Here is a 108,414-nt window from a genome sequence, read left to right as displayed (position 1 = left end):
CACTAGCTATACATGATACGACAAAAACGGAAGAAAAAAGATAAAAAGTGATTAAGGAATCAAAACAAGGGATATTTTCATTGGAAAAGAAACAAGGAAAAGACAAAACATATATTTGAAGACGTTTTTATTACATACGTTTTAAAAACGTGATCTTCATTTGTTCGGCATTTTTATGGCACTTGGTATTAACCAAGTGACATATAGCAATCGCAAATTCTGTCGGTCTCACTGCGGTCCCGGTTTTCCTACTTTAGGCACTTCCAGGTAAGCTAGGACGATGAAATTTGGCAGGCATGTCAGGGACCGGACCAGATTAAATTATAAATAGCCGTTTTCCCGATTTGACCATCTGGAGGGGGGGGGGCCGTTAATTCGGAAAAAATAGAACAAATGGAGTATTTTTAGCTTACGAACAATTGATCAGATCTTAATGAAATTTGATGTTTGGGAAGATATCGTGTCTCAAAGCTGTTATTTTAAATCCCGACCGGATCTGGTGACATTGGGGGGGGGCAGTTGGGAGGGGGAAACCTAAAATCTTGGAAAACACTTTGAGTGGAGGGATCGGGATGAAACTTGGTGGGAAAAATAAGCACAAGTCCTAGATGCGTGATTGACATAACCGGAACAGATCCGCTCTCTTTGGGATAGTTGGGGGGGGGGGTTAATTCTTGAAAATTAGAAAAGATGAGGTATTTTTAACTTACGAACGGGTGATCGGATCTCAATGAAATTTGATATTTACAAGGATATCGTGTCTCAAAGCTCTTTTGTTAAATCCTGACCGGATCTGGTGACATTTGGGGAAGTTTGGGGTGGGGAACCTAAAATCATGGAAAACGCTTAGATTGGAGGGATCGGGATAAAACTTGGTGGGAAAAATAAGCAGAAGTCTTAGATACATGATTTACATAATTGGAACGGATCCGCTCTATTGAGGGGGGGGGGGGTAATTCTGAAAAATTCAAAAAAAATAACGTATTTTTAACTTACGAAGGAGTGATCGGATCTTCATGAAACTTCATATTTAGAAGGACCTCGTAACTCAGATCTCTTATTTTAAATTTCAACCGGATCCAGCGTCATTGGGGGAGGGGCAGTTGGGGGGACCGGAAATCTTAGAAAATACTTAGAGCCGAGAGATCAGGATGAAACTGGATGGGAAGAATAAAAACCTGTCTAAGATACGTGACTGACATATCCGGACCGGATCTGATCTCTTTGATGGAGTTGGGGGGGGGGGGTAATTTGGAAAAAATGAGGCATTTGTAACTTACGAAATGGTGACCAGATCTTAATGAAATTTGATATTTAGAAGGATCTTGTGCTTTAAAGCTATAATTTTAAATTCCTACCAGATCCGGTGACATTGGGGGGAGTTGGAGGGGGAAACCGGAATTCTGAGAAAACGTGAAAATTGGGGTATTTATGGCACTTGGTATTAACCAAGTGACATATAGCGATCGCAAATTCTGTCGGTCTGTCAGTCCCAGTTTTGCTACTTTAGGCACATTCAGGTAAGCTGGGCCGGTGAAATTTGGCAGGCGTATCAGGGACCGGACCAGATTAAATTAGAAATAGTCGTTTTCGCGATTCGACCATCTGGGGGGGGGAGTGGGGGGGCCCGTTAATTTGGAAAACATAGAAAAATTGAAGTATTTATTTTTAACTTACGAACGGTTGATCAGATCTTAATGAAATTTGAAGGGTATCGTGTCTCAGAGCTGTTATTTTAAATCCCGACCGGATCTGGTGACTTTGGAGGGGGGAGTTGTGAGGGGGAAGCCTAAAATCTTGGAAAACACTAAGAGTGAGGGATCGGGATAAAACTTGGTGGGAAAAATAAGCACAAGTCCTAGGTACATGATTGACAGAACCGGAACGGATCCGCTTTCTTTGGGGTGGTTGGGGGTTGGTTAATTCTGAAAAATTAGAAAAAATGAGGTATTTTTAACTTACGAACGGGTGATCGGATCTCAATGAAATTTGATATTTAGAAGATTATCGTGTCTCAAAGCTCTTATTTTAAATCCCGAACTGATTTGGTGACATTGGGGGGAGTTTGGTGTGGGGGAACCTAAAATCATGGAAAACGCTTAGATTGGAGGGATCGGGATGAAACTCGGTTGAAAAAATAAGCAGAAGTCTTAGATACGTGATTTACATAATTGGAACGGATCTGCTCTATTGGGTGGGGGGGGGGGGTAATTCTGAAAAATTAGAAAAAATGACGTATTTTTAACTTACGAAGGAGTGATCGGATCTTCATGAAACTTCATATTTAGAAGGAACTCGTAACTCAGATCTCTTATTTCAAATCTCAACCGGATCCAGCGTCATTGGAGGGGGGGGGGGGCAGTTGGGGGTTACTGGAAATCTTCGAAAATACTTGAAGCGGAGAGATCAGGAGGAAACTGGATGGGAAGAATAAAAACCTGTCTAAGATACGTGACTGGCATAACTGGACCGGATCTGCTCTCTTTGGTGGAGTTGGGGGGGGGGTAATCTTGAAAATTGAGGTAATTGTAACTTACGAAAGAGTGACCAGATCTTAATGAATTTGATATTGAGAAGGATCTTGTGCTTTAAAGCTCTAATTTTAAATTCCGACCAGATCCTGTGACATTGGGGGAGTTGGAGGGTGAAGCCGGAATTCTAGGAAAACGTGAAAACTGGAGTATTTTTATCTTACGAATAGGTGATCAGATCTTAATGAAATTTGATATTTAGAAGGAATTCATGTCTCAGAGTTCTTATTTCAAATCCTGACCAGATCTTTTGACATTGGGGGGAGTTGGAGGGGGAAATCTTGGAAAACACTTGGAGTGGAGGAATCGGGATGAAGCTTGGTGGATAGAATAAGCAAATGTCCTTGATACGTGATTGACGTAACCGTACTGGATTCGCTCTCTTTGGGGGAGTTGGAGAAAGGGGTTCAGTGATTTGGCGAGTTTGGTGCTTCTGGACGTGCTAGGACGATGAAAATTGGTAGGCGTGTCAGGGAGCTGCACAAATTGACTGCATAAGGTCGGTTTTTAAATCAATCTATTGATTCTTAGAATTTAGTTAGAGCTCATACCATATGAGCTCTTGACTCTTTGCTCTTCTTGCCTCGTCACAATTGCAATACGAGCTCTTAGCTCTTGGCACTTGTGCACAAGGGCCAAGAGCCTTGAGCTTTGTTGATGGTGATTGCTATATATATGTTTTTAACTACGCAAAACTTGCGAATATACAACATTCTTCGCTGTCCCATTGTCTGTGCATATAAATAGATTGTCAGGTTTACCGACTCTTGAACATGCAACATATAATTGTCCATGGGAAAAACAAGCCGTATTCAGATCTATACCGCATTTTTCTAATGATTGCCCTTGAGCTTTATTGATCGTGATTGCTCATCGAATATTCCCTGTGTCCCCATCGTCATTTATATATCCCCCCTGTGCCCCCCTGGCGTCCCCGATGTAGTTGTGTCCCTTTGTCCCGGTCGTCATTTATATTCCCGGTGTCCCGGTCGTCATTTATATTCCCTGTGTCCCGGTTGTCATTTGTGTCCCGGTCTGTAGTTTCTCTTTGAGTTTCCCGGTCGGGTAGCTTCGCCGTCGGGCCCCAGCATGGCACGCGGCAGGCTTCTATATATGGATTCTCATTGTCCCTTGTGTTCTAACCGCAGACATCATGGCACGCGGCAGGCTTCTACATATGGATTCTCATTGTCCCTTGTGTTCTAACCACAGGCAGTGCTGGGTCATGGTGGCTTTGCCACCGGGCTCCATGGGCCCCAGCATGGCACGCGGCAGGCTTCTATATATGGATTCTCATTGTCCCTTGTGTTCTGGGTCCTGGCAACGCTATGTCATTTTTGGATCGAATTGATGACGTAAATTGGACATTCCTAATCTAGCACTTTCTCTTTTAGCCGCAAGCCTGGTTTTGCGTGCTCTAGTGTTCCCTTTTTTTATGTTTTATTACAGTTTTTTTTTCCTTTTTTTAGTTTTTTTTTCATTTTTTTCCTTTTTTTAGTTTTTTAAAATTTTTAATTTTTTTTATCTCTTATTACAGTTTTTTTCTTTTTTAGTTTCGCCCTTTCTCTTTGAGCCGCAAGCCTGGTTTTGCGTTGCTCCAGTGTTTCGTCCTGGTGTTCAATTTTTGGTAACATATTAGGATAATTTCTTTTTGACATTAAATAAGAAAAACAAGTTTTTTTTTAACTGAAACCTGGGAGCGACATTAAAACTTAAAACGAACAGAAATTACTTCGTATATGAAACTGGCTGCTTCCTGATTGACGCCCCGCTCTTTACGCTAAAGTTTGACTCTTTCTCTCAACTCTTCTTTTTAAAACAGTAAAAAACTTTAGCGTAAAGAGCGGGGCGTTTATTAGGAAGCAGCCCCTTTCCTATACGAAGTAATTTCTGTTCGTTTTAAGTTTTAATATCACTCCTTACTTTCAGTAAAAAAAACTTGTTTTTTTATATTTAATTTCTGAACATTTTTGAATCAATGCATGTTTTGATTTTGGCTCTCCGCAGAGGAATAATTAAAACGAAATTTGCGTATTTTTTTTTTTGGCTAAATGGCTTTCTCATAGTTTTGATCGAATGATGAAAGTTGTTTGGTTTGTTTTACCTTGACTTGTCTTTCGTCAGTATGAAATACATACCGGGACACAAATGACGACCGGGACACAGGGAATATAAAAGACGACCGGGACACAGGGACACAACTACAACGGGGACGCCGGGGGGCACAGGGGGATATATAATTGACGACGGGGACACAGGGAATGTTCGATTAGCAATCACCATCAACAAAGCTCAAGGGCAATCATTAGAATCATGAGGTATAATTAAAAAAACTAAAAAAAGGTAAAAAACTAAAAACTAAAAAAAAGACCAATTCAAAAACGAATGTATATACAGACCGGGACACAAATGACGACCGGGACACAGGGAATATAAATGACGACCGGGACACAGGGACACAACTACAACGGGGACGCCGGGGGTTACAGGGGATATATAAATGACGACGGCGACACAGGGAATGTTCGATTAGCAATCACCATCAACAAAGCTCAAGGGCAATCATTAGAATCATGAGGTATAGATCTGAATACGAATTGTTTTTCCCATGGACAATTATATGTTTCATGTTCAAGAGTCGGTAAACCTGACAATCTATTCATATGCACAGGCATTGGGACAGCGAAGAATGTTGTATATTCGCAAGTTTTACGTAGTTAAAAACATATATATATATATATATATATAATATATCTATATATATAAAAATAAGTTGTCTTTGTGTGGATCTGTGGGTGGATCAGGTGACGTCATGTTTCGGCTGACGTCATGAAATTAGTTGCCATCATTTTTGCTTTGAAGGTGACGTCATTCAAGTTATATAAGACATATGTTCGCCGTCATGTTTCGGCTGACGTCATGAAATTAGTTGCCATCATTTTTGCTTTGAAGGCGTGACGTCATTCAAGTTATATAAGACGTATGTTCGCGTAGAATTCTATTAATGCTTAAGTTTATAATGACTGATGAAGATGCTCAAAGAGTCTATGCCAAAAAACTTGCTGCTGATAGAGAAAGTCAGAAAAGAAAGCGTGCCGAGGAACTACCAGAGCAACGCGAAAGCAGACTTGCTGCTAAAAGAGAAAGTGAAAAAAGAAGGCGTGCCGAGGAACTACTAGAGCAACGCAGAAGCAGACTTGCTGCTAAAAGAGAAAGTGAAAAAAGAAGGCGTGCCGAGGAATCAAAAGACCAGCAGGGAAACAGGCTTGAGGCTGATAGAGAAAGAAAGAACAGAAAGCATGCCGAGGAACTACCAGAGCAACGCAGAAGCAGACTTGCTGCTAAAAGAGAAAGTGAAAAAAGAAGGCGTGCCGAGGAACTACTAGAGCAACGCAGAAGCAGACTTGCTGCTAAAAGAGAAAGTGAAAAAAGAAGGCGTGCCGAGGAATCAAAAGACCAGCAGGGAAACAGGCTTGCTGCTGATAGAGAAAGTAAGAAAAGAAAGCGTACCGAGGAATCAGAGCAATCTGAAAGTTATCGCCTGGCATTCAGGTACAACCCAGTCGATGATTATAGCTTGAGTAGATGTGTTCAAATCGGGACAATGTCTAAAATTTGTCCCTATTGCAAGGCCTTGAAATTCAATGGTGAAACAATGGGAATGTGTTGCGCCTCAGGAAAAGTTAAACTTCCTCTATTGGCTGCACCACCAGAGCCATTGAAGACTTTCCTTACTGGAACTACGTCAGAATCTAAGCGTTTTTTGTCAAAAATCAGACAATACAACTCATGTTTCCAAATGACGTCGTTTGGAGCCCAAATCGAAAATCCAGATCAATTTATGTCTACTTTCAAAGTAAAAGGGCAAATTTATCATAAAGCAGGGTCCCTTCTACCATTCTCAGGCGAGAATCATAAATTTTTACAATTGTACTTCATCAGTGATAGAAATTCTGAATTGAATGCACGTTGCGAAATTTCTCCCAACGTTGAAAGGACAATCGTTTCCCAATTGCAACATCTTTTCCACGAAAATAATAAGTTAGTGCGTCTGTTCAAAACAGCCATCGATTTGATGCCTACTGATACTCATAAAATTGTTATTTCCGCTGACAAAACGCCTCCTGGCCAACCTCTGCGTAGATACAATGCTCCGACTATCGACGAAGTGGCAATCGTTATGGTCGGTGATCAGTTTTTACCTCGAGATATTATTCTACATAAGCGAAACGCTCAGTTGTTAAGAATTGCTGAAACTCATCGATGCTACGATGCCCTACAATATCCTATCATTTTTTGGGATGGAGCCGACGGCTATCACTTTAATATTAAATTGATGAATCCAGCCACTAACAAAGAAATGAATAAGAAATGCAGTGCAATGCATTATTATTCCTATAGACTAATGATTCGGCAGGATGAAGAAAATTATATTTTAAAATGCCGTGAATTGTTTCACCAATTCGTCGTGGATATGTATGCTAAAATTGAATCAGAACGTTTGCTATATATCCGCCTGAATCAGACCAAGCTCCGCTCTGAACAATACATTCATTTGCGAGATGCAGTTATAAATGACGGTAATACCACAAACGTTGGAAGATTAACAATTTTACCTTCGTCATATGTTGGCAGTCCCCGTCATATGCATGAATATGCTCAAGATGCTATTGCGTATGTTCGTCTCTATGGTCGTCCAGATTTATTTATTACATTTACATGTAATCAATCTTGGGACGAGATATTGCAGCTTTTACTTCAAGGACAATCGGCGGTTCATAGGCATGACATTACGGCACGTGTCTTCCGGCAAAAGTTGAAATCACTGATAAACTACCTTGTAAAACATGAAGTGTTTGGGTCAGTGCGATGCTGGATGTACTCAGTGGAATGGCAAAAACGAGGTCTGCCACACGCACATATACTAATCTGGCTACATAAAAAAATTACTTCAAACGAAATTGATGATGTGATTTCCACTGAAATACCTGATAAAAATGTCGATAAGGGGTTACATGATATTATTGTAAAAAATATGATACATGGACCTTGCGGTGCACTGAACGAAAATTCACCATGCATGGCCAAAGGAAGGTGCACAAAGCAATATCCTCGACTTTTAGTACCCAAAACAATTACTGGCAATGATGGTTACCCACAATATAGAAGAAGATCTACTGAAGATGGCGGTAAAACAGCAATAATAAAGAAGCGTAACGGTACCACCATCGAAGTAGATAACCAGTGGGTTGTTCCATATTCCCCTTTATTATCAAAAACATTTAATGCACACATAAACGTTGAATACTGTAACTCCGTAAAGGCAATCAAATACATATGTAAATACGTCAACAAAGGCAGTGACATGGCAGTTTTTGGCTTGCAGTCCGAAATCAAAGATTTCGATGAAATCGTAGAATATCAGGCTGGAAGATACATAAGCAGTAATGAAGCTGTTTGGCGAATTCTTTCATTTCCGATACATGAACGTAGTCCAGCTGTTGTTCACTTAGCGGTACATTTACAGAATGGTCAACGTGTTTATTTCACGGAAACCAACGTGCAACAAAGAGTCCTGAATCCACCGGATACAACATTAACAGCTTTTTTTTCGCTTTGCAAAAATGATTCTTTTGCGAAAAAACTGCTGTATACTGAAGTGCCTTCGTATTACGCGTGGAATACTAAAAATAAAGTATTTGAACGTCGAAAACAGGGTAAGTCAGTCGACGGCCAACCTACCATCTTCAAAGATACCACGATAGGAAGACTCTACACCGTTCACCCCAATCAACATGAATGCTTCTTTCTACGCCTGTTTTTGGTGAATGTACCCGGTCCGACATCCTTTGAGTATTTGAGGACTGTAAATGGTACTATACATGACACTTACCGTAGTGCATGCCAAGCTCTGAAGTTATTGGAGAATGACCAACACTGGGATAACTGCATCAATGACGCGTGCGAAACGTCAACCCCAAGTCAAATTCGTACATTGTTTGGCATCATTTTAACAACTTGCTCTCCATCAGCTCCTACAGATTTATGGGAAAAATATAAGTCAAAAATGTCCGAAGATATACTTCATCGAAAACAGTTAGAGACGTCAGACATGACTTTTGATTTTACACCAGAAATTTATAACTACACTTTAGTTGTTATAGAAGATTTTTGCATAAGTATGGCAAACAAACCTCTTCAGGGTTTGGGAATGCCTTCACCTAACCGTATCGCTGCTGTTTCGACATGTGTAGAATTGGATCGTGAACAAAGTTACAGTACGAGTGATCTATTGTCGTATGTACAAAATAACATTTCCAAGTTAACGTCGGAACAAAAAGACATTTATGATACGATAATGCATTGTGTCGATAACAACGTTGGAGAAATTTTCTTTTTGGATGCGCCAGGAGGTACTGGTAAAACGTTTGTGATAAAACTGATTCTGGCATCAATTCGATCTAAAAATGATATAGCGTTGGCAATTGCGTCGTCCGGAATAGCCGCAACATTGCTGCCTGGTGGAAGAACTGCTCATTCCGCTTTGAAATTGCCTCTGAACTTGCATTCTACAGAAACTCCCACGTGCAATATTTCCAAATCATCTGGGATGGGTAAAGTATTGCAGCAATGCAAACTTATTATTTGGGATGAGTGCACAATGGCACACAAAAAATCGCTCGAGGCTCTGGATCAATGCTTGAAAGATTTGCGAGGGAAGTCGAAACCCTTTGGCAGCACCTTAATATTGCTTGCGGGAGATTTCAGGCAAACATTACCTATAATACCTAGATCAACTCCTGCAGACGAAATGAATGCTTGCCTGAAAAATTCTAATTTATGGGCACACGTAAAAACATTAAAATTAACTACAAATATGCGTGTCCGATTGCAAAACGATGACTCTGGTCAACCATTTTCAGATCAATTGCTGGCAATGGGAAACGGAAAGCTCCCAGTAGACTCAATTTCAGGACGTATACAACTACCTGCTGATTTCTGTAATTTAGTGACGTCCAAAAATGAATTGATTGAAAAAGTATTTCCGAATATTCTAAAAAATTATAAAAATAATAAATGGCTAAGTGAAAGAGCGATTCTCGCACCCAAAAATATAGACGTCCACGAAATCAACAATATTGTTTTGACCAAGATTCAAGACCAGGCAGTCCTTTACAAGTCAGTCGACACAGTTTTGGAACCAAATGAAGCGGTTAATTATCCATCTGAATTTTTAAATTCCATAGATCTTTCAGGGTTTCCACCACACGTGCTACAACTAAAAATAGGCGTACCAATAATATTGTTACGTAACATAAACCCACCAAAGCTTTGCAATGGCACTCGACTTGCCGTAAAAAAAACAATGGAAAACCTAATAGAGGCCACAATCCTGACAGGGCCTTTTGAGGGTGAGGCTGTTCTTATTCCTCGCATTCCCATGATTCCAACAGATCTGCCTTTTCAATTTAAAAGATTGCAATTCCCAATTCGATTAGCATTTGCAATCACCATTAACAAAGCTCAAGGTCAATCATTAGAAAAATGTGGTATTGATCTTAATACTGATTGTTTTTCCCATGGACAATTGTACGTTGCATGTTCGAGGGTCGGTAAACCTGACAATCTATTTATATGCAGCGAGAATTGGACAGCGAAGAATGTTGTATATTCGCAAGTTTTACGCAGTTAATTTGTATTTCGGAACCAAATGAAGCGGTTAATTATCCATCTGAATTTTTAAATTCCATAGATCCTTCAGGGTGTCCACCACACCTGCTACAACTAAAAATAGGCGTACCAATAATACTTTTAAGAAATATCAACCCACCAAAGCTTTGCAATGGCACGCGACTTGCCGTAAAAAAAAAAACAATGGAAAACCTAATAGATGCCACAATCTTGACAGGGCCTTATGAGGGTGAGGCTGTTCTTATTACTCGCATTCCCATGATTCCAACGGATCTGCTTTTTCAATTTAAAAGATTGCAATTCCCAATTCGATTAGCATTTGCAACCACCATCAACAAAGCTCAAGGGCAATCACTAGAAAAATGCGGTATAGATCTTAATACAGATTGCTTTACCAATGTACAATTGTATGTTGCATCTTTGAGGGTCGGTAAACCTGACAATCTATTTATACGCACAGACAATGGGACAGCGAAGACTGTTGTATATTCACAAGTTTTACGTAGTTAATTTGTATTGTATCTATCTATCTATCTATCTATATAAAAACGAGTTGTGTGTATGCATGTTGGTTTGTTTGTAAAAAGAGCGTTTGCATATGACGTCATTATTAGTACATACGGCTTTGTATATGGACAGACAATGGGAAAGCCAAGAATGTTGTATATTCGCAATTTTTACGTAGTTTGAAACACATATATAAATCTATCTATATTCATAGGTGGGACACAGGGACACAACTACAATGGCGCGTAACTAATATGGCGCGTAACGACTTACGCGCACGGGGGGCTTGGGGGGCGCGAAGCGCCCCCACCAACCAGGTGTTGGGGTGGCGCGAAGCGCCATCCCAACAGCTAGTATATATATATATATATATATATATATATATATATATATATATATATATATAGTTTTTTTTTTTGGGGGGGGGGAAAGCTGATACCTTAAGATGTTCAGGCCTAAAAATCGATCTATATATGTCACGAGTTTCAGAAAATTCGTCCAGAGCCTTAATTTTTGGGGAAAAGACATGTGAATGACGTCACTATTGTATACATCAGTATCTTAATGACTTCATCGACTAATATAAAAGGCTGCGTTCATATTAGATCCGTAAATGACGTCACATAAAAATTTATACCATAATCTATTTCAGTGACGTCATTCATAGCATAAAAACAAGTGTTGTCTAGGAAGATCCATCAGTCTACTTTTGAAAAGCAAGTAGTAATATAAGTATGCTAATAACAAGTACAAATATACACAACAAGCATTATACCTTTAGTGATATGGCACTAAGTTTTGGAAACTTTGATCTTGACCCAGATTCCCAGCTTATGACTGGAGTGACCGATTTTACATACCAAGAAGACTTACAACTGGACTGCGAAAAACAAATTCCTTTGAAGCACAGATTGGCTAGGCATATGAGAACTCAAAATGGAAAAAAATACTATGAATGTGAAGAATGCAAAAAGAAGTTATCTTCGAAGTTCAACTTGGCTGTGCATATGAGAATTCACAGTGGAGAAAAACTATTTGAATGTGAAACATGTAAAATTAAATTTTCTAGAAAGTCCATTTTGGCTAGTCATATGAGAACCCATACTGGTGAAAAACCATATGAATGTGAAACATGCAAAAGTAAATTTTCTAGAAAGTCCCATTTGGCTGTGCATATGAGAATTCACAGTGGAGAAAAACCATATGAATGTGAAACATGCAAAAAGAAATTTTCTACCAAGTCCTATTTGGCTAGTCATATGAGAACCCATACTGATGAAAAACCATATGAATGTGACGTATGCAAAAAGAAATTGTCTTCAAAGTCTGTTTTGACTGGGCATATGAGAACGCACACTGGTGAAAAACCATATGAATGTGAAACATGCAAAAGTAAATTTTCTAGAAAGTCCCATTTGGCTGTGCATATGAGAATTCACAGTGGAGAAAAACTATATGAATGTGAAACATGCAAAAAGAAATTTTCCACCAAGTCCATTTTGGCTAGTCATATGAGAACCCATACTGGTGAAAAACCATATGAATGTGACATATGCAAAAAGAAATTGTCTTCACAGTTTGCTTTGACTGACCATAGGAGAACGCACACTGGTGAAAAACCCTATGGATGTGAAATATGCAAAATGGAATTTTCTATCAAGTCCAGTTTGCCTAAGCATATGAAAACTCACAATGGAGAAAAACCCTATGAATGCGAAGCATGCAAAAAGAAATTTTCTACCAAGTCCCATTTGGCTGTGCATATGAGATTTCACAGTGGAGAAAAACCATATGAATGTGCAACATGCAAAAAGGAATTTTCTAGTAAGTCCTATTTGGCTGTGCATATGAGAATTCACAGTGGAGAAAAACCATATGAATGTGAAACATGCAAAAAGAAATTTTCTAGCAAGTCCTATTTGGCTAGACATATGAGAACCCATGACCCTATGGATGTGAAACAAACCCTTTGGATGTGAAACATGCAAAATGGAATTTTCTTTCAAATCCTGTTTGGCTCTGCATATGAGAATTCAGAATGGAGAAAAACCCTATGAATGTGAAGCATGCAAAAAGAAATTTTTTATCAAGAACAATTTAACTAGGCATATGGAAACCCACGCTGATGAAAAGCCATATGAATTTGAAGAATTAAAAAGTGATAAGAGGTGTTAGCCCTACTGATTTCTCTCTTTTTTCAAAATTGACATTTGATACAGCTAAATTTCTGTTTGTTTTAAGTTTCAATTAAATTTTATAATTTAACCCTCACTCGTCTTTGGATTTAATATAGCTCCGCTTTTATTTGATTTTTTGCTATAATTACTCAATGATATATATGAGCCTGAAAAACACGCCAACCTTTTGGAAAAGAGAGAGAAACCTTCCAAAAAATTAAAGTGATCTCGCCAATGGCTACTGTTCTGCCTAGTAAAGAAAGGACCTCGACACATAGTACCCTATAATCAATTGTTTTGACAATATATGGGATCGAAATCAAAAGTCACCATTAGAATCGCCATTGCCAAAAAGCACAGGAAATTACAGTCCTCTGGCTCGGAAAACAAGAGAAATCACTTTTTTGCAAGGGTAGCACTGATTTGTCCTTTTTAATTTGTTTTTTCTCTCCTAATAGCGGGGCACTGGAACATCATAATGAGTTGTTTAAGGACTCTTTGAGTGTCCTGGTCGTCATTTATATTCCCTGTGTCCCGGTCGTCATTTGTGTCCCGAGGCTTTGTTGATGTGATTGCTATTCGAACATTCCTTATGTCCCGGTCGCTTTCTCTTTGAGTGTCCCGGTCGTCATTTATATTCCCCATGTATCGGTGTCCCGGTTGTCATTTGTGTCCCGATGTCCCGGTTTGTAATTTCGTCAGTCGACACACAAACATGACGTCACTCGACACACACACACACACACACACAGACAACTTATTTATATATATATATATATATATATATATATATATATATATATAGACTAGCTGTTGGGGTGGCGCTTCGCGCCACCCCAACACCTAGTTGGTGGGGGCGCTTCGCGCCCCCCCCAAGCCCCCCCGCGCGCGTAAGTCGTTACGCGCCATAATAGTTACGCGCCATTGTAGTTGTGTCCCTATGTCCCACCTGTGAATATAGATAGATATATATATATGGTTTTAACTACGTAAAACTTGCGAATATACAACATTCTTTGCTGTCCCATTGTCTTTGCATATAAATAGATTGTCAGGTTTACCGACTCTTGAACATGCAACATATAATGGTCCATGGGAAAACAATCTGTATTCAGATCTATACCTCATGATTCTAATGATTGCCCTTGAGCTTTGTTGATGGTGATTGCTAATCGACCATTCCCTGTCCCGGTGTCCCGGTCGTCATTTACATCCCCCTGTTTCCCCCGGTGTCCCCGTTGTAGTTGTGTCCCTGTGTCCCGGTCGTCATTTATATTCCCTGTGTCCCGGGTCCCGGTCGTCATTTGTATCCCGGTGTCCCGGTCTGTATATACATTCGTTTTTTAGTTTTGTTTTTCTCCTTTATTTTTTTCCTTTTTTTTTCTTTTTTAGCTTATTTAGATTTTTAGATTTTTTAGTTTTTTTATTAGTTTTTAGTTTTTTTTTTCTTTTTAGTTTTTTTGTCCCGGTCGTCATTTATATCCCCCTGTTTCCCCCGGTGTCCCCGTTGTAGTTGTGTCCCTGTGTCCCGGTCGTCATTTATATTCCCTGTGTCCCGGTCGTCATTTGTATCCCGGTGTACCGGAGTTGTGTCCCTGTGTCCCGGTCGTCATTTATATTCCCTGTGTCCCGGGTCCCGGTCGTCATTTGTATCCCGGTGTCCCGGTCTGTATATACATTCGTTTTTTAGTTTTGTTTTTCTCCTTTATTTTTTTCCTTTTTTTTTCTTTTTTAGCTTATTTAGATTTTTAGATTTTTTAGTTTTTTTATTAGTTTTTAGTTTTTTTTTCTTTTTAGTTTTTTTGTCCCGGTCGTCATTTATATCCCCCTGTTTCCCCCGGGTCGTCATTTATACTCCCTGTGTCCCGGTGCTTTGTTGATTGCTAATCGAACATTCCTTTTGTCCTGGTCGCTTTCTCTTTGAGTGTCGTCATTTATTTTTTTCTTTTTTAGTTCTTTTAGTTTTTACCTTTTTTAGTTTTTTTTAGTTTTTAGTTTTTTTAGTTTTTTACCTTTTTTTAGTTTTTTTAGTTTTTTTTAGTTTTTTAGCTTTTTTATTTTTTTTATTAGTTTTTAGTTTTTTTGTAGTTTTTGCCTTTTTTTTAGTTTTTTTAGTTTTTTAGCTTTTTTATTAGTTTTTAGTTTTTTTTGTAGTTTTTGCCTTTTTTTAGTTTTTTTAGTTTTTTAGCTTTTTTATTTTTTTTATTAGTTTTTAGTTTTTTTTGTAGTTTTTGCCTTTTTTTTCTCTTTGAGTGTCGTCATTTATTAGTTTTTTCCTTTTTTTTTTTAGTTTTTTATTGGTTTTTACCTTTATTTTAGCTTATTTTTCAGTTTTTTCCTTTTTTTTAGTTTTTTTTATTTTTTATTTTTTTTAGTTTTTTACCTTTTTTTAGTTTTTATAGTTTTTTAGCTTTTTTACTTTTTTTATTAGTTTTTAGTTTTTTTTGTAGTTTTTGCCTTTTTTTAGTTTTTTCAGTTTTTTTTTTAGTTTTTTATTGGTTTTTACCTTTATAGTTTTTTTAGTTTTTTAGCTTTTTTATTTTTTTTATTAGTTTTTAGTTTTTTTTGTAGTTTTTGCCTTTTTTTAGTTTTTTCAGTTTTGACGTCACCTGATCCAGTTTTTTCAGGTGACGTCACCTGACACATCCATCCATCCATCCACAGACAACTTATTTTTATATATATAGATATATATATATATATATATATATATATATATATATATATATATATATATATATATATATATATATATATATATATATATATATATATATATATGTAGTTTTTGCATTTTTTTAGTTTTTTCAGTTTATTTTTAGTTTTATATTGGTTTTTACCTTTATTTTAGCTTATTATATATTATTTATATTATATATTATATATATAGATATATAAAGAACCAGAGTTTGTATTTCCAGCAGTAATTGGATGTCCAGTAGATTACCGCAAAGTGGCTTGAACTCACATCCTTCGAATTCGAAAGAGAGTATCAAAGCCAATGTACTACGGTAACTGCTACTACATTGTGTATTATTGAATACTTGATTAATTTAAAGTGATTGGGGTATCTGTTTTAAGGTTTTCGAATTACTTTAATCTATTGTCAAAATATATTGAAATATTTGTGCAATTCCCAGTTTTTTTTTTAGTTTTTTCTTTTTTTAGTTTTTAGCTTTTTTAGTTTTTTTTAGTTTTTTATCTTTTTTATTTTTTTACGTTTTTTCTTTTTAGGTTTTTTCTTTTTTTAATTTTTTTAATTTTTAATTTTTTTTTTAGTTTTTTCTCTTAGTTTTTTTTTTAGTTTTTTACCATTTTTCTTTTTCGAATTACTTTTATCTATTGTCAAAACATTTCGAAATATTTATGCAATTTCCAGTTTTTACATTCTAGTTTGTTTTCTTTTATATATATAGAAGATATAATCTAGCGTAACGGACAGACAACTTATTTTTATATATATAGATATATATATATATATATATATATATATATATATATATATATATATATATATATATATATATATATATATATATATATAAATAAGTTCATTTATATATCCCCCTGTGCACCCCGGCGTCCCCTTTGTAGTTATGTCCCTGTGTCCCGGTCGTCATTTATATTCCCTGTGTCCCGGTCGTCATTTGTGTCCCGGTGTTCCAGTCTGTGATTTCTCTTTGAGTGTCCCGGGCGTCATTTATATTCCTTGTGTCCCGGTGTCCCGGTCGTCATTTATATCCCCCTGTGCCCCCCGGCGTCCCCATTGTAGTTGTGTCCCTGTGTCCCGGTCGTCATTTAGATTCCCTGTGTCCCGGTCGTCATTTGTATCCCGGTGTCCCGGTCTGTATATACCTTCGTTTTTTAGTTTTGTTTTTCTCCTTTATTTTTTTCCTTTTTTCTTTTTTTTCTTTTTTAGTTTATTTAGATTTTTAGATTTTTTAGTTTTTTTATTTGTTTTTAGTTTTTTTGTAGTTTTTACCATTTTTTTAGTTTTTTTAGTTTTTTTTTTTTTACTTATGTCCTGGTCGTCATTTATACTCCCTGTGTCCCGGTCGTCATTTGTGTCTCGGTGCTTTGTTGATTGCTAATTTATATTATATTTATATTTATATTTTTTATATTTATTAATATTTTTTTAGTTTTCTTTTTCTCTTATTTTTCAGTTTTTTCCTTTTTTTTAGTTTTTTCTTTTTTAGTTTTTTTTTGTTTTTTACCTTTTTTTAGTTTTTTTAGTTTTTTTAGTTTTTTAGCTTTTTTAGTTTTTTTATTAGTTTTTAGTTTTTTTTTAGTTTTTGCCTTTTTTAGTTTTTTCAGTTTTTTTTAGTTTTTAGTTTTTTACCTTTTTTTAGTTTTTTTTAGTTTTTTAGCTTTTTTAGTTTTTTTCTTTTTAGTTTTTTTTGTAGTTTTTACCTTTTTTAGTTTTTTTTTCTTCTTTTGTATTAGTGTGAAATAATTCAGACGTCATATGCGGACAAACACGACGTCACTCGACAGACAGACAGACAGACATAACCCACAAACAACTTATTTTTATATATATTTATTCATATTTTTTTTAGTTTTCTTTTTCTCTTTTATTTTTCAGTTTTTTCCTTTTTTTTAGTTTTTTTCTTTTTTAGTTTTTAGTTTTTTTTAGTTTTTTACCTTTTTTTAGTTTTTTTAGTTTTTTAGCTTTTTTAGTTTTTTTTATTAGTTTTTATTTTTTTTGTAGTTTTTGCCTTTTTTTATTTTTTTCAGTTTTTTTTTTAGTTATTAGATTTTTACCTTTTTTTAGTTTTTTTATTAGTTTTTATTTTTTTTGTAGTTTTTGCCTTTTTTTATTTTTTTCAGTTTTTTTTTAGTTATTAGATTTTTACCTTTTTTTAGTTTTTTTTAGTTTTTTAGCTTTTTTATTTTTTTTTTCTTTTTAGTTTTTTTTGTAGTTTTTCCTTTTTTTAGTTTTTTTCTTCTTTTGTATTAGTGTGAAATAATTCAGACGTCATATGCGGACAAACATGACGTCACCTGATCCACACACAGATCCACACACAGACAACTTATTTTTATATATACAGTTTTTTTTTAGTTATTAGATTTTTACCTTTTTTTAGTTTTTTTTTAGTTTTTTAGCTTTTTTAGTTTTTTTTTCTTTTTAGTTTTTTTGTAGTTTTTACCTTTTTTAGTTTTTTTCTTCTTTTGTATTAGTGTGAAATAATTCAGACGTCATATGCGGACAAACATGACGTCACCTGATCCACACACAGATCCACACACAGACAACTTATTTTTATATATATAGATATATATATATATATATATATATATATATATATATATATATATATATATATATATATATATATCTACTAGCTGTTGGGGTGGCGCTTCGCGCCACCCCAACACCTAGTTGGTGGGGGCGCTTCGCGCCCCCCCCAAGCCCCCCCGCGCGCGTAAGTCGTTACGCGCCATAATAGTTACGCGCCATTGTAGTTGTGTCCCTATGTCCCACCTGTGAATATAGATAGATATATATATATGGTTTTAACTACGTAAAACTTGCGAATATACAACATTCTTTGCTGTCCCATTGTCTTTGCATATAAATAGATTGTCAGGTTTACCGACTCTTGAACATGCAACATATAATGGTCCATGGGAAAACAATCTGTATTCAGATCTATACCTCATGATTCTAATGATTGCCCTTGAGCTTTGTTGATGGTGATTGCTAATCGACCATTCCCTGTCCCGGTGTCCCGGTCGTCATTTACATCCCCCTGTTTCCCCCGGTGTCCCCGTTGTAGTTGTGTCCCTGTGTCCCGGTCGTCATTTATATTCCCTGTGTCCCGGTCGTCATTTGTATCCCGGTGTACCGGTCTGTATATACATTCGTTTTTTAGTTTTGTTTTTCTCCTTTATTTTTTTCCTTTTTTTTTTCTTTTTTAGTTTATTTAGATTTTTAGATTTTTTAGTTTTTTTATTAGTTTTTAGTTTTTTTTTCTTTTTAGTTTTTTTGTAGTTTTTACCTTCTTTTTAGTTTTGTTAATTTTTTTTTTACTTGTGTCCTGGTCGTCATTTATACTCCCTGTGTCCCGGTGCTTTGTTGATTGCTAATCGAACATTCCTTTTGTCCTGGTCGCTTTCTCTTTTTAGTTCTTTTAGTTTTTACCTTTTTTAGTTTTTTTTTAGTTTTTAGTTTTTTTAGTTTTTTACCTTTTTTTAGTTTTTTTAGTTTTTTTAGTTTTTTAGCTTTTTTATTTTTTTTATTAGTTTTTAGTTTTTTTGTAGTTTTTGCCTTTTTTTTAGTTTTTTTAGGTTTTTAGCTTTTTTATTAGTTTTTAGTTTTTTTTGTAGTTTTTGCCTTTTTTTAGTTTATTTAGTTTTTTAGCTTTTTTATTTTTTTTATTAGTTTTTAGTTTTTTTTGTAGTTTTTGGCTTTTTTTAGTTTTTTCAGTTTTGACGTCACCTGATCCAGTTTTTTCAGGTGACGTCACCTGATCCACGATCCACAGATCCACAGACAACTTATTTTTATATATATAGATAGTTTTTTTTTTTTTACTTATGTCCTGGTCGTCATTTATACTCCCTGTGTCCCGGTGCTTTGTTGATTGCTAATCGAACATTCCTTTTGTCCTGGTCGCTTTCTCTTTGAGTGTCGTCATTTATTAGTTTTTTCCTTTTTTTTTTAGTTTTTTATTGGTTTTTACCTTTATTTTAGCTTATTTTTCAGTTTTTTCCTTTTTTTTAGTTTTTTTTTATTTTTTATTTTTTTTAGTTTTTTACCTTTTTTTAGTTTTTTTAGTTTTTTTAGTTTTTTAGCTTTTTTACTTTTTTTATTAGTTTTTAGTTTTTTTTTGTAGTTTTTGCCTTTTTTTAGTTTTTTCAGTTTTTTTTTTAGTTTTTTATTGGTTTTTACCTTTATAGTTTTTTTAGTTTTTTAGCTTTTTTATTTTTTTTATTAGTTTTTAGTTTTTTTTGTAGTTTTTGCCTTTTTTTAGTTTTTTCAGTTTTGACGTCACCTAATCCAGTTTTTTCAGGTGACGTCACCTGACACATCCATCCACACATCCATCCATCCATCCATCCACAGACAACTTATTTTTATATATATAGATATATATATATATATATATATATATATATATATAGACTAGCTGTTGGGGTGGCGCTCACCTAGTTGGTGGGGGCGCTTCGCCCCCCACATTCTTCGATGTCCCATTGTCTGTGCATATAAATAGATTGTCAGGTTTACCGACTCTTGAACATGCAACATAAAATTGTCCATGGGAAAAACAATCCGTATTCAGATCTATACCTCATTATTCTAATGATTGCCCTTGAGCTTTGTTGATGGTGATTGCTAATCGAACATTCCCTGTGTCCCGGTCGTCATTTATATTCCCAGTATCCCGGTCGTCATTTGTGTCCCAGTGTGTAATTTCTCTTTGAGCGTCCCGTTCGTCATTTATATTCCCTGTGTCCTGGTCCCGGCTTTTAGTTTTCTTTTTCTCCTTTATTTTTCAGTTTTTTCCTTTTTTTAGTTTTTTTATTAGTTTTTAGTTTTTTTTTTCTTTTTAGTTTTTTTGTAGTTTTTACCTTTTTTTTAGTTTTTTTTTCTTTTTTAGTTTTTAGTTTTTTACCTTTTTTTTATGTTTTTTTGGTAGTTTTTACCTTTTTTAGTTTTTTTCTTCTTTTGTATTAATGCTAAAGCCAAGGTTCAAACCTGGAGCCTCTCGGACTTAGAACCTGAAACATAACGCTTTACCAACTCAGCTACTTTGGCTTGAATATATTCGTTTTGAGCAGCTTCCTTGGGTGTTGCCATTGTAGGTTCTTCAGTCATTTTACAGTTAGAAATTTCTCTTTCAACGATCTTCTTACAATTAAAAATTTGTCTTTGAACGATATTCTTAAATACCTGTGTCCTGGTCGTCATTTATATTCCCTGTGTCCCGGTCGTCATTTGTGTCCCGGTATCCCAGTCTGTAATTTCTCTTTTAGTGTCCCGTCTGTAATTTCTCTTTGAGTGTTTTTTCTTTTTAGTTTTTTACCTTTTTTCTTTTTTCAGTTTTCTTTTTCTTCTTTATTTTTCATCGTCACTATGAAATACATATCGCCGAACCTTTGTTTTTTTAACTAAAATCTGGTAGGCATTGATGACCTTATCCAAGTCAAAATCCCAAACCCAATCATCATCGCTATCATTTTCAGTTTTGATATGTTTTGACTCTCGCTGTCCTGGTGGATTTTCATCTAACTGCACGGTTTTGCGTTCTTTACCCGCAAGCCTGTTTTCTTGCTGTTCTTGTGATTCCTCGGCACGCTTTCTTTTCTTACTTTCTCTATCAGCCGCAAGTTTTTTGGCATAGACTCTTTGAGCAGCTTCCTCGGCTGTTGTCATTGTAGGTTCTTCAGTCATTTTACAATTAAACATTTTTCCGTCCACGATCTTCTTACAATTAAAATTTGTCTTTAGACAATTTTCTTAAATACTTTTAATGGCGTCATCGTCATAACAAACATGACGACAACTATCTTCATGACGTCCTAATGACATGACGTCACTCGACACACAGACAACATATTTTTATATATATAGATAATATAAGGCAATAAATAAATAATAAAAAGGGACTTCTCACAAAACTAAGCCAAAAGCTACAGGTCCAACTAAGCCGAGAGCTCCTGGGGTAACTAAACCAACAGCTAAAGTTGCAAGTAAGTCAACAGCTACTGTTAATAATTATGTGTTGGTAGATCTTCTTCATCTACAATATCATACGACAACAAATAAGATTTATATTTGCTGTCGGACACAGCAGATCCCGTTGTTTTTGCGGCCATATGCCTTTGTGCTAGTTTCCTTTGGCTTTCTCGTAATATTTTCTCCCTCAAGACTAGCTCATGCTCTCTCTGCCTTTTTGGATAACAACAATGAAGAAGTGTTTCTTTGAGTTTTTCTTGATAAGTAGCTAAAATACAATTTAAAATATAAAAAAAATTAATCTCACCATAGGGGTAAAGACTGATACCGAGTCAGGAATTGGCAATAAGCACATTTTGTAATCCTTTAAACTTAACTGATCCTGAAACATATCTATTTTGTCTTTAATAACATTAACAAAACCTTTCATTATGAAGCTAGTTCCAGGTAGAACCATACCAAATATTTTTAGGTCAATATCAAGAACATTTTTCAATGTGTTATTAGTTCCATTATAAATCCTGCTGAAGTTATCATCTACAGAAATTACTGCTAATGTTATTAGCAGTAATTTCAACAAAATCCACAAGTAGTACCCAAGATTTCGTAACAAAGGAAGGGGTGAACCGATACTCCTTGCTAGCATGTATTTTCTTTTATTTTTACTTTTTAAGGGAAGAATTTTCAAAGTAGGATGCATCCTTCTGTCTTCTTTATCAATATCCTTTGTTATAAAAATCAATTTACCTGCTTTTGAGTATAAGTAGCTGTATATGTTTTGCATGGGTCCTAAAATTCTCTTAATAAATTCCCATATTATTGGGCATACACCAATAAATGCCAGGAAATTTAAAAATTTGAAAAGACTGATAATAATCTTAAGTGCACCGTTAATAGCGTTAACTTCTTTCAGCATGTCAGTTATTTTTTTTACGTCTTCATCCTTCATCAAATTTCTAACCAAATTATCCATCTTTTCATTTGTTGTATCTAAAATGCACTCTGCTGATTTAGACATATTTTCTAATGTAATGGATATATGCTTTGCTGGTTTCCCGACAAGCAGTATCCAAAATAGAAACAATGTACAAAGTCTTATGTCCTTACTATCAATGATGAAAAAAGTAGCGTGTAATTTTACCCACTCAGGGAGGAACATAAATACAATAAAACCAAGCATAAAATATTGAAATAATAACCATACAACTGAACTGTTGATATTCACACCTAATTCGACGAGAGTCATCGTTAGTAGTATTACTGTGAATGCAAAAATCCAGTAAATCAGCCATGAAAACAGTTTTAGAAAACAAAACTGAATAACTCTGTCGTTTAGAGCCCTTCCTCTTATCTCACCTCTTGTTTCTGCCATTTTTCTCACTCACCTTCTGAGGAAATGTTATGTGTAGCAATTGAGAACATTGAAAAGAAAATCATATAAAGGAATTTTTAGCCAGTTTGCTATACAGATTTCTAGTTAAAACCTGAAGTGTTTTAAAATATAATATACAAAATATTTTTTGTATTTTGAGTTTTTTTATTAGTGCGGTTAATATTAAAAATAAACCAAACTCAATATTCTGGGAGTATCAGAAGAAGTGCTCGACAAAAATTTCAGAATACATAGTTTTACAGAATTGGCAAATGTTTGAAATTAAAATGACTTCAAAGTAGCTGCTGAAGTCTTTATACTCTGAATTCGGCTCATTTGGCATGGGAGAGGAAAGTAAAAAATACTTTTCTCCGCAACATTCTAATACCTACTTTCTTACAGAAACACTACTTATCTCTCTTAGATACGGGGAATGGTTGAGGTCCTCTCATAAGACAATAGCTTCAACCTGGAAAACACTTCAGCAACCTCTTAGCTATACTAAAAATTTAGCAGATTTTGCTATTGAAATTTTTCATTATTATCTGTTGTAAATTTTTGAAGTTTAATAATGCTTGCTTTTCAAGCCAAGGAACTGAAAATTTCCTGTAAATGGTTTTTGGCTAGTGTAATTTCAAGCGTGTACTTCCAGGCTGTTTTTAAAATACCAGTAAATTGGTTTTCAAAATAACATCTTACTGTTGAAACTAATCAAAATAATACTCTCTAGGCTAGAATCCACCGAAAACGGCAAAATTTTTCTCACTTGCTAGTTTTTCTTGGAAATCAACCCACCCCCTAAGCCCCCCTACCCCGACCCTCCCCCAACCCCACAGACCTAAATTTTTTCTTTTTAGTTTCTTTTTTTTAGTTTTCTTTTTATTGTCATTTTTTAAGAATTAACGACGCTTCTTGAATTATTTTTTTTTTCTGTCTTTTTTTTTACAGGTTTTTTCCTTTTTTTATTTTTTATATTTTTTTTAGTTTTTTCTTTAGTATTTTTTTTTAGTTTTCTATACTAAGCCAAAATTTTTAAAATTTTCTTTATTCAGTAGAAGTAGTAATGCAAAGACTTCGACTACGCTTGATGAGACAAAAAGCGTAATAGTTGCAATTAGTAAAGGGGGAAAATTGCCAAGGTATATGAGCAGCCCTGATCGTAATACAAATGTCCAATTTTGTAATGTTCATGATTTTGGTTTTGACATAGAAACCCATCACGCTTCGAAGATTACTTTTTCGGGATTAAAACCTGAAATTAACAAGTGGAAACACATGAAACCACCAACCAGGATTCAATCATCTGATATTAAAATTGATTAGAAAGAAAACATTCCAGAACTACCGGAAGATGGTGACATTTCAACTATTTCACTATTACGCTTTTTGAATGAAGACTAGCCATTAAACTCGGGGAGCACATGGGACGTGCACGCAAGGATGCAATGAACGAAAAGCCATTTTCTATACTTGACTGGAAAAAACCCAATGGAGAAGCATTGGAAATACCAGATAATACTATTTCAAAATTTTCTTTATTCAGCAGAAGTAGTAATGCAAAGACTTCGACTGCGTTTGAAAAGACAAAAAGCATAATAGTTGCAATTACTAAAGGGGGAAAGTTGCCAAGGGTTATGAGCAGCCCTGATCGTAATACAAAAGTCAAATTTTGTACCTTTTACCTTTTTTATTTTTTTTTTTTTAGTTTTCTTTTTCTGCTTTATTTTTCAGTTTTTTTCCTTTTTTTAGTTTTTTTTCTTTTTCAGTTTTTAGTTTTTTTTTCTTTTTAGTTTTTTTGCTGTTTTTACCCTTTTTTTAGTTTTTTTTTCTTTTTTAGTTTTTAGTTTTTACCTTTTTTTTAGTCTTTTAGCTTTCTTAGTTATTTAGTAGTTTTTACCTGTTTTTAGTTTTTTTTTCTTTTTTAGTTTTTTTTTTCTTTTGTTTTAATGCTAAAGCCAATGTTCGAACCTGGAACCTCTCGGACCTAGAACCTGGAACATAACGCTTTACCAACTCAGCTACTTCGGCTTGAATACATTTACCTTTTTTGTTTTTTTTAATTTTTATTTTTATTTTTTTTAGTTTTCTTTTTCTCCTTTATTTGTCAGTTTTTTTCCTTTTTTTAGTTTTTTTTTCCTTTTCAGTTTTTAGTTTTTTTAGTTTTTAGTTTTTACCTTTTTTTTGGTTTTTTTAGTTTTTTTTTTTACTTTTTTAGTTTTTAGTTTTTTACCCTTTTTTAGTTTTTTAGTTTTTTTTAGTATTTTCTTTTTAGTTTTTATCTTTTTTAATTTTTTTTTTCTTATTTTGTATTAATGCTAAAGCCAAGGTTCGAACCTGGAACCTCTCGGACCTAGAACCTGGAACATAACGCTTAACCAACTGAGCTACTGTATTTGTATTTGTATCGGATTAACGACGCTTCTTGACTACTAAGGTCCCTGCGTCGGCCCTGTAGTGCATTCCTGCAGCATGGTTCGATCTCTGGGTCCCTTATTACCACGCTAAGGTCAAACCCACTGCGCCAACACAGGTAGTTATATAACTGAGCTACTTGCTTGAATACATTCATTTTTGAATTGGTATGTGATGAAATAATTCAGACGTCATATATATATATATATATATATATATATATATATATATATATATATATATATATATATATATATATATATATATATATATACTAGCTGTTGGTGGGCTGCACACTTAGTTGGTGGGCTGCTTCGCGCCCCCCCAAGCCCGCGCGTAAGTCGTTACGCGCCATATTAGTTACGCGCCATTGTAGTTGTGTCCCTGTGTCCCACCTGTGAATAGAGATAGATATATATATATATATATATATATATATATATATATATATATATATATATATATATATATATATATGTTTTTAACTACGTAAAACATGCGAATATACAACATTCTTCGCTGTCCCATTGTCTATGCATATAAATAGATTGTCAGGTTTACTGACTCTTGAACATGCAACATATAATCGTCCATGGGAAAAACAATCCGTATTCAGATCTATACCTCATTATTCTAATGATGTGTCCCTGTGTCCCGGTCGTCATTTGTGTCCCGGTGTCCCAGTTTGTAATTTCTCTTTGAGTGTCCCGGTTGTCATTTATATTCCCTGTGTCCCGGTGTCCCGGTCGTCATTTGTGTCCCGGTGTCCCGGTCTGTAATTTCTATTCGAACAATCCCTGTGTCCCGGTCGTCATTTATATATCCCGCCTGTACCCCCGGCGTCCCCGTTGTAGTTGTGTCCCTGTTTCCCGGTCGTCATTTATATTCCCTATGTCCCGGTCGTGATTTGTGTCAAGCGCCACCCCAAAACCTAGTTGGTGGGGCGTTTCGAGCCCCCCAAGCCCCCCTGCGCGCGTAAGTCGTTACGCGCCATTGTAGTTGTGTCCCTATGTCCAACCTGTGAATAGATATATATATATATATATATATATATATATATATATATATATATATATATATATATATATATATATATATATATATATACTAGCTGTTGGGGTGGCGCTTCGCGCCACCCCAACACCTAGTTGGTGGGGGCGCTTCGCGCCCCCCCCCCCAAGCCCCCCCGCGCGCGTAAGTCGTTACGCGCCATATTAGTTACGCGCCATTGTAGTTGTGTCCCTATGTCCCACCTGTGAATATAGATATATATATATATATATATATATATATATATATATATATATATATATATATATATATATATGATCGGGACACAAATGACGACCGGGACACCGGCACATGGGAATATAAATGACGACCGGGACACAAGGAATGTTCGATTAGCAATCACCATCAACAAAGCACCGGGACACAAATGACGACCGAGCCACAGGGAGTATAAATGACGACCAGGACATAAGTAAAAAAAAAAATAAAAATAAAAAAAGGTAAAAACTACAAAAAAAGAAAAAGAAAAAAAAACTAAAAACTAATAAAAAGCTAAAAAAGCTAAAAAGCTAAAAAAAAACTAAAAAAGAAAATAAAATGAAAAAGGAAAAAAAAATGAAAAATAAAGGAGAAAAACAAAACTAAAAAAAAGAAAAAAAAACTAAAAAAAGGTAAAAAACTAAACCTAAAAAAAGACCAATTCAAAAACGAATGTATATACAGACCGACACAAATGACGACCGGGACACCGGGACATGACGACCAGGACACATGGACACAACTACAACAGGGACGCCGGGGGGCTCAGGGGGATATATAAATGACGATGGCGACACAGGGAATCGTCGATTAGCAATCACCATCAACAAAGCTCAAGGGCAATCATTAGAATCATGAGGTATAGATCTGAATACGGATTGTTTTCCCATGGACCATTATATGTTGCATGTTCAAGAGTCTTTAAACCTGACATTCTATTTATATGCACAGACAATGGGACAGCAAAGAATGTTGTATATTCGTAAGTTTTACGTAGTTAAAATATATATATATATCTATCTATATATATAAAAATAAGTTGTCTGTCTGTGGATCAGGTGACGTCATGTTTCTGTGTCGGCTGACGTCATGAAATTAGTTGTCGTCATTTTTGCTTTGACGGTGACGTCATTCAAGATATTTAAGACATGCGTTCACGGAAAAATGTTTAATTGTAAAATGACTGAAGAACCTACAATGGCAACAGCCGAGGAAGCTGCTCAAAGAGTCTATGCCAAAAAACTTGCTGCTGATAGAGAAAGTAAGAAAAGAAAGCGTGCCGAGGAATCACAAGAACAGCAAGAAAACAGGCTTGCAGCTGATAGAGAAAGTAAGAAAAGAAAGCGTGCCGAGGAATCACAAGAACAGCAAGAAAACAGGCTTGCGGCTAAAGAACGCAAAACCGCGCAGTTAGATGAAAATCCACCTGGAAAGCGAGAGTCAAAACATATCAAAACTGAAAATACTAAAAAAAACTAAAAAAGCTAAAAAACTAAAAAAAGGTAAAAAACTAAATACTAAAAAATAAAAAAAAACTAGAAAAGGTAAAAACTACAAAAAAAAAAAAAAAAACAAAGACTAATAAATGAAACTAAAAAAAAACTAAAAACTGAAAAAGGAAAAAAGCTGAAAAATAAAGGAGAAAAAGAAAACTAAAAACTGGGACACAGGGAATATAAATGACGACCGGGACACTCAAAGAGAAATTACAGACTGGGACACTCAAAGATAAATTACAGACCGGGACACTGAGACACAAATGCCGACCGGGACACAGGGAATATAAATGACGACTGGGACGCTCAAAGAGAAATTACAGACCGGGACACTGGGACATAAATGACGACCGGGATACTTGGAATACAAATGACGATCGGGACACAGGAATACAACTACAAGGGGGATGCCGGGGGCACAGGGGGATATATAAATGACGACAAGGACACAGGGAATATAAATGACGACCGGAACACATCATATACCAATTCAAAAACGAATGTATTCAAGCCGAAGTAGCTGAGTTGGTAAAGCGTTATGTTCCAGGTCCGAGAGGTTCCAGGTTCGAACCTTGGCTTTAGCATTAATACAAAAGAAGAAAAAAACTAAAAAAGGTAAAATACAAAAGAAGAAAAAAAACTAAAAAAGGTAAAAACTACAAAAAAACTAAAAAGAAAATATTAAAGAAAACTAAAAAAGCTAAAAAACTAAGAAATAGGTAAAAAACGAAATATTAAAAAAGAAAAAACCTAAAAAAAACTAAAAAAAAGGTAAAAACTACAAAAAAAATAAAAAGAACAAAAACAAAAACTAATAAAAAGAAACTAAAAAAAACTAAAAACTGAAAAAGAAAAATAACTAAAAAAAGGAAAAAAAAATGAAAAATAAAGGAGAAAAAGAAAACTAAAAACCGGGACACAGGGAATATAAATGACGACCGGGACACTCAAAGAGAAATTACAGACTGGGACACTCAAAGATAAATTACAGACCGGGACACAAATGACGACTGGGACACAGGGAATATAAATGACGACTGGGACACAGGGACACAACTACAAGGGGGGTGCCGGGGGCACAGGGGGATATATAAATGACGATGGGAACACAGGGTATTATGTTGCATGTTCAAGAGTCGGTAAACCTGACAATCTATTTATATGCACAGACAATATATATATATATATATATATATATATATATATATATATATATATATATATATATATATATATATATATATATATATATATATATATATATATATATATATATATATATACATATATATATATATATATATATATATATATATATATATATATATATATATATATATATATCTTTCTATATTCACTGGTGGGACACAGGGATACAACTACAATGGTGCGTAATGACTTACGCGCTTGGGGGGCTTGGGGGGGGGGGCGAAGCGCCCCCACCAACTAGGTATGCACCGAGAGCTAGGTGGCTTCGCCGCCGGCACTCGGCACATAGTATGCTTCTATATATTGATTCTCACTGTCGCTTGTTTTTTAAACACAGACATTTTGTGGCTTATCTTTATGTCATGATGTCCAAATGGGCCTTAAATTAGAAGTATTGCCTTTACAAAATTATGTTTCTTTTTATTTGGCCTTAAACTTCTGCCTCGGCTTGTCTTTTGTCGTTATGAAAGACATATCGCCGAACCTTTGTCTCTTTTAATTGGTCAGGTGGTGGGACAAGAACTTTTTTCGCTTCCAACGATTTGTATAGTCCAGGTTTTTGACATCAAAGGTATGGTAGGCATTGATGTCCTTATGTCCTTATTGATGACTCCATGTCAAATCCCATACCCAATCATAATCGCTATCATTTTCGATTTTGACACGTTTTAATATCGCTGTCCAGATTGATTTTCATTGACTCACTGATATTTTCGGTGGTTCCTGTTTTCTAATCGCGTGTGTCTTTGCTCTTCATTTTCATTTTTGACTTGGTCACGTGCGGGGTGTTGCTTGTCTTCTAACTGCACGTGTCTTTGCTCTTCATTTTCAGTTTTGACTCGCTCACATGCTCGGTGTCGCATGTTTTCTAGCCCTTTTGTCTTTGGTTTTCATTTTCGACGCTCCGCGGCTTTTCTTCTAACCGCATGTGTCTTTGCTTTTCATTTTCATTTTTGACTCGCTCACTTTCTCAGCGTCGCACGTCTTTAGTCGTAAGGCTCTTTTTAAGAGTCAGTAATTGGAGGGTAGCTACCCCCCCCCCCCGCACACACACGTCGTATTGTAACGAAATGCATCTAATAGAAATTACACACTCACAAACACGTCATTTTTTTCCGAGATGTATCCAATAGATTATTCAATAGTCCAAATATCATATAACAAGGCTTTTGAGGTTGATATAAACCACTAGAGCCTGAGGGTTGTAGGTTATGCACCTGGGGTGTTTAGGGTTCTTATCGAAGGGATCGTTGTATAAACTTTAGAGGTGGCTCAATTTGCTGAAATCGGAAGTTGTAATTCTCTTTTAAGAGAATTAGTCCCCCCCCTCCCCATCCAACTTCTGATTGGATTCAATATATCTGATTGAAATTGTGCGGTTTTGTTTGAAATAGCCCAAAGAACATATGACAATGCCTCCAGGGCTGGCACACACCCCCCCCTCCCCCAGAGCCCTGGGCAAGGGCTTGAAGCTATGCCCTGGAGGCATACATGGTTTTTATGGACTGGATATTTGTATTAAATTCAGATGGGTCTCATTTGATTTTAAATTGGAAGTTAAAATGCCCTTTTTAAGCGTCAAAGTGATTTGAGAGATCCCCCTCACGCCCATCATTTTCCATAACAAACATAAATAGTCGATGAAGACCACTCTGTCTTTCCATCAGAAACAAGAAGAACAGTAGGGAATTATTTTCGTGAGACAGTGGTATTCTAATTTGAATGAATATTTCGGCCCAATGTCCCAGGGCCGTTCTCAGCAAAACATAAATATTTAAAAAAAAAAGGACTTACAAAAACATAAGATCAATGAAACTAAAATGAAAATTTTATAAAACAGTCCTAGCATCCTTACTTCAGTGAAGTTCAACCAGGACACTAGTGTCAAAAATTAATATAGATTTTAAGGAAAAAATATCAGCAATATGTATATTAAACTGACAATGCACATTCATTTGAATTTTTTTCAGGAAAGATCGAATAAGATTATTTCGGAAACTCAGTTTTTGATTCAGGAATGCAGGTTTTAACTAACGTTTTTTGTTTTATTTTTTCAGTTGACCCGGATGAAATAAGGCGGCTTGGAAAACGTTTTAGAAAACTTGATTTGGACAATTCTGGCTCATTAAGTGTAGATGAATTTATGACTTTGCCCGAGTTGCAACAAAATCCCCTTTTTCAAAGAGTCATCGATATATTTGATAGCGATGGAAATGGAGAGGTGGATTTTAAAGGTTAGTTTTCATTTAACAGGTTTTGATAAATCTGGGACATGTAATACGGCTGTCACAAAGGGGTTGCTTTTTCCTTAAGCGTAGGGGAGTCCGTCAAGTTCTGCCTTTGAGATTTGCCATTTTAGTTCTAATGAGAGACACAACTACTCAACTTCAAATTCTATAGGAATCTTTTGATATCCAATCTTTTTCTGAGTTAAGTTTTGTTTTCATTTGGCTGACTTTTTCAACAATTAATTTTCGTAATCAAACACTATTTGAAACTACTGTTTTAAGATATCACCTTTTTTTAGTTCCATTTTCCTAGGAAAATACCAAATAATAATAATAATTATTTTTATTAGCCACTAAAGCCATAAAATGTTACATTGTAGACAACAACGAAAAACAAATGATAAAAAAATTACATTAGTCCAGTTATACACAACAATTCACACAGCTGTATTGAACAAAAAATGTGATTCGGATAAAGCGGATTACGAAAAGCTGTATACCGTTCCGATGCGGCGAGACTTGGGTTAGCTATCGCATATCTACGGGTAATCCTTCGATTGTGATCCCAAATTGGAATTCTCATTGATAACTTCTCATACTTGTACAAATCATTATGAATCATTTTTTATCCATCTCCATAAAAAGTCTCCAAAACAGCACTAAAGAAAGTACATATAGGATCCCAAACACATTATAAGGGCAGGCCAACACAATACGGTTACAGAAAGCGTTTGCTCTTTTAAACGATCCAGAAGCACCTCTAATCCCAGAACTCTTAGAACTTAGAAATGTTTAAGAAGGGCAGCACGAGTACTTTTCAAATCTGGCGAAATTGGCAAATTTAGATAACGCATAGTAGGCACAAATTCAGTAACATTATCACCTAGCACTGGACTTTGCGACCGATAATAACTACGATTACCAGAAAATCTGCCTACCTCGCTCTTACTCGCATTGAACTCTAGGACCATAGAAGCATACTGTTCACATAAAATTGTATAGTTTTCTTCAATTTGAGATAACGACTTACTTAAATTTAGAATGTCGTCTGCATATTTAATAACAATAAATCCAGACCACAAAAATAAAACTTGTCATGAGATTCATTTGTGCTGATACAACGCTATTATTATGAGGGGTGGCGAAGAACCGGCACCCGGACCAAAACCCTTTCTCATCGGAACTATCGCTTGCGAAATAAAGGTTTTTTTAGCTGAAGGAAACTTCGAGTTAACACGAAGCCGTCAATACATACTACGAAAAGGTACTACTATAGATCTATTTAAACCTCGTTACCGAGCTGAAACAAGTATTTGTGTTTATTGAATCAAACGCCCTTCTCGCATCATGACCTGCAAGATGTAGTATTTTTCGCACCAATTAAATAAATTTGTAGATTGCGTTTACATGACTAAGAAATTTTTTTTAATCCAAATTAGTTATCAGATGCATAACACGCTGAATTTATCTCATCAATTATAAGCAACTCCGTCAGTTTACATAGTTATGAAGAGACGGTTATTTTTCGATGCTAACTACACTTAGATGGCGATTTACCCCTCTCAATGACAGGAGCTATTAAACCGGTACAGAATACATCCGGAGCAAGGCCACTGTTAAAAATAATTTTAAGTAGAATTTTGTCAGTGTCTTGGTAGTAGGCCAAGACACTGACCAAACTCAGACTCACATTAAACTTCATGGCTATCATCGGGAGGTGATACCCTCGCGAACTCGTTCTTAAAATATTTAATCCAAACATTTTCATTCAGTGTTTTGAGGGGTGTTATGAGGAGCTCTGTGCTTTATAAACTTCCCACAGAGTTGGGGTCACTTTACAGGACCTGGCTTTTATCATCGATCACTTATTAGAAAATTCATTTTATGCTGACAAGATCTTCTGAAAGTTTTTTTATTTTTTGTATTTCTGGGAATTCTAACATTAGTTTTTTAATTTTTTTTTCAGAATTTATTCAAGGAGTTTCACAATTTAGTGTGAAGGGAGACAAAGAATCAAAACTACGTTTCGCCTTTAGGATTTATGATATGGACAATGATGGTTTTATTTCCAATGGTGAATTATTTCAGGTAAGATAATATTTAAAAAAAAAGAAAATACATCAGAATACAATTGAATCCTGTGGAATTGATGCCAAAAAATTAGAAACTAGAATTCTAATGAAAACTAATGAATATGAAGTAATAGGAGAATCATAATGGTATAATAATATGAAAACTAGTAAATAATGAAAACTGACAATGTAGAACTAAAACCGGAAGATAGCTGTTGGTAGCTAATGGGAGGATCAGGGATGGATACAGAATTAGCGTTTCAGGAAGGGGGTACCAACGGAGCTTGGGCTACCCCATTTGTATTTTTTGCCTCTCTTCATCTGTAAACAGCGGAACCTTGGATCTGCTCCGTCAGCCTAAAGCAAAACATCAGAAAATAGATGAGAACACAGTTGCATCCTCTAGAATTGACGTGAAAAGTTTTGAACCAGTGATAATTAGTATTAGTGTTATTATTTAGTGAAAACCCGTCTTCATACAAAAAGAAAAATGAACGAGGTATGCAAAAAAATACATTTGCCGCATTAAGGATTTCCCCCCAGCTATTGCAGCTATTAAAGAATAGTGGCAGTAATATTAGTAGTAGGAGCGCATATTGCCTTTTGGTCAATTGATCTTCCACTTTAAGCATACTTTGGGAGTTTCAACTGAATATATAAATCAATTCTTTAGATACGCTATTTTTAAAATCTAAATGCGCATGTCGTCTTTTGTTAGTTCGAATTTGCCATCAGTATTCTCTCAAATTTTACCTGCATAGACTTGGCCTTAGTAGTATTAGTATCAGAGTATTTTTGGTGATAGTAGTTGTAGTGTTAGTGTTGTATTAGTAGTAGTTGTAAAAGCAACAGAGTATTATGCTTTTTAGGACGAAAGACAATTCAAAAAAAGAAAAAAAAAAGAACACGGGTATTTGTAACAAATGTGAGGATGAAGAGCTATGACAGTGTAACTATTGTAGAACGAGTTGTTTCCAAGCGCCGTTTGAAATCTTTTGGTTGTGTTTTCCTTTTTTTATAAACGACTATTGTATGATCATTTTCAGTTTGATATGTTTTGACTCTCGCTGTCCAGGTGGATTTTCATCTAACTGCGCGGTTTTGCGTTCTTTACCCGCAAGCCTGTTTTCTTGCTGTTCTTGTGATTCCTCGGCACGCTTTCTTTTCTTACTTTCTCTATCAGCCGCAAATTTTTTGGCATAGACTCTTTGAGCAGCTTCCTCGGCTGTTGTCATTGTAGGTTCTTCAGTCATTTTACAATTAAACATTTTTCCGTCCACGATCTTCTTACAATTAAAATTTGTCTTTAGACAATTTTCTTAAATACTTTTAATGGCGTCATCGTCATAACAAACATGACGACAACTATCTTCATGACGTCCTGATGACATGACGTCACTCGACACACAGACAACATATTTTTATATATATAGATAATATAAGGCAATAAATAAATAATAAAAAGGGACTTCTCACAAAACTAAGCCAAAAGCTACAGGTCCAACTAAGCCGAGAGCTCCTGGGGTAACTAAACCAACAGCTAAAGTTGCAAGTAAGTCAACAGCTACTGGTAATAATTATGTGTTGGTAGATCTTCTTCATCTACAATATCATACGACAACAAATAAGATTTATATTTGCTGTCGGACACAGCAGATCCCGTAGTTTTTGCGGCCATATGCCTTTGTGCTAGCTTCCTCTGGCTTTCTCGTAATATTTTTTCCCTCAAGACTAGCTCATGCTCTCTCTGCCTTTTTGGATAACAACAATGAAGAAGTGTTTCTTTGAGTTTTTCTTGATAAGTAGCTAAAATACAATTTAAAATATAAAAAAAAATTAATCTCACCATAGGGGTAAAGACTGATACCGAGTCAGGAATTGGCAATAAGCACATTTTGTAATCCTTTAAACTTAACTGATCCTGAAACATATCTATTTTGTCTTTAATAACATTAACAAAACCTTTCATTATGAAGCTAGTTCCAGGTAGAACCATACCAAATATTTTTAGGTCAATATCAAGAACATTTTTCAATGTGTTATTAGTTCCATTATAAATCCTGCTGAAGTTATCATCTACAGAAATTACTGCTAATGTTATTAGCAGTAATTTCAACAAAATCCACAAGTAGTACCCAAGATTTCGTAACAAAGGAAGGGGTGAACCGATACTCCTTGCTAGCATGTATTTTCTTTTATTTTTACTTTTTAAGGGAAGAATTTTCAAAGTAGGATGCATCCTTCTGTCTTCTTTATCAATATCCTTTGTTATAAAAATCAATTTACCTGCTTTTGAGTATAAGTAGCTGTATATGTTTTGCATGGGTCCTAAAATTCTCTTAATAAATTCCCATATTATTGGGCATACACCAATAAATGCCAGGAAATTTAAAAATTTGAAAAGACTGATAATAATCTTAAGTGCACCGTTAATAGCGTTAACTTCTTTCAGCATGTCAGTTATTTTTTTTACGTCTTCATCCTTCATCAAATTTCTAACCAAATTATCCATCTTTTCATTTGTTGTATCTAAAATGCACTCTGCTGATTTAGACATATTTTCTAATGTAATGGATATATGCTTTGCTGGTTTCCCGACAAGCAGTATCCAAAATAGAAACAATGTACAAAGTCTTATGTCCTTACTATCAATGATGAAAAAAGTAGCGTGTAATTTTACCCACTCAGGGAGGAACATAAATACAATAAAACCAAACATAAAATATTGAAATAATAACCATACAACTGAACTGTTGATATTCACACCTAATTCGACGAGAGTCATCGTTAGTAGTATTACTGTGAATGCAAAAATCCAGTAAATCAGCCATGAAAACAGTTTTAGAAAACAAAACTGAATAACTCTGTCGTTTAGAGCCCTTCCTCTTATCTCACCTCTTGTTTCTGCCATTTTTCTCACTCACCTTCTGAGGAAATGTTATGTGTAGCAATTGAGAACATTGAAAAGCAAATCATATAAAGGAATTTTTAGCCAGTTTGCTATACAGATTTCTAGTTAAAACCTGGTGTTTTAAAATATAATATACAAAATATTTTTTGTATTTTGAGTTTTTTTATTAATGCGGTTAATATTAAAAATAAACCAAACTCAATATTCTGGGAGTATCAGAAGAAGTGCTCGACAAAAATTTCAGAATACATAGTTTTACAGAATTGGCAAATGTTTGAAATTAAAATGACTTCAAAGTAGCTGCTGAAGTCTTTATACTCTGAATTCGGCTCATTTGGCATGGGAGAGGAAAGTAAAAAATACTTTTCTCCGCAACATTCTAATACCTACTTTCTTACAGAAACACTACTTATCTCTCTTAGATACGGGGAATGGTTGAGGTCCTCTCATAAGACAATAGCTTCAACCTGGAAAACACTTCAACAACCTCTTAGCTATACTAAAAATTTAGCAGATTTTGCTATTGAAATTTTTCATTATTATCTGTTGTAAATTTTTGAAGTTTAATAATGCTTGCTTTTCAAGCCAAGGAACTGAAAATTTCCTGTAAATGGTTTTTGGCTAGTGTAATTTCAAGCGTGTACTTCCAGGCTGTTTTTAAAATACCAGTAAATTGGTTTTCAAAATAACATCTTACTGTTGAAAATAATCAAAATAATACTCTCTAGGCTAGAATCCACCGAAAACGGCAAAATTTTTCTCACTTGCTAGTTTTTCTTGGAAATCCACCCACCCCCTAAGCCCCCCTACCCCGACCCTCCCCCAACCCCACAGACCTAAATTTTTTCTTTTTAGTTTCTTTTTTTTAGTTTTCTTTTTATTGTCATTTTTTAAGAATTAACGACGCTTCTTGAATTATTTTTTTTTTCTGTCTTTTTTTTTACAGGTTTTTTGCTTTTTTTATTTTTTATATTTTTTTTAGTTTTTTCTTTAGTATTTTTTTTTAGTTTTCTATACTAAGCCAAAATTTTTTTAATTTTCTTTATTCAGTAGAAGTAGTAATGCAAAGACTTCGACTACGCTTGATGAGACAAAAAGCGTAATAGTTGCAATTAGTAAAGGGGGAAAATTGCCAAGGTATATGAGCAGCCCTGATCGTAATACAAATGTCCAATTTTGTAATGTTCATGATTTTGGTTTTGACATAGAAACCCATCACGCTTCGAAGATTACTTTTTCGGGATTAAAACCTGAAATTAACAAGTGGAAACACATGAAACCACCAACCAGGATTCAATCATCTGATATTAAAATTGATTAGAAAGAAAACATTCCAGAACTACCGGAAGATGGTGACATTTCAACTATTTCACTATTACGCTTTTTGAATGAAGACTAGCCATTAAACTCGGGGAGCACATGGGACGTGCACGCAAGGATGCAATGAACGAAAAGCCATTTTCTATACTTGACTGGAAAAAACCCAATGGAGAAGCATTGGAAATACCAGATAATACTATTTCAAAATTTTCTTTATTCAGCAGAAGTAGTAATGCAAAGACTTCGACTGCGTTTGAAAAGACAAAAAGCATAATAGTTGCAATTACTAAAGGGGGAAAGTTGCCAAGGGTTATGAGCAGCCCTGATCGTAATACAAAAGTCAAATTTTGTACCTTTTAACTTTTTTATTTTTTTTTATTTTTTATTTTTTAGTTTTCTTTTTCTGCTTTATTTTTCAGTTTTTTTCCTTTTTTTAGTTTTTTTTCTTTTTCAGTTTTTAGTTTTTTTTTCTTTTTAGTTTTTTTGCTGTTTTTACCCTTTTTTTTAGTTTTTTTTTTCTTTTTTAGTTTTTACCTTTTTTTTAGTCTTTTAGCTTTCTTAGTTATTTAGTAGTTTTTACCTGTTTTTAGTTTTTTTTTTCTTTTTTAGTTTTTTTTTCTTTTGTTTTAATGCTAAAGCCAATGTTTGAACCTGGAACCTCTCGGACCTAGAACCTGGAACATAACGCTTTACCAACTCAGCTACTTCGGCTTGAATACATTTACCTTTTTTGTTTTTTTTTAATTTTTATTTTTATTGTTTTTAGTTTTCTTTTTCTCCTTTATTTGTCAGTTTTTTTCCTTTTTTTAGTTTTTTTTTCCTTTTCAGTTTTTAGTTTTTTTAGTTTTTAGTTTTTACCTTTTTTTTGGTTTTTTTAGTTTTTTTTTTACTTTTTTAGTTTTTAGTTTTTTACCCTTTTTTAGTTTTTTAGTTTTTTTTAGTATTTTCTTTTTAGTTTTTATCTTTTTTAATTTTTTTTTCTTATTTTGTATTAATGCTAAAGCCAAGGTTCGAACCTGGAACCTCTCGGACCTAGAACCTGGAACATAACGCTTAACCAACTGAGCTACTGTATTTGTATTTGTATCGGATTAACGACGCTTCTTGACTACTAAGGTCCCTGCGTCGGCCCTGTAGTGCATTCCTGCAGCATGGTTCGATCTCTGGGTCCCTTATTACCACGCTAAGGTCAAACCCACTGCGCCAACACAGGTAGTTATATAACTGAGCTACTTGCTTGAATACATTCATTTTTGAATTGGTATGTGATGAAATAATTCAGACGTCATATATATATATATATATATATATATATATATACTAACTGTTGGGGTGGCGCTTCGCGCCACCCCAACACCTAGTTGGTGGGGGCGCTTCGCGCCCCCCCCAAGCCCCCCCGCGCGCGTAAGTCGTTACGCGCCATAATAGTTACGCGCCATTGTAGTTGTGTCCCTATGTCCCACCTGTGAATATAGATATATATATATATATATATATATATATATATATATATATATATATATATATATATATATATATATATATATATGGTTTTAACTACGTAAAACTTGCGAATATATAACATTCTTTGCTGTCCCATTGTCTTTGCATATAAATAGATTGTCAGGTTTACCGACTCTTGAACATGCAACATATAATGGTCCATGGGAAAACAATCTGTATTCAGATCTATACCTCATGATTCTAATGATTGCCCTTGAGCTTTGTTGATGGTGATTGCTAATCGACCATTCCCTGTCCCGGTGTCCCGGTCGTCATTTACATCCCCCTGTTTCCCCCGGTGTCCCCGTTGTAGTTGTGTCCCTGTGTCCCGGTCGTCATTTATATTCCCTGTGTCCCGGTCGTCATTTGTATCCCGGTGTCCCCGGTCTGTATATACATTCGTTTTTTAGTTTTGTTTTTCTCCTTTATTTTTTTCCTTTTTTTTCTTTTTCAGCTTATTTAGATTTTTAGATTTTTTAGTTTTTTTATTAGTTTTTAGTTTTTTTTTCTTTTTAGTTTTTTTGTCCCGGTTGTCATTTATATCCCCCTGTTTCCCCCGGTGTCCCCGTTGTAGTTGTGTCCCTGTGTCCCGGTCGTCATTTATATTCCCTGTGTCCCGGTCGTCATTTGTATCCCGGTGTACCGGTCTGTATATACATTCGTTTTTTAGTTTTGTTTTTCTCCTTTATTTTTTTCCTTTTTTTTTCTTTTTTAGTTTATTTAGATTTTTAGATTTTTTAGTTTTTTTATTAGTTTTTAGTTTTTTTTTCTTTTTAGTTTTTTTGTAGTTTTTTACCTTCTTTTTAGTTTTGTTAATTTTTTTTTTACTTATGTCCTGGTCGTCATTTATACTCCCTGTGTCCCGGTGCTTTGTTGATTGCTAATCGAACATTCCTTTTGTCCTGGTCGCTTTCTCTTTGAGTGTCGTCATTTATTTTAGCTTATTTTTCAGTTTTTTCCTTTTTTTTAGTTTTTTTTTATTTTTTATTGTTTTTAGTTTTTTACCTTTTTTTAGTTTTTTTAGTTTTTTAGCTTTTTACTTTTTTTATTAGTTTTTAGTTTTTTTTTGTAGTTTTTGCCTTTTTTTAGTTTTTTCAGTTTTTTTTTTAGTTTTTTATTGGTTTTTACCTTTATTTAGCTTATTTTTCAGTTTTTTCCTTTTTTTTTATTTTTTTTTTAGTTTTTAGTTTTTTTAGTTTTTACCTTTTTTTAGTTTTTTTAGTTTTTTAGTTTTTTAGCTTTTTTATTTTTTTTATTAGTTTTTAGTTTTTTTTGTAGTTTTTGCTTTTTTTTAGTTTTTTAGTTTTTTAGCTTTTTTATTAGTTTTTAGTTTTTTTTGTAGTTTTTGCCTTTTTTTAGTTTTTTTTAGTTTTTTAGCTTTTTTATTTTTTTTATTAGTTTTTAGTTTTTTTTGTAGTTTTTGCCTTTTTTTAGTTTTTTCAGTTTTGACGTCACCTGATCCAGTTTTTTCAGGTGACGTCACCTGACACATCCATCCATCCATCCACAGACAGACAACTTATTTTTATATATATAGATATATATATATATATATATATATATATATATATATATATATATATATATACTAGCTGTTGGGGTGGCGCGAAGCGCCACCCCAACACTTAGTTGGTGGGCTGCTTCGCGCCCCCCCAAGCCCGCGCGTAAGTCGTTACGCGCCATATTAGTTACGCGCCATTGTAGTTGTGTCCCTGTGTCCCACCTGTGAATAGAGAGATATATATATATATATATATATATATATATATATATATATATATATATATATATATATATATATATATATATATATATATATATATATATATATATATATATATATATATATATATAATATATATATATATATATATATATATATATATATATATATATATATATATATATATATATATATATATATATATATATATATATATATATATATATATATATATATATATATATATATATATATATATATATATATATATATATATATATATATATATATATATATATATATATATATATATATATATATATATATATATATATATATATATATTATATATATATATATATATATATGTTTTTAACTACGTAAAACATGCGAATATACAACATTCTTCGCTGTCCCATTGTCTATGCATATAAATAGATTGTCAGGTTTACTGACTCTTGAACATGCAACATATAATCGTCCATGGGAAAAACAATCCGTATTCAGATCTATACCTCATTATTCTAATGATGTGTCCCTGTGTCCCGGTCGTCATTTGTGTCCCGGTGTCCCAGTTTGTAATTTCTCTTTGAGTGTCCCGGTTGTCATTTATATTCCCTGTGTCCCGGTGTCCCGGTCGTCATTTGTGTCCCGGTGTCCCGGTCTGTAATTTCTATTCGAACAATCCCTGTGTCCCGGTCGTCATTTATATATCCCGCCTGTACCCCCGGCGTCCCCCTTGTAGTTGTGCCCCTGTTTCCCGGTCGTCATTTATATTCCCTATGTCCCGGTCGTGATTTGTGTCAAGCGCCACCCCAAAACCTAGTTGGTGGGGCGCTTCGAGCCCCCCAAGCCCCCCTGCGCGCGTAAGTCGTTACGCGCCATTGTAGTTGTGTCCCTGTGTCCAACCTGTGAATAGATATATCTATCTATATATATAAAAATAAGTTGTCTGTGGATCTGTGGATGGATCAGGTGACGTCACCTGAAAAAACTGGATCAGGTGACGTCAAAACTGAAAAAACTAAAAAAAGGCAAAAACTACAAAAAAAAACTAAAAACTAATAAAAAAAATAAAAAAGCTAAAAAACTAAAAAAACTAAAAAAAGGCAAAAACTACAAAAAAAAACTAAAAACTAATAAAAAAGCTAAAAAACTAAAAAAACTAAAAAAAGGCAAAAACTACAAAAAAAACTAAAAACTAATAAAAAAAATAAAAAAGCTAAAAAACTAAAAAAACTAAAAAAAGGTAAAAAACTAAAAAAACTAAAAACTAAAAAAAACTAAAAAAAAAGGAAAAAACTGAAAAATAAGCTAAAATAAAGGTAAAAACCAATAAAAAACTAAAAAAAAAACTGAAAAAACTAAAAAAAGGCAAAAACTACAAAAAAAAAACTAAAAACTAATAAAAAAAGTAAAAAAGCTAAAAAACTAAAAAAACTAAAAAAGGTAAAAAACTAAAAAAAATAAAAAATAAAAAAAAACTAAAAAAAGGAAAAAACTGAAAAATAAGCTAAAATAAAGGTAAAAACCAATAAAAAACTAAAAAGAAAAAAAGGAAAAAACTAAAAAAAATTTTCATCTAAAAAACTAAAAAAAACTAAAAAAGGTAAAAACTAAAAGAACTAAAAAAGAAAAAATAAATGACGAAACTCAAAGAGAAAGCGACCAGGACAAAAGGAATGTTCGATTAGCAATCAACAAAGCACCGGGACACAGGGAGTATAAATGACGACCAGGACATAAGTAAAAAAAAAAAACTATCTATATATATAAAAATAAGTTGTCTGTGGATCTGTGGATCGTGGATCAGGTGACGTCACCTGAAAAAACTGGATCAGGTGACGTCAAAACTGAAAAAACTAAAAAAAGGCAAAAACTACAAAAAAAACTAAAAACTAATAAAAAAAATAAAAAAGCTAAAAAACTAAAAAAACTAAAAAAAGGCAAAAACTACAAAAAAAACTAAAAACTAATAAAAAGCTAAAAAACTAAAAAAACTAAAAAAAAAGGCAAAAACTACAAAAAAAACTAAAAACTAATAAAAAAAATAAAAAAGCTAAAAAACTAAAAAAACTAAAAAAGGTAAAAAACTAAAAAAAAACTAAAAAAAAGGAAAAAACTGAAAAATAAGCTAAAATAAAGGTAAAAACCAATAAAAAACTAAAAAAAAAAACTGAAAAAACTAAAAAAAGGCAAAAACTACAAAAAAACTAAAAACTAATAAAAAAGTAAAAAAGCTAAAAAACTAAAAAAAACTAAAAAAAGGTAAAAAACTAAAAAAAATAAAAAAAAAAACTAAAAAAAAAGGAAAAAACTGAAAAATAAGCTAACATAAAGGTAAAAACCAATAAAAAACTAAAAAGAAAAAAAGGAAAAAAACTAAAAAAAAATTTCATCTAAAAAACTAAAAAAAACTAAAAAGGTAAAAACTAAAAGAACTAAAAAGAAAAAAATAAATGACGACACTCAAAGAGAAAGCGACCAGGACAGAAGGAATGTTCGATTAGCAATCAACAAAGCACCGGGACACAGGGAGTATAAATGACGACCAGGACATAAGTAAAAAAAAAATTAACAAAACTAAAAAGAAGGTAAAAACTACAAAAAAACTAAAAGAAAAAAAAACTAAAAACTAATAAAAAAACTAAAAATCTAAAAATCTAAATAAACTAAAAAAGAAAAAAAAAGGAAAAAATAAAGGAGAAAAACAAAACTAAAAAACGAATGTATATACAGACCGGGACACCGGGATACAAATGACGACCGGGACACAGGGAATATAAATGACGACCGGGACACAGGGACACAACTACAACGGGGACACCGGGGGAAACAGGGGGATATAAATGACGACCGAGACAAAAAAACTAAAAAGAAAAAAAAACTAAAACTAATAAAAAAAACTAAAAAATCTAAAAATCTAAATAAGCTAAAAAAGAAAAAAAAGGAAAAAAATAAAGGAGAAAAACAAAACTAAAAAACGAATGTATATACAGACCGGGACACCGGGATACAAATGACGACCGGGACACAGGGAATATAAATGACGACCGGGACACAGGGACACAACTACAACGGGGACACCGGGGGAAACAGGGGGATGTAAATGACGACCGGGACACCGGGACAGGAATGGTCGATTAGCAATCACCATCAACAAAGCTCAAGGGCAATCATTAGAATCATGAGGTATAGATCTGAATACAGATTGTTTTCCCATGGACCATTATATGTTGCATGTTCAAGAGTCGGTAAACCTGACAATCTATTTATATGCAAAGACAATGGGACAGCAAAGAATGTTGTATATTCGCAAGTTTTACGTAGTTAAAACCATATATATATATATATATATATATATATATATATATATATATATATATATATATATATATATATATATATATATATATATATATATATATATATATATATATATATATATATATATCTATATTCACAGTGGGACATAGGGACACAACTACAATGGCGCGTAACTATTATGGCGCGTAACGACTTACGCGCCAACTAGGTGTTGCCAACTAGGTGTTGGGGGGGGCGAAGCGCCCCCACCAACTAGGTGTTGGGGTGGCGCTTCGCGCCACCCCAACACCTAGTTGGTGGGGGCGCTTCGCGCCACCCCACCCCCAAGCCCCCCCGCGCGCGTAAGTCGTTACGCGCCATATTAGTTACGCGCCATTGTAGTTGTGTCCCTATGTCCCACCTGTGAATATAGATATATATATATATATATATATATATATATATATATATATATATATATATATATATATATATATATATATATATATGTTTTTAACTACGTAAAACTTGCGAATATACAACATTCTTTGCTGTCCCATTGTCTGTGCATATAAATAGATTGTCAGGTTTACCGACTCTTGAACATGCAACATATAATGGTCCATGGGAAAACAATCCGTATTCAGATCTATACCTCATGATTCTAATGATTGCCCTTGAGCTTTGTTGATGGTGATTGCTAATCGACCATTCCCTGAGTCGCCGTCGTCATTTATATATCCCCCTGTGCACCCCGGCGTCCCCTTTGTAGTTATGTCCCTGTGTCCCGGTCGTCGTAATTTATACTCCCTGTGTCCCGGTGCTTTGTTGATTGCTAATCGAACATTCCTTTTGTCCCGGTCGCTTCTCTTTGAGTGTCGTCATTTATTTAGATTGTCAGGTTTACCGACTCTTGAACATGCAACATATAATTGTCCATGGGAAAAACAATCCATATTCAGATCTATACCTCATGATTCTAATGATTGCCCTTGAGCTTTGTTGATGGTGATTGCTAATTGAACATTCCCTGTGTCCCGGTCGTCATTTATATTCCCAGTATCTCGGTCGTTTTTTAGGTTTTTTAGTTTTTTTCTTTTAGTTTTTTTTTGAAGTTTTTATCTTTTTAGTTTTTTTATTTTTATTTATATTTTTTTAGTTTTCTTTTTCTCCTTTATTTTTCTGTTTTTTTCCTTTTTTTAGTTTTTTTTTTCTTTTTTAGTTCTTTTAGTTTTTACCTTTTTTAGTTTTTTTTAGTTTTTTAGATGAAAATTTTTTTAGTTTTTTTCCTTTTTTTCTTTTTAGTTTTTTATTGGTTTTTACCTTTTTTTTTAGCTTTTTTAGTTTTTTTTCGTTTTTTCTTTTTACTTTTTTTTTTAGTTTTTATCTTAGTTTTTTTTGAAGTTTTTATCTTTTTAGTTTTTTTATTTTTATTTATATTTTTTTAGTTTTCTTTTTCTCCTTTATTTTTCAGTTTTTTTCCTTTTTTTAGTTTTTTTTTCTTTTTTAGTTCTTTTAGTTTTTACTTTTTTTAGTTTTTTTTAGTTTTTTAGATGAAAATTTTTTTTAGTTTTTTCCTTTTTTTCTTTTTAGTTTTTTATTGGTTTTTTACCTTTATGTTAGCTTATTTTTCAGTTTTTTCCTTTTTTTTTAGTTTTTTTTTTATTTTTTTTAGTTTTTTACCTTTTTTTAGTTTTTTTTTAGTTTTTTAGCTTTTTTACTTTTTTATTAGTTTTTAGTTTTTTTGTAGTTTTTGCCTTTTTTAGTTTTTTCAGTTTTTTTTTTTAGTTTTTTATTGGTTTTTACCTTTATTTTAGCTTATGTTTTTAACTACGTAAAACATGCGAATATACTACATTCTTCGCTGTCTCATGTCTATGCATATAAATAGATTTGTCATTTGTGTCCCGGTTTGTAATTTCTATTCGAACAATCCCTGTGTCCCGGTCGTCATTTATATATCCCGCCTGTGCCCCCGGCGTCCTCGTTGTAGTTGTGTCCCTGTGTCCCGGTCGTCATTTATATTCCCTGTGTCCCGGTCGTCATTTGTGTCCCGGTATGTAATTTCATCAGTTGACAAACATGACGTCATTCGACAAACAACTTCATGACGCATACAGCTCAATCCTTAAAATGACGTCAGTCGACAAACATGACGTCAGTCAACACACAAACATGACGTCACCCGACAGACAGACCCACACATCCACAGACAACTTATTTTTATATATATAGAAGATATACAACTTATTTATATATATATATATATATATATATATATATATATATATATATATATATATATATATATATATATATATATATATATATATATATATATATATATATATGTGTGTGTGTGTAAAAATAAGTTATCTGTGTGTCTGTCGAGTGACGTCATGTTTGTGTGTCGACTGACGAAATTACAGACCGGGACATCGGGACACAAATGACAACCGGGACACTCAAAGAGAAAGCGACCGGGACACAAGGAATGTTCGATTAGCAATCACCATCAACAAAGCACCGGGACACAAATGACGACCGGGACACAGGGAATATAAATGAGGACCAGGACACTCAAAGAGAAATTACAGATCGGGACACCGGAACACAAATGACGACCGGGACACAGGGAATATAAATGACGACCGCGACACTCAAAGAGCCATCAACAAAGCACAGGGACACAAATGACGACCGGGACACAGGGAATATAAATGACGACCAGGACACTCAAAGAGAAATTACAGACCGGGACACTGGAACACAAATGACGACCGGGACACAGGGAATATAAATGACGACCGCGACACTCAAAGAGAAATTACAGACTGGGACACAAATGACGACCGGGACACAGGGAAACAACTACAACGGGGACGCCGGGGGGCACAGGGGGATATATAAATGACGACGGGGACACAGGGAATGTTCGATTAGCAATCACCATCAACAAAGCTCAAGGGCAATCATTAGAATAATGAGGTATAGATCTGAATGCAGATTGTTTTTCCCATGGACAATTATATGTTGCATATTCAAGAGTTGGTAAACCTGACAATCTATTTATATGCACAGACAATGGGACAGCCAAGAATGTTGTATATTCGCAAGTTTTGTGTAGTTAAAAATATATATATATATATTTATATATATATATATATATATAAATAAGTTGTCTGTCTGTGGATCTGTCAGGTGACGTCATGTTTCTGTGTCGACCGACGTCATATTTTCGACTGACGAAATTACAGACCGGGACATCGGGACACAAATGACGACCGTGACACCGGCACATGGGAATATAAATGACGACCGGGACACAAGGAATGTTCGATTAGCAATCACCATCAACAAAGCACCGGGACACAAATGACGACCGAGCCACAGGGAGTATAAATGACGACCAGGACATAAGTAAAAAAAATATAAAAATAAAAAAAGGTAAAAACTACAAAAAAAGAAAAAGAAAAAAAAACTAAAAACTAATAAAAAGCTAAAAAAGCTAAAAAGCTAAAAAAAAAAACTAAAAAAGAAAATAAAATGAAAAAGGAAAAAAAATGAAAAATAAAGGAGAAAAACAAAACTAAAAAAAAGAAAAAAAAACTAAAAAAAGGTAAAAAACTAAACCTAAAAAAAGACCAATTCAAAAACGAATGTATATACAGACCGACACAAATGACGACCGGGACACCGGGACATGACGACCAGGACACATGGACACAACTACAACAGGGACGCCGGGGGGCTCAGGGGGATATATAAATGACGATGGCGACACAGGGAATCGTCGATTAGCAATCACCATCAACAAAGCTCAAGGGCAATCATTAGAATCATGAGGTATAGATCTGAATACGGATTGTTTTCCCATGGACCATTATATGTTGCATGTTCAAGAGTTTTTAAACCTGACATTCTATTTATATGCACAGACAATGGGACAGCAAAGAATGTTGTATATTCGTAAGTTTTACGTAGTTAAATATATATATATATATATATATATATCTATATATATAAAAATAAGTTGTCTGTCTGTGGATCAGGTGACGTCATGTTTCTGTGTCGGCTGACGTCATGAAATTAGTTGTCGTCATTTTTGCTTTGACGGTGACGTCATTCAAGATATTTAAGACATGCGTTCACGGAAAAATGTTTAATTGTAAAATGACTGAAGAACCTACAATGGCAACAGCCGAGGAAGCTGCTCAAAGAGTCTATGCCAAAAAACTTGCTGCTGATAGAGAAAGTAAGAAAAGAAAGCGTGCCGAGGAATCACAAGAACAGCAAGAAAACAGGCTTGCAGCTGATAGAGAAAGTAAGAAAAGAAAGCGTGCCGAGGAATCACAAGAACAGCAAGAAAACAGGCTTGCGGCTAAAGAACGCAAAACCGCGCAGTTAGATGAAAATCCACCTGGAAAGCGAGAGTCAAAACATATCAAAACTGAAAATACTAAAAAAAACTAAAAAAGCTAAAAAACTAAAAAAAGGTAAAAAACTAAATACTAAAAAATAAAAAAAAACTAGAAAAGGTAAAAACTACAAAAAAAAAAAAAAACAAAGACTAATAAATGAAACTAAAAAAAACTAAAAACTGAAAAAGGAAAAAAGCTGAAAAATAGAGGAGAAAAAGAAAACTAAAAACTGGGACACAGGGAATATAAATGACGACCGGGACACTCAATGAGAAATTACAGACTGGGACACTCAAAGATAAATTACAGACCGGGACACTGAGACACAAATGCCGACCGGGACACAGGGAATATAAATGACGACTGGGACGCTCAAAGAGAAATTACAGACCGGGACACTGGGACATAAATGACGACCGGGATACTTGGAATACAAATGACGATCGGGACACAGGAACACAACTACAAGGGGGATGCCGGGGGCACAGGGGGATATATAAATGACGACAAGGACACAGGGAATATAAATGACGACCGGAACACATCATATACCAATTCAAAAACGAATGTATTCAAGCCGAAGTAGCTGAGTTGGTAAAGCGTTATGTTCCAGGTCCGAGAGGTTCCAGGTTCGAACCTTGGCTTTAGCATTAATACAAAAGAAGAAAAAAACTAAAAAAGGTAAAATACAAAAGAAGAAAAAAAACTAAAAAAGGTAAAAACTACAAAAAAACTAAAAAGAAAATATTAAAGAAAACTAAAAAACTAAAAAAGCTAAAAAACTAAAAAATAGGTAAAAAACGAAATATTAAAAAAGAAAAAAACCTAAAAAAAAACTAAAAAAAGGTAAAAACTACAAAAAAAAATAAAAAGAACAAAAACAAAAACTAATAAAAAGAAACTAAAAAAAACTAAAAACTGAAAAAGAAAAATAACTAAAAAAAGGAAAAAAAAATGAAAAATAAAGGAGAAAAAGAAAACTAAAAACCGGGACACAGGGAATATAAATGACGACCGGGACACTCAAAGAGAAATTACAGACTGGGACACTCAAAGATAAATTACAGACCGGGACACAAATGACGACTGGGACACAGGGAATATAAATGCATCTGGGACACAGGGACACAACTACAAGGGGGGTGCCGGGGGCACAGGGGGATATATAAATGACGATGGGAACACAGGGTATTATGTTGCATGTTCAAGAGTCGGTAAACCTGACAATCTATTTATATGCACAGACAATATATATATATATATATATATATATATATATATATATATATATATATATATATATATATATATATATATATATATATATATATATATATATATATATGTATATATATATATATATATATATATATATATATATATATATATATATATATATATATATATATATATCTTTCTATATTCACTGGTGGGACACAGGGATACAACTACAATGGTGCGTAACGACTTACGCGCGCGGGGGGCTTGGGGGGGGGCGAAGCGCCCCCACCAACTAGGTATGCACCGAGAGCTAGGTGGCTTCGCCGCCGGCACTCGGCACATAGTATGCTTCTATATATTGATTCTCACTGTCGCTTGTTTTTTAAACACAGACATTTTGTGGCTTATCTTTATGTCATGATGTCCAAATGGGCCTTAAATTAGAAGTATTGCCTTTACAAAATTATGTTTCTTTTTATTTGGCCTTAAACTTCTGCCTCGGCTTGTCTTTTGTCGTTATGAAAGACATATCGCCGAACCTTTGTCTCTTTTAATTGGTCAGGTGGTGGGACAAGAACTTTTTTCGCTTCCAACGATTTGTATAGTCCAGGTTTTTGACATCAAAGGTATGGTAGGCATTGATGTCCTTATGTCCTTATTGATGACTCCATGTCAAATCCCATACCCAATCATAATCGCTATCATTTTCGATTTTGACACGTTTTAATATCGCTGTCCAGATTGATTTTCATTGACTCACTGATATTTTCGGTGGTTCCTGTTTTCTAATCGCGTGTGTCTTTGCTCTTCATTTTCATTTTTGACTTGGTCACGTGCGGGGTGTTGCTTGTCTTCTAACTGCACGTGTCTTTGCTCTTCATTTTCAGTTTTGACTCGCTCACATGCTCGGTGTCGCATGTTTTCTAGCCCTTTTGTCTTTGGTTTTCATTTTCGACGCTCCGCGGCTTTTCTTCTAACCGCATGTGTCTTTGCTTTTCATTTTCATTTTTGACTCGCTCACTTTCTCAGCGTCGCACGTCTTTAGTCGTAAGGCTCTTTTTAAGAGTCAGTAATTGGAGGGTAGCTACCCCCCCCCCCGCACACACACGTCGTATTGTAACGAAATGCATCTAATAGAAATTACACACTCACAAACACGTCATTTTTTTCCGAGATGTATCCAATAGATTATTCAATAGTCCAAATATCATATAACAAGGCTTTTGAGGTTGATACAAACCACTAGAGCCTGAGGGTTGTAGGTTATGCACCTGGGGTGTTTAGGGTTCTTATCGAAGGGATCGTTGTATAAACTTTAGAGGTGGCTCAATTTGCTGAAATCGGAAGTTGTAATTCTCTTTTAAGAGAATTAGTCCCCCCCTCCCCATCCAACTTCTGATTGGATTCAATATATCTGATTGAAATTGTGCGGTTTTGTTTGAAATAGCCCAAAGAACATATGACAATGCCTCCAGGGCTGGCACACCCCCCCCAGAGCCCTGGGCAAGGGCTTGAAGCTATGCCCTGGAGGCATACATGGTTTTTATGGACTGGATATTTGTATTAAATTCAGATGGGTCTCATTTGATTTTAAATTGGAAGTTAAAATGCCCTTTTTAAGCGTCAAAGTGATTTGAGAGATCCCCCTCACGCCCATCATTTTCCATAACAAACATAAATAGTCGATGAAGACCACTCTGTCTTTCCATCAGAAACAAGAAGAACAGTAGGGAATTATTTTCGTGAGACAGTGGTATTCTAATTTGAATGAATATTTCGGCCCAATGTCCCAGGGCCGTTCTCAGCAAAACATAAATATTTAAAAAAAAAAGGACTTACAAAAACATAAGATCAATGAAACTAAAATAAAAATTTTATAAAACAGTCCTAGCATCCTTACTTCAGTGAAGTTCAACCAGGACACTAGTGTCAAAAATTAATATAGATTTTAAGGAAAAAATATCAGCAATATGTATTTTAAACTGACAATGCACATTCATTTGAATTTTTTTCAGGAAAGATCGAATAAGATGATTTCGGAAACCCCTCTCAATGACAGGAGCTATTAAACCGGTACAGAATACATCCGAGCAAGGCCACTGTTAAAAATAATTTTAAGTAGAATTTCGTCAGTGTCTTGGTAGTAGGCCAAGACACTGACCAAACTCAGACTCACATTAAACTTCATGGCTATCATCGGGAGGTGATACCCTCGCGAACTCGTTCTTAAAATATTTAATCCAAACATTTTCATTCAGTGTTTTGAGGGGTGTTATGAGGAGCTCTGTGCTTTATAAACTTCCCACAGAGTTGGGGTCACTTTACAGGGCCTGGCTATTATCATTGATCACTTATTAGAAAATTCATTTTATGCTGACAAGATCTTCTGAAAGTTTTTTTATTTTTTGTATTTCTGGGAATTCTAACATTAGTTTTTTTATTTTTTTTTCAGAATTTATTCAAGGAGTTTCACAATTTAGTGTGAAGAGAGACAAAGAATCAAAACTACGTTTCGCCTTTAGGATTTATGATATGGACAATGATGGTTTTATTTCCAATGGTGAATTATTCCAGGTAAGATAATATTTAAAAAAAAGAAAATACATCAGAATACAATTGAATCCTGTGGAATTGATGCCAAAAAATTAGAAACTAGAATTCTAATGAAAACTAATGAATATGAAGTAATAGGAGAATCATAATGGTATAATAATATGAAAACTAGTAAATAATGAAAACTGACAATGTAGAACTAAAACCGGAAGATAGCTGTTGGTAGCTAATGGGAGGATCAGGGATGGATACAGAATTAGCGTTTCAGGAAGGGGGTACCAACGGAGCTTGGGCTACCCCATTTGTATTTTTTGCCTCTCTTCATCTGTAAACAGCGGAACCTTGGATCTGCTCCGTCAGCCTAAAGCAAAACATCAGAAAATAAATGAGAACACAGTTGCATCCTCTAGAATTGACGTGAAAAGTTTTGAACCAGTGATAATTAGTATTAGTGTTATTATTTAGTGAAAACCCGTCTTCATACAAAAAGAAAAATGAACGAGGTATGCAAAAAAATACATTTGCCGCATTAAGGATTTCCCCCCAGCTATTGCAGCTATTAAAGAATAGTGGCAGTAATATTAGTAGTAGGAGCGCATATTGCCTTTTGGTCAATTGATCTTCCACTTTAAGCATACTTTGGGAGTTTCAACTGAATATATAAATCAATTCTTTAGATACGCTATTTTTAAAATCTAAATGCGCATGTCGTCTTTTGTTAGTTCGAATTTGCCATCAGTATTCTCTCAAATTTTACCTGCATTGACTTGGCCTTAGTAGTATTAGTATCAGAGTATTTTTGGTGATAGTAGTTGTAGTGTTAGTGTTGTATTAGTAGTAGTTGTAAAAGCAACAGAGTATTATGCTTTTTAGGACGAAAGACAATTCAAAAAAAGAAAAAAAAAAGAACACGGGTATTTGTAACAAATGTGAGGATGAAGAGCTATGACAGTGTAACTATTGTAGAACGAGTTGTTTCCAAGCGCCGTTTGAAATCTTTTGGTTGTGTTTTCCTTTTTTTATAAACGACTATTGTATGATCTGTTATATGAAGGCCAGATATGGAAAAAGTTCCAAAGGAGCCAGTTGCAGAATTTGGCAGAATTCCAAAATCTGCTATCAAGTTTAAAAATCTGCCACCAAATTCCATTTTCCACTTTTTTTTACCCCACTTTTTCCTTCGCGGATGAAGAATGATGATGAGCTTTGAACAGCATGTCCAAATTGGATATCTCAGTGGGTATTTTGCGAAACGGAAGAGAAGGTGAAGGGGATATTCAATTTATCAGCGTTTGTAAGAACCTTCCAGAAGGGTGAAATGTAGAAGAAGTGGGGGAGAGCAACAGTGTTGCAAGATAACGGCGATTGAAACGCAGCTTAGAAGAGACTATGGAAGTGTATAAAGCTGATAGATGGCGTTTGATTCGTTCTGGTAGGAGATGACGAATGTGAAAATTTTCCAGTATAAATGTCGAGATAAACGATTTGGCCAGACGAGCAAATCTTGGAATTTCCGTTTATACTGTGTTTATTTCTATTTATAACCGAGTATTTTCAAATTTAGTATGTAAATTTTCATGGTGTCTGCACATAGAAAAACTAAAAAAACTTCGCCTTCTTCAAAGGCATGCAAATCATAATTAGGGACCCTTAGTTTAAAAAAAAAACGGTTTAGTATCCCTTCTCTTAACCTGTTCTTTTGGAATGGTATGCTGACGTAGAATATCTAGTGTAAAAGAAAAATAAAAACTCTAATGCCAGGTTTAAAAAATTGACGACATTTGGCTACCTGAATGCACCCATTGAGGTTTAAGAATAAACTCCACCAAACTACTACTACTACTGCTAATAACTCACCGCAGCACCAAGCCGCCTGAAGCCAACACAGCTACGCATGCTCGTCCTCCAACCCAATCTATTCAAGGCTTCCCTCATTACACCCTCCCAGGAAGTTCCCATTTCCTTTAAATGTTTATTTATGACATCCTCCCACCCCGGACGAGGACGACCTGCTTTCCCTTTAACCCCAGACGGTTGGCCAAAAAGGACAATCTTCGGCAATCTGTCATCCTTCATCCGCAGAACGTGGCCTAGCCATCTCAATCTTTCTTTCATTGTAGCCCTAGAAAGTGGCATTGAACCATATTTTTCATACAACCTACTGTTTGAAATACGGTCAGTCAGCCGGGAGCACATCAATGACCACCACACTTTCATGTCTCCTTATGACCAGATTGGGAAGACGCCGGCACAGCTGCAAGCTTCAGGGACGACTGGGGACCCGTGTTGGATGCTCTGGTTGCCACCGGAAGTCACAGGAGGTTAAAAGCTCTAAATGCGTATGGCAAGACACTACTCGTTCTTGTTTATAATGTTAATAGTAGCATAATATTACTGTGCTTCTCTACCTTTTAGCACAGAAACGCACCTAGGGAGGGGGCAGGGGATTCCAAAATTCTTGTGATTTTTTTCTATTTTCTAATAATTACCTCTTAATTTTATATAATTACCTACTTGATTTTGATTAATAATTACCTGACCAGAGGGGGAAGACGCCGGCACAGCTGCAAGCTTCAGAGACAACTGGGGACTCGGTGTTAGATGCTCTGGTTGCCACTGGAAGTCACAGGAGGTTATAAGGTCTAAAGATGTGTTGCAAGATATTACTTGTTCTTGTTTGTAATGTTAATAGTAGCATAATATTACTGCGCTTGTCTACCTTTTAGAACAGAAACGCACCTAGGGAGGGGGGCAGGGGATTCCAAAATTCTTGTGATTTTTTTCTATTCTCTAATAATTACCTCTTGACTTTTTTTTTCTATGTGTGTATACATTACAGCTGTATCCTTGCGTTTAGTTGATGTATATTTTCTGTTTGTTTGCTGCTTATGCTGGGTTTTCAAATAATTCAGTGAAGGTGTGCGTGTGATTATTTAGATTTGCATTCAGTCTGAGATTCCTTTTATATCTTGCACACAATTTGCTTGTGAATAATAAATTTAGATTAAATGGTTGGATAGAGTTAAATTTTTCATGGTTAGGTCGGGTTTTCGCACTCTAATAAATTTTTCTGTGTCAAATCGAAAAATTTCCGATTTTGGTTGCATGCAAAGATTTACAGTGCATGTTATTGAATTTTGCAAGGATGGAGGAGTGAATTTTGCAACTCAGTCTAATATTCCTACAATTTGCATTTCGTGCAAAACCAATAGTGGAAACAGATGCAAAAGTATGGAAATTTTGACCATATATACAGCCATTGTCTTCACCAGATATAGCCTACTGATGACGCTGATGTCAACAGTATATCTGCTGATGACGATAGCTGTATATATTGTCAATATATCCAAACTTCTGTATATATTTTCTCTGTCTAATAAATGGACGTATCCCCATTGGAATGTTTAATTGTTCTTCATAGAAAGGCAGTGTGGTCTTGGAAAAAATACCTATTTTAAGGTATTACTTCCAAAATATTTTAGCTGCACGGGGGAGAGGGTGCTTGAAATTTTAAGTGGTGATTCAGGCTAAAAAAAACACATTACAAACCCAGCCCAACTCCCTCTAAAATGTAAAAAAAAAATGGGAAGCTGTTTTTGGCTTATTCTAGCTTATATTGCATTAAGATTCTTAGTGAGTGGGCTAAATCATTTTTATTTCATTAATTTTCGGAAGGTTAAACTCAGTGAAGTAAGCACAGGGGTGTTATGAGCCCTAGCGTTCGCAAAATATTCAGACTCTTACAAATTTTCCCAATATTTTCCAATAAATTTGGGTATTTTGTAGGATTTCGACTAAGTCGTCCTAATACCCATACCCTCATATCCATTTTTCTGTGTATATGCCTAGTATTATGCCAATGGGCATCAAATTCTGACTTAAAAAATTAAAGTTTATATTTCTTGTGAAAGTTTTTGGTCTGTTTCTTTTCTATGGTCCTGTAGCTTAAATATTTCAACGAAAGACGAAAATTTTGCTATCGTTCGATAGCTGAGATAAGTTTTTAGTCTGTTTCTACTGGATTATATTTTTTGAAATTTGTGTCATATTTTTTTTAAATCCAAAATCACGTTGAAAATTTATCAGAAACATGTTAAAATAGGACCATTTTCCCAATTTTAAGTACTGCATACTCTCCAAGAAAATTTTAAGCAATATCGTTGTATAAGCCTTTAAGGAGGGGGATTGTTATTCCATGGATCAATGATCTATGGAATAAACATTCCGATTATCATCGATTTGGGGCAAAGTGGAAAGCTGGATGTCCTCGAATTGAATGGTAATAAGTCATAACAAGGGAGTTAAATGGAAATTTCAAGGATATATATATATATATATATATATATATATATATATATATATATATATATATATATATATATATTATAATATATATATATATATATATATATATATATATATATATTATATATATATATACTAGCTGTTGGGTTGGCGCTTCGCGCCACCCCAACACCTAGTTGGTGGGGGCGCTTCGCGCCCCCCCCAAGCCCCCCGCGCGTTAGTCGTTACGCGCCATATTAGTTACGCGCCATTGTAGTTGTGTCCCTATGTACCACCTGTGAATATAGATAGATATATATATATATGTTTTTAACTACGTAAAACTTGCGAATATACAACATTCTTTGCTGTCCCATTGTCAGTGCATATAAATAGATTGTTAGGTTTCCGTATTCAGATCTATACCTCATGATTGTAATGATTGCCCTTGAGCTTTGTTGATGGTGATTGCTAATCGACCATTCCCTGTGTCGCTGTCGTCATTTATATATCCCCCTGTGCCCCCGGCGTCCCCTTTGTAGTTGTGTCCCTGTGTCCCGGTCGTCATTTGTGTCCCAGTGTCCCAGTCTGTGATTTCTCTTTGAGTGTCCCAGGCGTCATTTTTATTCCTTGTGTCCCAGTGTCCCGGTCGTCATTTATATCCCCCTGTGCCCCCCCGGCGTCCCCGTTGTAGTTGTGTCCCTGTGTCCCGGTCGTCATTTATATTCCCTGTGTCTCGGTCGTCATTTGTATCCCGGTGTTCCGGTCTGTATATACATTCGTTTTTTTAGTTTTGTTTTTCTCCTTTATTTTTAATTTTTTTCCTTTTTTATTTTTTTTTCTTTTTTAGTTTTTTTTAGTTTTTTAGCTTTTTTAGTTTTTTTATTAGTTTTTAGTTTTTTTTTCTTTTTAGTTTTTTTGTAGTTTTTACCTTTTTTTAGTTTTTTTAGTTTTTTTTACTTATGTCCTGGTCGTCATTTATACTCCCTGTGTCCCGGTCGTCATTTGTGTCCCGGTGCTTTGTTGATGGTGATTGCTAATCGAACATTCCTTTTGTCCCGGTCGCTTTCTCTTTGAGTGTCGTCATTTATATTCCCTATGTGCCGGTGTCCCGGTCGTCATTTGTGTCCCGATGTCCCGGTCTGTAATTTCGTCAGTTGAAAACATGACGTCAGCCGACACAGAAACATGACGTCATCTGATCCACAGACAGACAGACAGACAACTTATTTTTATATATATAGAAGATGTGCCGGTGTCCTGGTCGTCATTTGTGTCCCAATGTAATTTCGTAATTTTGTCAGTCGAAAACATGACGTCAGCCGACACAGAAACATGACGTCACCTGATCCACAGACAGACAACTTATTTTTATATATATCTTATATATATAAAAATAAGTTGTCTGTCTGTGTGTCTGTCTGTGGATCAGGTGACGTCATGTTTCTGTGTTTACTGACGTCATGAAATTAGTTCTCGTCATTTTTGCTTTGACGGTGACGTCATTCAAGATATTTAAGACATGCGTTCACGGAAAAATGTTTAATTGTAAAATGACTGAAGAACCTACAATAGCAACAGCCGAGGAAGCTGCTCAAAGTGTCTATCCCAAAAAACTTGCTGCTGATAGAGAAAGTAAGAAAAGAAAGGGTGCCGAGGAATCACAAGAACAGCAAGAAAACAGGCTTGCAGCTGATAGAGAAAGTAAGGAAAGAAAGCGTGCCGAGGAATCACAAGAACAGCAAGAAAACAGGCTTGCGGCTAAAGAACGCAAAACCGCGCAGTTAGATGAAAATCCACCTGGAAAGCGAGAGTCAAAACATATCAAAACTGAAAATGATAGCGATGATGATTGGGTTTGGGATTTTGACTTGGATAAGGTCATCAATGCCTACCAGATTTAAGTTAAAAAACAACGGTTCGGCGATATGTACTTCATAGTGACGCTGAAAAATAAAGAAGAAAAAAAACTGAAAAAATGTAAAAAACTAAAAAAAAACTCAAAAGAAAAAACACTCAAAGATAAATTACAGACCGGGACACAAATGACGACCGACACAGAGGGAATATAAATGACGACCGGGAACCTCAAAGAAAAATTACAGACTGGGACACCCGGACACAAATCACGACCGGGAATATAAATGACGACCGGGACACAGGGACACAACTACAAACGGGGACGCGGGGGGCACATCTATATATATAAAAATAAGTTGTCTGTCTTTTTGTCTGTCTGTGGATCAGGTGACGTCATGTTTCTGTGTTGACTGACGTCATGAAATTAGTTGTCGTCATTTTTGCTTTGACGGTGACGTCATTCAAGATATTTAAGACATGCGTTCACGGAAAAATGCTTAATTGTAAAATGACTGAAGAACCTACAATAGCAACAGCCGAGGAAGCTGCTCAAAGAGTCTATGCCAAAAAACTTGCTGCTGATAGAGAAAGTAAGAAAAGAAAGCGTGCCGAGGAATCACAAGAACAGCAAGAAAACAGGCTTGCAGCTGATAGAGAAACTAAGAAAAGAAAGCGTGCCGAGGAATCACAAGAACAGCAAGAAAACAGGCTTGCGGCTAAAGAACGCAAAACCGCGCAGTTAGATGAAAATCCACCCGGAAAGCGAGTGTCAAAACATATCAAAACTGAAAATGATAGCGATGATGATTGGGTTTGGGATTTTGACTTGGATAAGGTCATCAATGCCTACCAGATTTAAGTTAAAAAACAAAGGTTCGGCGATATGTACTTCATAGTGACGCTGAAAAATAAAGAAGAAAAAAAAACCAAAAAAAATGTAAAAAACTAAAAAAAACTCGAAAGAAAAAACACTCAAAGATAAATTACAGACCGGGACACAAATGACGACCGACACAGAGGGAATATAAATGACGACCGGGAACCTCAAAGAAAAATTACAGACTGGGACACCCGGACACAAATCACGACCGGGAATATAAATGACGAACGGGACACAGGGACACAACTACAAACGGGGACGCGGGGGGCACAGGCGGGATATATAATTGACGACTGAGACACAGGAATTGTTTGAATAGAAATTACAGACCGGGACACAAATGACGACCGGGACACTGGGACACAGGGAATATAAATGACGACCGGGGCACTCAAAGAGAAATTACAAACTGGGACACCAGGACACAAATGACGACCGGGACACAGGGAATATAAATGCTATTTACATGCACAGACAATGGGACAGCGAAGAATGTTGTATATTCGCATGTTTTACGTAGTCAAAAATATATATTTATATCTATCTCTATTCACAGGTGGGACACAGGGACACAGCTACAATGGTGCGTAACTAATATGGCGTGTAACGACTTACGCGCGCGGGGGGGCTTGGGGCGGCGCGAAGCGCCCCACCAACTAGGTATTGGGGTGGCGCGAAGCCCCACCCCAACAGCTAGTATATATCTATATATATAAAAATAAGTTGTCTGTCTGTCTGTCAGGTGACGTCATGTTTCTGTGTCGACTGACGTCATGAAATTAGTTGTAGTCATTTTTGTTATGACGATGCTTAGTATATTGTAAAACACATTAATTTGGTTAATAATATACCATTTAAAACACCAAAATGAACATGCTGGAGTAGTCACTCGGTGAGAGAGGGTGTCAGAACGGAGAATGAAGGTACCAGGTTCAAATCCTGGTTAGGCTAAAAAAGGTAAAAAACTAAAAACTAAAAAAAAAACTGAAAAAACTAAAAAAGGCAAAAACTACAAAAAAACTAAAAACTAATAAAAAAAATAAAAAAGCTGAAAAACTAAAAAAAACAAAGAAACTAAAAAAAAGGAAAAAACTGAAAAATAGAAGAGAAAAAGAAAACTAATAAAATTAAGAATAAAAAAAAAAAAAAAAGATAAAAACTAAAAAAAAAAGTAAAAAGAAAAAACGAAAAAAAACTAAAAAAGCTAAAAAAAAAAGGTATAAACCAATAAAAAACTAAAAAGAAAAAAAGGAAAAAACTAAAAAAAAATTTCATCTAAAAAACTAAAAAAAAATAAAAAAGGTAAGAACTAAAAGAACTAAAAAAGAAAAAAAAACTAAAAAAAGGAAAAAAACTGAAAAATAAAGGAGAAAAAGAAAACTAAAAAAATATAAATAAAAATAAAAAAACTAAAAAGATAAAAACTTAAAAAAAACTAAAAAGAAAAAAGAAAAAAACTAAAAAACCTTAAAAAAGGTCAAAACCAATAAAAAAAACTAAAAGGGAAAAAATTAAAAATTTATTTCATCATATACCAATTCAAAAACGAATGTATACCGGGATGACGACCGGGACAAAGGGAATATAAATGACACAACTACAACGGGGACGCCGGGGGGCACAGGGGGATATAAATGACGACCGGGACACCGGGACACAAGGAATATAAATGACGCCCGGGACGCTCAAAGAGAAATCACAGACTGGGACACCGGGACACAAATGACGACCGGGACACAGGGAATATAAATGACGACCGGGACACAGGGACATAACTACAAAGGGGACGCCGGGGTGCACAGGGGGATATATAAATGACGATGGCGACTCAGGGAATGGTCGATTAGCAATCACCATCAACAAAGCTCAAGGACAATCATTAGAATCATGAGGTATAGATCTGAATACGGATTGTTTTCCCATGGACCATTATATGTTGCATGTTCAAGAGTCGGTAAACCTGACAATCTATTTATATGCACAGACAATGGGACAGCAAAGAATGTTGTATATTCGCAAGTTTTACGCAGTTAAAAACATATATATATATATAGATATATATCTATCTATATTCACAGGTGGGACATAGGGACACAACTACAATGGCGCGTAACGACTTACGCGTGCCCGGGGGCTTGGGGGGGGGGCGAAGCGCCCCCACCAACTAGGTGTTGGGGTGTCGCGAAGAGCCACCCCAACAGCTAGTATATATATATATATATATATATATATATATATATATATATATATATATATATATATATACTAGCTGTTGGGGTGGCGCTTCGCGCCACCCCAACACCTAGTTGGTGGGGGCGCTTCGCGCCCCCCCCAAGCCCCCCCGCGCGCGTAAGTCGTTACGCGCCATAATAGTTACGCGCCATTGTAGTTGTGTCCCTATGTCCCACCTGTGAATATAGATAGATATATATATATGGTTTTAACTACGTAAAACTTGCGAATATACAACATTCTTTGCTGTCCCATTGTCTTTGCATATAAATAGATTGTCAGGTTTACCGACTCTTGAACATGCAACATATAATGGTCCATGGGAAAACAATCTGTATTCAGATCTATACCTCATGATTCTAATTAGATTTTTAGATTTTTTAGTTTTTTTATTAGTTTTTAGTTTTTTTTTCTTTTTAGTTTTTTTGTCCCGGTCGTCATTTATATCCCCCTGTTTCCCCCGGTGTCCCCGTTTCCTTTTTTTTTCTTTTTTAGCTTATTTAGATTTTTAGATTTTTTAGTTTTTTTATTAGTTTTTAGTTTTTTTTTCTTTTTAGTTTTTTTGTCCCGGTCGTCATTTATATCCCCCTGTTTCCCCCGGTGTCCCCGTTGTAGTTGTGTCCCTGTGTCCCGGTCGTCATTTATATTCCCTGTGTCCCGGTCGTCATTTGTATCCCGGTGTACCGGTCTGTATATACATTCGTTTTTTAGTTTTGTTTTTCTCCTTTATTTTTTTCCTTTTTTTTTCTTTTTTAGTTTATTTAGATTTTTAGATTTTTTAGTTTTTTTATTAGTTTTTAGTTTTTTTTTCTTTTTAGTTTTTTTGTAGTTTTTACCTTCTTTTTAGTTTTGTTAATTTTTTTTTTACTTGTGTCCTGGTCGTCATTTATACTCCCTGTGTCCCGGTGCTTTGTTGATTGCTAATCGAGCATTCCTTTTGTCCTGGTCGCTTTCTCTTTGAGTGTCGTCATTTATTTTTTTCTTTTTTAGTTCTTTTAGTTTTTACCTTTTTTAGTTTTTTTTAGTTTTTAGTTTTTTTAGTTTTTTACCTTTTTTTAGTTTTTTTAGTTTTTTTAGTTTTTTAGCTTTTTTATTTTTTTTATTAGTTCTTAGTTTTTTTGTAGTTTTTGCCTTTTTTTTAGTTTTTTTAGTTTTTTAGCTTTTTTATTAGTTTTTAGTTTTTTTTGTAGTTTTTGCCTTTTTTTAGTTTTTTTAGTTTTTTAGCTTTTTTATTTTTTTTATTAGTTTTTAGTTTTTTTTGTAGTTTTTGCCTTTTTTTAGTTTTTTCAGTTTTGACGTCACCTGATCCAGTTTTTTCAGGTGACGTCACCTGATCCACGATCCACAGATCCACAGACAACTTATTTTTATATATATAGATAGTTTTTTTTTTTTTTTACTTATGTCCTGGTCGTCATTTATACTCCCTGTGTCCCGGTGCTTTGTTGATTGCTAATCGAACATTCCTTTTGTCCTGGTCGCTTTCTCTTTGAGTGTCGTCATTTATTAGTTTTTTCCTTTTTTTTTTAGTTTTTTATTGGTTTTTACCTTTATTTTAGCTTATTTTTCAGTTTTTTTTTTTTTTTTTTTTTTTTTTTTTTTTTTATTTTTTTTATTTTTTTTTTTATTTTTTATTTTTTTTAGTTTTTGCCTTTTTTTAGTTTTTTCAGTTTTTTTTTTAGTTTTTTATTGGTTTTTACCTTTATAGTTTTTTTAGTTTTTTAGCTTTTTTATTTTTTTTATTAGTTTTTAGTTTTTTTTGTAGTTTTTGCCTTTTTTTAGTTTTTTCAGTTTTGACGTCACCTGATCCAGTTTTTTCAGGTGACGTCACCGGATCCATCCATCCATCCACAGACAGACAACTTATTTTTATATATATAGATATATATATATATATATATATATATACTAGCTGTTGGGGTGGCGCTTCGCGCCACCCCAACACCTAGTTGGTGGGGGCGCTTCGCGCCCCCCCCAAGCCCCCCCGCGCGCGTAAGTCGTTACGCGCCATATTAGTTACGCGCCATATTAGTTACGCGCCATTGTAGTTGTGTCCCTGTGTCCCACCTGTGAATATAGATAGATTTATATATGTGTTTCAAACTACGTAAAAATTGCGAATATACAACATTCTTGGCTTTCCCATTGTCTGTCCATATACAAAGCCGTATGTACTAATAATGACGTCATATGCAAACGTTCTTTTTACAAACAAACAAACATGCATACACACAACTCGTTTTTATATAGATAGATAGATAGATAGATACAATACAAATTAACTACGTAAAACTTGTGAATATACAACAGTCTGTTCCGAAATACAACTAACTTCGTAAAACTTGAGAATATACAACATTCTTCGCTGTCCAATTCTCGCTGCATATAAATAGATTGTCAGGTTTACCGACCCTCGAACATGCAACGTACAATTGTCCATGGGAAAAACAATCAGTATTAAGATCAATACCACATTTTTCTAATGATTGACCTTGAGCTTTGTTAATGGTGATTGCAAATGCTAATCGAATTGGGAATTGCAATCTTTTAAATTGAAAAGGCAGATCTGTTGGAATCATGGGAATGCGAGGAATAAGAACAGCCTTACCCTCAAAAGGCCCTGTCAGGATTGTGGCCTCTATTAGGTTTTCCATTGTTTTTTTTACGGCAAGTCGAGTGCCATTGCAAAGCTTTGGTGGGTTTATGTTACGTAACAATATTATTGGTACGCCTATTTTTAGTTGTAGCACGTGTGGTGGAAACCCTGAAAGATCTATGGAATTTAAAAATTCAGATGGATAATTAACCGCTTCATTTGGTTCCAAAACTGTGTCGACTGACTTGTAAAGGACTGCCTGGTCTTGAATCTTGGTCAAAACAATATTGTTGATTTCGTGGACGTCTATATTCTTGGGTGCGAGAATCGCTCTTTCACTTAGCCATTTATTATTTTTATAATTTTTTAGAATATTCGGAAATATATTTTCAATCAATTCATTTTTGGACGTCACTAAATTACAGAAATCAGCAGGTAGTTGTATACGTCCTGAAATTGAGTCTACTGGGAGCTTTCCGTTTCCCATTGCTAGCAATTGATCTGAAAATGTTTGACCAGAGTCATCGTTTTGCAATCGGACACGCATATTTGTAGTTAATTTTAATGTTTTTACGTGTGCCCATAAATTAGAATTTTTCAGGCAAGCATTCATTTCGTCTGCAGGAGTTGATCTAGGTATTATAGGTAATGTTTGCCTGAAATCTCCTGCAAGCAATATTAATGTGCTGCCAAAGGGTTTCGAATTCCCTCTTAAATCTTTCAAGCATTGATCCAGAGCCTCGAGCGATTTTTTGTGTGCCATTGTGCACTCATCCCAAATAATAAGTTTGCATTGCTGCAATACTTTACCCATCCCAGATGATTTGGAAATATTGCACGTGGGAGTTTCTGTAGAATGCAAGTTCAGAGGCAATTTCAAAGCGGAATGAGCAGTTCTTCCACCAGGCAGCAATGTTGCGGCTATTCCGGACGACGCAATTGCCAACGCTATATCATTTTTAGATCGAATTGATGCCAGAATCAGTTTTATCACAAACGTTTTACCAGTACCTCCTGGCGCATCCAAAAAGAAAATTTCTCCAACGTTGTTATCGACACAATGCATTATCGTATCATAAATGTCTTTTTGTTCCGACGTTAACTTGGAAATGTTATTTTGTACATACGACAATAGATCACTCGTACTGTAACTTTGTTCACGATCCAATTCTACACATGTCGAAACAGCAGCGATACGGTTAGGTGAAGGCATTCCCAAACCCTGAAGAGGTTTGTTTGCCATACTTATGCAAATATCTTCTATAACAACTAAAGTGTAGTTATAAATTTCTGGTGTAAAATCAAAAGTCATGTCTGACGTCTCTAACTGTTTTCGATGAAGTATATCTTCGGACATTTTTGACTTATATTTTTCCCATAACTCTGTAGGAGCTGATGGAGAGCAAGTTGTTAAAATGATGCCAAACAATGCACGAATTTGACTTGGGGTTGACGTTTCGCACGCGTCATTGATGCAGTTATCCCAGTGTTGGTCATTCTCCAATAAATTCAGAGCTTGGCATGCACTACGGTAAGTGTCATGTATAGTACCATTTACAGTCCTCAAATACTCAAAGGATGTCGGACCGGGTACATTCACCAAAAGCAGGCGTAGAAAGAAGCATTCATGTTGATTGGGGTGAACGGTGTAGAGTCTTCCTATCGTGGTATCTTTGAAGATGGTAGGTTGGCCGTCGACTGACTTACCCTGTTTTCGACGTTCAAATACTTTATTTTTAGTATTCCACGTGTAATACGAAGGCACTTCAGTATACAGCAGTTTTTTCGCAAAAGAATCATTTTTGCAAAGCGAAAAAAAAGCTGTTAATGTTGTATCCGGTGGATTCAGGACTCTTTGTTGCACGTTGGTTTCCGTGAAATAAACACGTTGACCATTCTGTAAATGTACCGCTAAGTGAACAACAGCTGGACTACGTTCATGTATCGGAAATGAAAGAATTCGCCAAACAGCTTCATTACTGCTTATGTATCTTCCAGCCTGATATTCTACGATTTCATCGAAATCTTTGATTTCGGACTGCAAGCCAAAAACTGCCATGTCACTGCCTTTGTTGACGTATTTACATATATATTTTATTGCCTTTACGGAGTTACAGTATTCAACGTTTATATGTGCATTAAATGTTTTGGATAATAAAGGGGAATATGGAACAACCCACTGGTTATCTACTTCGATGGTGGTACCGTTACGCTTCTTTATTATTGCTGTTTTACCGCCATCTTCAGTAGATCTTCTTCTATATTGTGGGTAACCATCATTGCCAGTAATTGTTGTGGGTACTAAAAGTCGAGGATATTGCTTTGTGCACCTTCCTTTGGCCATGCATGGTGAATTTTCGTTCAGTGCACCGCAAGGTCCATGTATCATATTTTTTACAATAATATCATGTAACCCCTTATCGACATTTTTATCAGGTATTTCAGCGGAAATCACATCATCAATTTCGTTTGAAGTAATTTTTTTATGTAGCCAGATTAGTATATGTGCGTGTGGCAAACCTCGTTTTTGCCATTCCACTGAGTACATCCAGCATCGCACTGACCCAAACACTTCATGTTTTACAAGGTAGTTTATCAGTGATTTCAACTTTTGCCGGAAGACACGTGCCGTAATGTCATGCCTATGAACCGCCGATTGTCCTTGAAGTAAAAGCTGCAGTATCTCGTCCCAAGATTGATTACATGTAAATGTAATAAATAAATCTGGACGACCATAGAGACGAACATACGCAATAGCATCTTGAGCATATTCATGCATATGACGTGGACTGCCAGCATATGACGAAGGTAAAATTGTTAATCTTCCAACGTTTGTGGTATTACCGTCATTTATAACTGCATCTCGCAAATGAATGTATTGTTCAGAGCGGAGCTTGGTCTGATTCAGGCGGATATATAGCAAACGTTCTGATTCAATTTTTGCATACATATCCACGACAAATTGGTGAAACAATTCACGGCATTTTAAAATATAATTTTCTTCATCCTGCCGAATCATTAGTCTATAGGAATAATAATGGATTGCACTGCATTTCTTATTCATTTCTTTGTTAGTGGCTGGATTCATCAATTTAATATTAAAGTGATAGCCGTCGGCTCCATCCCAAAAAATGATAGGATATTGTAGGGCATCGTAGCATCGATGAGTTTCAGCAATTCTTAACAACTGGGCGTTTCGCTTATGTAGAATAATATCTCGAGGTAAAAACTGATCACCGACCATAACGATTGCCACTTCGTCGATAGTCGGAGCATTGTATCTACGCACATGTTGGCCAGGAGGCGTTTTGTCAGCGGAAATAACAATTTTATGAGTATCAGTAGGCATCAAATCGATGGCTGTTTTGAACAGACGCACTAAATTATTATTTTCGTGGAAAAGATGTTGCAATTGGGAAACGATTGTCCTTTCAACGTTGGGAGAAATTTCGCAACGTGCATTCAATTCAGAATTTCTATCACTGATGAAGTACAATTGTAAAAATTTATGATTCTCGCCTAATAATGGTAGAAGGGACCCTGCTTTATGATAAATTTGCCCTTTTACTTTAAAAGTAGACATAAATTGATCTGGATTTTCGATTTGGGCTCCAAACGACGTCATTTGGAAACATGAGTTGTATTGTCTGATTTTTGACAAAAAACGCTTAGATTCTGACGTAGTTCCAGTAAGGAAAGTCTTCAATGGCTCTGGTGGTGCAGCCAATAGAGGAAGTTTAACTTTTCCTGAGGCGCAACACATTCCCATTGTTTCACCATTGAATTTCAAGGCCTTGCAATAGGGACAAATTTTGGACATTGTCCCGATTTGAACACAGCTACTCAAGCTATAATCATCGACTGGGTTGTACCTGAATGCCAGGCGATAACTTTCAGATTGCTCTGATTCCTCGGCACGCTTTCTTTTCTTACTTTCTCTATCAGCAGCAAGCCTGATTTCCTGCTGGTCTTTTGATTCCTCGGCACGCTTTCTTTTCTTACTTTCTCTATCAGCAGCAAGCCTGATTTCTTGCTGTTCTTGTAATTCCTCGGCCCGCCTTCTTTTTTCACATTCTGTTTTAGCAGCAAGTCTGCTTCTGCGTTGCTCTGGTAGTTCCTCGGCATGCTTTCTTTTTTCACTTTCTCTTTTAGCAGCAAGTCTGCTTTCGCGTTGCTCTGGTAGTTCCTCGGCATGCTTTCTTTTTTCACATTCTCTTTTAGCAGCAAGTCTGCTTCTGCGTTGCTCTGGTAGTTCCTCGGCATGCTTTCTTTTTTCACATTCTCTTTTAGCAGCAAGTCTGCTTCTGCGTTGCTCTGGTAGTTCCTCGGCATGCTTTCTTTTTTCACTTTCTCTTTTAGCAGCAAGTCTGCTTTCGCGTTGCTCTGGTAGTTCCTCGGCATGCTTTCTTTTTTCACATTCTCTTTTAGCAGCAAGTCTGCTTCTGCGTTGCTCTGGTAGTTCCTCGGCATGCTTTCTTTTTTCACATTCTCTTTTAGCAGCAAGTCTGCTTCTGCGTTGCTCTGGTAGTTCCTCGGCATGCTTTCTTTTTTCACTTTCTCTTTTAGCAGCAAGTCTGCTTTCGCGTTGCTCTGGTAGTTCCTCGGCACGCTTTCTTTTCTGACTCTCTATCACCAGCAAGTTTTCTGGCATAGACTCTTTGAGCATCTTCATCAGTCATTATAAACTTAAGCATTAATAGAATTCTACACGAACATCCGTCTTATATAACTTGAATGACGTCACGCCTTCAAAGCAAAAATGATGCCTTCAAAGCAAAAATGATGGCAGCTAATTTCATGACGTCAGCCGAAACATGACGGCGAACATATGTCTTATATAACTTGAATGACGTCACCTTCAAAGCAAAAATGACGGCAACTAATTTCATGACGTCAGCCGAAACATGACGTCACCTGACACATCCATCCACACATCCATCCACACATCCATCCACAGACAACTTATTTTTATATATATAGAAGATATATATATATATATATATATATATATTTCGGGAAAATTGTACATCTGATATATGTTGGCCTAAAGAAACGATTTAGATTGGTCAGAAGTTTTGAGAAAATCCGTTAAGAGTCTTAATTTTGGGAAAAAACACAAGACGGCTTGTGTTTCAGCCACTTTTGTTCTCAAAGCTTTGCGGTCGTCGATAAAATTCTTACTTTCCAGTATTATGCCATCACGGAGTTCCAGTATCTAGGAAAAAAACTACAAACAATACTACTAAAATTTGTAGCAGCACCAATGCGCCAGAGGACAATTTTATAAATTCGTCTCATCACTAGTAACGACTCTAAAATTCAGAACCAAGAAGTTCTTTATAATTAGGTAGGGTAAATACTAATAGTTATTTGCTTGTTTCTAGTTAGTTAAACAAATTGAAACTAGTGAAAACAGTTCAGCTTTAATTGTTGTTAAACTGAAGGTAATCTAAATAGGGTTAAAATGTGTATTAATCTCAATATTAACTTGGTATCAATATCAAAAATTGGTTTATATGCTCTTTTGTTACATTTTTACGAATTGCACGAAAATGTAGTGGGGACGTCAGCAGGTGTACCGATCACTTCATTATGCGTGTGGGCTGATACTTTACGTATAGTTTTATATTAATATATTTTATCCAAAGCTGTATCCAGGGGATAGGGGTTTGACCCCCCCCCCAAAAAAAAAAAATGTTTGTCCGATCGTAAAAACGTAAAAAAATTAATATAAACAAGTTTGTTATGCTTTTTGAAGCTTTTTATGACATATCTATAACATAAACTTTTCGGTTTATAACTGCTTCACTGCTTTAATTTTCACTTTTCTCTGCTGTGTTCCATTTAAATTTATTGTAGATAGTAAAAAATAAATATTTGACAATCCTTGGTAGTTCTGTGTTTTCAGTAAAGTTCTAGTTCTTAAAATTCTGTAGACGTCATAAAATACGACAAGTAAATTTATTTGAGCTAGTTTTGTGGATGTATCTTATGTAATCGGTGATTCAGTATTTTTTTGTCCGATTATTTTGTACAAATCTTTTAATTTTGATAAATTCAATAAGGCGGTTGAAAAGAATTTCAGTGGTTTACTGCTGCAAAAAGTTGGGATTCCAGATTGCTATGACTAATTGTAATTATGTTGCCATCTTAACACTAGTTTCGTAGTGCTAAGATGGCCTCCTTCCCTGGCATGAAAGTTTCATACTTTTTTTCTCATTTCTACAAGCATTACTAATATGTTAGTATTATTTGTGTTATGTTTTGGATCTGGACCAATTAAACAAAGCGAATATTTTTGAAAATATATATAACTAAACTGTCAATAAAGATATATATATATATATATATATATATATATATATATATATATATATATATATATATATATATATATATATATATATATATATATACTAGCTGTTGGGGTGGCGCTTCGCGCCACCCCAACACCTAGTTGGTGGGGGCGCTTCGCGCCCCCCCCCCAAGCCCCCCCGCGCGCGTAAGTCGTTACGCGCCATAATAGTTACGCGCCATTGTAGTTGTGTCCCTATGTCCCACCTGTGAATATTTTGTTTTTCTCCTTTATTTTTTTCCTTTTTTTCTTTTTTAGCTTATTTAGATTTTTAGATTTTTTAGTTTTTTTATTAGTTTTTAGTTTTTTTTTCTTTTTAGTTTTTTTGTCCCGGTCGTCATTTATATCCCCCTGTTTCCCCCGGTGTCCCCGTTGTAGTTGTGTCCCTGTGTCCCGGTCGTCATTTATATTCCCTGTGTCCCGGTCGTCATTTGTATCCCGGTGTACCGGTCTGTATATACATTCGTTTAGATTTTTTAGTTTTTTTATTAGTTTTTAGTTTTTTTTTCTTTTTAGTTTTTTTGTAGTTTTTACCTTCTTTTTAGTTTTGTTAATTTTTTTTTTTTACTTATGTCCTGGTCGTCATTTATACTCCCTGTGTCCCGGTGCTTTGTTGATTGCTAATCGAACATTCCTTTTGTCCTGGTCGCTTTCTCTTTGAGTGTCGTCATTTATTTTTTTCTTTTTTAGTTCTTTTAGTTTTTACCTTTTTTAGTTTTTTTTAGTTTTTTAGATGAAAATTTTTTTTAGTTTTTTCCTTTTTTTCTTTTTAGTTTTTTATTGGTTTTTACCTTTATGTTAGCTTATTTTTCAGTTTTTTCCTTTTTTTTTAGTTTTTTTTTATTTTTTATTTTTTTTAGTTTTTTACCTTTTTTTAGTTTTTTTAGTTTTTTTATTTTTTTTTAGTTTTTTAGCTTTTTTACTTTTTTTATTAGTTTTTAGTTTTTTTGTAGTTTTTGCCTTTTTTTAGTTTTTTCAGTTTTTTTTTTTAGTTTTTTATTGGTTTTTACCTTTATTTTAGCTTATTTTTCAGTTTTTTCCTTTTTTTAGTTTTTTTTACTTTTTAGTTTTTTTAGTTTTTTACCTTTTTTTAGTTTTTTTAGTTTTTTTAGTTTTTTAGCTTTTTTATTTTTTTTATTAGTTTTTAGTTTTTTTTGTAGTTTTGCCTTTTTTTTAGTTTTTTTAGTTTTTTAGCTTTTTTATTAGTTTTTAGTTTTTTTTGTAGTTTTTGCCTTTTTTTAGTTTTTTTAGTTTTTTAGCTTTTTTATTTTTTTTATTAGTTTTTAGTTTTTTTTGTAGTTTTTGCCTTTTTATAGTTTTTTCAGTTTTGACGTCACCTGATCCAGTTTTTTCAGGTGACGTCACCTGATCCACGATCCACAGATCCACAGACAACTTATTGGTTTTTACCTTTATTTTAGCTTATTTTTCAGTTTTTTCCTTTTTTTTAGTTTTTTTATTTTTTTTAGTTTTTTACCTTTTTTTAGTTTTTTTAGTTTTTTTAGTTTTTTAGCTTTTTTACTTTTTTTATTAGTTTTTAGTTTTTTTTTGTAGTTTTTGCCTTTTTTTAGTTTTTTCAGTTTTTTTTTTAGTTTTTTATTGGTTTTTACCTTTATTTTAGCTTATTTTTCAGTTTTTTCCTTTTTTTTAGTTTTTTTTTAGTTTTTAGTTTTTTTAGTTTTTTACCTTTTTTTAGTTTTTTTAGTTTTTTTAGTTTTTTAGCTTTTTTATTTTTTTTATTAGTTTTTAGTTTTTTTATAGTTTTTGCCTTTTTTTAGTTTTTTTAGTTTTTTAGCTTTTTTATTAGTTTTTAGTTTTTTTTGTAGTTTTTGCCTTTTTTTAGTTTTTTTAGTTTTTTAGCTTTTTTATTTTTTTTATTAGTTTTTAGTTTTTTTTGTAGTTTTTGCCTTTTTTTAGTTTTTTCAGTTTTGACGTCACCTGATCCAGTTTTTTCAGGTGACGTCACCTGACCCATCCACAGACAGACAACTTATTTTTATATCTATACTAGCTGTTGGGGTGGCGCTTCGCGCCACCCCAACACCTAGTTGGTGGGGGCGCTTCGCGCCCCCCCCAAGCCCCCCCGCGCGCGTAAGTCGTTACGCGCCATAATAGTTACGCGCCATTGTAGTTGTGTCCCTATGTCCCACCTGTGAATATAGATAGATATATACATATGGTTTTAACTACGTAAAACTTGCGAATATACAACATTCTTTGCTGTCCCATTGTCTTTGCATATAAATAGATTGTCAGGTTTACCGACTCTTGAACATGCAACATATAATGGTCCATGGGAAAACAATCTGTATTCAGATCTATACCTCATGATTCTAATGATTGCCCTTGAGCTTTGTTGATGGTGATTGCTAATCGACCATTCCCTGTCCCGGTGTCCCGGTCGTCATTTACATCCCCCTGTTTCCCCCGGTGTCCCCGTTGTAGTTGTGTCCCTGTGTCCCGGTCGTCATTTATATTCCCTGTGTCCCGGGTCCCGGTCGTCATTTGTATCCCGGTGTCCCGGTCTGTATATACATTCGTTTTTTAGTTTTGTTTTTCTCCTTTATTTTTTTCCTTTTTTTTTCTTTTTTAGCTTATTTAGATTTTTAGATTTTTTAGTTTTTTTATTAGTTTTTAGTTTTTTTTTCTTTATATATAAAAATAAGTTGTCTGTCTGTGGATGGATGGATGGATCAGGTGACGTCACCTGAAAAAACTGGATCAGGTGACGTCAAAACTGAAAAAACTAAAAAAAGGCAAAAACTACAAAAAAAACTAAAAACTAATAAAAAAAATAAAAAAGCTAAAAAACTAAAAAAACTATAAAGGTAAAAACCAATAAAAAACTAAAAAAAAAACTGAAAAAACTAAAAAAAGGCAAAAACTACAAAAAAAAACTAAAAACTAATAAAAAAAGTAAAAAAGCTAAAAAACTAAAAAAACTAAAAACACTAAAAAAAGGTAAAAAACTAAAAAAAATAAAAAATAAAAAAAAACTAAAAAAAAGGAAAAAACTGAAAAATAAGCTAAAATAAAGGTAAAAACCAATAAAAAACTAAAAAAAAAAAAAGGAAAAAACTAATAAATGACGACACTCAAAGAGAAAGCGACCAGGACAAAAGGAATGTTCGATTAGCAATCAACAAAGCACCGGGACACAGGGAGTATAAATGACGACCAGGACATAAGTAAAAAAAAAAAAAACTATCTATATATATAAAAATAAGTTGTCTGTGGATCTGTGGATCGTGGATCAGGTGACGTCACCTGAAAAAACTGGATCAGGTGACGTCAAAACTGAAAAAACTAAAAAAAGGCAAAAACTACAAAAAAAACTAAAAACTAATAAAAAAAATAAAAAAGCTAAAAAACTAAAAAAACTAAAAAAAGGCAAAACAAACTAAAAACTAATAAAAAAGCTAAAAAACTAAAAAAACTAAAAAAAAGGCAAAAACTACAAAAAAACTAAAAACTAATAAAAAAAATAAAAAAGCTAAAAAACTAAAAAAAACTAAAAAAACTAAAAAAAGGTAAAAAACTAAAAAAACTAAAAACTAAAAAAAAACTAAAAAAGGTAAAAACTAAAAGAACTAAAAAAGAAAAAAATAAATGACGACACTCAAAGAGAAAGCGACCAGGACAAAAGGAATGTTCGATTAGCAATCAACAAAGCACCGGGACACAGGGAGTATAAATGACGACCAGGACACAAGTAAAAAAAAAAATTAACAAAACTAAAAAGAAGGTAAAAACTACAAAAAAACTAAAAAGAAAAAAAAACTAAAAACTAATAAAAAAACTAAAAAATCTAAAAATCTAAATAAACTAAAAAAGAAAAAAAAAGGAAAAAAATAAAGGAGAAAAACAAAACTAAAAAACGAATGTATATACAGACCGGTACACCGGGATACAAATGACGACCGGGACACAGGGAATATAAATGACGACCGGGACACAGGGACACAACTACAACGGGGACACCGGGGGAAACAGGGGGATATAAATGACGACCGGGACAAAAAAACTAAAAAGAAAAAAAAACTAAAAACTAATAAAAAAACTAAAAAATCTAAAAATCTAAATAAGCTAAAAAAGAAAAAAAAAGGAAAAAAATAAAGGAGAAAAACAAAACTAAAAAACGAATGTATATACAGACCGGGACACCGGGATACAAATGACGACCGGGACCCGGGACACAGGGAATATAAATGACGACCGGGACACAGGGACACAACTACAACGGGGACACCGGGGGAAACAGGGGGATGTAAATGACGACCGGGACACCGGGACAGGGAATGGTCGATTAGCAATCACCATCAACAAAGCTCAAGGGCAATCATTAGAATCATGAGGTATAGATCTGAATACAGATTGTTTTCCCATGGACCATTATATGTTGCATGTTCAAGAGTCGGTAAACCTGACAATCTATTTATATGCAAAGACAATGGGACAGCAAAGAATGTTGTATATTCGCAAGTTTTACGTAGTTAAAACCATATATATATATCTATCTATATTCACAGGTGGGACATAGGGACACAACTACAATGGCGCGTAACTATTATGGCGCGTAACGACTTACGCGCGCGGGGGGGCTTGGGGGGGCGCGAAGCGCCCCCACCAACTAGGTGTTGGGGTGGCGCGAAGCGCCACCCCAACAGCTAGTAGATAGATATATATATATATATATATATATATATATATATATATATATATATCTATCTATATATATAAAAATAAGTTGTCTGTCTGTGGATGTGTGGATGGATGTGTGGATGGATGTGTCAGGTGACGTCACCTGAAAAAACTGGATTAGGTGACGTCAAAACTGAAAAAACTAAAAAAAGGCAAAAACTACAAAAAAAAACTAAAAACTAATAAAAAAAATAAAAAAGCTAAAAAACTAAAAAAACTAAAAAAAGGCAAAAACTACAAAAAAAAACTAAAAAACTAAAAAAAAAAACTGAAAAAACTAAAAAAAGGCAAAAACTACAAAAAAAAACTAAAAACTAATAAAAAAAGTAAAAAAGCTAAAAAACTAAAAAAACTAAAAAAACTAAAAAAAGGTAAAAAACTAAAAAAAATAAAAAATAAAAAAAAACTAAAAAAAAAGGAAAAAACTGAAAAACAAGCTAAAATAAAGGTAAAAACCAATAAAAAACTAAAAAGAAAAAAAGGAAAAAACTAAAAAAAATTTTCATCTAAAAAACTAAAAAAAACTAAAAAAGGTAAAAACTAAAAGAACTAAAAAAGAAAAAAATAAATGACGAAACTCAAAGAGAAAGCGACCAGGACAAAAGGAATGTTCGATTAGCAATCAACAAAGCACCGGGAAGCACCGGGACACAGGGAGTATGAATGACGACCAGGACATAAGTAAAAAAAAAAATTAACAAAACTAAAAAGAAGTTAAAAACTACAAAAAAAACTAAAAAGAAAAAAAAACTAAAAACTAATAAAAAAACTAAAAAATCTAAAAATCTAAATAAACTAAAAAAGAAAAAAAAAGGAAAAAAATAAAGGAGAAAAACAAAACTAAAAAAGGAATGTATATACAGACCGGTACACCGGGATACAAATGACGACCGGGACACAGGGAATATAAATGACGACCGGGACACAGGGACACAACTACAACGGGGACACCGGGGGAAACAGGGGGATATAAATGACGACCGGGACAAAAAAACTAAAAAGAAAAAAAAACTAAAAACTAATAAAAAAACTAAAAAATCTAAAAATCTAAATAAGCTAAAAAAGAAAAAAAAAGGAAAAAAATAAAGGAGAAAAACAAAACTAAAAAACGAATGTATATACAGACCGGGACACCGGGATACAAATGACGACCGGGACACAGGGAATATAAATGACGACCGGGACACAGGGACACAACTACAACGGGGACACCGGGGGAAACAGGGGGATGTAAATGACGACCGGGACACCGGGACAGGGAATGGTCGATTAGCAATCACCATCAACAAAGCTCAAGGGCAATCATTAGAATCATGAGGTATAGATCTGAATACGGATTGTTTTCCCATGGACCATTATATGTTGCATGTTCAAGAGTCGGTAAACCTGACAATCTATTTATATGCACAGACAATGGGACAGCAAAGAATGTTGTATATTCGCAAGTTTTACGTAGTTAAAAACATATATATATATATATATATATATATATATATATATATATATATATATATATATATATATATATATATATATATATATATATATATATATATATATATATATATATATATATATATATATATATATATATTAGTTACGCGCCATTGTAGTTGCGTCCCTGTGTCCCACCTGTGAATATAGATAGATATATATATATATATTTTTAACTACGTAAAACTTGCGAATGTACAACATTCTTGGCTGTCCCATTGTCTGTGCATATAAATAGATTGTCAGGTTTACTGACTCTTGAACATGCAACATATAATTGTCCATGGGAAAAACAATCTGAGTTCAGATCTATACCTCATTATTCTTATGATTGCCCTTGAGCTTTGTTGATGGTGATTGCTAATCGAACATTCCCTGTGTCCCTGTCGTCATTTATATATCCCCCTGTGCCCCCCGGCGTCCCTGTTGTTGTTGTTTCCCTATGTCCCGGTCGTCATTTGTGTCCCGGTGTCCCAGTTTGTAATTTCTCTTTGAGTGTCGCGGTCGTAATTTATATTCCCTGTGTCGCGGTGTCCCGGTCGTCATTTTTGTCTCGGTCGTCATTTGTGTTCCGGTGTCCTGGTCTATAATTTCTCTTTGAGTGTCCTGGTTGTCATTTATATTCCCTGTGTCCCGGTCGTCATTTGTGTCCCGGTCTGTATATACATTCGTTTTTGAATTGGTCTTTTTTTAGGTTTTAGTTTTTTACCTTTTTTTAGTTTTTTTTTCTTTTTCTTAGTTTTGTTTTTCTCCTTTATTTTTCATTTTTTTTCCGTTTTCATTCTATTTTCTTTTTTAGTTTTTTTTTAGCTTTTTAGCTTTTTTAGTTTTTTATTAGTTTTTAGTTTTTTTTTCTTTTTAGTTTTTTTGTAGTTTTTACCTTTTTTTTAGTTTTTAATTTTTTTTACTTATGTCCTGGTAATCATTTATACTCCCTGTGTCCCGGTCGTCATTTGTGTCCCGGTGCTTTGTTGATGGTGATTGCTAATCGAACATTCCTTGTGTCCCGGTCGTCATTTATATTCCCTTTGTGCCGGTGTCCCGGTCGTCATTTGTGTCCCGATGTCCTGGTCTGTAATTTCGTCAGTCGAAAACATGACGTCAGCCGACACAGAAACATGACGTCACCTGATCTACAGACAGACAGACAGACAACTTATTTATATATATATAGAAGATATATATATATATATATATATATATATATATATATATATATATATATATATATATATCTATATATATAAAAATAAGTTGTCTGTCTGTGGATGGATGGATGGATGTGTCAGGTGACGTCACCTGAAAAAACTGGATTAGGTGACGTCAAAACTGAAAAAACTAAAAAAAGGCAAAAACTACAAAAAAAAACTAAAAACTAATAAAAAAAATAAAAAAGCTAAAAAACTAAAAAAACTATAAAGGTAAAAACCAATAAAAAACTAAAAAAAAACTGAAAAAACTAAAAAAAGGCAAAAACTACAAAAAAAACTAAAAACTAATAAAAAAAGTAAAAAAGCTAAAAAACTAAAAAAACTAAAAAAACTAAAAAAAGGTAAAAAACTAAAAAAAATAAAAAATAAAAAAAAGGAAAAAACTGAAAAATAAGCTAAAATAAAGGTAAAAACCAATAAAAAACTAAAAAAAAAAAGGAAAAAACTAATAAATGACGACACTCAAAGAGAAAGCGACCAGGACAAAAGGAATGTTCGATTAGCAATCAACAAAGCACCGGGACACAGGGAGTATAAATGACGACCAGGACATAAGTAAAAAAAAAAAACTATCTATATATATAAAAACTAAAAAAAATAAAAAAAAAAAAAAAACTAAAAAAAAGGAAAAAACTGAAAAATAAGCTAAAATAAAGGTAAAAACCAATAAAAAACTAAAAAAAAAAGGAAAAAACTAATAAATGACGACACTCAAAGAGAAAGCGACCAGGACAAAAGGAATGTTCGATTAGCAATCAACAAAGCACCGGGACACAGGGAGTATAAATGACGACCAGGACATAAGTAAAAAAAAAAAACTATCTATATATATAAAAATAAGTTGTTTGTGGATCTGTGGATCGTGGATCAGGTGACGTCACCTGAAAAAACTGGATCAGGTGACGTCAAAACTGAAAAAACTAAAAAAAGGCAAAAACTACAAAAAAAACTAAAAACTAGTAAAAAAAATAAAAAAGCTAAAAAACTAAAAAAACTAAAAAACTAAAAAAACTAAAAAAAGGCAAAAACTACAAAAAAAACTAAAAACTAATAAAAAAGCTAAAAAACTAAAAAAACTAAAAAAAAGGCAAAAACTACAAAAAAACTAAAAACTAATAAAAAAAATAAAAAAGCTAAAAAACTAAAAAAACTAAAAAAAGGTAAAAAACTAAAAAATAAATAACGACCGGGACACAGGGACACAACTACAACGGGGACACCGGGGGAAACAGGGGGATATAAATGACGACCGGGACAAAAAAACTAAAAAGAAATAAAAACTAAAAACTAATAAAAAAAACTAAAAAATCTAAAAATCTAAATAAGCTAAAAAAGAAAAAAAAAGGAAAAAAATAAAGGAGAAAAACAAAACTAAAAAACGAATGTATATACAGACCGGGACACCGGGATACAAATGATGACCGGGACCCGGGACACAGGGAATATAAATGACGACCGGGACACAGGGACACAACTACAACGGGGACACCGGGGGAAACAGGGGATAACCTGACAATCTATTTATATGCAAAGACAATGGGACAGCAAAGAATGTTGTATATTCGCAAGTTTTACGTAGTTAAAACCATATATATATATATATCTATATTCACAGGTGGGACATAGGGACACAACTACAATGGCGCGTAACTATTATGGCGCGTAACGACTTACGCGCGCGGGGGGGCTTGGGGGGGGCGCGAAGCGCCCCCACCAACTAGGTGTTGGGGTGGCGCGAAGCGCCACCCCAACAGCTAGTATATATATATATATATATATCTATCTTCTATATATATAAAAATAAGTTGTCTGTCTGTGGATGGGTCAGGTGACGTCACCTGAAAAAACTGGATCAGGTGACGTCAAAACTGAAAAAACTAAAAAAGGCAAAAACTACAAAAAAAGCTAAAAACTAATAAAAAAAATAAAAAAGCTAAAAAACTAAAAAAACTAAAAAAAGGCAAAAACTACAAAAAAACTAAAAACTAATAAAAAAGCTAAAAAACTAAAAAAACTAAAAAAAGGCAAAAACTACAAAAAAAACTAAAAACTAATAAAAAAAATAAAAAAGCTAAAAAACTAAAAAAACTAAAAAAAAGGTAAAAATGAAAAAAACTAAAAACTAAAAAAAACTAAAAAAAAAGGAAAAAACTGAAAAATAAGCTAAAATAAAGGTAAAAACCAATAAAAAACTAAAAAAAAAACTGAAAAAACTAAAAAAAGGCAAAAACTACAAAAAAAAACTAAAAACTAATAAAAAAAGTAAAAAAGCTAAAAAACTAAAATAAACTAAAAAAACTAAAAAAAGGTAAAAAACTAAAAAAAATAAAAAATAAAAAAAAACTAAAAAAAAGGAAAAAATAAAAAAAAACTAAAAAAAAGGAAAAAACTGAAAAATAAGCTAAAATAAAGGTAAAAACCAATAAATGACGAAACTCAAAGAGAAAGCGACCAGGACAAAAGGAATGTTCGATTAGCAATCAACAAAGCACCGGGACACAGGGAGTATAAATGACGACCAGGACATAAGTAAAAAAAAAAAAACTATCTATATATATAAAAATAAGTTGTCTGTGGATCTGTGGATCGTGGATCAGGTGACGTCACCTGAAAAAACTGGATCAGGTGACGTCAAAACTGAAAAAACTAAAAAAAGGCAAAAACTACAAAAAAAACTAAAAACAAATAAAAAAAACAAAAAAGCTAAAAAACTAAAAAAACTAAAAAAAGGCAAAAACTACAAAAAAAACTAAAAACTAATAAAAAAGCTAAAAAACTAAAAAAACTAAAAAAAGGCAAAAACTACAAAAAAAACTAAAAACTAATAAAAAAAATAAAAAGCTAAAAAACTAAAAAAACTAAAAAAACTAAAAAAAGGTAAAAAACTAAAAAAACAAAAAACTAAAAAAAACTAAAAAAAAGGAAAAAACTGAAAAATAAGCTAAAATAAAGGTAAAAACCAATAAAAAACTAAAAAAAAACTGAAAAAACTAAAGGGTCGATTAGCAATCACCATCAACAAAGCTCAAGGGCAATCATTAGAATCATGAGGTATAGATCTGAATACAGATTGTTTTCCCATGGACCATTATATGTTGCATGTTCAAGAGTCGGTAAACCTGACAATCTATTTATATGCAAAGACAATGGGACAGCAAAGAATGTTGTATATTCGCAAGTTTTACGTAGTTAAAACCATATATATATATATATCTATCTATATTCACAGGTGGGACATAGGGACACAACTACAATGGCGCGTAACGACTTACGCGCGCGGGGGGGCTTGGGGGGGGCGCGAAGCGCCCCCACCAACTAGGTGTTGGGGTGGCGCGAAGCGCCACCCCAACAGCTAGTATATATATATATATATATCTATATATATATATATATATATATATATATATATATATATATATACATATATATATTCACACACACACATATATATATATATATATATATATATATATATATATATATATTCATATATATATATATATTCATATATATATATATATCTATCTATATTCACAGGTGGGACACAGGGACACAACTACAATGGCGCGTAACTAATATGTTGCGTAACGACTTACGCGCGCGGGGGGGCTTGGGGGGGGGTTTGAAGCGCCCCCACCAACTAGGTGTTGGGGTGGCGCGAAGCGCCACCCCAACAGCTAGTATATATATATATATATATATATATATATATATATATATATATATATATATATATATATATATATATATATATATATATATATATATATATATATATATAAAAATAAGTTGTCTGTGGATCTGTGGATGGATCAGGTGTCGGTAAACCTGTGTCAAAGAGTCGGTAAACCTGACAATCTATTTATATGCAAAGACAATGGGACAGCAAAGAATGTTGTATATTCGCAAGTTTTACGTAGTTAAAACCATATATATATATATATATATATATATATATATATATATATATATATATATATATATATATATATATATATATATATATATATATATATATATATATATCTATTTATCTATATTCACAGGTGGGACATAGGGACACAACTACAATGGCGCGTAACTATTATGGCGCGTAACGACTTACGCGCGCGGGGGGGCTTGGGGGGGGCGCGAAGCGCCCCCACCAACTAGGTGTTGGGGTGGCGCGAAGCGCCACCCCAACAGCTAGTATATATATATATATATATATATATATATATATATATATATATATATATATATATACATATATATATTCACACACACATATATATATATATATATATATATATATATATATATATATATATATATATATATATATATATATATATATATATATATTCATATATATATATATATATTCATATATATATATATATATATCTATCTATATTCACAGGTGGGACACAGGGACACAACTACAATGGCGCGTAACTAATATGTTGCGTAACGACTTACGCGCGCGGGGGGGCTTGGGGGGGGGGTTTGAAGCGCCCCCACCAACTAGGTGTTGGGGTGGCGCGAAGAATTGGGTACACCGGGATTCGAACCCGTGTCCTCTCAGACAAAGGATCCCGAATCCAGCACACCAACCAACCCGGCCAGGACGGTCAGGAAGGGTGTGCACAAGCACAGGATGGCTGGCCCCCAACCCCCCATTGCACTTCCTGGCTGAAGGGCCAAGAAACGGAGATCATATATATATATATATATATATATATATATATATATATATATATATATATATATATATATATATATATATATATATATATATATATATATAGATATATATATATATATATATATATATATATATATTTATATATATATATATATATATATATATATATATATATATATATATATATATATATATATATATATATATATATATATAAAAATAAGTTGTCTGTGGATCTGTGGATGGATCAGGTGGATCTGTGGATGGATCAGGTGACGTCATGTTTGTTCGCATATGACGTCTGAATTATTTCACACTAATACAAAAGAAGAAAAAAAATAAAAAAGGTAAAAACTACAAAAAAAAACTAAAAAGAAAAAAAAACTAAAAAAGCTAAAAAACTAAAAAAAGGTAAAAATCTAATAACTAAAAAAAACTGAAAAAAATAAAAAAAAGGCAAGCGTGTGTATTTACTTTTTCTCATTAGCTCTCTCATCTTTTTCTCATTAGCCTCTCATTAGCTCTTCGACAGGATTTTACAGACATAGGATTTTTACGACAGGAATTTAGAGACATTAGCTCTCGTTGATAGGATTTTAGATTCGCTGTCATTTTTACCAAAATTAATTTGGAAGCTACCTGTGGTACTGGAAGAATTTGCTAATGGACCCTTTGTCTTTGAGACTGTCAGCCGACGCCGAGACTCGCAAAATGAAATCTATGGTATCGAACGTCGTTAATGGAGCATCTTTTAATAATTTAGAAGTTTATATTAGAAATGTTTCAATAGTCTGTATTGCTAAATATAACGAAATTAAATTACTATTATGGAAAGGTTGGGAAAGATAGAACAAAAATTTAAAATACCTGTAATAGTCGTTCTTGGATTGTTCAAAATCATTATTATTAAGAATAACGCTAGAATAAAAAGTACAGAGGTCACAAAAGTACAGAGAATAGCCAAGATAAAACTGGTATTCGATAATGGCTCTGGCTTCCAACAATTTTGAAAAGACAAAAAAAGTATCAAAAACACATTCGGGACGAATATCTTTTCTATATTTTAAAGAAAATAGTTGAGAGGAGAGAAACTCTTGGAATCAGCTAAAACCTTAAAAATCTCTGAAAGTTCCATTTAGCCTACTACTTTCTTCCTAATTTTCAGGGTTTATTTTCCCTCTGCAAGTTTTTTATGCTATTTTTCTGCGGTCTTAAGTAGCTTTCACACTATTTATGCAATTTTCTATGTTAAATAGTTAAGTTATGTTCAGTATAATCTTTAGTGCTTGAACAGGTCCAGGCTGGCGTAAAAAATGTATTAACCATCACCATCACCGTAAGTAAACTAATGGAAAATGCTTTCTTGGAATTTTTTCCAAAATTTGTTATTGCTTATCCCAAAATTCTAGTTTTGGTAGCTATGTTGAATTTCGCCGTAACATGTCAAACTTACGTTATTTAAAATCTTAAGCAGGGCTTGATTATCCTTAGCCACGGACAAAATTTGTTCGATAACATATTTATTTATTTATTTGTGAATTTTTTCGAAAAATGACAGTAAATTTCTTTTTGAATATTGACATTCTACAATTTTCTAATGTGAAAAATAAAGATCTAGATAAATCATGATTTCGAGAAAATACGTTTAGGCCCTAATTTGAAAAAAAAAAATGAATGGCGTCACAAATCCTCACACGTCCAATGCACAATTGGTTTTACTTTTTACAGCGAACAAAACGAAATTAAGTTATTTTATAAAAGAGATTTTTTATTTTAAAGTTTTTTTTTTCACCGAGGGAATGCTTAATCTATTGTTGCTGGCTCTAAAAGGCCCAAAGTTATGTTTTCAATCTTTTAATTACTGCTTTTTTTTTATTTAGTTCCGTTTGAAAAAAAAAAGCTGAATAAAATCTGTTAATTTTCAGTTGCTAATGAAACACTTCGGGGCAGCAGCGACTTGGAAAAGGCTCAAATTATTCAATGAAAGACTTTTGCTGATACTGAAATTCTCCCTGCATCGTGTACCTGGGTGTTCCCTGTCTTAGGTATTATGCAATTTAACAAGCAGGCTACGGCCCGAGCAAAGGAGGATATAGACAAAGCCCTTCAAGCCTTAGATGACCATCTTCTTACAAGAACTTACCTAGTAGGAGAAAGAATTACCTTAGCTGATATTGTTGTCACATGCACATTACTCCATCTCTATCAGCATGTTTTGGACGAGGCTTTTAGGTACCTTTTCATCTCTAATTGTGTAGTTACTAATTCTCAGCCTTATTTGGAGATAAAAGTCTGATAGGGTGTAATTTTTACTTATGCTTGTTTTGCAATTTACTAAATATGTGGACGGCAATCAGTTAAGCATGTTGTCATTAAGTTTTGGGTTTGTTTTACGAAACACAGAAAAAGATAAGATTAGAACATCTAGTCATTTGCTCGTAGTTAGTATGGGTCAGCTTTTTACAGAGCACGCCAGACACTCATCTCCTGCGATAGATTTTAATACTTGTTTTAGTGATGAAACATATCACAGCATACAACCTTATGTGTGATATTTTCGCAATATTTGATTTTTTTTTATAGTGCAATTAGAAAAAAATCTAATGATTTAGTTACAAAAGAAAGGCTAATTGGGAAAACACCATAAAAACTCAGTTCAATTCTTTTTGACAAAATTTCTTGACATGTTTTTCAAAATTTCTAAAATATTTGTAGAAAATGATGTGAATTTTTCTCTTTCTGATCAAGCACTTCTGGAAACATATCAGGTATTTAGGGTCTGGCCCTTAAAGCTGGCTTTTAAAAACATTATAGTGAAACCCCTCCCACAAAACTTCCCTAAATGTACAATGCTTGTACATTTTGTAGTGCATGTACAGTATAGATACGAAATACGAAAATCTTTGCACTTAAAAATGGGTATAGTTGCAAAAGTTGGGTTTGAACGTGCTCGAATTTGGATTTTCAGTAAAGCTCGAAAGTAGGGACAAAAAGTTATAAATAAAAAGAAAACAAATTATTCTTCTTTTTGGAAAATAAAGCCAAAGTAAAAAAAAAGATAGCAAGCAATAATTATTAGAAGTTCTTTAACTTTTTATAGTTTCGTTGGATAATGCTGTTTTTCTCTCGTATTTGTATGACACAAATATGAATTTCCTTTCCTATTAGTTTTGAAACTCTCCAACCCAAACCCCCCCCCCCCCACAACAATCTAATGTTTTGACGGCGATTGGATTTTTTAGTGTAATAAGAATAACTATTTTAATTTGTGTATTTGGAAAAATTAGTATATTAATCAGTGTCTGGTCCAGTTCGTGACAGAATTAGAACGTGTCGCCAAACGCTAGGTGATGTTCACAGTTTTTTGTTAACACTAGCCCTAGTTTCCACTCTTAGAACCTATCCATACTTTTTGGGTTTCCCTATATATGTTAGCATCATGTGAACAGGCTAGTACTGGTTTCTTGAAAACAGATATCGCCCCTAAAGCTATCTTTCATTTCCCTAGTGTTAATGCCAGTGCAGTATTCCCTTAATCTGTGAAATGAGTATTAATTATATAGTATGATGATTCCATAGATTTTCAGTTAAATGCTGAATGTCTTTCCATATCATCATAGAGTAAGAGAAGTTTATCCTACCAGATACTTCTTTTTATAAGCATTCTGGTCTGGAAAAGCTTCTGACAAGGATGAGTTGTGCAACAACAAAAACTAATTCAACTAGAATTTGTCTTTAAGAAGTGAGATGATTCAGGATCCATTTCCTGAAGCTCCTTGTAGGTTAAAAACTCCTTGGATTAAAGTTCTAAAAAGTTATATAGAGACTAATTCATCTAGATTATGACCTAAGAAAAATTAAGCCTTTAACCGAAAGGCTTAAAAATTAACCGAACAAAAAGAATAAGCAGAGAAAAAAAAGAAATACCATCGTCAATCTTAAGAATTGAACTTAACTGTGTTGGTACAGTAGAGCCACCCCAGCCCGGAATAACCAAGGTATTCTTCTGGTACGGTATTAAGTACCTGGCAAATTACGTGATGAACTACCGAATGCTTCCCACCTAAACGTTTGCTTCTAATAAGGAAGCTTCTGCTCTGGGTTTAAAAGGTAAAAAAAAATGAGTCACACTCATGGCCTGTTCTATTTATATTTAACAAAAAAAAAATCCAAGAATATGTTACCTTTAAAAAAACCGTACGTGTAAGATCAAAGGATTCTTTGATCCCGTGCTTCATGGTGGGAAACGCCCAAGAGGTCGTTCCCCAACCAGATGGAAGGACACGGCATGTGCCTTCTCAGCCATGACAAATATTCAGGAGGATGTCCACATCCTTCCAAGAGACCGGTCTAAATCGAGGTGCCATGTAGCATCACTCTCGACGCCGAAAGCAATTCGGCAGGAGCATTCCAGAAAATCTTATGTCAATACCAACCGCTGGTTTATCACTCTAATTAACCAGAAGCAGGTCAAGGCTGTGATTGGCGACTTCAAGCTGTGCGAAAAGGCTGGTGAATTCGATCCAAAGAAGTATGCTGAGTTCCAGGCAGCTGTAAGTTTTTTTGTTTTGTTTTTTTTTCGAATGGCTGGGATATTATGATCGTCATTTTATGGACTTCAGTATTAAAACGAAAGGAATAAAAAAATCAAGGAGTATGTATACTTAGTAGTCTTACATAAACGCTCAAAAAATCAAAACATCTCATTCAAAATCATAAACAGTCGAATTGTTACATCGACACTCGGAAAAAAACTGCAATCGAAAATCGTAAACACTCGATTACATCATCACTTGAAAAATCAAAAACCAGAAACGTTCGAATTGTTACATAAACGAAATCAGAAACGCATAAATCAGATACAGTTAAAAAGCATAAACAATCAAAAATCATACAGTGTGATTGTTTTGCGAGAGAAAAAAAAGTAATCTTAGTCATTTCCAACGACTCATTAATTTACGTCTTGAGGCAAGGACACTGATACTTAAAAAAAATGGAAATCAGATACAATTTTGTATTTTGAAGTTACAAATATGGATTGAAGTAAAATCACTTGTCTGCTTGTCTTAAGAGAGTTTTAGATTCAATTATCTCTCGCCGAAATCCTTATTGAGTGATTCTTGTGGAAATTTATAGAAATTCTTATAGAAAGCTATTGAAACTTTTACTAAATAATGTTTCTTGGTTGTGTTTTTCAAATTGTATAACTTTAATACAATGCCTGAACTTCAACAGAGCCTGAGATGATTTCTCTGAAAATAAACATTGAGAAAAGATTTTATTTAATTTTGTTCTAGAGAGTCCTATCTTTACGTAATCCCACAACAATATAAAGCACAAGGTGTTATGTTAGGAAAATATATAAAAATATTAACTTTTTTGTCCCAACACTAAGTTAGGGCTTCAGTCCGAACGACTATAAGTTTCATCAAATTTAATCTTCGTCATCAAAAGTTACGAGCCTGAGAAAATTTGCCTTATTTTGGAAAATAGGGGGAAAAACCCCTAAAAGTTATAGGATCTTAACGAAAATCACACCATCGCATTCAGCGTATCAGAGAACCCTGCGGAAAAAATTTCAAGGTCCAGTCTACAAAAATGTGGGATTTCGTATTTTTTGCCAGAAGACAAATCACGAGTGCGTTTTTTTTTTTTTTTTTTTTTCTTTTTTTTTTTTCTTTTTTTTTCTAAACGTGTTAAAGTAACACGTTTCTTAAGGTTCGTGTTCCCTGTGCAATCTTTAGCATGTCATTTTTATGCTCTCCTAGGCAGGTATGTAAAAAGGTCCAAATCGCAACTTGTGTTTTGATAGCTTTTCTTCGAGCAATAGTATTTTTATATGTAAAAATGGTATTTTCAGAAAAATATTGGCAACAAATTTGAAAATTGCTATGGCACTTTTTGCATGCCTGCCCCTAGGTTTTGGATATATCAACGAAATAGAATATTATTTCTGTCAATCCATAGCTTAGATTCAGACCTATCCAATTGCCGCATTGCAATGATAAAAATTTAATGTGCATGGTTTTTAGATTGAGAATACTTAGAAAATTGGTTAAAAACAAGACATTTTTCCTGTTTTTGAATCAAGCTTTGATCCTCCTTTAAAAATGCGTAAGGATCTTGTCCTTTTGATGCAGCTGCAGACTTGTCGCGAAATCGCTTCTTTTAAAGGGAACATATACCTTAAGTTTGTCATAACACTTTTATTATATAGTCGGATCGAACCAGTTGTGGAATATTGATAGATACATAGATAAATACACTTTTATTTTCACCAAAATTTTCACGGCATTGCCAAATTTCTTTGGTATAGAAATTATCATGCATTTAATCTTAAAAAGAATCAATCTTAAACCAAAATTACAGAAAGATTTATTACTTGCGTAAGTATCAACAGATGTAGACTTGTTTTTATACAATTTTCTATGCCTTACAATAGTTTACATAGTGAACGCTTCATAATTGAACATCGAATACACTTTGTATAGTCTGGACTGCTAGGAATGAAACTTAACAAGATCATTCTAATTCGTTGAGAAATGTCATTAAATTTGACTTCAAAATTGAAAGTAATTCTTTTAATGCTCTTGTTGTGAAATATTTGGCACCCCTTTTGAAAACAGGGTAAATTATTAATAGTTTTTATAGCAGTTCGAACTTCCTATCTTAAAGATGAATTTTGTATTTATTATTCCATCAATTGTATTTTAGATCGGAAGTGGAGAAAAGAAGAAGACAGAAAAGGCCCCAAAAGCAGTGAAAGCAAAACCAGAAAAGAAGGAAGTGCCAAAGAAAGAGCAAGAAGAACCAGCAGATGCTGTTGAGGAGGCTCTTGCAGCTGAACCCAAGAGCAAGGATCCCTTTGACGAGATGCCCAAGGGGTAAGATAATTTAAATTGAAAGAACGACCTCAATTGGAGCTCCAAAAACAATATACCACTCTTAACAATATCCTAAGACTTATATATATAACCATTTATTAAATTTTAAAAAATTCACTTTGATCCTTATTGATAGTGATCTTTAAAAATCGGTTGATGACATTTGTGTTTTACTCTCAAAAGTCAGTCCGAGTTTTAAATCTCTTTAATTTTCTTTGAATGGTTTTATTTTACGTTTTTGCTTTTAAATTTAAACTTTTTTTTATTTATTTATTACATTGTATGGTATTAGAGCACCTCAATCTGAACCTGAGTCCCAAGAACACGCAGCTTGGGTATTTTAACACGAACGCCCAATGAAATTACTAGGCTGTTAGCTAGCACTGCAACCAGGATGGCTAAAAGCAAGGTTATGCAATAGCACAATTTAAATTTGAAGCTTTACAATCCCCCTCCATCCCCTCAATTTGGTTTTGTTCACTTGTGTTGTTTATATGTCTGGATAATAAAACATAAACACATGAATTTGATGATTCCATAGATTTTCAGCTAAATGCTGAATTTCTTTCCATATCGTCATAGAGCAATAGAGGTTTATCCTACCAACTGCTTCTTCTTATAAGCATTATGGTCTGGAAAGGCTTCTGACAAAGCTGAGAAAAGTATCAGCACAATCTATCTAAAAATTCAGGACAACTTATATGTATAGTTACATAAGACAGATTGGCATATTGTATTAACTTTGAGCATTAAATCTATTTAAATATGCCTTTAAGATGCCAAAAAGATAGAGATTGAAAAAAGGTAGATTTATGTATGTCTATTGTATGATCTCCAGTCTGATTGATGCAGATTAAATTCGTAATAAAAAGAATTAAACAGGGCCATATCCCTGTATGATAGTTTTCCAACAACAAAACAACTTTAATAAAGCTTTAAGAAGAGAAATTTTATTGAAAGACGGTATAAAAGAGGCGAATCCCCCCTCCTTAATATCAATAGAGTATATTAGAGAAGGGAATACATATTGGGCCATTACACAGAGTTCAGCCCCTCGAATTACCTGTCACTTGAGTCGCTTGTAGATTAAAAATAAAAAACTGCCAGTTCTCAAAAATTTTGAATTATTCGTCAGTTGAAGTGTATAATAAACGATGCGGATGCTAAAGGTCCTTGGTAGATTTATATTGGTCATCATGCTTAATTAGTAAATAGTAACTGCATTTGTGCAGTTACAATCGGTAGTTAGGGGGGAAAAGGGGGGATTTTTTATATTTAAGTCAGATAAACCAAATTATGACCAGTGAATTCCTCTAGGAAGTGTGACAAGAAAAGACAGCACTCGCACTTGACCCGAAATAAACTCTAAAGCCCATGCTTGCGATCCATGTAAGGAACCAAGCTGGTCCATTACATGTAAAGCTGATGTGAATGATAGCTACTGTGAAGCGGGGAGAATCACCTGACGCTCCTCAATCTTATTGTTCTCTTTGAAGTAAGACGTTGATCAAATATATGAATAGTGATGCCCTCGTTCAGTGTAGCTTTTTGTAATAAATTTCAATAATATGTTATGCAAGTGCAGTAATTTTGCTCTAATAAACACCCTTTAGACAGTAAAATTTATTTTGCGTAAGTAATTCGAAAATGGGAAGATTTGGTCAAATATAGTGTTCTATTTTACACTCACTGAATGCCTATGTTGTTCCTATTGTCCAAAAATTATAGTTGAAATGAAAAAAAAAAATCAGTGCAAACTCTTGCAGCTCCAAAGACTTTAAGAAAGGTTTTTGCATGAAGGTGTTTGATTTATCCTGATAGATAAATACACTAAGAATTTTCTATCTCGAAAAGAACGAAATGTGTGTTATTGAGCTCTGACGCAAAATAAACCATTAATTTAATTGATTTCAATAAATGCTTTTGAACATCAGAAATTACAATATGCTTATTGAAGTTGGGGATGATTTCCATAATATAGTCATTTAAACAAATACTTAATATTTTTTTAATCTGATCATAAAATATCATAAGTTTATTATGCCAGCTCCTTCGTCGTATAAGCTCTGGTCTGGAAAGGCTCCCTATAAAGCAAAATTAAGTCAATTAATTATGCACTTCGTTTGCGGTTCCAATTATGACTCCTTTTGACGCAACGTTATGCATATCTGAGACAAAAAAAATTGGCTAATGCTATCTTCTGGGATCACTATTAGAACGTAAAAAATGGATCTTCTTTTGATGGAAACGCACAAAAATTATGCTGAGAGAATATGTCTTGTATACTATCTGTTCAGGGGTATTTGTGTTTATTTTTTAATTAAGCTGTTGAAATAAGACTGAAAAGGTACTACAGTTGCGTTATGTGTTAATTAATAAAACCGCAGTTAGTCCTTTGTGTTATGGCGAAAAATCATCTTTGAACAGTTTAACTAACTTAATACTGGGTAAGTTTTCTGTCATCTTCTCTCATCCACCGCCGTGTTAAGTTTGACGGCGGCGGAAAATCATCTTTGAACAGCTTAACTAAGTTGATACTGGATAAGTTTTCTGTCATCTTCCCCCATCCCCTGCCATGTTAAGTTTTCCCTTTTTTCACTTGTGATTTATATATATGTATTGATATTAGTGAAAAATAGGATTGTGCTGATGCCCTAGATATTCGGTTAGATAGCTGCTGATTCTTTCCTTATCGCAGAGCACTAATAGTTAGTTAATCTAATTAATATTTAATTCTAACATCCTTGTGTGACGGTTTGGTGTCTAATTATAACTAATTTTACTATAATGTTACTATTTATGGTAGAAGTTCACCTTAATAGTTCAATTAAATTCTGAATAAAACATTATTATATTGGTTTTATTGATTAGAACGTTCAACATGGATGACTTCAAGCGTTTCTACTCCAACAACGAGGAGACCAAATCAATCCCATACTTTTGGGAGAAGTTTGACAAGGAAAATTACTCAATCTGGTATAGTGAATATAAGTATCAAGATGAACTTGCCAAAGTTTACATGTCATGCAACCTTATTACGGGTAAGTTTGAGAAAAAAGTTTCGCTTTTTACCTTAAATTACCCCTTTTTCAAGTATGTCCAGGATTTTTACTTGGAGGAGGGAGGGGGCTTTAAGAATCGCGTTGATAACTTGTTTGTATGCATTTTTTACGTTTTTGAGTCGGACAACAACTTCATGGGGGAAGGGGTAAATCCGGTACTCCTGTCCCCATAGATACGGCCTTATCTATTGAATTGGTATTAACCCATTTGCTCTAAAATAGTATTGCTGTCTCTAATTCCAATACATAATCATTCATATCGAAATGAGATGTCAAATTTTGTATTTTATGCAACCTTGTTAATGGGGAGTTTTTAAACAACTTGCTTCTTTCATTTTAGCTTATCATGTTTTTGTTTAACTGATCCCTAATTGTCTCAAAAACCGAATTATTGTTTATGTGACTCCAATTTCACACAAATTTAAGTGAGTGCCCATATGTTAAATAACGGTCATATTTTAAATTTTAAAGTATTTGAAAAATTAGGGTATGATTCTGAACTTACCCGCCGAGTATGATTCTGAACTTTCCCGCCGAGTATTATTGGATCCAGGAAGTATGAATGATTTTAATGAAAGAAACTTTAAAGTATTTTTTTAAGGGAGGGGGCTCTAATTTCAGTCAGCGCAATAAGTATTCGAAAGATTAAGCTGGTCCGGGGGTATTTTATGCCTAAAACCTTCGTAATAGTGAATTCAACAACTTATTAAAGTTTCTTTGCGATCGGGTGAACAATGATTTAATGCATACAGTACACAGAGACATGTACCGTTGCTTTGATTTCAAAAGAAATGAAACTCAAGGATACATAGATTAAAAATAGACTATGTAACAAAAACTATGTCGCTTTGAAAGAGTTTTGGGTGAAAAACTTATTTATTTTAAATTTAAGATTTCATAAGTTGATTCAATAACAAAATTTTTCTCTATCCGATTATTTTATCTGTTAATCAATGCACTTAACACAAGCTAAACTTAGAACGTTTATTGAAACAAAAAGTGTCCCAGTAACAAGTCATCAAGGTCCACCTAAGTCAAAATGTTCAATTCAATTTCTTTAACCATTATTCAGTATAGATAGAAGCCTATCTGACGCCTAGGGGAGAGGTCTGAAAATGTTTACCGGTATGGTCTGTAACACGAATAGAGAGTTTGCATGTCTGTTTTTTTTTTTTTTTTTTTTTTCTTAGTGTAATTTTTTTTTTTAATTTGGAATCCCCCTCCCCCCAAAGTGCATACTGTACATGCGAATATTTTTGCTTTCTGGATTGTTCTTTTTAAGAAAGATGTAATATAAATTAGTATATCTAAGGAAAAAATGAAAGCTGTTAATTAATTTTAGGCTGAGAAAATTTAGAAATCTGAGCATTTGACTGTGGGAAAAAAGGTAGCTTGGTGTCATCGATAGTAAATAATTCGATCCTCTATTTACGACACAGGATGTGCTCATGGCTGCCTCTTTGTGTTACTTAGGAGGTATAAGATACTGTACTGTTAAATCCAGGAGACGGCTATGTCTACTGTTTCAATCCAGTACCACATTCCTTCTTGAAAGCACAATTAAGGTGCTGATGATGCTTAAAAAAATGCAAACCTACCGAGCTAAAACGTGGAATTTATCGGAAGACAAAGTGAAGGATGGTCGGCAGAAATGATTTGATCCTCTATTTAACACATAAAGTATACTTACGGTTGCTGCTTTGCGTAATCTTGAAGAGATATAATACGGGATGTTAAATCCAGGAGACAGTTAGGTTTACTGTTGCAATTTAGCATCAACCCTCATTAAAAAGGGTGATGTGTTACTAAGAATCTGAAGATTTGAGGTAGCCATTTGTGAGTGATAAAATTAGATGCAGTTGATGGTGTTATCGGGGGTGTATTCTACCCTATTACCTGAAAATTGTGTTGGTTCCCTCCCCGAATAAAATATTGTCCGCGGCAGAGAATGACACTCAGGCGTAATCTCAAAAAGAACGCAGCAAAACAGGACGTTTCTTGAAGATCTTCGGTCTAAAAATGCCTAAGAAGCGCAGTTGTATCATACACCAGCTCGCGTTTGAAAACCTAAGTATTATGTCGATAAAAAGAAATTGTCAATGGAGTTCTTTAATTGGCTTGAGTCTTAAGTAAAGAAAGAAACGACCAAAAATGAGATTGTTGAAGGCCAAATGAAAATACTTAAGAAAAAAACAGAAAGCGAATATTTCGAGAGAACAACCGCTTGTCTTCTTCAGCGCGAACAAACTAATAAGATCAAGGAGAAGACAAAAAACAAGTGTGGGAAGTAAAACAAAGCCAATGAAAAAAACATCTAAAAAGTTAAATAAAATTGAATAAAAGACTAAAAATTAAAATCAAATACCTAACAAACAATAACGTGAAATCCGTTTGATCATTTTCTTTCTTTTTGTTATGGCAGGCATATGTGGTTTAAGAAATTATCTGAGTCTTAGGTAAGTTTTAAAATACTGGATAAATTTAACTAGGGTTTTGGTTCTAGCTAGATCTGGATACTAATTCTCTGGTTGAACTCGGAAACACAGAATTGTCAGTTATAGAGACTAAATTGTAGCGTTATCTTAATTGTGATTGAATTGACCTTTAATGATTTTAACCTCTAATTACGACACAAAGTGGATAAACAATTGTCCCTTTGTGTAACCTTGAAGAGGTAAATTATACTGTACTGTTAAATCCAGGAGACGTCTAGGTCTACTGTTTCAATCCAGTACTACATTGCAATTAGCTATTATTTTATTGCAAAACATTATTTATTTTCTTTTAAAGTAACTACTACATAATAATTTTCTTCATTTTCTGTATGAAATATTGACCCTAGTTACTTATCTTCCTTTAAGTGTTGATTAAAAAAAGATTCTGTCGGGATTTGACAGAGGAAAATATTGATAGCAAAAGAGAAAAGAATGACAAAACCCAATGGTAAAGTAGTTTAAAAAAATTAAAGGATAACCCAAAAGGGGGGAAAACTCCCAACTTAATTGAGGTTTTAGAAAATAAAGGGGCTTTTGGTAAACGGCACTAAACTTCTTAGTCCAAACCGGCGGTGCTAATCCCGATTTTGTGGTCCTTCAGCTAGGACTTACAACAGGCGCGTGGGGCCTAGAACTCTTATGCTCTTGCACACCCTTCCTGTTTACCTTTCCCTGTTTTTCCCAGGTACCCATTGAGAACTGGGTTGATTCTGGATTGGCTTACTGAGTCAAGAAAGAGGGCTCATTGGTAAAATTATTAACTGGTAAAGCGCCAAAGAAAATCAGCGAAAAAAAAACCATACATCGAACAGTGCAGAGTGGGTAATGTTTTTTTTTTATATATAATGCTGGTTAAAATCGTAGTAATGAGTTCTAACCCAAGTCCCCAAGTTTGGTTTTACTGTGTTGTTATAGTATTTTTTTTTTCATTTTATTCTTGAATAGACAAATTTGAAATACCCAAAATGCTGATATGCTTCTCAGTGCAAGGTTGAAGGCTTCTCTTTTAACCTTAGTTGAATAGATTACATCCCACAAACACGTTAATAAATTTAGGAGTGACCAATATGTCACCAAAAGATTTTTCTCAGCCTTTGCTTTATATTCTCACAATTACAAATGAGAAATTCACTATTTATTATACATCATCCCATTCTCTCTAAAGAAAGGAAAAAATTAACGATTGACTCTTTTATTCAGCAAAGAATTTGATAGAAAACTTGAATCTTCTGATTTACTTAAAGATTTTGTCTTGATTGAACTTGTGACCTTGTTTGTCCGTACCAGTCCACGAGAAGTACTGTGTCACTAAATCCTTTGTTTCTTGCACATCGGGGTCAAGTTTCTTCCAGTTATAGGATTCGTAATTGATCTGCCAATTCGGACATTATTTTAATAAGCTACTTTTAATTAGATCTTAATTTATCTAGTTATTTATTATTTAATTAAATAATTGTTTAGTTATTTTTAGCTAGTTAATTTTTTAGGTGATTATTAGCGTTAATAAAGTATTATAATATTATTCCCGCTAGTGGCTGTTGTATAAACGACTTCAAAAAATACGAAATGGGCTAATTATATGACAAACACAAAAAAATACAGAGAAAATCGTAAATATTAATAGGGTACTTTTCGGATATAGCGACCCCACTCAAGAATTATGTTGTTGTAGCAAGGTAACTTCGTTTAGCAAGATTGTGTGAATTTCTTGCTAGCTTGGATTAGTCTGTTGATTGTAGAACTCTTGAAAAAGATACAATAGTGCCGCTTCGGGTCTGTTGTATAACGTACGAGAGGAAGAGTAAACTGACCATTATCGATTAGGTTTGGGGCTTGTCCTCCGTCGTATTCGAACGTGGTCAGATATTCCTTATTCGGCTTCTTTTTAATGAAATCTATTATGCGTACCGAAAATAGATTTTTCTTTATTTTATTTCTTTCCGCGGGTGATGTGAAAATAGTTTTCGGTCTTTTTCTTTGTGAGAACTGTTTCTTCTAGGTTTAAATAAGAAAATATTAAAAAAAAAAAGATTGTAGTTTATTTTGAATAATGTTGATTTAGTTTGTTTTGTAGTGATGAAGGCAAGTGGCCTCTCCTTGGCTTGGTTGTAGTTTTATTTATATCTGAGAATCTGTCAATAAAAAATAGCTGTCAGAAGTTTAACAGCCACCAAACTCCCAGAGGGATGGGTTTCAGGCTCATGCACCCCTCTCTAAGTTTTCGTCATATTTACGATCTCTGTAAATTCTAGAGTTTGTAAACAGCTCATTTTCCAATTAATCCTCCATCTCCTCTACTTCCGAAATAAATGTATGCCTAAGTGCTTGCAATTCCTTAATTATTAGCTACGAGTATAGCTATCTACGAGATGGGGCTTCTCCTTTTTGTGATTTCAGGAAAGATCCTTTTCCTTTCCTCCGTAAAGGTCATGTTTGACTATGAACTGTTATTAATTGTGTTTTTTTTACCTTTTTGACAATTTTTTGATTCAAAATATCACGCCACTTTCATTTTGAATGGATATAGTTACTCAAATTCATAAACTTAGCAAATGTGTTTCACAAAAGTTTCTTAAAAGTTTTTAGGTCTGCTCAGTTTTGGGTATACTTTAAAAAAGTCTCAAACTTCACGGTTTTGACCCAGAATTTGAATGATATTGATAATCCAAAATTGGTCGTGTGGAAATACTTCTTTTTGTAGGAAAAAGGGGAGACAGGGAGGGGGTTGAATTTAAATTTCTGCAACAGTTTCTGGATTGAAAGATCTTTCACTACTAATTCAATTCCAGGGAGACTGAAAATGACATCAGAGTTTAAGAATTCAATCACCTGTTACCCCATTTTCACCCTGGGTGGGGTCAGAAGGGGCTAAAATACCATTTGTGGTGTTCTAATAATATAATACATAATTGAAAAAACAATGGGTACTAAGTTTTACCGTTTTCCAACTCTGGTTTCATTTTTGGTCTCCCCGGACTTGATTTTATAGGAACGACCTTTCAATCCAGAAAGTATTTCAGAAACTCAAATTTGCGATTTCCTTCTTTATCTTCTCTTTTCCCTGATAAAGGAGTATTTCTGCACCGCAATTTTGGATATATTACTAAGCAAATTTTTCTGAAATATTTTCATTTAAAAAACATTTCTGTTGCTCGAATACCGAGGTTTGGCCTTCTTTTTGTAGTGTTACTGGACTAAGTTTTATTTGTGTAAGGGGAGGTAAAAAATGAAGAGGTTTCATCTTTGTTTTATTTTGTAAGCTTATATTACTTCACATTTATAACTTATGGTTTTTGTTTTGTTCCCTTTTCTATAATTATTGAATAAATAATATTATAAAGAAAAGTTATAAAAATACTATAAAGAAAAGTTAAAGCTCTGGGTACATTTTACAATATTGAAAAGTAATTTATTTTTCTATGTCAAATCTCGAAATTGATTCTTATCTTTCTGTAGAAGCTATGTTTAGTTTTCATTTATTTATTTTTTAAGCCTTTATATATTATATTTTTTTATGTTTATATGAAGTTGTAAATTGAATATTACAAGACCCTTGTGAAATTAAAAGATTTTTGTGGATCGTTACTGCTCAAGCATACCTAAACCTGTTGGATCTAGTTGATAATGATTCTAAGAGTTTGTAAATGCATAACGCATAAGTATATAAGTTTTAATATATAACTGATCTATGATTACTTCTTGTCAATATGTAACATTTTTTACGCTGGTATATTTATGTTATGAATGTCTATAAATTATTTAGGTTGCAAACTATGGAATACAATTAACAATAATATAAGAATTTAAATTGTGCTTTTATGTTGCCAAGTATTGTAAGAGATTTTGTGTATGGGAAGCAAAAAATAACACCGGATTAGCCTTGGTTTTATTTTTTAGTTAATGTTCTTTCGTCTTTGTCCTTTATTATTATTGCTTAATTCTTTTTTCTGTAATTAATCTATTAATTACAAAAAAGGACAAAAAATGTCCTGTTTATGTTACAAAGATTCTTCATGGGCTATTTTTGAGCGACCCAGGGTTGAAGAACCCTGACTAGAATTGAAGCAATAGATGCTCAAGAAAAACGTAATGTTTACAATTTTGTAATTTATTTGATTGTATCTTTCAAGAACAAAATTTTTTTTACAGGTATGTTCCAGCGAATAGAAAAGATGAGAAAGCAAGCATTTGCCTCTGTTTGCGTATTTGGTGAAGACAACGATTCGTCCATTTCTGGCATATGGGTCTGGAGAGGTCAAGATCTAGCCTTCAAGGTAAAGCCTAAATCTTTTCTTTTCATTTGCTATGACTCAGATTTTTGAATGAAGCTGATTTAGCTATGTAACATCTATGCAGGATGTCAACAGCATAGCTGCCGAGGGACAAACTTCTTTTTCAGAATACTCACCAGACTTTGAAATCGAAAATATTTTTATGTATTTTTTTTTTTGTAAAATACCATATATTTTTTGCTTTTTTTTCCCTGTTTTGTCTCAATGCTGCAAAAGTATGCAAGGTATAAAAACGAATATAAAGCTGTCAAATCTTGTAATCACCATTGGTGCCTATTAGGGTAAGGGGCAACAGCTCCTCCCCTTTCTAGTTCTTGAACAATACCTTTTTTGTGTTTTCAGTAAGTCCATCCCCTCCCCTACCATCAACATTTTCGTGGATTGGCTTTCCTTGTAATCGTAAGACGTTGTTTTTTTTTGTAACACTTCACATTCTGTATCATATTGAGCAGGGCAGAGCGTTTTTCACATAGAAATGTAGAATATCCAGTCTTAAAATATTTACACGTACCTCGTTCGTCAGTCGGAATTTGCCAGTGTTCCAAATTGTCGGCATGAGTTGTGATCGCAAGACTTGGTCTCTCTCCACTTCTAGTAAGGATTACTGAGATTGAATGCTCACAGCTAGGGGTTGTCTTCCCTAAACATTAGCCAGGAAATGAGAAAGTCTGTGTTGGTGATCATTCAAAAAGTGTGCTTAGACACCATTTTAGTGAAGATGTATCTTGCTAGATTAAAAAAATCACATCCAGAAGAGGATTAAGAGGATTCAGCGATAAGAATGAAAAGAGATATTTACCTGCCAAAAATATAGTATAGCAGCTCATAGATAGTCAAAAGTATGTGTCTCATCCATAGACCAATCTGACTTCGTCCTTCAGTTAAAAACGATTTAAGCCTTCATTAACTTATGGTTGTAAGATACTTACAACTAGCCTTCGAATATATATTAGTAAATAAATAAAAATCGAAGTAACCAACTATCTGTTCACTTTTCCTTCTGCTTTGTTTGATTGACTAAGAATACGTATATCCACTGTCACATGACCGAAAAGATATTTCGTTTTTTGATGAATCCTTATTTTTAGATAATGGGTCTTGTCAACTGGACCCAAATTTTGAAACCGGTTTCACAATTACTACTGAAATAAAGAATTTAAAACTTGACTTTCAAATTTCACGCTGTTGTTGGCGAATTGTCTAAGGATAATTTTAGGCACCCGTGTAACCAACCGTATGGCAGGTTCTATTTGGCTCTCAAAGGCTATAATGACAGAAAAGTTAAGATGGCTAAGACATATTTTGAGAATGAATGTCAATCCGTTGTCAAATATTGATCGTTTTGGCCATCTATCGCTGGACAAACGGAAAGCCAGTCCCCGAATGGATTCGAAAGATTGAAGAAGGGAGGATTTTAAAGAAAATTCAACTTCTCGGGGGGGGGGTTAAGAGTGAAATTGTTAATGAATTATGGTGGAGGAGGAGTTTGTGCAGCTGTGTTTGGCCTCTTTTGTGGAAAAAGTTTTAAAATAATTTCCGTTAATTTTTAATGGATTTAAGAAAATTACTTTTTAATCTTTTCGGGTTTTCTCTATAACTATCCAGAGTTTGGCTTACTATCTATATCTTGGATCATAATAACCATTGAACTATAATGCTTTGAATAAGTGTTGAATAAGGGTAAGAGCAACAATATTCAATTATATGGGTTAAAATCTGCATTATCTTTAAGACTATTGGGCTGATTGAATTCTATCCCCCATTTAGTAACAACCTTGAGTACAGACAAATATTAATCAACAATTCAATAATCCCCTAAATGGGGGATTGTCCAAACAAATGACCAGCGACACCAGGACTCGAACCCCTGTTCTTACGGACAAAAGATTCAAGTCTAGCTTGCTAAATGGGGGTTTGTTGAAAAACTTCAATAGGAAGTAAGGAATGAATTGTGGAGGAGGAGCGTGTGCAGCTGTGTTGGCTGCTTGGTCCTGCATTGAGTTGTCGGTAGTAGTATTAGGATTGCAAACTGGAGCAGCAAAACTTCTAAGCCTCTGTCTAAAAGCACGGTCTTTGCTTTTCATTAATTTCGTCGAATTCAGGCCCTTAGATTATGAATCCGTAGTCCTGATAGTCAGGTTTATTTTAGAATCTGCTTTGTTATTGGAAAGGGCCTAAGAGTTGGTCAAGCACTTAAGTCGTGAAATCTTAAGAGAAAAAAACGCGGACTATGAATGGGTTTACTAAAAAGTCATTCAGTTATTTCTGTCACCTCTGATGTAAAGTATGTTCTGACAGAAATAGATAAAATTTTATTTAACGAAGGAGCTGCTGATGTCGTGACCGAAAATGATGCGCATACACCCCTGCTTCATCTTCACAAATGAAGTTGTAAATAGAGTCAATGAGCTTCGTTTCCTTATAATCTCTTGGTAAATCCGCTCTTGGTAAATCCACCACGATTGAGTGAGAATCACCTGTACAAGACAGCTGGGGATCACTCCGCAGTAAAAACTTTATTACCCAACTCATTCATCTTCCCACTTTCCAAGTGTTGCATCAGACCCATTGCCGAGCATGGATGTCGCCTGCATACTAGTTCTCCGAAAAAATAGCTGGCGCCACTTCAGAAGATCCAAGACACGGCTCTGATAGAGCAGGTTTAGTCGTTACCCATTGCTCCAGTCTGTTAGTAAAAGGTTTGATGTAGTGTTGATGTTTGATTTCTACAAGTGCGTGCATTCATCTCCTTCTGTAGAGCTTTCTCTTACAGCCTCCCCCCCCCCGCCCACATCGTTCCACCGAAAAGACGGATGCGAAAGGGGCACAGCTCGATCCCGTTATCTTAATACTGACTCCCCGTGAATTGAGTAATTGAAGGACAGCCATGTTCGACGTTGCGCTTCGATTTGGAGCGATTTTCCTTGTGATGTTTTATCCATTGACTCCTTTGAATACCTCGTGACGATGCGATTTAAAAGAGTATGGACGAATAGAAGCTGAAAAGCAGTAGGTGCTGCTAAATCAAGGGTTGAAATTATTAAGAAAAATTAACCTAGTTTGAACTAGACGTTTGGAGACAAAATAAATGTGAAAGAAAATAATAAGATATACTTTGAAAGTAAAGGGTAAGGTGGCCACTGGGAATAAAGTATACGTTGTGTTATAAAAAGTCGGATTCTTTGTTCTATTCAAAAATTTTGGATCCAGTAACTCAAAGTCGTTATTTTAAGCACATATCTTACGATTATTAAGGATTGATGCATCCAAGAACAGATTTATATCAAAATTATTCTTGAAACTATTTGGGGAAAAAAAGGATATTTATTTTGAAGACAAAATAAGATAAAAGGAGGGAAACCCTATGTGTGTTGTTTTTAATTTAGGTTTAATCGAAAGTGGTTTGTACAGCTGCTTTTATCCTATCGTTTTTGTTCTATGAAAGGTTTTCTGTAAATGAGCACGGTCTATTCGTAGTGTAATTGTTTGCCTATAAGCTAGGTAAGGTTTTATTGTGTTCTGTACTTTCATTTACATTTCTGTGGTGTATTTCCGCGATACAATCACATTACTTGGTACTACTTTAGACAAAAATAAAAATATTCCCAGACAGACAAGGAAATGCCATTCTGCATAGAGAATAAATTCGCCTTTCTGACTCTTCTTTGGTTTTCTTGTGCTAAATATTAATCCAGTAAAAAGAGCTGAATTTAGTTATTTTTGAGCCATGGCACTCTTACCAGTAAACTTTTTGTTGTACCATTGGTCTGAACTTTTAATTATATTTAAAGTTAGAAGGAAAACTTGTCCAATCGATTTTTTTTTATTTTTTTATATACGTTTGTAAACCTATTTTTGATGGTTTATCGACAAGTTTCTCGTTTTCAGTTGAGTCCCGATTGGCAGATCGACTACGAATCGTATGACTGGAAGAAACTTGACCCCGATGCGCAAGAAACAAAGGATTTAGTGACACAGTACTTCTCATGGACTGGTACGGACAAACAAGGTCGCAAGTTCAATCAAGGCAAAATCTTTAAGTAAATCAGAAGATTCAAGTTTTTGGAGGTGTTACGAAGTTTTCTATCAAATTCTTTGCTGAATAAAAGAGAGTCAATCGTTATTTTTTTTTTCTTTCTTTAGAGAAAATGGGGTGATATATAATAAATAGTGAATTTCTAATTTTTAATGGTGAGAATATAAAGCAAAAGCTGAGAACTATCTTTTTCTGAAATATTGGCCATTCTGAAATCTATTCACGTGTTTGTTGGATGTAATCTATTCACCAAAGGTTAAAGAGAAGCATTCAACTTTGCACTGATAAGCATATCAGCACTTTGGGTATTTTAAATTTGTCTATTAAAGAATAAAATGAAAAAAAAAGCTTCTTTTCGAACGCTGGCTTTATTAAGGAACAAGCGCCAGGTGGCTCAGCTTAGCTAAAAAAAAAAAGTGAGAGGGGCTCTCGTTACAGCACGTAACCGAAAGACCCTTTTCGTTTAGTTGATAGTGGAATTTGTAACTCCATTCCTTCAGTTTACACCAGGAAGTGAATCTACCTAAAATCTTCGTAAGTAGACTGATCTGAAGTTTGGAATCATAGTATTAGTACCTTAGAAGAATGCTAGTGTCGATAAAAACTTCAACGCTATCTAGCGCATGGTGACTGTATTTTTTTAAGATAACGATAAGGACAATTAATTTTATTTGTATAATTGGTAAAATTTGCGCTGTAATAAGTGTCAGATCTCTCTTCCTGATAGAAAAACTATCGAAAGCTTTAAAATATTTCGAGTGTTCCAGTTCTAGATGGCTTGGTGTCTTTTGTCGACAATAATGCCTGTTTCGTAAAAATCAGCGAATGTTGGGACATTACTTCGGAGTCAGCGCGCATTAAAGACTACACTGGCTGGCTTTAATACTCGTCGCGACCGTGGCCTGAATCGTCGTGGAGGTGACGTAGGACTTTACTTTCGGAACGATCTACCGTCAAAGCTGTTAAGTGATCCAATTGACTCTGATCATGAGATATTTTGGACGGAATGCAAACCGACACATTTATGAAGAAGATACTCGTGTTTGATAATCGCTTCGGTCTATTACCCTGAGAGTGCCAGAAACAGGAACGAACTTATTGAGCACATACAGTTTTTTGTACATAAAATGCGCCAAAAGTATGCCTCTTCTGCCTTTGTAATTGCTGGTGACTTTAACCAAACAAACAAACAGTGGGTTTCCAATGTTTTGGATTTGCAGCAAGTGGTTGTAATACCGAGGACCCTACCATAATTTCGATCATTTCATAATTTTCTTTGAAGCAAATTCAGCATTCCTCAAAACCAAACAATTCGAAACTACTATACGACCGCTAAGCGACCTCAAGGGCCTAACTAAGACTCCCTGCTGCCTTCGCAGCAATGGCGATTCAGTTGCGGAACCATGTTGTCAAACTGAGCCGATGGGTGAAGGACAAAAGTATGCCCTTACCTGCAACAGATCTACACAAATGGCATTCGTTAGTAAAAAGACTTGCTGGTAAAACGACACCTAGTGACGTCGGGGTATTGGAAGAGCATGGTATGCTTCTTCTTCCTTTGTGATTGCTGGTGACTAATCAAACAAAAAAACAGTGGGTTTCTATGTTCTTGGCTACGGAAGTGAACTTTTTTGCTGGCATCTCTACCACCTTTCCGTCAATCACCAGTTCAGAAATCGAGTCTCATAAATGAAGAAGAGATTGATGATGTATGTGAAGTTTCCAACTTTGCTGTTTACAAGGAACTTCAGAAGCTGAATAGGAACTGTGCGTCCTACCATTGCGAGCTTAGTTTAAGTTTGTTAAGTGAATTCGCTATTTTCCTTCGCAAGCCACTCTCTTCTATTATTAACCAGTGTTTCCAAGAGTAGGTGTTCCCTAGTGCTTGGAAGAGAGCGGAGGTTTGCGTCATACCATAGTGAAGGGTCCAAATCTTGCGATCAACTCCGACCTATCTCAATAACCCCGAACATGTCCAAGGTGGCCGAAATGTTTATATACTGCGAGTTGATGTCACAGGTTTCTCCTTCTGTTGATCTATATCAGTACGGATGTTTGAAAGGAAGCATCACAACTATCTACTTAATAAGAATGTACCACCCTAGTGTCGAGTGGCTTGACCGAGGAAGTGCGATTGTCAATCTTCTCCTAGTGTATTACGGAAAAGCCTTTCATCTTATTCGCCATTTCATAGCTGTGACAATTTTACGCGCAATGGGTGCACGCCAGTATATTCTCCTTTTAGTGATCGATTTTCGGCAAGACCGTTTCCAGTGCGTCTACAGCGTTATCTCTGGAGACACCAACTCCGAATGGGCTGAATTCAAGTGTGGCGCCTCACAAGGCACAAAACTTGCAGCGCTGTTGTTTTTTGACGGATCTTTTCTTGATCCGTCAAATTTCGTTGGTTTTGCTATCGGTTTAACCGTCATAATGGTTCGACGGCTGTGCTAAAATATTTATGCTAAGCCGTTTTAAACAAATCCGTTCTTTGAATTCAAAGCTTTTTTGTAATCTTAAAATGCAATATCTGAGAAACTGATCATATTTATCTAAAGTCATCCTTTAATACATTACAAAGGACGAGAGGGCTATTCAAAACATGTGGTTCCCAAGACCCAAAGACCTGGGAGGGCATTTTTAGGGAAATGAACATAGAAGATAAGAATTGTATTATTAATTAGGAACAACTAGCCTAGAGTTATATGGGCTAGCCTTCCGAATTTTTTTATTGGCTTCTAGAGCTTGATTTATATGTTCCTATGCCTATGCTATTTAAATATCTCATACTCGTTTCCGCGCTTCAACAACCGCAATGAACCGTTTTCGTGTAGTCAATTTTTCAATAGCTTGCTATTCGTGACTTGCGGTTTTACCTTTACTAGTGTTTCTTATAAGCCAGAACCACTCTTCATTGGTATTTCACAACTGGAAATTTTCGCTCCTAAGATAAAGCTTGCCGCAACCCCTAGAGCATTAGGTCAATTCTGTAGCAAAAAAGAATTTGTTATTTAAATAAGTTCGGTAAGTGAAACTTAATACCATCTATCAAAAACTTGTCACAATTATCTTCACAGTCATCAAGGCAGATTTAGATTTGACAGGAGGGATTGATTTTTTTGAATATAACAGTAGAAATATTTCACCTAGAATGGTAAGGTAATCAGTTGAGTAAGGGAGAAATCTAGCTATAGTGTCATGTTTTTGCCGTATTTTTGTTGAAGTACATTTAGAAATTGTGTTGGTTGTTCAGTTTTAGGCCATGATAGGTCAAAATTATCAGGGTAAATTTGCAGTTTCTAGCATGATTTAGCTAGGATCAAAGTAAATGTAACACTTGACGCCTTTATTATGCTCAATTCAAGAGTTGTTTCTTTGGCAAATTCATTTTGAGCCCTAAAGGGGCTCTAAAGAGCATATAGCCTAGTAGGCCTAACCAAAAGGGTAAAATTCTAATTTAATGACTTCTTGCTTTCTTAGACAGCGGTTAGGTTAGGAAAATGATACTTATCAGGGATAGGTCTAGAGGTTAAAGTATGTCCCAGGAAGGCATTTTGAAGTAGGGTAAGACGACCGGTACTCGGTCACTTTGTTCACTCTTCACACTTTTTGACATTCAATCTACTATAACTACTTTATTATACCACCTAGAAATTTGATTTTTCTACAGTTAAAATTGTCTCTGTTTTTTGAACAAGTAGGTCATTAATTTGAATAGTTTTGCTTATACAGCGCTACATATTTTTGAATTTAGCAAAAGCTATCAGTTCAGCTAATACTCGTCATATAGTTTCTCCTATTGACAAAGATATTACGCAATAATACAGTATCTAAGTCAGAGCCTTGCTATTTCTCGGTCACTTCCAAAAAACCCGTTTAGACATTCTTTGCTGAGATCTATGACTCAGGCCCTTTGTCTCGTTATTAGACATTTTAATGTTTTGAAATTTGTTATTTCAAATTGGATTTTCAGAGCGAAAATAGTGGATCCAGGATTTTCTTTGGGGGGATGGGGCACATAATAGGTGCTTTGATAAACTTGCGAACAAAGAAATACCTGCAATTAAAAGGGAATCTTGACAATTATGCGTCATACATAGGCCTAGGTAGTGGAAATGGTCTAAAGTGGTAAGGAGTTTGGCCTTTATTTTAATATAACCGGTTATATTTAATACATTATTTAATACAAACCGTTCAAACTGCTCAATGTATCAGCTCTTTGTCTCAATACATATTAATTTTTAAAAGGTTAATTATTTTTGGATAAATTTGAGAAATATGTTATTTTAAATTGGATTTTTAGAGAAAAAATAGTGGATTCAGGAAATTTTTTTTGGGGCGGGGGGGCGCATAATAGGCTGCTTGGATAAACAAAGAAAGGTACTACCCAAAGAAATACCCTCAATTTAAAGGGAGCCTCAACAATTGTGAGTCGTGGTAGGCAGTGGAAATGGTCGTAAATTTAATCTAAAATCGGGTGAGGGATAAAGTTCAAATAAATCTGTTGAAAGTAAGATGGTATAAAAATGTTGATACGAAAAATTAGTGACAAAGTTATTATGCAATAATACATATTCTCGTCCTGTCAGTCCCTGTTATCTTGGCTATGACTCAGGCTCTTTGTCTCGTTAATATTTAAAATCAGTATTAAAATGCGATTCTTTTGATGTAGCTATTGGTATCAAAATTCCATTTTTTAGAGTTTTGGTTTCTATTGAGCCGGGTCGCTCCTTACTACAGTTCCTTACCACAAACTGTTTGATTAGACATTTTCATGTCTTGAAATTTGCTATTTAAAATTGGATTTTCCGAGGAAAAAATAGTGGATCCAGGATTTTATTTGGAGGGGGGAGGGGGCGCATAATAGGTTGCTTGGATAAACTTGCAAACAAAGAAATACCCACAATTTAAAAATAACATCGACAATTATGCGTTGTAGGTAGGTAGTAGGT

The 108,414-nt window shown here is 34.2% G+C and overlaps 3 protein-coding genes and 1 long non-coding RNA gene across 4 annotated transcripts; 3 read left to right on the top strand and 1 right to left on the bottom strand.

Annotated features, from left to right (window-relative positions):
* Window positions 1–11,189: 11,189 nt before the first annotated feature.
* LOC136042467 (zinc finger protein 583-like) lies at window positions 11,190–13,654 on the top strand. The gene has a single exon (XM_065727426.1). It carries the CDS (start codon window positions 11,465–11,467, stop codon window positions 12,707–12,709), a length of 1,245 nt encoding a protein of 414 aa, XP_065583498.1. The 5' UTR covers window positions 11,190–11,464; the 3' UTR covers window positions 12,710–13,654.
* A 3,341-nt stretch (window positions 13,655–16,995) lies between these two features.
* On the bottom strand, window positions 16,996–17,984 carry LOC136042468 (uncharacterized). Its single transcript, XR_010621316.1, has 2 exons — window positions 17,675–17,984; window positions 16,996–17,554 (listed from the first exon to the last, which is right to left on the bottom strand). It is a non-coding gene; the product is annotated as an uncharacterized LOC136042468 (long non-coding RNA).
* Window positions 17,985–31,137: 13,153 nt separating this feature from the next.
* On the top strand, window positions 31,138–84,809 carry LOC136042466 (calcineurin subunit B type 2-like). The gene is made up of 3 exons (XM_065727425.1): window positions 31,138–31,369; window positions 33,330–33,451; window positions 84,619–84,809. The coding sequence occupies exons 1-3, from the start codon at window positions 31,153–31,155 to the stop codon at window positions 84,736–84,738; spliced, it is 459 nt and encodes a 152-aa protein (XP_065583497.1). The 5' UTR covers window positions 31,138–31,152; the 3' UTR covers window positions 84,739–84,809.
* On the top strand, window positions 84,672–103,549 carry LOC136042465 (elongation factor 1-gamma-like). The gene is made up of 6 exons (XM_065727424.1): window positions 84,672–84,925; window positions 87,108–87,246; window positions 89,408–89,577; window positions 92,449–92,618; window positions 99,284–99,408; window positions 103,315–103,549. The coding sequence occupies exons 1-6, from the start codon at window positions 84,744–84,746 to the stop codon at window positions 103,468–103,470; spliced, it is 942 nt and encodes a 313-aa protein (XP_065583496.1). The 5' UTR covers window positions 84,672–84,743; the 3' UTR covers window positions 103,471–103,549.
* The last annotated feature ends 4,865 nt before the right edge of the window (window positions 103,550–108,414 follow it).

The sequence above is a fragment of the Artemia franciscana genome, unplaced genomic scaffold (assembly GCF_032884065.1).
Source record: "Artemia franciscana unplaced genomic scaffold, ASM3288406v1 Scaffold_1327, whole genome shotgun sequence".
Taxonomy (NCBI): domain Eukaryota; kingdom Metazoa; phylum Arthropoda; class Branchiopoda; order Anostraca; family Artemiidae; genus Artemia; species Artemia franciscana.
The sequence above is the reverse complement of the archived record's forward strand: the minus strand, read 5'-3'. Positions and strand labels throughout refer to the sequence as shown.

Bases quoted from the DNA above. Each gene is read 5' to 3' on its own strand.
- LOC136042465 (XM_065727424.1), top strand. From the start codon at position 84,744: ATGCAATTTAACAAGCAGGCTACGGCCCGAGCAAAGGAGGATATAGAC. The intron at 89,578-92,448 runs GTAAGATAATTT...TTTATTGATTAG, and splicing joins TTTGACGAGATGCCCAAGGG to AACGTTCAACATGGATGACT. The intron at 99,409-103,314 runs GTAAAGCCTAAA...TCTCGTTTTCAG, and splicing joins GTCAAGATCTAGCCTTCAAG to TTGAGTCCCGATTGGCAGAT.
- LOC136042467 (XM_065727426.1), top strand. From the start codon at position 11,465: ATGCTAATAACAAGTACAAATATACACAACAAGCATTATACCTTTAGT.
- LOC136042466 (XM_065727425.1), top strand. From the start codon at position 31,153: ATGCAGGTTTTAACTAACGTTTTTTGTTTTATTTTTTCAGTTGACCCG. The intron at 31,370-33,329 runs GTTAGTTTTCAT...TTTTTTTTTCAG, and splicing joins TGGAGAGGTGGATTTTAAAG to AATTTATTCAAGGAGTTTCA. The intron at 33,452-84,618 runs GTAAGATAATAT...GTTAATTTTCAG, and splicing joins CCAATGGTGAATTATTTCAG to TTGCTAATGAAACACTTCGG.